At 46.7% G+C, this 116,308-nt stretch overlaps 6 protein-coding genes and 4 pseudogenes across 15 annotated transcripts; 5 read left to right on the forward strand and 5 right to left on the reverse strand.

The window, feature by feature from the left end:
- The first annotated feature begins 8,326 nt into the window (after positions 1 to 8,326).
- RNF39 (ring finger protein 39) lies at positions 8,327 to 13,411 on the forward strand. Its single transcript, XM_051855821.3, has 4 exons — positions 8,327 to 8,862; positions 10,430 to 10,452; positions 10,666 to 10,757; positions 12,065 to 13,411. The coding sequence occupies exons 1-4, from the start codon at positions 8,500 to 8,502 to the stop codon at positions 12,643 to 12,645; spliced, it is 1,059 nt and encodes a 352-aa protein (XP_051711781.2). The 5' UTR covers positions 8,327 to 8,499; the 3' UTR covers positions 12,646 to 13,411.
- On the reverse strand, positions 13,396 to 16,755 carry PPP1R11 (protein phosphatase 1 regulatory inhibitor subunit 11). The gene is made up of 3 exons (XM_002714343.5): positions 16,514 to 16,755; positions 15,328 to 15,436; positions 13,396 to 14,617 (listed from the first exon to the last, which is right to left on the reverse strand). Exons 1-3 carry the CDS (start codon positions 16,580 to 16,582, stop codon positions 14,415 to 14,417), a joined length of 381 nt encoding a protein of 126 aa, XP_002714389.1. The 5' UTR covers positions 16,583 to 16,755; the 3' UTR covers positions 13,396 to 14,414.
- Positions 16,756 to 17,076: 321 nt separating this feature from the next.
- Positions 17,077 to 27,672, forward strand: LOC149126751 (putative uncharacterized protein ZNRD1-AS1; the record flags this gene model as incomplete). Its single annotated transcript, XM_089333283.1, has 3 exons — positions 17,077 to 17,177; positions 26,311 to 26,386; positions 26,777 to 27,672. Coding segments are annotated over 3 exons (936 nt in total), but the record flags the coding sequence as incomplete, so codon positions are not given.
- POLR1H (RNA polymerase I subunit H) lies at positions 19,781 to 22,677 on the reverse strand. Of its 2 annotated transcripts, none has more exons than XM_008262652.5 (5): positions 22,624 to 22,677; positions 22,348 to 22,503; positions 22,071 to 22,171; positions 21,799 to 21,908; positions 19,781 to 19,989 (listed from the first exon to the last, which is right to left on the reverse strand). In XM_008262652.5, the coding sequence occupies exons 2-5, from the start codon at positions 22,481 to 22,483 to the stop codon at positions 19,965 to 19,967; spliced, it is 372 nt and encodes a 123-aa protein (XP_008260874.1). In that variant the 5' UTR covers positions 22,484 to 22,503; positions 22,624 to 22,677; the 3' UTR covers positions 19,781 to 19,964. The 2 variants fall into 2 exon arrangements, with proteins under 2 accessions (XP_008260874.1, XP_008260875.1); XM_008262653.5 differs by having other exon boundaries at positions 22,588 to 22,677.
- A 15,836-nt stretch (positions 27,673 to 43,508) lies between the features above and the next one.
- LOC100354118 (gamma-aminobutyric acid receptor-associated protein-like 1 pseudogene) lies at positions 43,509 to 43,996 on the reverse strand (annotated as a pseudogene).
- A 7,645-nt stretch (positions 43,997 to 51,641) lies between these two features.
- Positions 51,642 to 52,172, forward strand: LOC127493151 (T-complex protein 1 subunit zeta pseudogene; annotated as a pseudogene).
- A 6,741-nt stretch (positions 52,173 to 58,913) lies between these two features.
- On the reverse strand, positions 58,914 to 64,918 carry LOC149126752 (transmembrane protein 230 pseudogene; annotated as a pseudogene).
- A 5,667-nt stretch (positions 64,919 to 70,585) lies between these two features.
- Positions 70,586 to 79,313, forward strand: ZFP57 (ZFP57 zinc finger protein). 8 transcript variants are annotated; one of them, XM_089333284.1, is made up of 6 exons: positions 70,598 to 70,719; positions 71,829 to 71,956; positions 73,339 to 74,105; positions 74,451 to 74,577; positions 74,980 to 75,081; positions 76,226 to 79,313. In XM_089333284.1, the coding sequence occupies exons 3-6, from the start codon at positions 73,713 to 73,715 to the stop codon at positions 77,419 to 77,421; spliced, it is 1,818 nt and encodes a 605-aa protein (XP_089189410.1). In that variant the 5' UTR covers positions 70,598 to 70,719; positions 71,829 to 71,956; positions 73,339 to 73,712; the 3' UTR covers positions 77,422 to 79,313. The 8 variants fall into 8 exon arrangements, with proteins under 8 accessions (XP_008260864.2, XP_089189412.1, XP_089189410.1 ...); XM_051855798.3 differs by having other exon boundaries at positions 73,635 to 74,105; XM_051855799.3 differs by lacking the exon at positions 70,598 to 70,719 and adding an exon at positions 70,942 to 71,018 and having other exon boundaries at positions 73,635 to 74,105.
- On the reverse strand, positions 76,045 to 91,750 carry MOG (myelin oligodendrocyte glycoprotein). 2 transcript variants are annotated; one of them, XM_008262640.5, is made up of 8 exons: positions 91,597 to 91,750; positions 90,022 to 90,369; positions 84,007 to 84,120; positions 82,356 to 82,376; positions 81,756 to 81,776; positions 79,918 to 80,034; positions 79,655 to 79,675; positions 76,045 to 78,428 (listed from the first exon to the last, which is right to left on the reverse strand). In XM_008262640.5, the coding sequence occupies exons 1-8, from the start codon at positions 91,607 to 91,609 to the stop codon at positions 78,415 to 78,417; spliced, it is 669 nt and encodes a 222-aa protein (XP_008260862.1). In that variant the 5' UTR covers positions 91,610 to 91,750; the 3' UTR covers positions 76,045 to 78,414. The 2 variants fall into 2 exon arrangements, with proteins under 2 accessions (XP_008260862.1, XP_008260861.1); XM_008262639.5 differs by having other exon boundaries at positions 91,516 to 91,750.
- A 3,220-nt stretch (positions 91,751 to 94,970) lies between these two features.
- Positions 94,971 to 95,647, forward strand: LOC108177334 (COP9 signalosome complex subunit 8 pseudogene; annotated as a pseudogene).
- The last annotated feature ends 20,661 nt before the right edge of the window (positions 95,648 to 116,308 follow it).

Consider the following 116,308-nt stretch of genomic DNA (forward strand, 5'->3'; position numbering starts at 1 on the left):
GACGGACGAACGAACCCGTTCTCCCTGATGGGGAAGCAGACAGGGGAATGTGAAGAGGCATGAGCCTTAGCAAGGGAAATGGAAAGAAAAGACTACTAGGAAAAAATGAATTCCAAAGTCCATACATTGGACCATGTTTTTTTCTTTTAAGATATATTTTTATTTATTTGAAAGACAGAGTTACAAAGAGAGAGGTCTTCCATCCTGGTTCACTCCCCAAATGGCTGCAAAGGCTAGAACTGAGCTGATTTGAAGCCAGGAGCAGGAGCTTCTTCCAGGTCTCCCAAATGGGTACAAGGGCCCAAGGACTTGGGCCATCTTCTACTGCTTTCACAGGTGCATTAGCAGGGAGCTGGATCAGAAGTGGAGCAGCCAGGACACAAACTGACGCCCATATGGGATGCCAGTGCTGCAGACTTAGGCTTTAACCTGCTCTACCACAGTGCTGGCCCCAAACTGGACCATGTTAATCCCCCATTTATAGCTCTTCAGTGGCGTTTCATGGTGTTAGAACAAAACCTAACTCCTTATCCTGGTCCCTAAGGTCCTGCATTCCAGTCCCATGGTGAGCCATTCCCAGCACTTTATATTTCACCAAGATCGTTCCCACTTCAGGGGACACTGTTGCCATTGCCTAGAGGGCTCTACCCCAGCTCTTCTCACTGCAAGATTCCTCATCAGTCAAGGACCAGCCGAGAGTTTACTTCCTCAGAGAAGCCTTTTCTAACATCCTATTAAACACAGGGCACACCTCTCCAGTTAATTCCTCTTATGTTCTTTATATTCTTCAAAGCACTATCACAATCTATAATTATGTTGCTAGTTTATTTGTTCACTTGCTTATTGTTGATCTCTCCCAGTAGAATCTACATTATCAGAGGACAAGGGGCCACATCTGACTTGTTCTTCACCGTGTCCCTAACTCCTGGAAAAGTGCTGCTTGGCATAGAGTGGATACTTAGTAAATAGCTGTTGAATAAGCAAACTAATGTATGAATGGATACATAGCTCTTAGGGGGAGAATGCTAAGGGACTGGGGAGTAAGTAGGCCTAGGGAACATTGAGAAGCGAGGAACAATAATGAGTATGTAAAGGGAGACTTTAAAGGATGGATAAAGAAATATCAGTGACATTGATCAGTTGTTAGAAGGAAAGAGAACAAATGAACATCCAGATGACCCTGAAGGAATAATGATGTCTCAGAGAAACTGCTAGCCTAAAGGAAGCATTTAAAAGGAGAGAGAAGAGGCCAGCACTGTGGCTTAGTGGGTAAAGCCACTGCCTGCAGTGCCAGCATCCTATATTGCACTAGTTCAAGTCCCAGCTGCTCCACTTCTGATACAGCTCTCTACTATGGCCTGGGAAAGCAGTAGAAGATGGCCCAAGCACTTGGGCCCCTGCATCCGCATGGGAGACTGGGAGGAAGCTCCTGCCCAGCTCCAGCAGTTGCAGCCATTTGGAGAGCACATTGGCAGGTGGAGGATCCTTTCTCTCTCTTTCTCTCTAACTCTGCCTTTCAAATAAATAAATAAAGGAGAAGAAAGAGACTTCCACTGAGACAAAAAAAGAAAAGTGAAAGTCTCAGGAAAAAAGAGAATTGATGTGTAAGGGAAAGTGCACAGAATTTGGAGGCAGGAGATTTGAATTTCTTTCTTGGCATTGCCTCTAACCAGCTGTTTGAGCCTAGAGAAATCCCTTGCCCTTCCAAAACCCCAGTGTCTTCACTGCAAAATGGCTGACGTGGCCTCAGAGTTGTTACAGTACTGACAGAATGAACACTGGGGGGCTGGCGCTATGGGACGCCGTGGTGCACTTGGTTAATCCTTCACCTGCGGCGCTGGCATCCCATATGGGTGCTGGGTTCTAGTCCCAGTTGCTCCTCTTCCAGTCTGGCTCTCTGCTGTGGCCTGGGAGGGCAGTGGAAGATGGCCCAAGTGTTTGGGCCCCTGCATCCGCATGGGAGACCAGGAAGAGGCTCCTGGCTCCTGGCTTCAGATCGGTGCGGCTCCTCCTGTTGTGGCCATTTGGGGGGTGAACCAACAGAAGGAAGACCTTTCTCTCTCTCTCTCTCTCTCTCTCTCTCTCTCTCTCTGTCCGTAAGCTCTACCTGTCAATAAAAAAAAATAATAATAAAAAGAATGAACACTGGGGGTGACATTCCATAACACATTTACTCTCTTTGAGCATCAGGATTCATAGATTAACCTGGCTGAGTCTTCTATCTCCAACTAAAGTTCACTGCTGCTGAAATTGGGGACCTTAAGGGCTGTTTTACCCAGAGTCCTTGGAGTAATCACAAAGGAAAACTGAAGAGCTCTGAGGGAAAATTTCAGTTACATTAAAGCACTTCGTCAGTTACAGCCTCTTTTGAAAGATGAGTCACTGTAGGAGCAACTGAGATTGAAGACAATCTTTGCAGAGGGAACAGTGACTGGGAGGCAAGAAAGAATTGTGGGTTCCTCCATTTGTGTTTCTTATTTCTTGGGATTTTTTCTTACTTGCAGTTTTTTTCTCCAAAGATGATTCACATTTTTTTAAAGAAAATATTTTAATTAATTAATTAATTAATATGAAAGGCAGAGTTACAGAAAGAGGAGAGAGAAGAGAGAGGCTGCCATCTGTTGGCTTACTCCCCAAGTGTCTGCAACGGCTGAGGTTGGCTTCTGGAACTCTATCCTCATGGATGCATGGGTGCAGGGGTCCAAGCACTTGGGCCATCTTCCACTGTTTTCCCAGGTGCATTAGCAGGGAGCTGGGTCGGAAGTGGAGCAGCCAGGACTGGAACTGGCACTCATACAGGATGCTAGTGTCAGAGGCGTCAGCTTAACCTGATGAGCCACAACACTGGCCCCAGCTTCACATTCTTATTCAGAGGTTTTTCACTTCTCTCCCATTCAACCCAGCCCTCTCTCAGTTACGGTCACTTCTGCCAGGAAGCCTTTCTGAAACCATTCACACCTGCCCTCCAATCTGTCAACAGAATCTTCAACACAGACTTCCCTCTGCACACCTTTATAATTTTGTAATGACAGATTTGGGTTGATGATGGATATATCTTATCTGACTTATTACACATTCTAATTCAGTAATGATAGATTCTGTTTGGTGATGGATACACTTATCTGTCTATCATGTTCTCTAAGGGCAAAGACCATGATCTCATGTCATCAGTCTCCCAAACACCTCTCATACCTATCTCTCCCCCTGGAATGCTCTTAATGACTTGTAGACTAAAAGGATGGAGACATTACACTGGAGAGTAAACAGAAGGAAAGGGAGGAAAAGAATAAAAGGAAGGAAAGGAAGGAGTGGACTAAAGCCTGTCCCACCTCTAACGTGTGTTAGTGAGTATAGCCGGGTATAAAGCAGCAGCATTCTACACCACCACTATCAGGCATCCACAAAGGAGGTGGAATGGGTGGAAGGAGAAGATGGGGCTACTAACAGAGTCAAGATGCAGTCATGGACAACTGGAGCAAGCAACGCCAAGCACACACACAAAATCATCTCCACCCTTCTGGCTCTCTGGAGATAAGATGAACTGAAGGGAGGATTATGGGATCAAGTGTTGAGTTGTTAGGGATTCTTGAGAGGGAGGAGAAGGTCTTGAGATGTGAGCTTTTTCCTGGCAGGCTCTGTCTCCAAATGCCTTTTTCCTTGCTGGTGTCTTGGAACCAGGGTGTAAAGACTGAACTGCAGCATTATTAACAGGAATCCTCATCATCTGATTACAGGAAGCAAATGACAACTAGCGATGGGCTTCTTAAGCCAGACTGAGCACCATGTATCAAACTATATGAGCTGGTACCTGCCAGTGAGGAATGGCTATTGATTGAAAAGGATAAGAATGTTTTTGTCCGGCATTTGGAAGGCATATGTAGAGTCAGCCAAAAGATCCTTGCACTTTTCCCCGTCAGTGATGAGTAATTCAACCAATGGCTATAGATTTATTGAGGCAGGTACCATTCCAGGTGTAGGGAAAGCAGCAGTGAACATGGGAGCTGGGTTTCTATTCTGATATTACTTATTTCCTGTAGAATAGAAACAAATCAAAAACAGATGAAGCGATTACTGTGGACAGTGATCAATACTACAAAGTCTGAGTAAAGAGATACTGAATACCTTTGAGGAAAACTACTTGAGCTACAACATGTAAAAGAAGACATCTGAGGGCTGACGCTGTGGAGCAGCAGGTTAAAGCCCTGGCCTGAAGCGCCAGCATCCCATATGGGCGCCAGTTCTAGTCCTGGCTGCTCCTCTTCCAATCCAGCTCTCTGCTATGGCCTGGGAAAGCAGTGGAAGATGGCACAAGTCCTTGGGCCCCTGCACCTACGTGGGAGACCCAGAAAAGGCTCCTGGCTCCTGGCTTTGGATCGGCGCAGCTCCGGCTGTTGCAGCCATCTGGGGAGTGAACCAGCGGATGGAAGACCTTTCTCTCTGTCTCTACCTCTCTCTGTAACTCTGTTTTTCAAATAGACAAAATACATCTTTAAAAAAAGACATCTGAATATGTTACCTTTGGAATAAGACCTGAATAAGAAGATGGGGAGAGTCGTGTGAAACTCTGGAGAAAGAGGGGCACAAACAGAAGGAACAGTGAATGCAAAGTCTGTGCAGCAAGGCCAACCTTGGCATGCTTGTACAGAAATCAAGACACTGCAGCTGGGGCCAGGGCTGTGGCATAGTGGGTAAAACCTCTGCCTGCAGTGCTGGCATCCCATATGGGTGCCAGTTCGAGTCCTAGCTGCTCCACTTTTGATTTAGCTCTTTGCTGTGGCCTGAGGAGGCAGTAGAAGATGGCCCAAGTGCTTGGGCCCCTGCACCCACTTGGGAGACCTGGAAGAATCTCCTGGCTCCTGCCTTCAGATTGGCACAGCTCTGGCCATTGTGGCCACCTGGGGAGTGAACCAGCAGATGGAAGACTTCTCTCTCTCTCTCTCTCTCTCTCTCTCTTTCTGCCTCTGCCTCTCTGTAACTTTTTCAAATAAAATAAATAAATCTTCAAAAAAAATAAAGACACTGCAACTAGAACATAAGGAAGGGAATGGAAGGGGCAGGTTCACCTGTACATGCCATTATGCAAGACAGTGATTCCTCCCTTGGTTAAATATTGTAGCCACCTTGGAGAGCTTTTAACACCACTGATACCTGGGACCCATCCACAGAGATTCTGTTTAATTGGTCTGAGGTGTCATCTGGGCATCAGGCGATTAAGTTCCCCAGAGGGTTTTAAAGTATAGTCAAAGCCATGAATTACTGCAAAGTCCCTGAAGGCTGTGTCAACGCACTTGCGTTTGTGACCAAGAGTACAAAGTTTCTGAAGAGACCTAGAGGCATTTCCGCAGTACTCTGGGCAGAGATACTGAAAGAACTCGTTGTCTGAGTGGCCATGGAAGTGGTGATGGAATCAAGGAAATGAAGCAATCCAAAGGAAATGAGACAAAGGGCTGAGAGAGACAGCAAAATCAGACAAATTAAGAGGTGCAAAAATCAGACAGACCCATGGGGCCTGAGACTGAGGAAGAAAGGACACGCATGTGCATTTAGTTTCCTGTTGCTGCTGTAACAAATTACCATGTATTTAGTAGCTTGCACGTAACACATGTATTATCTTATAATACTGCAACTTAGAAGTCAGAGGGATCTTACTGGGGTAAAATCAAAGTGTGAGCAAGGCTCAGCTCTTTCTGGATGCTTTAGTGGAGACTCCATTCCTGTGCCTTTTGCAGGTTCTAGAAGCCACTCTCTTCATTGGCTCACAGAACCCATCTCAATCCTCAAAGCCAACAGCATCAGGCTGAGCACTCCTCCTGCTGCTGTCTCTCTACTTCTCTTCTGCTCGGCTCCTTCGAAGTGAAGGATCCCTGTGATTTCACTGGACTCACCTAGATAAGCTGGAATCATCTCCATACTTGAAGGTCAACTGATTAGCAAGTTTAATTTTACCTGCAAACTTAATTATCCTTTGCCAAATAAGTTAATGTATTCACAGATTTCAGGAACTTGAATGTGGTATCCATTATTTTGCCCATTATAGTATAAAAGTGCATCCTTCACAAAAACAGCTTTTGATTGTATCAGTTGTCTGTTGCGTGGGTATTTTATTTGCTTTCATTTTAGGAGCACTGAGCTGGGAGGTATGTCCCAAAATGAATGTACCTGGGTTGTTTATGTGGGTTTGTTTATCAGGGTTTGTATTAGAGTATCTCCCTAATAAGTATGGAGGAGGAGGAAGAAGGGTGCCTGGAAGGGGTGCCTAATAAAGTACTGCTGCCCCATAACAACTCGGTACTGTTGCATTGTTGTTCTTATTGACAATAAAACTAATGACAGAGTGGCTCTTTGCATATTTTCTGTAAGCATGTCCATCTGCCCCTAAATAACAAGGTGTACCCTCCTAATGATTCCAATGTGTATGGATGACTCAGATCTAGCCATCATAATTGCATTACAGTATGAGTACATCTGTCTAAGAGCTTGGGCACATTTGGGCATTGGGATGTCAATGAACACACATGCATGTCGTACAATGGTGTGCATGAACTTCAATATTTCCTCATTCACAATGTCTCAAGAATATCCAGATGGAAAAGACCTGGCATCAAGGAGGCAGAGGAACTAGGAAGAGAAAGAAGGAGAAAAGGAAAGGAGGGAAGAGGAGGGTGAAGGGAGAATCTTTTTTTGTTGATGTTGTTAACATTTTGTTTATTTCTTTGAGAGGCAGAGTTACAGAGAGAGAGGGATAGAGAAAAAGGTCTTTCATCCACTGGTTCACTCCCCAGATGGCCGCAACAGCTGGAGCTGGGCCGATCAGAAGCCAGGAGCCAGGAGGTTCTTCCAGGTCTCCCATGTGGGTGCAGGGGCCCAAGTACTTGGGCCATCTTCCACTGCTTTCCCAGGCCATAGCAGAGAGCAGGATTGGAAGTGGAGTTGCTGGGACTCGAACAGGTGCCCATATGGGATGCTGGTGCCACAGAGGGAGGCTTAGCCCACTAGGCCACAGTAGTGGCCCCAAGGAGGGATTATTTCAGAGATGTAAAGAAGGACATGGCGGGGGGGGGGGGGGACCAGGGAATATTGAAAAAAAAAAATCAGAAAGCAGAAGGAACCTCCAGACCAAACAAAAAAAAAGGCAGAGTTGGGTTGGAGCTGAGGCACAGGTCAGAAGGTCTGAGTGTGGCGGCCCCACTTTTGGCTGTTCCCTTGCTGTGTGACCCTAGCAGTCCATATTCTCTGGGCTTCAGTGAGCTAAGAGATTTGACATAGATGATCCTTGGGCAGATTCCAAGGAAGGAGAGCAAGAGAGACATGGAAATAAAAGCACAGATGGGGCCGGCACTGTGGCATAGCCGGTAAGGCCGCTGCCTGCAGTGCTGGCATCCCATTCGAGTCCCAGCTGCTCCACTTCCAATCCAGCTCTCTGTTATGGCCTGGGAAAGCAGTAGAAGATGGCCCATGTCCCTGGGACCCTGCACCCATGTGGGAGACCCAGAGGAAGCTCCTTTCTCCTGGCTTCAGATGGGTGCAGCTCCAAGTGAACCAGCAGATGGAAAACCTCTCTCCCTCTCTGCCTCTCCTTCTCTCTGTGTTACTCTTTCAAATAAATAAATCTTAAAAAGGAAGGAAGGAAGGAAGGAAGGAAGGAAGGAAGGAAGGAAGGAAGGAAGGAAGGAAGGAAAACACACAGAGAGATAGAAAGAGCCAGAAAGAGAGCCACAGGGAGAAAGTAAGAAGAGGCCCTGGGAGGCAGTCAGAGGCAGCGCAGAGCCTGTCAGCTCCTCGGGGCAGGAGTGTGGGCTCCTGCTCCCTTTGCCAAGACTTTGGAGTGTCCTAAAGCCCTTAATAGGTAAGGCAAGAAGATGGAACAGAGAGAGGTGACAGCATGATAGCCGCACACCAACACTCAGAGGCTTGCCAAAGCCACACACACCAACATCTGAGCTTCCGGCACCCAGCCCCCAGGTGTAGGCGTGCCAGCCACCTGGGATGAGTCACGCCCTGGCGATGCGGGCGCACACGCCGGGAAGGAGCCTGGGCGCCCTGCCCACTGGCACACACAAGTCGAGGGGCAGGTGAAATTCGGCTCTTGGAGGGGGTTGACAGGGATCTACCCTCCCCATTCACAGCCGCATTACACGCCCCTACCCCGCCCAGAGCCCCAGCCCCCTAGTGACCGCCCCGGCTAGGTGCTGCTTTCTGGGCTCCCTGCCCCAAGCCCAGCCGGCGAAGCGGGAGAACCAGATGAGGTGTTACGCAAGGCCTGATGTTTACCTGCCGCGGGAGCCGCCTCCTCCCTATAAAGCCTGACGTGGTGGGGAGATTCGCCAGGACCAAGACTCTGAAAAGAGAGGCAATCCCCGGAGAGGGGCCGAGAAGCGGCGGAAAGTTAATGCGGGAGACGGAAAGAGGCAGCCCGAGTCAGCAAGCGGCAGGGGCTGTGCGTGCTCCAAGGCGGTTGCGGAGGTCGCGCAGGGGTTGGCGCCCAGACCCGGGCTCCCCATGGAGGCGCCTGAGCTGGGCCCGGGGCTGGTGGAGCGTCTGGAGCAGCTGGCGACGTGTCCGCTGTGCGGGGGCCCCTTCGAGGACCCGGTGCTACTGGCGTGCGAGCACAGCTTCTGCCGCGCGTGCCTGGCCCGTCGCTGGGGCAGCCCGCCGGCAGCTGGCACCGAGGCGCCCCCCACCGCCTGCCCCTGCTGCGGCCTGCCCTGCCCCCGCCGCAGCCTGAGGTCCAACGTGCGCCTGGCGGTGGAGGTGCGGATCAGCCGCGGACTGCGGGAGAAGCTGGCCGAGCCCGGGGCCCGCGTGGGGAGACGCCGAGGTGGCCGCATCCCCACCATGGGTTGCCTGGACCCGCAGGGAGAGGTGAGGCGGGGGTGCGCCGTGCGGGTCGCGACCGACGGGTGGGAGGGGGGATTCGTGGCATTTCCCGCAGTGGACGGTCAGGCGAGGGCTGTCGTGATGGAGCGGCCGGGGCTGGCTCTGGGTCCTCCAGAGGAGAGGCGCCACCGGGGGAAGCAGCTGACACCTGGTCCAGAAGGGAGGAGGCTGGACGGGAGCCCGAGTCTTGTGAGAGGAGCTGTTGAGAGACGGTTCAGGAGGCACAGGCAGGTTGGGACGGCGGTTGGCACCCGGAGACCATGGGTGCCCCCGTGGAGAGCGCGGGAACGGCGCGAGTAGGGGCGGGGCGGCCATCGGGCACCCAGGGGGACCGAGGGCCGGCGGCGGCCGAGGGCGGAGGTGGGCAGGGATGAGTGGGGGGCGGCGGGGAGGTCCGAACCAGCGCAGAGCGCGGGGAGCAGACGGCTCGGGGAGAGCGGGGACAAGGCTGGAGTGGAGGTTGAGGAAGGATGAAGGGAGAGGGGAGCAGATCCGGACGCCCCCACAGCTCGTGGCCCTGGGGCCGGGACTCGGGCCCCAGCCCAGCTGAGTTGCTGTTGTTGTTTGTTCTCGGCTCCTCCCAGGTCCCGGGGCAGGGGCGGCGACAGGTGGCGGCGAGGTCCAGGCCTCCAGCCATTGAGTCCCCTGGCTCCTCGCCACATCCCAGCCTTATCACCCACCCACCCCTCCTGCCCCTCCTGGGCCCCGTCTCCCTGACCACCAACCAACCCTGTTCCCTTGTCAGACTCCCAGGCGTTAGGGACGCCCGACCGAGTTCTCCCCAGCAGCCTAGCCGGGCTTGGGTCTGGCTTCCGTCCTTTGAAGTCTTCACAGACCTAATTAGTCTGGATGTAGTTGGCATAATAAGGCAAACTGCCCTTCCTCCGCCCTCCCCCTCCCCACCACGCTGGCCAGCTCCAGCCGTCTTCCCGGGACAGCCGAGCAGGTCCGTGGAGGGGAAGCCTCCAGCGCCCTCTCCTGGTCCCCGTGGCTCCACTCGGATCTGTTGAACCCCTTGGAACGCATCCAAGTCCAGCTGCCTTCCTTGGCCAGGGTAGAGACACAAAACAAAGGACCCAATAAACGCCACTGGGCTTTTATGACAACAGGGGAAGCAGCTTTATTGTAAGGCTTTTATATGCCAGCTCTTAGTGCTTGGGCTTTGAGCGTGTATTTGGTCTGTGTGATGGGGGTAGGGGGACAGATGATTGGATGCACTCAGAAGGTGGATAAGGAAGGGGTCACTGAAGGAGGCAGGATGGGGCTGGGCAAGCAGGGAGGAAGGCAAGGACTCTGGGAACAGATGTGGATAGCGCTAGGGGAAAGGAACTGATAATCTTTGGAGAATGGAGAGCGGAAGAAGCGGATAGTGGAGGTGGAGTGAGGGGAATGAGGAAGTTATGAAAGAGGAAGGGGGAGGGGAGCAAGAGAAGAGGTAAGCTGCTGTGTGGGGGCAGGGAGGACACCATCAAAGAGGACGGGGGAGGTGGCCCCATACCAGGAAGCCTGAGCTCACATCCATGTTTGTTTGCTTGTTTTTTGCCCATCCCAGGAGGTGAGGAAGACATGGAGACGGTGAGTTCCATTTTTTCCCCCCATGACCAGCCACCATAGTCATCACCTTCCCACTGGGCACACTTCTCTGTCCCCACTTTCAAGCGGGTTTTCTGGGGTGTGGTCTCACCTCTTCCTACCCCAGGATGTGAGTAGGGCAGGGGTGGGGGCATTGGTATCAGAGGGCAGAGCACTGCCTGTTTATGTACTGACCCTTCTCTCTCATCTGTCCAGATTTGATGTCCGAACACCCAAGTCATCGAGCTCAGAAGAAGAGCTCCCTGAAGATTACCCAGTAGCCAAAAACATGCTGCACAGGCTGGCCGGTGAGTGACAGTCTGTTAGGCTTGCTCCCTCTTAGTTCCCCTTGTGTTCCATCTGTGTTAGCTTCCTAGGACTGCTGTAACAGAGCGGCACAAGCCAGGGTAGCTTCAACAACACATGTATTATCTGGAGGTTCTGGAGGTAGGAGTCTGAAATCCAGGTGTTAGCCAAGGAAAATCTGTTCCATGCCTCCCCCAGCTTTTTGCTTATACCTGGCCTTCACACTGTCTTCCCTCTGTGTGCATTACTACGTGGGTCAGCATTTCCTCTTTTGATAAGATGGTGGTCATACTAGCTTAGGGCCCACCCTGATGACCTCATTTTAACTTAAGTACTTCTGTAAAGACCCTTTTTCCAAATAAGGCCAGGTCTGAGGTATTGAACACTTCAACACATCTTTGTGTGCATGTGTGTGAAGTGACACAATTTAACCCATAACAATGCCCAGTCTGGAATCCTCATATTCCAGCCATGTTCAGACCGCTTTCTTTATCCTACGCTCAGACCTGGAGGTTAGCTGCCTCCCAGGAATCTCTGCCTTCACCACCCCCCACCACTCCTCTCCAGAAGGGTCCCTGGAGCCCACCACCCTCCCTGCCCCACCTTCCCTGCTCACTCCCAAGGTTGCCCTCAGTGCCTCTCTGCACTGCCTAGAGAAGATATTCTACCCTCTTGGTCACCCATCATCCTATCTAATCCAGATTGATTCTAGAACCCCCAATCTAGAAGTCTTCCTTCAAAGCACTCTGTACATACAAGGCCAATGGTCCTTTCTGGCCCCTTTGACTGTCACCAACTTCTCTCTGCTGGACAACCCCTATAGAAATAGACCTGTCCACCCACACCTATTCCCGTGAGTGGGTGGGCTGGTTTCTCAGGATGCCTTGGATTCCTGCTTCGGTCCCTCCCTGCTGTTGCTTGGGGTTCCAGTATCAAGTATCAGTCTCTGATTCACCTGCCCCTTGCAGCTGACCCAGCTCCTGCCCTACCCTAGATGCTGCAGATTGAGGTATCAGTCCTCACTCCTCCCCTACTCTCATCAGACTCACTCTTCTCCCACAAGCCAAATGGTCCTTTCATCTGTGCCCTGGGTCAGCATAATTCTTCTCCAGGTCCAGCTGTACAAAAGCAGGGCATCGTGCGCAGGTCCAGGTCTTGCCAAGCCTGCTCTTCATATTTGTCCCTTTTTGGTCTCACAGCTGACTTCTGAGCTGTTGCAGGGTCTCTTAGGAGTCCTGCACTAGTAGTCTTACCCTTCTGGTTCAGAAACCCCTCTCACACTGTTCTCTCTCTGCTTTCCCTTCCCCAGCTGACCTGACCCTGGACCCTGGCACCGCACACCGCCTCCTGCTCATCTCTGCCGACCGCCGCAGCGTCCGGCTGGCACCCCCAGGGACTTCTGCGCCCTGTGATGGCCCCACGCGCTTTGATCAGCTCCCGGCGGTGCTGGGCGCGCAGGGCTTCGGGGCGGGCCGCCACTGCTGGGAGGTGGAGACCGCAGACGCAGCCTCCTGTAGAGACTCTTCAGGGGAGGACGAAGACGACGGGGAGAGCCGCTATGCCGTGGGCGCGGCCGGGGAATCGGTGCAACGCAAGGGCAGCGTAAAGCTGAGCCCTGCGGGGGCCGTGTGGGCCGTGGAAGGCCGTGGCGGCCGCCTGTGGGCTCTCACGGCACCGGAGCCTACCCTGCTGGGTGGTGCCGGGCCCCCACCACGGCGCATTCGGGTGGACCTGGACTGGGAGCGAGGCCGCGTGGCTTTCTACGACGGCCTCTCGCTGGACCTGCTCTTCGCCTTCCAGGCGCCCGGTCCCCTAGGGGAGCGCGTCTTCCCGCTGTTCTGCACCCACGATCCCCGAGCCCCGCTCCGCATTGTGCCAGCGGAAGGCTGAGCGTCGCCTCCAGCCCTCTTGGTAGTTTGACCCAGCCATCTTGGAGGTGGAAATGATTCCAGGGATCCTGTCCATAGGCCCATTTGAGTACAGATAAGCACCCCTGCCAGTACACATTATCTCCCCCCACACACCCAGGTAAGACCTCAACCGGCCTCAGGTTTTACACATCCATGCCTAAAGCTGAATTCATTCCTGCTCCCTCCCTCTTGGGAATCTCTCCTCACTGCTGAGCCCTCCCCTTCTACACTGTTCCAGACCTGCACTGGGGGAAGAAGCCCTTATGCCCCCAGGATTGATAAACGCCCTGTGATTACTACAGAGGCCTTGCTAGTCACACATTTAACTCCCACTCTTGCCTTGTCCAGCTCCAAAGAAGGGTTCAGTGCCTTCTCCAGAGTTCTAAGGCTTGTGTTTCCCCCCTGTGCTGTCCACTCTGAGGTTTCTCTTCAGGAGACAAGAGGCTTGACTGAGGGCTGGGCCCTAGGGCCTCTCCGATGCTTAAATACCCTTAGGGTGGGGAACTGAGCAAGCCAGTTCTAGTCTACCTTCCTTAAGTGACTTCTTGCTGTGCTCACAGCCTTTTCCCAATAAGCCTCTAAAACTTCTTCCTGCACATACTCTCAGAAAGGAACCAATGGTGCTACCTCTCCGCTCCTCAACCTGGGAATGGTCCAAACATTCCCAGACTCACCCTTGTACAGTCTCACATCTCTCCCCATACATAGAAATGGGCCCGTATTTAACACATTTTGCAATGTTGGGTTATTTATTTTGCGCATCTGTGGCAATAAACGAGATCTCAGTGGTGGTATGGATTTGATTGATCTCTGATAACTGTGCATGGCAAGAGGCCTGGAAAATGATGACCAGATCCCAGAGTAAGGGGCAGGGAAGGTGGAGAGAGCGGGACATTGGGGCTGGCAGACATCAAAGCCTTGGAAGGAAGGGGCAAGAGTGCAGTACAGGGGACACACACTCATCTCCTTGCATAGACTAGGGACCCTGCGACTATGTTGTACCTCTCTCTGAAGCTCAAAGACCACAGGCTAAGGAGATAGTTGGCTCTAACTGACCTGTCTCAAGCCAGCTTTGTCAGAAATCCTAACTCACATGGCAATTGTGGGCACAGAAGACAAGGCTATTTTCCATTAGAGGTGAGAAGAACAAAGACCTCTCTCCTAATTCCTCTTGAGTGCATGAAGTATAGGCAGGAGGGGAGGGGCTGGAAGGCCTGAGGTCTCTCACAAGACCTCATATCCCACAGGCAAGGACAGAATTGGGTTACATAAATACTTTAGTAGAGGAGCTCTAAGCCAGAATTAACAAGCATAGCTAAGGTGAGATTGCCTGGAATCTGACTGGGACCCTGGCAGTGAAAGCTAAGACAGTTGGAAACTCAATTTAAGTATTTGGGACTCAAGTTGAGAATGCAGGGGGCCAAGATTACTGGATCCCAGGACAGGCAGTTTGGCAGTGAGAACAAAGGGAGGAGACTGGGACCAAATGCCTGGATCCCTGGAGAGAGGAGGGTGGGTATTGAGAGGAGAAATGAGGGCTGAGGGAAACCCAGAAACCTGGGTTCTGGAATAGCAGCAAGTCAGAATTCCAGGATCCCTGTCCACTTCCTCTTCCTTTTCTCTCTATCTGGTAGAGAATAGGGAAGGAGTGGGCCGGAGAAGGGATGAAACCATGGGTTTAGTCCCCAAGTAGCCACATGGACACATTCAGGGCCAGACAGACACAGGAATGGTGGGGGAGAGAGGAATTTAGTGCTGCATTGGCCCTGGAGGGGGTTGGGAGGGGTCAGGAGGCTGGGGAGGGGTGCTGGGAGTCGGTCCCAGGGCTGCATGACGCCTTCCTCTGCGATGGCCCCGTACACAGTGTGTATGACCACAGCCCTCATCTTCCTCCTCATCACTCTCCGTGGAGCTCTCACCAAAGGCCCGAGGTTTCTCATAAATACAGCAGCCTGAATGTGGAAGGAGGAGTCCAGTTAAAAAGGAGAAAGAGTAAAATGTATAGTGCATTCCGTTCCCACTGGATTTCAGTGGAAGTAGCGACTTCACTGTCTTCCCCTACCTTCCAGGATCCAGCCTCTCCAGGCCTGCTCCCTGGTACTCAGGCAGCTGAACCCACTGTCCAAAATCCCACTTCTCTAACCTCTGGTACCTCTTGCCTTTAGGCCTTGGCACATCCCAGTTCTAGCCCCTCCTACATCTTTAACTTCCTTTTCCTGATGCCAGAGAACCACCAAGAAAGTGAAAGGACTATGACCACCTGAGGGCTTCTGCAAGGCCAGGAAATGCAAGAATTCCATGGCTTGGCGCTGGCCTTGTGATGCAGTGGATTAAGCCTCCACCTTCGACACCAGCAACCCATATGAGCACCAGTTCTAGTCCTGGTTGCTCTACTTCTGATCCAGCTCTCTGCTAATGTACCTGGGAAAGGAGCGGAAGATGATCCAAGTAATTTGGACCTCTGCTAACCATGTGGGAGACCTGGATGGAGTTCCAGGTTCCTGGATGGCCCGCCCCAGCCCTGGCAGTTGTGGCCATTTGGGGAGTGAACCAGCAGATGGAAGAATCTCTCTCTCTCTCTCTCCCTCTCTCTCTTTTAAATAAATACATATTTAAAAAAATAAAAACATCCCATGGCTACTGTGGGCCCACAATTACTTACATTTTGATGAGCGGCGTCCCATATGTTCGTTGTCCACAGTGTCACTTGTCCATTCCACCTTCTTCTCTGGCTTCCGTTTCCGAAGTTTGATGGTTAGGCTCCGGTTCTCCTAGAAGGGTAAGAGGGATGGGCATACCTGTCTAGCTCCTCCTGACCCTTCCCCTTCCCACTCCCCTCCTCACTTCCCCAGCTCAATCAGTACCACAGACACAGAAGCAGAGGAGCTGAGTGCTGGAAGAAGACAAAATAGCACGGGTCTGGACAGAACAGGCCTGTGACCTCACGAAGTCCCTTGAGGAATAAGTGCTATTTCCTATTCCTGAGGACTATTTGCATACACAGAGACACAATTCCTAATCTAGGGAAGGTCCCAGCAAATCTTCAAAGAAAAGTAGAATCCTTGCTGCTTCTGTCTTCCTCCCCAAAACATCCTTGGTGGTATTAATACATGAAAATTATCGTCTCAGTGCCTAATCTCTGCTCTCCCTCTCTTTTTCTGGACCCTTATTTTTTCTCACTATAGAAGGACCTACATTCTTATCTCTCCCGTCTTTAAGCTCAGGCTCCACTACCTGTCATCCACCTATTTCCTAGCATCCTGGCATCTCTGGTAGTGACTACTGCTTAACTACCAATTCCTAAACTCCCTTAATCCAGACGTTATTAAGTCCAACGCAACATTCTCTCTTGGAAAGCCATTTAGCTTGTTTGTACCAAAACGCAATTTGTTTTTCCATCTCCTCTTTCTGATTTCTCAAAACACGATCCCGTCTCTTTTTCTTGTTCCTTCACCCCCTCCACTTCTCTTCACACTCAATCCACTCAGCATTTACTGGTAAGTGTGCTTCTGGTCCGAGTCCCCTAGCGCCCTCTCCAACCACACCGAGTACACAGCCTTTCCTCTCAGCACCTTCCTTGCCCCAGTCCTCCATTCCATTCTTTCACTACTTCTACCCAGTACCGCCCCAACAGCACCGTCTAACTTCCTGCTGCTTGTCTCTTGACCAGCCGTAAGCACCTCCGCCACTCCCAGTATCTCCAGTACCCTGTGGTCCTCCTAACCCGACATTCATCCCCGCACCCCAGGTCCACAGGCCCACTCCTCCACAGCTCTCCGAGGCCCCGTGCCCTCCTCCCTCCCCGGGTCTCCCAGACCCCTAGGCAGCGCCGCCCCCTCCTTTCTCACGGGCTCGGTTGTCACGGTAACCGTTGTCTCAGTGACGGTCTCACTCAGCCCGGCCCCTGCCTCGGCCATGGCTACGGCTGAGAGGGAGGAGGGAAGGGGAAGGAGACGCCTCTCCCTTTTTCTGTGTCTCAGATCTAAGAGAACCGGTGTCCGATTCAGAGTAGTAGCCAGGATCCTCCGCCTTTTTCCCCCTCCTCCTGGGCCTCCGCTTCCCCACCCCTGGGGATAACCTGTCCAACCCCACTTCCGGCTCTCTGCTTCCGGGTGTGACGCATCTGCAGTCCCCCTCCCTTTCCCTTCCCTGCACCAGATGCGTCAAAGCGCAGGCGTCGACTGATTAGTTCCGCCGTAATACGGAAGCGCGCAGGCGCCGCCCTCCGGAGACCAAATTTAGTGGAAGGGGCGTCACTGCGGGTAAGGGAGGAGGGGCTGGTCCTGGGTGGCCGACGCGCTCCCACCGGCGGTGAAGAGGGAGGGTGGGATCCGGTGTGAATCTGCGGACGTAGTAGCGAGTCGGGGAGGTGGGCGGTGCACCAACTTAAGTCGTCCTGTAGCCGTGACCCTGGGAGGGCGGCAAGGCGGGGAAACAGGGCGATAGGCTCGACCCTCTGTCGGCTTTCTTCCCTAAAGAGAATCGGGCCCTGGGCGCCGTTGGAGGAACTGGGTAAGGAGCAAGCCGCCTGGGTTCTCTCCCTGTGCTGTAGGATTTGAGCAGGACACTTAGTGCACCTTCGGCTGGGGAGTGTGCCAGGCTTTGAGGCTGCGATGCGCAAGACGCCCAGATCCTGCCTTTTAGCCCCCAGCCTAGAGGGGAAGACAGGCGAGCCCCGCAAATCATCAGTGAAACTGGATTTATATACTGTCATTCTCTGGGATGATGAATAGGTTTAAAGCAAAGTTTAAGTTACAGTATAGGTCATTTTATAAAAATTAAGCGCAAGTTTCTCAGCAAAACAAATGGTAAAGCAAGAACCAGCAGAACAGACTTCTCTTTCTGAGGCAGAGAGCAGTTTACAAAGTCTTAATTAAATGTGTGCGGAAGCAAATGCAGTTTTGTACTGCCGGGATGTGAACTAGGTAGGGCATGGTGAAAACTGACAGGTTAGTAGTGGTTCCATAGAAGGCCTTGTGTGCTTTGCTAAGAAACCGTGGGGGCCAGCGCTGTGGCGCAGCGGGTTAAGCCCCAGCCTGCAGCATCGACATCCCGTATGAGCCCCGATTCTAGTCCCGGCTGCTCTGCTCCCGTTCCAGCTCTCTGCTGTGGCCTGGGAAAGCAGTGGAAGATGGCCCAAGTCCTTGGGCCCCTGCACCCACGTGGGAGACCTAGAAGCTCCTGGCTTCGGATCAGCTCAGCTCTGGCCTTTGTGGTCATTTGGGAGTGAACCAGTGAACCTCTCTCTCTCCCTTGTTTTGTAACTCTTTCAAGTAAATAAAAATAATTCTTTAAAAAAAAAACCCTCTTACTTCATCCCCTGTTGTGGGCCAGAGAGGCCTAAAGTAGGACTGAAACAAGAACAATCTGTTTGAGATTTCAGTAGTGGGTTAGGAAAGTCAGATTGGCAGCCAGTTCCCACGTACAGTGGGGCAAGACTCCCTGCCTGTGTTAAGTTGCTGTGGAAAGGGGGATGGGGGGGGCGCACAATGTACATTAAGGTCTCTGAATGCATATGGGGCACACAATTACAAGATAACTGTCACTGCATTTGTCTCTCAATCACCATGTAAACGAAGGAGCGAGAGGGTTTTTGGCCTAGTGGTTGAACCACCGGTTAGGATACCCACGTCTCTCATCAGAGTGGGTTCAGTGCTTGCCTCCAGCTTCTTGCTAATGCAGCCGCTGGAAGGCAGCAGTGATGGAGACCTGAATTGAGTTCCTGGCTCCTCTTTGGCCTTGGCACAGCCCACGCTGGCTGCAGGCATGTGGGGAGGAAACCAGCAGATAGAATACTGATTTCCCACAATCAGATCTTGAGTGTTTTATATTGTGCCTGAGCTATGTATTTGTACTTCTTGCATATTTTTGGTTCAAATTGAATAAAGTAAGATTTAACATGTACTGCATAGCTCATTTGAAAAACCAGGGACAGGCACCTGGCCTAGAGGTTAAGACGTCCACATCCCATATCCAAGTGCTCAGGTTTGAGTCCTGCTCCAGTCCCCAGTCTAGTTTCTTGCCAGTGTGCACTCCTGGCAGCAGGTGATGTTTCAAGTAGTGGGGTCCCTGATACCCATTTGGAGGAACCAGACTGACTTCCTGGCTTGTGGCTTCAGCTAAGCCTGACCCTCAAATAAAGGAATAAATAAATTTAAAAAAAAGTTAAACCATATACATACAAACACGAAGACACTTCAAAAAGTCCTGGAAAATGGAATTTATTTTGGTGCAAAAACTTTTTGAAATTCAAACATAGTTTTTCGTAATACACATTTTCCATGAACTTTTTAGAAGTTCGTTCTTTGCATGGATTTTGAATTTTTCTTGCACCAAAACAGTCTTTCAATTCCATTTCCATGGACTTTATGAAGACATTTGTATTTCCATACATAAAAAATACAGATGCATAATTTGGTTATCACTGTGGAGTGGGATTCTTTTTTTCTACCTTTCTGTATAAGAATCTATGCCAATGAATAAATATTTATCTCAAGAGAAATTAAAAGTCTTCTATAGTAAGTACATACTGGTGTCCCTTAGTATCCCAGTTACCCAAATTTATATGCCAAATAATCTGGTTAAAGTTGCTGTTGAATCTCTCAATATCCAAATCCCAGCTTTTGTTTCCCTAAACTCAGGAACCAGACAGACAGGGAATACAAACTGCTTTTTTTTTTTTTTTTTTAAATTATTTATTTGCTTGAAAGGCAGAGTTAAAGAGGGAGAGACAGATCTTCCATCTGCTGGTTCACTCCCAAATGGCGGTAGCTGAGCTGATCCAAAGCCAGGAGCCAGTAAGTTCTATGTGAAGAGTAGGGGCCCAAGCAGTTGGGCCACCTTCCACTGCTTTCTCAGGAGCATTTTCAGGGAGCTGGATCAGAAGTAGAACAGCCGGGACTCAAACCAGCTCCCACATGGGATGCTGGCACTGCAAACGGCAGCTTAACTTGCTACGTCACACTGCTGGCCCCACAATTGCTTTTATATTAGCCTAATTTCTGGCTCCAGTCTTTTGGTCTTTTCTTTTTTTGTGGCCATTTTCATACAAATGTAGCTCAGAAAACTTACTTAAATTCCTTTGGGATAAAACAAATTATAAATAACATGTAGAGTTCTTAGAAAAAATACAACTTTAATAAGTAAACTCAACTAGAGGTAGAAATACTCTGGGGACAATGGTAGTCCCCACATGATGATTGAGCCAAACTTTGCAACTAATATCCAATGGACAAGGCATCTAAGAACCAATATGTTTTGCTTCTCAAGGAAGATTTGTAGAGTTGCCCAGAAAAAAGATTATGAATCTTCCTTCTCCTGGAACCTATGAAGAAAAAAAAAGACTTGTTACACTGGATCAGAAGAGTTCCCAGCAATGTAAGATGAAATATTCCAACATTCAAAGGGCCTTTTATTTATGATACTGTGGAGACCTGGCTCCCCTAAATAAATCCTCCAACAACTGAAAATGCTGGGATTAAAAATAAATCGGATGAATTAAGACAAAGTATGCAAAGATGTCTTAGAACACAAAAGGCACTAGCCATGAAAGAAAAAAAGAATGTTTAACTGGACCTTATAAATATTAAAACTGCTCATATAGGAAAGATATATGACCATAAGTATTTTTAATCCACTGGTAAATTCCAAGAAAGGAAAGGCCATCTTCACACTGATAAATCCAGACAGGTAAGTTAAAACTGAAGCCCCTACTACTATGGTGTAAACATGTTTGATATATCTAATACACATTTAAAAAATAAAAAGAGATTTAAAATACAATTAAGGAACTGAGAAGTAAAAAATGATTGATGGGCCACCACCACTGTGGAGTAGCAAGTAAAGCTGCTGCCTGCAGAGCCGGCATCCCAGATGGGCGCCGCTTCGAGTCCCAGCTGCTCCACTTCCGATCCAGCTTTCTGCTATGGCAAAGGGAAAAAAAAAAGCAGTAGAAGGCCTAAGTACTTGGACTCCTGCACCTACGTGGGAGACAAGGAAGAGGCTCCTGGCTCCTGGCTTCGGATTGGCCCAGCTCTGGCTGTGGCAGCCATTTGGGGAGTGAACCAATGATGAAAGACTTCTCTCTGGCTCTGCCTCTCTATAACTCTGCCTTTTGAATAAATAAATTTTTAGACAGGGTGAGGAAAATGGAGGATGAGGAGAAAGTATAATAAGCAATTAGAACTCCAGTATGTGAGAATTAAAAACATGGGAGAAATACAGTATTAAATGAGATAATGGCTGGTAATTTTTCAAAGTTAATGAGAAATACATCAATTCTCATTTCAGAAAGTCCAATAAAATTCCAAACAGGATAAACAAAAGCGAGCTACATTTTGATATATCCTTTATTTTTTTAAAAAAAGATTTGATTGAAAGGCAGATTTACAGAGAAGGAGATACAAGAGCAGGGGACTGGAAATGGGAGAGGGAGGAGGTGGGCTGGGAGTGGGGTGGGTATGGTGGGTATGGTATATTCCTGCAGCTGTACTTACGAAATTTGTACTTATCAAATAAAAGATTTCCTTGGGGGAAAAAGAAATGAGGGAGAGACAGAGAGATCATCCACTGGTTCACTCCCCAAATGGCAGCAATACTGGGGCTGGACCAGGAGGAAGCCGGGAGTCAGGAGCTTCTTCCAGGTCTCCCACGTCGGTGCAGGGGCCCTAGAACTTGGGCCATCTTCTACTGCTTTCCCAGGCACATTCGCTGGGAGCGGGACTGGAAGTTCAGCAGTCAGGACATGAACCCAGGCTGGTGTCCCAGGCGGCAGCTTAACCTGCTCCGCCACAGCGCCGGCCCACAACACTCTGATATATTCTAGTGGAACCAGAACACTAAAGTTCTGCAAACCATTCAGAAAGCTGCTGTTCTTTAAATCCCGTGTGACTAATTCTTACCATGGTCAAGCTACCTTGGCTGCAGTGAACAACTCCAGCCTTCTCTTGTTTTTTAATGAAAAAACAAAATAGTAAACGGTTGAGTTCACTGGATATACAAAAGACAAGTATTATAAAAAGAGTGATCACAGACTTCCTATTAGGGATGGAATCATGGAAGCAAGTGTGTGGTACAAGAATACGCCACTGAACATGTCAAGTGCGCAGACAGAGGGAGGGGAGCGGAGACCCACTTGCAGCTGGTGCAGGTGTAGAAGACGGTCTGCCCCTCGTCGGCTGAGCGCATCTGCCGGGTGTGGTACGCCATTCCCTCGTGGCCACAGCGAGAGCAGCGCCTGTCAACCTGGCCGGGAAGGGGTGCGTTAGGAGGCGGGGGCGCGCCCCTCACTTCCCAGGCTCTCCGCCTTCCTGGAAGTCGGTGCAACACTCTGCGGACCCCGCACTCGCCCCTCCGCTTCCTCTCCACGCCCCTCTCTGCAGCCAGCCCTCCATCTCAGTAACTCACCACGGGTCCCTGGAACTCGGGCCCTTCCTCCGCCGACGCAGGCACGGCTGCCCCCAGCTTGTGGAACACAAAGGAAGTCTGCACGACCTTCCCTTCGAAGTCTGCACAGGGCAGCAAGAAGCGGCTGTGGAGGCCAGCGGAGGGCGCGGACGGCCGCCTCGCCCCCGCCAGGCCTGCCTGCCTCCCTCAGGGTTCTTCCGCAGACCAGACGTCCAGGCGCCCGCTCTAAGGCTCTCCCTCCCCGGTCTCCAAACCGCGCACCGGCCCCGCCCCTCACCCCGCACGTGGATGGAGAAGCCACAGCGAGTACAGACGACCGTATCCTGAGCTCCGGGCAGGGGCAGGACCGAGCCGCAATCCGGACAGAAATCCAAGTCCGACTGAAAGCTGGGGCAGGTGCTGGCGCCGTCCATGACGGACACGCGGCGGAATGCTGGAAAGGGAACGACCAGTTCGTTAGGACACCAGAGAGCCGCACCCTCCCCACGCAGGGGGCCTCCCTTGTCTGCCCCAGCACCTAGGCACAGATAACCCGACCCTTCCCCCCACGTACGTCTCCGCCTCGGCCACCAAGCAACCAGCCGGCGACGCGGAACCCCGCCAGGGCAGGCGAGAGGGGCCGGGTAGCGCGGGCTAGAGCGCCGGCCGTGCGCAAGCGGCGGGGCAGCGAGCGCGCCGAGGGCTAGAGCGCCGACGCGTCCGGGCGCACAATTGGCTGTGACGTCACTATTCCTCGCGCGCCGCAGCGAGGGGTTTAGGGCGGGCAGAAGGGCTGGGAGCGCGTTTTGCTGCGTCACTTGCCGTTTGGTCTCATGGTGGTGGACAGGAAGGCGAGTCGCTGGCACTGCGCCTCCGGCTCCTTTTCCCACCTGGACACAGTAGTGGGGTATTCCTCTTCCTTGTCTCGCATCTGACTCACTGGATTCCCACTCACGGGGGCCCCCAGAAAACAAGAGTTCGTTGGATTAGAAAAGTACAGGTCCCGCCGTTCCCAGCGGCCCTTTTTTCGCGGAGCAGAAGGTGAAAACGTAGCTAAGCGTGCTGAGACTCGCTGGGCTCCGCTGGCCGGACGGGGAAAGACGGAAGGGGCACGCCTGGGAGGGGGCCGAGGCCTTCGGAGGGGGTCAGACACCACAGGGACCCTGGGCCGAGGACCTCGGAGGGCATCAGACACCACAGGGACCTGGCGTTAGGCCGGGGACGCCTGTAGGCAGGGGTTGCTAAGACCTGGGTCGAGTTTGGCTTTCAGTCTTCCACTTGGTCCCTCACCTCCAGTCGTGGTCATCCAGTCGGTGGTTAATTGAGTTGCTCCTTGTTTATAAAACATGAGAATAAGGATCTTTAGAAGACCTCACCATTTTCATGCGTCAGTAGCCTAGACTTGACCTGAAGAAACAGTTTCTATACGAGTTTCCTGGTTCTAGCCCTCCCACCACCATCCAGTTGTAGCTGTTGTGGGGCTCCTGCGTGTGCAAGCTCTGGAGCCATCTCTTTTCTAAAGGACAGATGTGAATTTACTTGGGAGAGAGGCACCTGTCTGTCTTTCCCTGCCATAAAGGAAAGAACCCTGGTAAAAAGTTAGGAAATGCTGGGGAAATCACAAGCCCCTAATATCACTTAACCGTGAAATCGGATGTCATTTTATTTATTTATTTATTTATTTATTTATTTATTTATTTATTTTTTGACAGGCAGAGTGGACAGTGAGAGAGAGAGAGAGAGACAGAGAGAAAGGTCTTCCTTTTGCTGTTGGTTCACCCTCCAATGGCCGCTGCAGCCAGCGCGTTGTGGCCAGTGCACCACGCTGATCTGATGGCAGGAGCCAGGTACTTCTCCTGGTCTCCCATGGGGTGCAGGGCCCAAGCACGTGGGCCATCCTCCACTGCACTCCCTGGCCACAGCAGAGAGCTGGCCTGGAAGAGGGGCAACCGGGACAGAATCCAGCGACCTGACCGGGACTAAAACCCGGTGTGCTGACGCCGCAAGGCAGAGGATTAGCTTAGTGAGCCATGGCGCCGGCCATTTTATCTGTCTTAACAGATGGAAGTCTGTTGCTGAAGTTATGATGGTAGACACTTTATTCTCACTTCTCTGTCTCCTTTGAAAACAGGTACTGAAATTATCCCTACATCCTTCTCAGCTTTCCCTTATTAACTTGACATTCAAACCAACCAAAGCTCACATTACAGTCAATAAGTATTTTGAACTTACGTCAGGCTTTTAACAGAGGCAGGAGTTGCAAAGCTAAAATCTTGTGTTCCCTAAGCTCTGAAAGCACCAATGAATAATTGAGATACAATGAAAGTACACTAGGAGGTACAGAATGTGAAAGTCCAGGGCAGACTTATAAAACAAACATGTATATAAACTTCAAAGAGCACTGCTAATGACAGATAAAATGTTGTGACAAAGAACAGGATGCTCAGATACATGATAATGATAATCAGCATTCAACAAATCATTAATTTTGAGAACTTAAGATCACAGACTCCAGTGTTAAGTACTGTGTTAGATGCTATGTAGAAAGAAAGAAAAGTAAGATGGTTATATATTTTCAGATCTCAAAATAGATATACATAGGCAAATAAGAATGCATAAGATGTCAGTGAGGCCAAATATTTTACATCTGATCCTTTTGGTAATAAGCAGAGATTGTTGTAGATACAAATTTTACTCAAATCTTTTAGATACCTAAATTTCACTCCACATTCTGGAGTGCCTGCTTCAAGTCCTGGTTCCACTCATGGGTCCAACGTCCTACTAATGTGCATCCTGGGAAGCAACCCATGATGGCTCAAGTAATTGATCCCTTGCCACCCACATGAGAGACCCACACTGATAAGAGTTCCTGACTCTGGGCTTGGACCTGGTCTAGACCTTGCTGTGGTGTGAACTAGTGAATGGGTGCTCACTCTCTGCCTCTCACATGAATAAAATATAATAAAAAGTTGAGTGACATGTGAATACACATATCACAATGTAAATAATTTTCAAATGAATTATAGACATAAAATTGTTAGGCGTTTAGAGGAAGACAAATCTTTACGACAGAGCAGACTGAAAAGATTATAGAGTCAGGGGTTTGTGAAGGGTAGATGACTAGCATCTACTGAGAACATATATCAAGTATTATGTCGGTCTCTTCACATCGAATTCATATTTCTTCTTCATAATCCTAGAGGCAGGTTTTTGTCTTATCTCCACTTTATAGGTGAGGAAACTGGCTTAAAGAAAAGTTATTTACCCTGAGTCGTACACCTAGGAAGAGGTGGAATTAGAAGTAGCCCTGTCAGACTCTGAAGCCTATGCTTTTACCCATAATGGTATAAACGGCACAGTGATAAAATGGCAGATATCCTCAGTGCCTTAAATACAACCTCATAGTGAACTCAAATTAGACTAGGGGTGATACATAAAAGTTGGTAGTTTTCATGGATGTTGTCATCTGCTTGCTCTACAAACAAACTCAGAGTAACCACACATTTCCATCCTCAGGGGTTCAACAGGGAATGTGCTCATAATGGATTTAGTGTGAAGGATGATGGGCAGTGTGAGACAGGCAAGCAGATGGGTAGGCAATGACACAGAACAGAATTTCAGAATAAGGAGTTGAAGTGCAGAGATGCTATATATGCTGATAGAGGCAGAGAGAGCCCGGAACATGAAACTGCGTGAAAAGAATGAACTGACAAACCCAGGGGTTAGAATTGTCTCAGAAGACAGAGGAGGTTGGAGAACTGACCCACTTGACAAAAATGGGCTTTGGCAACGCCTCACCAAGGAGGAGCCTGTCTCTTCCCTCTACCAAACCCCATTGCAAGATTCAGAATGGTTCACACTGAGTCCACAGGAGAAGTATGTTTTTGTTCATATGGAAGGAAAAATTCTTTCTAAAAAAGATTTTTAAACACTTTTGGGTGTACATGTAATACTTGTAAATTTTTATGGCATACTTCATATGTGTACAGCATAAACTAATAACAGCACACAATTAGAATTTCCATTTCCTTATCTTTTTTATTCTTTTCTTATTAAAAGAACATTTTTTATTTTCTGCCATAGGAATGCAGTGGGGAAAGGACCTTGTTATAGTCTTGTCCGTCAGCAGATTTTCTCTTTGTAAGGGAAATAGCCTTGGTCTTGGCCAAAACAATTGGGTTCTATGACTCAGACAACATGTAAACACATGTATTGTGACAGCTCCCACATTCTCATCTACCCCTTGTTTTTTATCTTCCAGATTGGCCTGGGCGAAATCGTCTAAGGACCCTAGGGTTGCTGTAGGTCAACAGTCTCCACTGGAGAAAAAGATCTCGGTAAATACATGACTTTCACATCATACAGTTTAGGTAACTACTCAGAAGGAACCATAAGTCTGAAATCCTTCTGCCCAAGTGACACTCTCACGTTGATATCTACACTGGCAAATGTTTGCCAGCTGTATCCACAGCTGTAATATATATATATATATATATATATATATATATATATATATATAATTTTGAAAACTCCCAACACTTTATTTTTAAAACTGGTTGCTAATTTAGTGTGGTAGACTCATAGGTTTGCCTGGAAGTGATGGGAGTAAAATCCAATTATTGTGCTAGTAGATGTCTTTTATTGATGTCAGTAGAAAAGATAGGCTACTGTTTAAATGTGTTGAAAACGATGAATATATTATAAAATTTTGAACCTCATTTTGAAAGAACCTAGGTGGTGTGCATACAACAGCAGCGAGACAATTGATAATTCAGAAGCATCGAGAAGAATATGAAATACTCTGCAGGGAGCAAGCTCTTTCTCTTGACTACTGGCTTGCTAAAGCAGAGTCTTATTATAATAAAAGGATAATGACCATGATGAAAGAAGAAGGGACAGACAATGAAATGAAGAAGGAAACGGAGGAGACCATAACTCAAAGCATAGAGGGGCAAAAATGTTACTATTTGGTACCTGAGAGAGAGTTGAAACACATGGAAAGGCACATACATCAAATAAGCCAGGCCAGAGGACTTAAAAAGAAAACAGTTAGGCAACAACCGCGACCCCCTGATAAAATCACATTACCGAAAATTGTGCCAGAAGAACACAGCATGCAGAGTGCACAAAGAAGAAGAAAGGTAAAAGAAAGGGAACAGATGCAAATAAAAAATCACCAGGAACGCATGATTCGAGGGAGAGAACTCATAGAGCAAAAACTCAAGGAAAGAATCTTGAGGAAATGTCAGAACCAGCTACCTAAACGTGAGAAGTGTGAGAGAGTAAAGAAAGAGATTAAAGAGTTTGAAAGAGTTGTTGCATATCCACTTTTCCAGCCAGACAGCAGAAGTCAGATTAAAGTGAATATTCTTATGGAAAAGTCTCTGAATAGAGAGATAGCAAGTGCAATTGTAAAACCAGCTGAAAGAAAATTCTTGGCTGTGCCACCCTTCTTGAGAAGTCAAATAGGAAAAATAAAATATTAGTGATGGAATCCTGAATCTTGAAAGAATCTTTTTCTTTTTAATAGTTATTTTACTAGAAGTTCGGTGAAAATTCCCATTTGTGTCAGACACAGAAGTGTAAGATAGTTCTGAACTTGAAATTTGCTTAACTATTTTTAGTTGCCTTGTGTTTGTTCAAGTTGCTTACCCCTTTCCATATTGAGTTTCCTCATTTATGAAATGGAAATAATGATATTTCATTGCATAATACTTAGGGGAAGATTATGATTTTTGTGAAGCATTAGTGTGCATTAATTGCTAAATAAATGTTAGTTTCCCAACTTGAGAAGCCTTAGCTTGGGCAATGCCTTTCTCATTCCTCCTGCTCCTAACTTTCCAGTTGATATAATTGCTAAGGTTCAATATGTGGTCTTTAATTTCTCTTTGATTCCTTCATCAGAAAACTGTTAACCAAGCCCTAAAAATCTAACTTTCACTGTACCATTTAATTATATGAGAAACTTAATTTTGAGGACTTCCTATAAACCAGGCATTATATTAGTTACTGGGAATGAATACAGAGAAGTTCCTGCAATGAGTAATTTAAAACTAATGGCACAAATGACTCTTTAAGCATTTAACATAATGTAGTAAAGATTGTGATTGAGGTGTGTGTGGGGTACTGCACAAAGGAAGGATAGTAACATCACCCAGGAGGGCAAGCAGAAAGGAAAACAGGTCAGAGAAGGTAGTGTAACAGTCTCATGTTTTCTCCAGCTCTGCATCTTGTCACTTTTTTTTTTTTTATTTTTAAGATTTATTTTGTTTATTTGAGAGCAAAGTGACAGGGAAGGAGAAACAGATCTTCCATCTGCTGGTTCATTCCCAAAGCATTCTCAATGGCTGGGGCTGGGCCAGGTGGGAGCCAGGAGTCTGGACTCCATCTGAGTTTCCCACACAGGTGGTAGGGTCTAAGTATTTAGAGCATCTTCCACTGCCTTCCCAGGTATAACAGCAGGGAGCTGGATTAGAAGTGGAGCAGCCAGGACTCGAACCAGTGCTCTGATATGGGATGCAAGTGTCACAATCAGTGGTTTAATCTGCTGTGCTACAATGCTGGCCCCATATTTTGTCACTTTGTATCATACACTTAAAACAAGACCTTCCTACATTTGGACCCATTCAAGGTTGACCCAACTCAGCTTCTTTCAAACACATGCCTCCAATACTATACTCATTGATAAGTCAGAAAGCACAATTTTGAATTTAGTAATAATTTTAATCACCAAATAGAATGTGATTTATTGTTTCCTTGTCAGTTCATTATCTTCCTAGATACCAGAAAGTTGCGAAAGTAAGGATTCATAGTTGGTTAGTACAGAATAGAGAAATAGAAACTGGATGCCTTAAGGATTGTTATACTTGGGGCTGGTGCTGTGGCGTAGCGGGTAAAGCTGCCACCTTCAGTGCCAGCATCCCATATGGGTGCCGGTTTGAGACCCGGCTGCTCCACTTCCAATCCAGCTCTCTGCTATGGCCTGGAAAGCAGTAGAAGATGGCCCAAGTACTTGGGCCCCTGCACCCACATAGGAGACCCAGAGGGAGCTCCTGGCTTCAGATCGGCATAGCTCCGGCCATTGTGGTCATCTGGGGGGAATGAACCAGCGGATGGAAGGCCTCTCTCTCTCTCTGCTTCTCCTCTCTCCGTGTAACTGTGACTTTCAAGTAAAATAAATAAACCTTAAAAAAAAACAAAAAAAGAATTGTTATACTTAAGTTGTGATGAATTTTTTTAAAAGATTCATTGTATTTATTTGAAAGGCAGAATTACAGAGAGAGAGGGAGAGAGAGACAGACAGGGGTCTTCCAGCTGCTGGTTCACTCTTCAGATGGCCACAATGGCCGGTGCCAGGAGCCGGGAGCTTCCTTCTGATCCTGCACATGTGTTCAGGGGCCCAAGGACTTGGGCCATCTTCTGCTGCTTTCTCAGGAGCATTAGCTGCTCTGGTGTATGAGCCTGTGCCCCATTCCTTGGAACTGTTTGTAGCTCATTCTTTATGTACACTCATTTGCACTGTCTATCCTCTGGTCTTCCATTACTGTGTCCTGATTTTAGATTCTTTACTTTCCATAAAAGTGGATCATGAAAATGCAAGAGTCAGAAGACTTAGAAATACAAAATAGGGTATTTACAAACCTTTTGAGTTAAATGGAACTGAAAAGTCATCTAATAAATGCCTATTAATAGTTGTTTATCATGAATATTTTCAGTCCTGGACACATACGGTGAGTTTGCTTGCCCACCCTCCTCCAAATCTAGCATATAAGTAAGATGATAATGGGCAATTCTACATCTAATATGGATATGAATGAAAGTCTGTGGTTAAAGGGTTCACTTTTGTATGTTCTTTCTTGCCTCTGTCTCTTTCTCTGATTAGTAAAACTTTCCTCACTTTGGAGAACTGCTCCCAGATCCCTTTGGCTACAATAATTGGCATCATATAACCATATAATATAAGAAAGATAATATCTGTGTATGTTACCAGTACATTTCAGAAAAGCAGAGAAAATTGTTGGTTAGATTCTTACCTCAGGTTTTTCTGTCAATGAGAGAATTTGTTTAAAAAATTCATTTGTAACTTAGTCAAGAAATATAAATTTCCCTGGGAACTCCAACCTGGTCTCCCACATGAGTGGCAGGAGACCAATTCGAGTCATCTGCTGCTGCTGTCCCATGTCCATTAGCAGGGTGGTTGATCAGATGTGGGGTAGTGGGCACTCTGATATAGGTTATAAGTGTCACAAGTGGTGGCTTAACCAGCTGTACCACAACACCCATTCCCCTTCACCTATTTTTAAGTTGTGTTTTAAAATTTTGGTTATAAGAGTTCTTTATATATTCTAGAAGCAAGTCTCATATCAGATATTTGATTCATAAATATTTTCTCCCTTTCCATGGATTGTATTCAGTTTCTTGATAGTATCTTCAGGAGCACAAGTTTTTAATTTTGATGAAGCTCAATTTATCTCCATTTTCTTTTGCTACTTTTTGTGTCACATCTAAAATTCCATTGCCAAATCCAAGTTCATGAAAATTTGCCCCTGTGTTTTTTTGCTAAGAATCTTACAGTTTTAAAGCCGGCGCCGTGGCTCAACAGGCTGATCCTTCGCCAAGCGGCGCCGGCACACCGGGTTCTAGTCTAGTCCCGGTCGGGGCGCCAGATTCTGTCCCGGTTGCCCCTCTTCCAGGCCAGCCCTCTGCTATGGCCCAGGAGTGCAATGGAGGATGGCCCAAGTACTTGGGCCCTGCACCCCATGGGAGACCAGGAGAAGCACCTGGCTCCTGCCTTTGGATCAGCGTAGTGCGCTGGCTGTAGCGCGCTGGCCGCGGCGGCCATTGGAGGGTGAACCAGCGGCAAAAGGAAGACCTTTCTCTGTCTCTCTCTCTCACTGTCCACTCTGCCTGTCAAAAAAAAAAATTTTTTTTTACAGTTTTAGCACTTACAATTAGGAGTTTCTTCCATGTGGAGATAAATTTTTTATTATGTGAGACAAGGTCTGAACTAGTTTCTTAGAACTGCTTTAACAAATTACTACCAATTTGACGGCATTTTCACTCACAATTCTGGAGGCCAGAACTTTGAAATCAAGGTGTTGTAGCCAGTGTTGTTTCCTTCAGAGTCTGAGGGAGAATTCATTCCATGGTTCTTTCCTAGCTTCCGGTGGTTGTTGGCAACTGGCAGCATTCTTTGACTTGTACATCACTGCACTCTCTGCCTTCATCTTCACGTCACCTTTTCTGTGTCTCTTCTGTGTGTCTGTCTCAGATCTTCCTCTCCTTTCTTTTAGGGCCTACTCTAAATCCAGGATGATGTCATCTTGAGAACCTTAATTATACAGGCAAAGACATTATTGTACTTCCACATAAGGTCACTTTTGCAGGTAGCAGGGGTCAGGTCTTAGGCGTATATTTTAGAGTACACAATTCAACACCCTGGAGATTTCAACTTCATCCTTTTGTACGTGGCTATGCGTTCCCCAGAGTTAGTTGTTAGATCATTGTTTCACCATTGATTAGTCTGGGCATTGGAAAAAACAAACGGCCTCTCCATGTGGCTAAGTTAAGTTTACTTTTATTGAGGATTTTTGTATCTATATATTCAAGAGATATTCTGTAGTTTTCTTCTAATGTATGTTTGGTTTTGATATCTGAGTAATACTGGTGTCATAGCATGAGTTGGGTTGTGTTCTCTCCCTTTTGAAAGAGTTTGTGAAGAGTTGGTATTAATTTTTCTTTTTTTAAAAAAGATTTATTTATTTATTTGAGAGAGAGAGTTGCAGACAGTGAGAAGGAGACACAGAGAGAAAGGTCTTCCATCTGCTGGTTCACTCCCCAAATGGCCAGTCTGAAGCCAGGAGCCAGGAGCTTCTTCTGGGTCTTCCATGAGGGTGCAAGGGGCCCAAGTGTCTGGGCCATCTTCTACTGCTCTCCCAGGCCATAGCAGAGAGCTGGATCGGAAGAGGAGCAGCTGGGACTAAAACTGACACCCTTATGAGATTCAGGCACTGCAGGAAGATTAACCTACTGAGCCACAGTGCCATCTCAGTATTAATTATCCTTTAAATATTTTGTAGAACTCATTAGTGAAGTCATTTGGGTGTAGACTTTAACTCATGGGTAGTTTTTGATTACCAGTTTAGTCCCTTCACTTATTTTAGGTATATTCTGAGTATTTATTATTGAATCAGCTTTGGTAATTTGTATTCTTCTAGGAATTGTTCCATTTTATTTCTGTTATATAATATATTGACAATTTTTGCACCCAAATAAACTGATTTTTTAATTCAATTTTCCTGTGTACTTTTTGAAGTACTCATGTATTTTGCTGTTGGATATAGTGTTTAGATGTCTGCCAGCTCTAAGTTGGTTGATAGTGTGTTCAAGTCTTCTGTTGCCTTGTTGATATTTTGCTTCACAATTGAAAATGGAGTTTTGAACTTTCTCACTCCCAGTCTGCTCAGGCTATCATGCCAAATATTGGTTGGCCTGCACAACAGAAATTTATTTTCTCCAGTTTTGGTGATTGGAGCTCCAAGTTGAAAGTCTTCTAAGGTTGCTTCCTGTTGAGTTCCTCTGCATGCATGGAGAAGAAATGGAGCTCTGGTGTCTTCCTCTTCTTATAAGGACACCAGTCTTAGTGGATTAGCGTCCCATTCTTATGACTTTACTTAACCTTAATTACCTCCCTACAAACCTTGTCTCCAAATAGTCACATTGGGGAATGAATAGGGCTTCAACAAATGGATTTGAGGGAGAGGGGTAATTCAGTCCAGAACACCATTCTCTGCTTCTCACTTCATTTTGCCTTCATGTGCTTAGCTAAGCTTTGCTATTTGGTGCATGCATGTTTGTAATTCGTATATCTTACTGATTATCATTTTCTATTATGAAAGTTCTGGTTTATTTCTATTAACCTTTTTTAAAAAAAAGTCTTTTTAGGAGCTGGCACTGTGGCATAGTGGGTACAGCTGCCGCCTGCAGTGCCAGAATCCCATATGGACGATGGTTTGAGTCCAAGCTGCTCCACTTCCGATCCAGCTCTGCTATGGCCTGGGAAAGCAGTAGAGGATGGCCCAAGTCCCTGGGTCCCTGTACCCGCATGAGAGACCCAGAAGAAGCTCCTGGTTCCTGGCTTCAGAATGGTGCAGATCTGGCCGTTGCGGCCATCTGCGAAGCGAACCAGTGGGTAGAAGACCTCTCTCTTTTTCTTCTCCGCCTCTGTCTCTCTAACTCTGCTTTTCAAATAAATAAATAAATAAATCTTTTTTAAAAAAGTTTTTTTTACCTGATATTGTTGTAACCATTTCACATTTTTTATGGTTATTGTTTGCTTGTTAGATCTTTAACATTCCTTTAGTCTATTTGTAATTTTGAATCTTTCATATGTGTGCTGTAGACAGAATATAGTTTGTGGACTTACATGGTGATTGCTGGCGCTTATGCCAGCCAAGATGCTGACCATGCTGTGATGTCCTACAGCTGGCTCCCAGGTAACAGAACCTTTTAATCAACCTCAACTTTGACCAAGAAAACATCAGTCACATGTGGGCAAGGAAACATCTGCCATACCTTAAGAAGGAGAAAGCTTTATGTGTTAGGACAATAGTAGGAAGAGTGATCAGTGATCCCACTGTTTGCCTCTCCTTACACATAGGTGACATTCCATATAGGACTGAGTATGGGAGTGTAAGATGGCTCCTTAATCAATAATCAAGCCTGTTAGCTATTACCAGGTACTCTTCAATTTTCAATGAGGTATTCTTTTATTTTCAATGTGATTGATAACCATACATAAATATGTATTGTTTTAAACCTGACAAATGTATGTACTAACCCTGTAAGAGAAGCATAAAACCTGTAACTTGTGCCTGAGTGAGTGCTGACAGAGGAGTGCCACTTACTGATAAATTTTGGAGTCTTTTATAGCCGGCAGCTGAGAGTGGGCTCATGCCCCAAAGACTTCTCAACCCTAAAGCGCAACAGGTTTTTTTTTTTTTTTTAAAGATGTATTTATTTATTTGAAAGTCAGAGCTACACAGAGAGGGGAGAGGCAGAGAGAGAGAGAGAGAGAGAGATCTTCCATCCGATGGTCCACTCCCCAGTTGGCCACAATGGCCAGAGCTGCACTGGTCTGAAGCCAGGAGCTTCCTCTAGGCCTCCCATGTGGGTGCAGGGGTCCAAGGACCAGGGCCATCTTCTACTGTTTTCCCAGGCCATAGCAGAGAGCTGGATTGGAAGTGGAGCAGCTAGTTCTCGAACCGACGCCCATATTGGATGCCAGTGCATAAGGCCAGGGTGTTAACCCTCTGTGCCACAGCGCTGGCCCCAGCAACAGGGTTTATAAAGGCAAAAAGCACAAAAACAGGAAGGGGAATACATGGTTACTGGAGTCAAGCTAACCTAAGGCCTATGAGAAACCAATATCCTGGCCGGCGCCGCGGTTCAATAGGCTAATCCTCCACCTAGCAGCGCTGGCACACCGGGTTCTAGTCCCGGTCGGGGCGCCGGATTCTGTCCTGGTTGCCCCTCTTCCAGGCCAGCTCTCTGCTGTGGCCAGGGAGTGCAGTGGAGGATGGCCCAAGTGCTTGGGCCCTGTACCCCATGGGAGACCAGGAGAAGCACCTGGCTCCTGCCTTTGGTGCGCCGGCCGTGGCGGCCATTGGAAGGTGAACCAACAGCGAAAAGGAAGACCTTTCTCTCTCTCTCTCTCTCTCACTATCCACTCTGCCTGTCCAAAAAAAAAAAAAAAAAAAAAAAAAAAAACCAATATCAATTATAATTTTGACAATACCAGTTACAATCTTAATAAATCCAATTATAATATTGACATTTATCCAAGTATTGGCCTAAATCATATGTGGGACATAGACAAATTATAATCTTATTAACCCAGGTGCCACCTATCTTTTTTTAAGTTTGAGTGATCATGCTACGGGTTTTCTATGCTCTGCCAAGTGTGATGTAGTGGATTACTATTGTCTGAGTTTTTCAGATCATAGTTTTAGACCAGAGTTTCACAGTAGGGGGTGCTTTCTCAAGATGGAGTCTTGGGTGCTCCAAAATGGAGTCCCTACTGTCAAGGTGTTACTTCATAACCAAACCCAGGTTTGCAGAACAGCCAGCTAAGGCAACCGATTTGTTGTTTCTGAGTTTAAATCCTCAGTTTGACTACTGAATAAACTTTAACTGATTTTTCAACTAGATTCTGATTCTCCCCATTAAGAATTTTTTTTTTTTTCCAGTCAGTCTGATAACCTCTGCCTTTTGATTGGCTTGTTTAATCCATTTACATTCAGTATTAATGTTGACACAGTTAGATTTGTGACTGACATTTTACCTTTTGTTTCTTGTGTGTTTATGTTGCACTATTCCTCATTTATTGATTTCTTTTGTGTTAATTTTCTGCTGTGATCTTTTAATTCCTTTAATTATTTTTCACTTTATTGTGCAATTATTTTCTCAATTACTGTTCTAAGGCCTACCATATATATCTTTTTTTAAGATTTTTATTTATTTATTCGACAGGTAGAGTTACAAACAGTGAAAGAGAGAGAGAGAGAAAGGTCTTCCTTCCATTGGTTCACTCTCCAAATGGCTGCCATGGCTGGAGCTACGCCAATCCAAAGCCAGGAGTCAGGAGCTTCTTTCCTGGTCTCCCTCACGGGTGCAGATGCCCAAGCACTTGGGCCATCCTCCACTGCCTTCCCAGGCCACAGCAGAGAGCTGGACTGGAAGAGGAGCATCCGGGGCTAGAACCTGGTGCCCATATGGGATGCCGGTGCCTCAGGTGGAGGATTAACCTAGTGCGCCACCGCGCCGGCCTCTACCATATACATCTTAACTTAGCAGAATGTACTTCAAATTTATACTAACTGAATTTCAGTGAAACAAACTCCATTTATTGTTCATTTTTTGTATACTGCTATTTCTTTTTTTTTAATTTTTTGATTAATTAATTAATTTATTTTTGACAGGCAGAGTTAGACAGTGAGAGAGAGAGAGAGACAGAGAGAGAGTTATAGACAGTGAGAGAGACAGAGAGAAAGGTCTTCCTTCCGTTGGTTCACTCCCCTAATGGCCTCCATGGCCGGCGCTGCGCAGATCTGAAGCCAGGAGCCGGGTGCTTCCTCCCTGTCTCTCATGTGGGTGCAGGGCCCAAGGACTTGGGTCATCCTCCACTGCTCTCCCGGGCCACAGCAGAGAGCTGGACTGGAAGAGGGGCAACCGGCACAGAACCTGGTGCCCATATGGGATGCTGGCGCCGCAGGCAGATGATTAGCCAAGTGAGCCAAGTATGCTGCTATTTCTTTATACATAGTATATCTAATTATGTTAAAAACCCATTAATACATTGTGATAATTACATATTTTATATAATTTTAGAACCTTTATATTACTATATAAGGGTCACTAGTCTTTTCTTCTTCAGTATTGATATAGCATTAATCCCATCTCACATCCAGACATTTTCAACTCTAGAAGTTTGTTTGGTCTTATATGAGGGATTTTCAAAATGTTGAAGGAAATGCAAGTTATGAAAAAATGCATATATTTCAAGCATTTTTGCATCAAAATAAACCAATCTTAATTCTATAGTTCCATGAACTTTTTATAATTTTTAAAAATCATCTCTGTGAGTTTTTATTGATGGTCAACTTCATACTCACAGATATAGATGAATTGTGTACAACTAGGAATGCATCATTTCCATGAAAAATTTTTTTAAAGATTTATTTTATTATTTGATAGAGTTACAGAAAGAGGTAGAGACAGAGAGAGAGGGCTTCCATCCACTGGTTCACTCCCCAGATAGCCGCAACAGTTGGAGCTGTGCCAATCCGAAGCCAGGAGCCAGGAGCTTCTCCCAGGTCTCCCATGTGGGTGCAGGGGCCCAAGTCCTTGGGCCATCTTCTACTGCTTCCCAGGCCACAGCAGAGAGCTGGATCAGAAGAGGAGCAGTCAAGACTAGAACCTGCACCCATATGAGATGCCAGTGCTTTAGGCCAGTGCTTTAACCCGCTGCGACACAGCGCCAGCCCGTCCATGAAATTTTTCAAGTACCCTTGTATATATATATATATATATTTTTTTTTTTTTTTTTGACAGGCAGAGTGGACAGTGAGAGAGAGACAGAGAGAAAGGTCTTCCTTTTGCTGTTAGTTCACCCTCCAATGGCCGCCGCAGCCGGCGCGCTGTGGCCAGCGCACCGCGCTGATCCAAAGGCAGGAGCCAGGTGCTTCTCCTGGTCTCCCATGGGGTGCAGGGCCCAAGCACTTGGGCCATCCTCCACTGCACTCCCTGGCCACAGCAGAGAGCTGGCCTGGAAGAGGGGCAACCGGGATAGAATCCGGCGCCCCGACCGGGACTAGAACCCGGTGTGCCGGCACCGCAAGGCGGAGGATTAGCCTAGTGAGCCGCGGCGCTGGCCCTTGTATATATTTTTCATACCTTATATAACTTTTTGAACATGTGGAATACAATTACAATAACTGTTTTCATTTCATTGTTAATTCTAATATCTGGATCAGTTCTCAGATTGATTGCTTTTATCTGCATATGGGTCATATTTTCTTTGTATGCCTGGCTATTTTTTATTTGATGGCGGACATTATAACTTGTTAGGTACTAGACATTTTTCATTTCAAAAATATGATGTAGCTTTTATTTATGTGACACAGTAAATTATTTAGAAGCTGTTTGATTCTTTTAGATCCTGCTTTTAATATTAGACAAAAGTCAGAAAGCGTTTAGTCCAGGGTTAATATCTCTTCACTTCAGATACACCTTTCTGTACCCAATACCCAGTGAATTATAAAGCTTCCCAGTCTAGCTCATGCACATTATTCCCAGCCCTGTGGATCATACCATACTGTTGTCTGTTGTCTTTTTGGACCAATCTTTCCTGTACTGGAAAAGTTTCCTTAGTGGTCTACATGAACAATGTCTGGGCATCATATCCTACCCATTACAAATTATGAGCCCAAGAAAACTTACAGTGAGACTTCTACATTTGACAAATTCACTCAGATTAAAGCAGCTTTTCCCTCTAGATTCATGCTCTTATTTTTATTTTGACCAAATTGAGTATTCTCTTGTTTGTTCTTTTGTATTTTTAGATGCTTTTTAAATGTTTTACCTAGTACTTTTTAGTTGTTTTCTGTAGAGAAAAAAGCCTTAAAATCTAGCCCAACATATTGCTAGAAATGGAGTCCTCATTAACAACTGATTAATTCCTGCTGTTTGTCTACCTCTGGAGTAGATGCTAGAGTACAAGTCCATCTAGAACATTGCTCATCTAAGTGTAGTACTACTCTATGGGCTGGCTATTTGTTATCATCCCAGAAGGAGATACAAATTGGGAATAGAGTTAGCATGTGAACCTCACTATTACCTTGTCCCTGGCTGGTAACAGTCACACAAGGCAAACATTGACAAACTGTCTTTTGTTTACTTAAGACAGCTTGAGGGACCAGCATTGTAATGGAACAGGTTAAGCCACTCCTTGTGCTGATTCTAGTTCTGGCTACTCTGCTTCTGATGTAGCTTTCTGCTAATTCACCTGGAAGGCAGCAGAAAATGACTCAAGTTCTTGGACCCTTGCCACCCATGTGGGAAACCAAGATGTAGTTCCTGGCTCCCTGCCATGGCTTAGCCTAGCCCTAGGGGTTGCAGACAACTGGGGAGTGAACCAGTGGATGGAAGATCTCTCTCTCTCTGTGTCTCCCTCTCTTTCTCTCTCTCTTCCTCTCTGTTGCTCTGCCTTTCAAATAATAAATACAAAAATAAATCTTAAAAATGTTCTGTTATTAGCTATTTATGGACCAGAGTTTGAGAAACAGTTTGTAAGCTAGGATGCTTTCTCTCTCTTTGGGTTTTCTGCCTTTAGAATACATAAAAATGAATAAAAAATATTTTTAAAATGGGGCACATGTTGTGGCCCAGCAGATTAAGCTCCCACATGGCATCCTGGCATCCCATTTTGAAGTGCCAGTTTGAGATCCAGCTCTTCTGTTTCCCGTTCAGCTTCTGTTCACTCAACCTAAGGAGGCATCAGAAGGTGGTTCAAGTGCTTGGGTCCTTGCTACCCATGTGGGAGATCAGGATGGAGTTCATAGACTCCTGACTCTGGCCTAGCCCAGCCCTAGAGTTTGTGAGCATTTGGGGTGTGAAACAGTGGATGTAAGATCCATCTCTGTCTCTTCTTTTTTTCTCTGTCACTCTGCCTTTCAAATAAGTAAATAAATATTGGAGGAAAATAAAACAAGGGGAAGGAGTAAAAATGTTCTTTGTCTTTGGAGTCAGATAACACTGGCTCTCATTCAAGATGCTGAGCTTGGAGTTCTAAGACTATGTCTAGGGGGCCAGTGTTGTAGCGTGATGGTTTAAGCTACCACCTGCAATGCCAGATTTTCATGGGGGTACCTGTTGGAGTCCCAGATGCTCTGCTTCCAATCCAGATCCCTGCTAATGTGCCTGGGAAAGCAATGGAAGATGGTTCAAATTTTTGGCGCTCCTGCCACTCACATGAGAGATCCAGATTAAGCTCCTGGCTCCTAACTTCAACCTAGCCCAACCCTGGCTATTGCAACCATTTGGGGAAGTGAACCAGCAGATGGGAGATTTCTCTGTCTCTTCTTCTCTGTCTGTAACTCTGCCTTTTAAATAAATAAGTCTTAAAAAAATGACTTAATGTCTATCCTGTTGGGGCTTGGTTTTGCTTTGGACTAATTGCCCCCTTCTACTTCCCTGCTTCTACCTTTTGGAATAGAACTGTTTTTCCTATCCCTATTTTGTCATTGTATTTTGGAAGTATGTAACTTATTTTTTTATTTTTTTAAATAAGGACTCATAGCTGAAAGAGTTTGCCTTGAATCCAAGATGAGATTTTTAGCCTGGACTCTTTAGTAATGCTAGAACAAGTAAAATTATAGGACTACTGGGAATGAAATGAATACATTTTGCAATATGAGAACATGAATGTTGGGGAAATAGGGACAGAATACTACTGTGGTTTGAATGTTGTTTGTCCCTAAAAAGCCTTTCTGTTGGGAACTTGGTCCTTGTGTAGCAATGTTGGAAGGTAGAACCTTTATAAGGTAGATCCAGTCTCTCTGGTGCACTGTTTGGTCTTGTGACCTCTTCTTCCTGCATGTGCTCCTGACATCAACTATGGGTCCCTGGCCAGATCCAGTGCTATACTGTTTGGACTTCGAGCCTCTGATATAGCAAACTAAATACACCCCCTTCTTAATCAAGTAAGCCAGATATTTCACCATAGTAATGAAAGACTAAAAGGGAGGATGAGGTAGAAGAAAATGGTATGTGACGGAAGTCTGACCAGGTGTGTTGACAGATTTTAGTCTTCCTGTGGTGTGGGTTTGGTTAATGAAACTCAAAGAAGGGACTAGAATAATTGTTGACTTTTTTTGGTAGTCAAGACTTTAAGCAGATTTAAGGATATTGGAAAATAGTCTCTTTGCAGCATTTGCTGTTCTCTGAGTTTCTTTAATATAATCAGCATAGTAGGACATCATATTTTGGAGTGACAATTCCTGTACTCCTTCATAAACAACTAGATTGTACAGACATTAATTAAAGTATGATTTAATACATCAAGGTCATAAGTATTCAGAAATGCCTGCCACTTGTGCTAATCCTTGTCTGTTTTACTGGGACTCCACTTATCATTCAAATTCAAATGATTTTGCTTCTACTTCACCCTTGAATCTCTTTCTCCTCATGTACTCTCTATCTTCATGAAAATATCCCAGCTGGTGCCACGGCTCAATAGGTTAATCCTCCACCTGCGGCGCCGGCACACCAGGTTCTATTCCTGGTCGGGGCGCCGGATTCTGTCCTGGTCACTCCTCTTCCTGTCCAGCTCTCTGCTGTGGCCAGGAGTGCAGTGAAGGATGGCCCAGGTCCTTGGGCCCCGCACCTGCATGGGAGACCAGGAGAAGCACCTGGCTCCTGGCTTTGGATCAGCACGATGGCCACACTGCACCGGCTGCAGCGGCCATTGGAGGGTGAACCAACAGAAAAGGAAGACCTTTCTCTCTGTCTCTCTCTCTCTCACTGTCCATTCTGCCTGTCAAAAAAAAAAATATCCACTGAGTTTTTTTTCATAATTGTAGAATGATGAATTTTCTAATCATGACCCCAAAATGAAAAGCCAAGAAAAAAAAAAAAAAGAGAGAGAGAGAAAAGTTCTCTAGGTCAGCCACAAACTCACACACATATAAAGCTATGACCATAATTAAACTCAAGGACACAGGAAAATTTTTTTTATAGACAAGTAGATAAGATAGGCCAATGCCTTTCAGTCAAAGACTACCAGAAACAACTATAGTACAGGTTGGGCTTATTACCCAGCAAAGCAACAGAATACTCACCCAAAAGGGAAACACAGGATTTCATAATATGAAGGTGTTAGAAAGAATATACTATTGGGTTTGTATTTGATTGGATATTTTGGGGGAAGGACTAAGGGAGGATGGATTACTTTAGTGGGCAGTTTTACTATTAGCTTTCTCAATAAATCTTGTCTATGGGGAGGAAGGGCTAGAGTGTGTATAATGCTGTAATTGATAACCTAGTAACTATCACTCATATTAGGACAGGAGGACATTTGGTACTTTGAAAGTTGAACATTGTCTAATTTCTGTCTATGGTTAAACATGCATTGGTCTTTTTTTTTTAAAATCTCATCTATCAGGATCTAATAGTATCCTTGTCTGATGTTGATGTTTTGTAGGATGGTTTATGTCAAACAGGAAAATAACATGGCCTAGCTATGAGCACCAGACCAGCTTCTAACAACACTGAGGCGTAGCTATAAATCTCAGGCCTGTTCCTAGATGAAAGGAGACAATAAGTAGACCTATCAGGACCTTGCTATTATATCAGTAACATCCAAAATATTTTCTTTTAAAAAGGACATGGCATTTATTAAACAAGAACATAATTATATACACTGATATATAGTCAGAGAATAAGAAACAGCTCTTGGAAATTAAAAATACAATCATAGAAATGAATAAGGTACTAGATTTTTCCCCAAAGAAACCTTTTATTTAAGGAATATAAATTTCATAAGTACAACCTTAGGAATATAGGGATTATTCCTACTATACCCGCCCTCTCACCCATACTTCCACCCCTCCAACTCCTCCCCTTTCCAGTTCCATTCGCCATTAAGATTCATTTTTCAAATAACTTTGTATACAGAAGACCAACTCTATAACAAGTAAAGGTTTCAACAATTTGCACACACACACACACGCGCACACACACATAAACTGAGAACAAGTTTTACAGTTAACTCTCATAATACAACTCAATGAGGACGGAGGTCCTGCATGGAAGTTGGTGCATAGTGACTCCTGTTTTTAATTTAACAATTAACACTCTTATATAGGATGTCGGTGACCACCTGAGATTCTTGACATGAGCTGCCACAGCTATGGAAGCCTTTTGAATCCACAAACTCCATCAGTATTTAGACATGGCCATAAACAAAGTGGAAGTTCTCTCCTCCCTTCAGAGAAAAAGTACATCATTCTCTAATGGCCATGTCTTTCTGCTGGGGTCTCACTCACAGAGATCATTCATGTAAACATTTTTTGTCACAGTGTCTTGGCTTTTCATGCCTGAACTGCTCTCATGGGCTTTTCAGCCAGACCAGGAAGCCTTAAGCTGATTCTGAGGTCACAGTGCTGCTTAAAGTGCTACTTAAAGTGAGTCTGCTGTGTAGACTGCTTCCCATGTTGGAACAAATATCTGGTAATAATAATAGATAGAATTAAAAAGGCACTAGTTTTTTTTTTGTTTTGTTTTTTTTTTAATTAGCTTCCAGGGCCAGTGCTGTGGCATAGTAGGCTAAGCCTCTAACTGTGGCACCAGCATCCCATATGGGCACCGGTTTGTGTCCTGGCTGCTCCTCTTCTGATCCAGCTCCCTGATAATGACCTGGGAAATCAGTAGAAGATGGCTCAAGTCCTTGGGTCCCTGTACCTGCATGAGAGACCCAGAAGTAGCTCCTGGCTCTTGGCTTTGAATTGGCCCAGCTCTGACTCCCATTGGGGAGTCAACCAACAGATGGAAAACCTTTCTCTCTCTCTCTCTCTCCCTCTCACTGTCTATAACTCAACTCTACTTGGTATATTTTGTCAGTAGTAACAGCTGTCCAATTTCAAGGGTTTGGCCAAAATTCCTTAGTTGTCCATACTTTGCTACATGTGATATTTGTTGGGCTTGGTCTTCTCCTGTCCTCTCAATCCTCACTTTCTCAATCAGTTCCCTGGGCACGATTTGGTGGTTGGTGGATTCTTGTTATGGATCTTCCTAACTTCCTTTTTGCTGACTCTGACACATTTCATGAAACTCTATAGAGGTAGACACCACAGGGAATATAGCCCCAAGTCCAGGTGTTCCCATCCACTGGGCTTCCAACACTCATTTCCCATAAACACTCTCATTGCTGTAGGCCACATACAAAATAGTTTTCCTCATAGTTGTCCTCATACAGCTGGTCTCAGGTGGCATTAGTGGAAGGGATAGTGTTGCTGACAAAGAAGAATAAGACGTCCTCAAGTCTCAAGTGGATCCTCCTCCAAAGTAAGATGTAGAATTGGCCAATAGTGAGGCCAGAAGGCAGTAGGTACTTCCTCTTCTCCAGATCTGGTACTCTGGCTTTAGGTGCCTTCTCCACAATTACAGGGACCCTGTCCGGATATTTCTTCTGGATCTTTTCTCCTTTCTTTTTCCAGTACTCAAGAGGATGGTCCTCCTTATACTGGAACTTCATGATGGACCACAGGTTTTCCAAGATCCTCGCACAGAGCCTGCCTCTCTTGCAGATGGTTGTGTCTCACGCTTCTCTGCCCTCTGCCAACTTCTGTGGTACCAGGATTGCCTCAGAAGCCTTCACGCTCTTCACCACGCTGCCTGGCCTCATGCTCAGGAGGGATGCCTTGGGACCCTGACCTGGAGGTGGAAAGTGGCCAGGTGAGGAAATGCAGGTGCTCTGCTCAAGCAGGCAATAGATGAATTGCAAGAAAAAGTCATATTCCCATTACGTAGTATAAATGGAAAGGTAATGGGAAACTACAGATAACACAATGAGTGTTCCCAACCATCGTTATGAAATCATGAAACTTAGACTTTGAAAATTCTAAGAACTTGTTTCTTTAACCAAACCAGTTCTGAAATCCAGAAGACACTGAAGCAATGCTTTCCAGATTGCAAGAAAAAAATATTTTAACACATAATTCTATACTAAAACAAAATTTGAATAGCTGTTAGGTAGCCTAAAGAGATTTTCAGATGTTTAGGCTGTCAATATTTTACTTTCCATGTTCATTTCCTCAAAATACTATGGATGGGGCAAGCATTGTGGGATAGCAGGTTGGACCACTGCCAGCAAATGCTGGCATCCCACATGGGCACTGGTTTGAATTCTGGCTGCTCTACTTCTGATCTTGCCCCTGATAATGTGCCTGGGAAAGCAGTGAAATATGGCCCAAGTGCTTGGGCTCCTGTGCCCATCTAGGCTCCTGGCTTCTGCCTGGCCGAGCTCTGGCTGTTGTGGCCATTTGGGCAGTGAAATAGCAGATAGAAGATCTCCCCCCCCACCCACATCTCTTGTAACTCTGCCTTTCAAATAAATAAATATTTTAAAAAAATGCTACAGGGAAAAGTGGGAAAACTGAAGGAGGAAACCAAAGAGGGAACACATGAGATCTAGGCAACAGAGAAGCCAGCATGAGAGTGGCAAGGAACTGTCCAAGAGGTGAAGATCAGGGGACAGCACTGCCCCAGATGTGCCCCATGTGTGGAGGAACTTAGGGCAGAGGAGATGAAGTTGGTAGAATCCCAGCTGTTCTTCAGTATATTCATGGAAAGTTAGACCCTGGAGGAGAGTTTGGGAACAAATCTGTAATGAGGACAACAGAAACTGAGTATCTCAGTCTTCTTGGGTCACTATAACAAAAGACTATAGATTGGGTGGCTTATAAACAACAGAAAATTATTTCTAACAGTCCTGGGGGATAGGAAGTCCAAGATCAAGGGACCACTAAATTCAGTCTGGTGACTGCCCACTTCCTAATTCACAGAAGGCTGTCTCGACAGACTTTTTGCTGAGTTCTCTACATAGTAGAAGGGGTGAGAGAGCTCTCTGGGTTTTTTTTGTAAAGGCTCCACCCTCATGGCCTATTCACTCCCATAGTCCCCACCTCCAAAAACCATCACACAGGGGTTGGGTTTCAACATATGAATGGTGGTGTTTTGGGGCAGGGGCAACACACAGATATTCAATCTACATTACTTAGTAAATCAAGGAACTTGGAATTTGTCAATACAGGGATAATTTATAAATCAATTTCATAAAGGAAAAATAAGCATAGTCTACCAAATGCCCAGTCCTAATAGTATTTATGAATGGCCATGATAATGTAAACATTGAGCTAACCAAAATTGTGAAATCATTATTATGAGAGGACAAAGTATGTGTGAAAGAGATAATTCACTATAGATAACACATACATCTGAAAAACAAGCAGCTCAATAAGGTGTGACTTAAATGTACAGAAGTAACAACAAGAGAACCAGGGAAAAGGAGAGATTGCCTCAGGTTCAAAATATGGGGTGCATGGAAGGTCGGGGATGTCTGTCTTCAAAACAAGCCTTGTAGGAGAATTAGACATTTTTATTTTATTTATTTATTTGGCAGGTAGAGATAGAGAGAGAGAGAGAGAGAAAGGTTTTCCTTCCGTTGGTTCACCCCCCAAATGGCTGCTACGGCTGGGGCTGCGCCGATCCGAAGCTAGGAGCCAGGTGCTTCCTCCTGGTCTCCCATTGGTCTCCCATGTGGGTGCAGGGCCTAAGAATCTGGGCCATCCTCCACTGCACTCCCGGGCCACAGCAGAGAGCTGGACTGGAAGAGGAGCAACCGGGACAGAATCCGGCACCCCAACCGGGACTAGAACCCGGGGTGCCGGTGCCGCAGGCGGAGGATTAGCCAAGTGAGCTGTGGTGCTAGCCTTGCTTCTTTTCTTTTCTTTTCTTTTCTTTTCTTTTCTTTTCTTTTTTTTCTTTTTTTTCTTTTTTTTTCTTTTTCTTTTTTTTTTTTTTTTTGACAGGCAGAGTGGACAGTGAGAAAGAGAGAACAGAGAGAAAGGTCTACCTTTGCCGTTGGTTCACCCTCCAATGGCTGCCGCGGCCGGCGCGCTGCGGCCGGCACACCGCACTGATTCGATGGCAGGAGCCAGGTACTTCTCCTGGTCTCCCATGGGGTGCAGGGCCCAAGCACTTGGGCCATCCTCTACTGCACTCCCTGGCCACAGCAGAGAGCTGGCCTGGAAGAGGGGCTACTGGGACAGAATCCGGCGCCCCGACCGGGACTAGAACCCGGTGTGCTGGCGCCGCAAGGCGGAGGATTAGCCTAGTGAGCCGCGGTGCCGGCCACTCTTAATTTATATTATCTTTCTTTTTTTGGACAGGCAGAGTGGACAGTGAGAGAGAGACTGAGAGAAAGGTCTTCCTTTTGCCGTTGGTTCGCCCTCCAATGGCCGCTGCAGCCGGCGCGCTACAGCCGGCACACCGCGCTGATGTGAAGGCAGGAGCCAGGTGCTTCTCCTGTTCTCCCATGGGGTGCAGGGCCCAAGCACTTGGGCCATCCTCCACTGCCTTCCCAGGCCACAGCAGAGAGCTGGCCTGGAAGAGGAGCAACCGGGACAGAATCCGGCTCCCCGACCGGGACTAGAACCCGGTGTGCCGGCGCCGCTAGGTGGAGGATTAGCCTGTTGAGCCGCGGCGCTGGCTCAATTTATATTATCTTTAATTGGAGTGTGAACCAGTAGATTTATTGTAGTTGTTATGATAGGTTTTAGGTCTGCAATGCTATTTTTCCTTCTGTTTCTCCTTTCCTCTCCTATGACTTCATCACAGAACCAGAAGAAAATTCCACAATACGCTTAAAGTTCTGAAAGAAAAAGGTGAACCCAAAACTCTATTTGTAGTAGAAATGTCCTTTAAGATTGAAGGCAAAATAAAGAGATATTCAGATAAAAGAAAATTCAGAGACTTTGTCACCAATAGACTCTGGCCTGTAAGAAATGGCAAAGGGGGCAGCTTTACCTGCTACACCACAGTGCCGGCATCCCATATGGGCATCAGTTCGAGTCCTGGCTGCTCCACTTCTGATCCAACTCTCCAGCTATGGCCTGGGAAAGCAGTGGAAGATGGCCCAAGTTCTTGGGTCCTTGCACATACAAGGGAAACCTGGAAGAAGCTCCTGGCTCCTGGCTTCGGATCAGTGTAGCTCTGGCCGTTGCGGCCATCTGGGGAGTGAACCAGTGGATGGAAGGATGGAAGGCCTCTCTCGCTTTCTCTCTCTCTCTCTGTCTTCTCTCTGCTTCTGCCTCTCTGTAACTCTGCCTTTCAAATAAATAAATAAATGTTGAAAAAACTTCTATATTTAGGTGAACTGGTACATTATTACCTGGAAGTAAGGCTATTAAAGGCTAAGGATGTGCATGGTAATTCCTATGAAAACCACTTCAAAAATAATGAAAAGAAAAACTAACAGGAAAATTTAAGTGGGAAGCTAATGAATTTTTAGTAGAACTTATTCCTGCTTCTCTAACTTCAGAATCTGGTTCCTTAAAAATGACTGGAGAATGGGGCCAGTACTATGGCATAGTAGTAGGTTGGGGCTCCACCCATGGCACCAGCATCCCATGTGGGCACTGGTTTAATTCCCACCTGTCCCACTTCCAATCCAGATCCCTGCTGATATGCCTGGGAAGGCAGTGGAAGATGGCCCAAGTGCTTGGGCTCTGAACCCATGGAAGGCCCAAAAGGAGCATCTGGCTCCTGGCTTCGGATCTGCTTAGCTCTAGTTGTTGTAGCCATTTGGTGAGTGAACCAGCAGATGGAGAACCCCGCTCTCTCTGTATCTCTCCTTTTCTCTGTAACTGTGCCTCTCAAGCAAATAAAAATAAATCTTTTAAAAAAATGGTTGGAGAAAAGACAGAAAATACAATCCAGAAAACAGCCTTGGAAGGTGGGGAACAGTTAGACTGTCCTGAAAATTCATCTCTTGGCGTCAGAGCCTCCTGTGTGCAGGGGCTTTCATGCGCCTTGTGAGGACAATGACAGAAAAAAATGCAGCTTCCCTAGAGGAGAGTGAGACCAGAATTCACATAGAGGAACAAGAAGAACAGGTACAATCTTCCACAGAAACATAGGAACAAAAATCAAACACACAAAAAATTGGGAGCTGAGAGCCAGACACAGGCCTCAGCTAGACTCAGACCTAGGTAGACCTGGTCAGAGGACCTGCCCATGGTCCTGCATACAGGACAAGGCCTTGGCAACATCTCTGTAATGAAAGGTTTCAGTGGGACAAGATTCTGCTGGAGGGAGTAGGAAAAACAGACAGCGAAGATGACTAAACTAAGGAGTGACTAAATCCCCACACCGTCTGCCTGATGCCTGGCCTGGGGCCTAAGGCAGCGGTTCTCAAATGTTTGGGTTGCAGAATCTCCACATGCTCTCAGGAATTGCTAGGACTTAGAAAGTGATCTTGCTTTTGTGAGTTATGCCTATCAATATTTACCATATTACAAATTAAAGCCACTTTAAATGAATTTATTTAGAATATTAGTGGTTCATTGTATTAACAATATTTTTAATGAGAAATTCCAGTCTTCCAAAATAAAACAGTATAGTGAAGACAAATGGGTTTTTCCACACTTAACATTTTAGCAAGGCCATTTTTTTTGTCTGTCTCATCGCAAGATGTGGGTTTTCACAGGTACTGAATTTAACCTGTTGTTATGGTTGAAGTATATGGGGAGAGAAAAAGCTCAGCCTCACATAAATATGAGCAAGCTTTGCAAAATTCATGAAAAACAAATACTGTGAAAAAATATGCATGGATTTCAAAAATTTTGCACCAAAATAACCTTATCTTTTAATTTCATTTTCCACAAACCTTTTGGGGTCCTCTCTTATATAGGAAGATTTTAATAACATTTAAGATAATGATAGACACATTCGTCTTTGGTACTACAATGATAAAAGGTTATTCTCCAAGGTTATTTTGCAATGTGGAACCTGGAACACTGTTGAATATTTGGTGTTCTGTTACATTAAAATCTATAGGTCTTGTACATGGGATGTATGTTGTGCTAATGCATGATTTTTAAGTGATATATTGTTTCCCCAAGTTATATAGGTTTTCCAGTACTGACACATGTAATTAAAAATTATCAAAAATTCATATTCATTAATATTGTGGCAGATCCCACCAGAAAAGGTTGTAAGTATTGGGAAGATGCCAAGCTGTCAGTGGCAGATAGAAGTTCTTCAGAAGTCTAATTTTCACTTGAGAGCATGCACTTTATCATCAAAAATACTGTAAGAGGTTTACCTTGAAGAAGCAAGGTTATGTGCAGCTTTGGAATACCATTTTTACATGAAATAATAAATCACAGAGAAACTATGCTTAGATATTTAGCTGACACTTTCAGTTGTCCACCGTGAAAAGTTATATTGTGACTCATAAACTGAAGTATGTTAAAAATTGTTTTCATGTAGAAGCCAGGGGGTTGTCTATGTGAGTCTTAGACACATCTCTAATATTCATCATGCCCAGGAATGTTGAATGTGCATTTTAACAACTAGGATGTACAGATTTTGCCAAAACGTGTTTTATCACCTCAGGATCATAAATTTTCAAAAATAGTCACCACTAAGCTAATCTTTGTCTATATTTCACTAGAAGTTTTGGTAATATTGTTTCCTTTAGCTTGTTGAACATGAAAAGACACAAAAGTCTTCACTTAGCCCCAAAGAAAGTATGTATTGACGATGGCATACATATAAAACATCCTGCAGTTCCTGTAGATATATTTTGTAAATCATAAACAATATATTTAGAGCCATGCTGAGCTGGCTCTTGGCACTCCTCATGCCAGTTTGCTCCTATCCCTCTGCTGAGTCAACTAAGGCATCCGTGAAGACCCTGAAAAGTGGCTGGAAGTGGCTTGAGCCCAGGAGGCCCTAGGAGTCAACAGCAGCACAGCACAGGGCTACCAAACCTTCCAAAGACCAATTTGAGACCCAAGGGCATTAGGAAGAAGTTTGTTTCAGGTGCTGCAGACATTGAATTAAAAAAAAAAAAAAAGGCAGTGTACTGCTTCGTGAAATAAAAATTTAACCCTCAACAGCCTCTTTAACAGCAAAAGTAGCAACATCTCAAGGTGATTGACCTCACGATGGTACTACTTCCAATGTTCTTGTCACTGGAGAGCTGCTTAAACAGGTGGATTTCTACAGTTCTGAAGGTCTTCATCCCAGAATAATCAATGTAGGCTTTGGAACTGTAAACGGCCTTTAAATTTTTTTGAGTAAATCAAAGCTGGCAGAGAGGTGGACAGGGAAGCACTTATGGATGTGGCTAGAGCACCTCTATGCACTGGAGTTTGTGTTGAACTTGCTCTAACAGGATGTTGTGGACTCACTGTGGCCATTAAAATAAGACAAACCAATCACGGTGATGAGACACGAATCTGAAACTGATGCAGGCTTGGGGCCGGCGCCATGGCTCACTTGGCTAATCCTCCACCTGCGGTGCTGGAATCCCATATGGGCGCCGGGTTCTAGTCCCGGTTGCTCTTCTTCCAGTCCAGCTCTCTGCTGTGGCCCGGGAAGGTAGTGGAGGATGGCCCAAGTGCTTGGATGCCTGCACCTGTGTGGGAGATCAGGAGGAAGCACCTGGCTCCTGGCTTCGGATGGGTGTAGCTCTGGCCATAGTGGCCATTTGGGGGGTGAACCAACGGAAGGAAGACCTTTCTCTCTGTCTCTCTCTCTCACTGTCTGTAACTCTACCTGTAAAATAAAAAAATAAAAAATCTTTAAAAAAAAAAAAAGAAACTGATGCAGGCTTAACCAGAGGTTTTGTTGTGGTCCATGGGGCATGGCATCCTGATATGAAGTAAAGAGTAGAAAAAGTTATATGTTGCCAGAATTTAAAAAAGCAGAAGTGAATTCTGGATTTGCTTGTTTGTTTTTTACAAGAGTGCAGAAGAGAGAGGAAAAAAACAGTAAAGGCTGAAAGAGAATTCATTGAAGAGAGTTAAAAAAATTGAACTGAAAAAGTCCAAGGTGATTAAGATAAAATTTTTCTTGTTATTAATCAAAAAGGAATTGACACCTTTTCCTTAAATGTTCTTGCCAAAGAAGGCTTAGAAGCTCTGCACAGAGGCAAAAGGAGAAACTCAGAAAGGTTGATCCTTGTTTGTGGTGGAGCCACTACATTTTGCTGTTTTTAGAGAGGAAGACACACACACACACACACACACAGCTTCCATCCATTGGTTCACTCCTCCAATGCTTACAGTGGCCAAGGCTGGATGAGTATAAAGACTGGAGTTGGGAACTTAATCCAGGTCTTGCACATAGGTGGCAGGGACTTAACCACTTGAGCCATCACCTGCTGCCTCCAAGGGTCCACATTAGCAGGGAACTGGAAATGGGAACAGGAGTCCTGACTCAGACATAGGTAAATCCTGACTGGGATGTGCAGGACTTGCTGTGAGAACACTTTGGGAGAAGAGAAGTTCACCATTGTTAAGAAATGTAACAGTCCTTGCTCTGCCACATCATTGGTCAAAGGACCAAGCAGACATAGATTTATTCAAATCGAAATTGCATTAAGAGGTGGCATAAGGGCTGTATTGTTCCAGGTACTGGTTGAGTAGAAGCAGCAGTGGCAGAAGCCTTCATTAAATGTAAGGCCAGTTCAGACATTTTCTGGTGCACTGCTCATTTACTCAAGGTTTTTGCTTGGAACTCTGGCTTTGACCTTCAGGATTTTTGCTTAAAAATCAAGCAGAACATTCAGAATCAGAATTTAGGTGTGGGCTTGAACACAGGTGGGCCAGTGGTGGCAGCAGAAGTAGGCTCATGTACAATTACTGCGTAAAGAAACAGCTTATTCACTCCTGTGCTGTGATTGCCACCAACCTTCTGGCTGCTGAGACCATTCGGGCTGGAAGGTCTTCCCTAAAAAGTTGGATTGAGGGGCTGGTGCTGTGGCGTAGCGGGTAAGGCCGCTGTCTGAAGTGCCGGCATCCCATGTGGGCGCCAGATCGAGACCTGGCAGCTCCACTTCTGCTCCAGCTCTCTGCTGTGGCCTGGGAAAGCAGTGGATGATGGCCCAAATCCTTGGGCCCCTGCACCTACGTGGGAAATTCAGAAGAAGCCCTGGATCCCAGCTTTGGACTGGCCCAGCCCAAGCCATCAGGGCCATTTGAGTGGTGAATCGGGATGAAAGATCTCTCTATATCTCTGTCTCTGTCTCTCTCTCTCTGTGTAACTCTGCCTTCCAAATAAATAAATAAATAAATCTTTAAAAATAAATACATACATAAATAAAAGAAAGAGTTTCAGAATAAGAGAGGAAGGGAGGGAGAGGTCTTCCATCGCTGGTTTGCTTCCCAGATGGCTGCAATGGCCAGGGCTGGGCCAGGCTAAACCCAGGAGCCAGGAGCTTCATCCAGGTCTCCCATGAGGGTAGCAGGGGCTCAAACACTTGGGCCATCTTCTGCTGCTTTTCCCAGGCCATTAGCAGAGAGCTGGATTAGACGTGGAGCAGCCAGGAAATGAACCAGCTCTCATACAGAATGCTGAGGTTACAGGCAGTGGCTTTACTTGCTACTCCACAACATTGACACCATTGTTTTGAACTTTTATGCTCGTATAAATGGTACTTAAGTAATTTAAAGTTTTAAAAGACTTTCTTGGCCGGCGCCGCGGCTCACTAGGTAATCCTCCGCCTAGCGGCGCCGGCACACCGGGTTCTAGTCCCGGTCGGGGCGCCGGATTCTGTCCCGGTTGCCCCTCTTCCAGGCCAGCCCTCTGCTGTGGCCAGGGAGTGCAGTGGAGGATGGCCCAGGTCCTTGGGCCCTGCACCCCATGGGAGACCAGAAAAAAAAGCACCTGGCTCCTGGCTCCTGCCATCGGATCAGCGCGGTGCGCCGGCCGCAACGCGCCGGCCGCGGCGGCCATTGGAGGGTGAACCAACGGCAAAAGGAAGACCTTTCTCTCTGTCTCTCTCTCTCACTGTCCACTCTGCCTGTCAAAAAAAAAAAAAAAATTAAAAAAAAAAAGACTTTCTTTAGCACACATTTTTAAAAACATTTATTTACCTATTTATTTATATTGGAGAATGTGAGAAAGGGAAAGACCACCCCCCACCCCCATACACACAGATCTTCCCTCCACTGGTTCACTTCACGTATGTCTGCAAAAGCTTATTCTGGGCAAGGCCAAAACCAAGGGGCAGAACTCCACCTGGGTCTCCCATATGAGTAGCAGGGACCCAAGTACATGTTTATTTTCTCAGTTTTTAAGGCAGGGAAGTCAAAGGTCAAGGCACCATCTGGCAAAGGCCTTCCTGCTGTGTTTTCACTCAGCTGAAGGGGGAAAGGCAGGTGGTGAACCTACTCCTTAGACAATGGCATTGACCTCTAGAGAAGGCAGAGTCCTGGTGACCCAAACACCCCCAACTGGATTCCACCTCCCAACACTACCCCATTGGAGACCAAGCTTTCTTTTATTTTTTTTCCTTTAACTTTTTTTTTTAGAAATTTTTTATTTAATAAATTTAAATTCCAAAGGTACAGCTTTTGGATCATACTGGTTCTTTCCCCCATACCCACCCTCCCAACCCCACTCCTATCTCACCTCCTACTCCCTCTCCCATCCCATTCTTCATTAATATTCATTTTTAGTTATCTTTATATACAGAAGATCAACTCTATACTAAGTAAAGATTTCAACAGTTTGCACCCACACAGACTCACAAAGTATAAAGTACTGTTTGAAGACTATTTTTACAGTTAATTCTCATAGTACAATGCATTAAGGACAGAGATCCTACATGAGGAGGAAGTGCAGAGTGACTCCTGCTGTTGATTTAACAATTGACACCCTTATTTATGATGTCAGTGATCACTGGAGGCTTCTGTCATGAGCTGCCAAGGCTATGGAAGCCTTTTGAGTACACAAACTCCGACCTTATTTAGACAAGGCCATAATCAAAATGGAAGTTCTCTCCTCCCTTCAGAGAAAGTGGAGACGAACCTTTCAGCAGGTGGACACATTCAAACAATAGCAGAGACCCTGGAGGAAACTTGGGGAGGGATTTTGCAGTGAGAACAACAGAAACTTAGCAAATGAAGAAGATGAGAGCTTCAGGGAAATAAAAAAAAATCAATTCAAGCAAAGAAAAGTTATCATAGCCACTAGCCTAGTTGTGATAGAATTTACATGGTCATTGGGGGGCCGGCGCTGTGGCGCAGCGGGTTAACACCCTGGCATGAAGCGCTGGCAACCCATATGGGCGCCGGTTTGAGGGCCAGCTGCTCCGTTTCCTGTCCAGCTTTCTGCTATGGCCTGGGGAAACGTAGAAGATGGCCCAAGTCCTTGGGCCCCTGCACCCGCGTGGGAGACCTGGAGGAGGCTCCTGGCTCCTGGCTTCGGATTGGCGCAGTTCTGGCTGTTGTGACCAACTGGGGAGTGAGCCATCAGATGGAAGACCTCTCTCTCTCTCTCTCTCTCTCTCTCTCTCTCTCTCTCTGCTTCTCCTTCTGTCTGTGTAACTCTTTCAAGTAAAAATAAATAAATATTTAAAATATAAACACTGAACACTGAGCTAACCAAAATTATAAAATAGACACATTGGCAGGACAGGGGCATGTGAAAGGAAGCTATCTACAAATGATGATACATAAAACTGAACTGAAAGACAAAGAAGGAGGCCTAAAAGGGAAGGCAGACAGGCACAAAGATCTTTAGTGGCACAGAGGAGACAATAAAAGAATTAGGATGCTTGCCTCTGGGATCAGCAAATGGGGATGCAAGGAAGGCTGGGGACGTCTGTTTTCCTAACAAGCTTTGTAGAAATATTTGACTTTTAAACTAGCTAACTTCATATATCCATTTTATTTTTTAAAAATAAAAATTCAGGCGCTGACGCTGTGGCACAGCAGGTTAAAGCCACCGCCTGCAGTGCTGGCATCCCATATGAGTGCTGGTTCGAGTCCCACCTGCTCCACTTCCAATCCAGCTCTCTGCTATGGCCTGGGAAAGCAGAAGAAGATGGTCCAAGTCCTTGGGCCCCTGCACATGTGTGGAAACTGGAAGAAGCTACTGGCTCCTGGCTCCAGCTGTTGTGGCCATTTGGGGATTTAACCAGTGGATGGAAGACCTCTTTATCTCTCTCTGTCTTGCTATAATTCTGCCTTTCAAATAAATAAATCTTAAAAACAAAGAAAAAAGAAATGGAGCTGTTATGCTAAAAAAATAAAAATTCTTTGCTTTAAAGCAACAACTTGAGGGGTGGACATTGTGGTACAGTGGGTTCAGCCGTCATCTAGGACACCCACATCCCATATCAGAGTGCCTGGGTTCAAGTACTGGCTACTCTGCAATTCCCATTCAGCTTCTTGCTAATGTGCCTGGGAGACAGCAGATTATGGCTCAAGTGCTTGAGCCTCTCCACCCACATGGGAGGCCTGGCTGGAATTCCTGGATCCTGGCTTCAGCCTGGCCCAGTCCTGGCTGTTGCAGGCATTAGGGGAGTGAATCAGTAGATGGAAGATCTCTCTGTCTCTGTCTCTGTCTCTTTCTCTCTCTCCATGTCACTTTGCCTTTCAAATAGCGGAAAATATGCAAAAATTTAAAAGTTGGGGCTGGTGCTGTGGTGTGGTAGATTGAGCCTCCGCCTGCAGTGCTGGCATCCTATATGGGCGCCGTTCATGTTACAGCTGTTCTACTTACGATCCAGTTCTCTGCTATGGCCTGGGAGGGCAGTGGAAGATGGCGCAAGTGCTTGGGCCCCTGCACCCACATGGGAGACTCAAGAGAAACTTCTGGCTCCTGGCTTTGGATTGGCCCAGCTCCAGTCGTTGCAGGCATTTAGGGAGTGAACTAGCAGATGGAAGACCTTTCTCTCTGTTTCTCCCTCTTTCTGTAATTCTGTCTCTCAAATCAAGAAATAAAATGTTGAAAAAGAGTATTTTTCACCAGGAGTTGGTTGAATCTGTGGATACAGAACCAATGGATGCAGAGGCCTGACTGCATTGAGTTTGGCTTCCACCACCATGCAGCAAATACCCCAGTCACCACTAAGGAAGAGTCATTTTCCTTGAGTTTCTGTTCAACAGAAGGCCCACTCCTTGCTCAGCGCTTCTCAAATTCATCAGCACCCTTCTAGTCACATGTTTGAGCACTTTCTCTGGGCTGAGCACTGTTTTATGCACTTCATATGTGTGCTTGTTTTAATATTTATTTAGTTATTTGAAAGGCAGAGTTAGAGAGGGAGGGAAAGAGAGAGGGGTGTTCCACCTGCTGTTTTACTCCCCAAATGGCCACAACAGCTGGAGCTGGGCCTATCTAAAACAAAGAGCTTCTTCCAGGTCTACCCATGGGATGCAGGGGCCCAAGCACTGGGCCATCCTCCACTTCTTTTCCTAGGCGTGTTAGCAGAGAGCTGGATCATAAGTGGAGCAGCCAAGACTTGAACTGGTGCCTATGTGTGATGCCAGCACTGCAGGTGGGTGCTTTACCTGCTGCATGACAATGCTGCCCCCTCACATGGTTATTTTTTAAAGATACTTTTACTGGGGGCCAGAGTTTGGCACAGTGGGTTAAGCCACCACCTGCAATGCCAACCTCCTATATAGGCACCTATTCAAGTCCTACCTGCTCCAACTCTGATTTACCTCTCTACTAATATGCCTGGGAAAGCAGCAGGAAATGACTCAAGTGTTTGGATCCCTGCCACCCATTTTATGGGTGATATCATGGAATGTTTGCAGAAATGCATGAACCAGAAGAGAGTGAAAACTGGTGATGCAGGAGAGGGAGGGGCTGGTGTTGTGCACAGATGCAGGGGTAGTCTCAGCGGTGAGACCATCCATCCATCATCCGTGGGGGGAAGGCCGAGAAGAGCAGCTCTGGCTTGTGGGGTGCTGGTACAGTTCTCACCTGAGTCCTTCTTTAATCCTGAGTGAAAAAAGAGATAAGTTCATCCTCCAAGTGAGTAGAGTGGGGTGTGGAGGGGTGTGAGGAGGAAGGAGAAAGTGAAGAGTAGCCCCTCAAGGGCAGTGAGAATGAACTGATGAGGACATCAAGAGGGAGAGAGGGAGACAGAGACTGGGTAGCAGCAGCAAGATGTCTGGCACACTAACTACAAGGAAATATGACAATATATTATGTCTGCTGTGAGGAGTATGGGTTACTTTTACTTTGTCATTTATCATTGTCATCATTTTACAATTTTTCTGCAAAAATATATTTTCTACACTATATGTAGTATGGTATAGTATACATAATATAGTATAGAAAAGCAGCTTTGTTTAATATGTTAGAAGGCAAAGCAGATGGGTACAAAGTCAGGAGCTTGGGCCTCTGTGTCTGGGCTCTAGGACAATGACTCAGAGTCTTGGCCCCATTGCCTGGGACACTGCCCTCCTTGAAGGCCAAGAGCCTTCTCCCCATTCTTTGTGTGGTATGGCCATTTATTACTTTCTTATCAGCAGCTGATGCCTTTAAGAAGTCTTGACATTTTCAGCTTTTGTCAGTGGGAGACTTTGTCCCTGTAATATAGCTGCCTTCTCCAGAAATGGGAATTCTGAGGCAAAACAGTCCAGTGTGAAGATCACCGGTCCTGAGTAGAGCTTCAGAATCTGGGTCTTCACACAGGATCTGGAAGTGACTGCCGAAGGTTCACGAATGTGCATGGTTTTATGTGACTTACTTTTTAGAGCAGTATTCATTCATACACCAGAAAACTCAAAAGATACTTGAGCGAATACAAAGACACCACTGTTTGCTAAGTGCCTGGCACAGTGCCTCCAACAGAAGGGGCCTTTGATATCTGTTGAACAATTAGAATGTCTTTGGATGTTAAAAGTAATAATATACAAATATTACTTGGTAATATCCCTTTTCCACTCCCACCACCATCCTTCAGTTCCTCAAGTCATCTACTCAGAAAACACCACAGTTGGTGGTTTTCATTTCTTTTCCTTCCTTTCTCTCTCTCTCTCTTTCTTTCTCTTTCCACATACTCTATTCCTCTCTTGCTAAAAGAACAAGTTGACAACAAAGACTATTTAAAAGAAATGCTCGAGGCCAGCACTCTGGTGCAGTAGGTTAATCCTCTGCCTGCGGTGCTGGCATCCCATATGGGTGCCAGTTCTAGTCCCGGCTGCTCCTCTTCTGAACTAGCTCCCTGCTATGGCCTGGGAAAGCAGTAGCAGATGGTCCAAGTCCTTGGGCCCCTGCACCCTTGTGGAAACCCGGAAGAAACTTCTGGCTCCTGGCTTCAGATCAGCACAGCTCCCACCAGTCGCAGCCATCTGGGGAGTGAACCAGCAGATGGAAGACCTTTCTCTCTGTGTCCCCTTCTCACTGTCCGTAACTTTACCTCTCAAATAAATAAAGTCTAGAAAAAAAGAAAAGAAGTGCTCAACTCTCAACAGAGTTGGGGCAGCAACACTTTCCATGTAGAACAACCTTCTGCTTTCCCAATTAACACTGTTATTCTTCCAAGATACATATCCATGTAGAAAAACTTGTCAGGAGCTTTTGTCTGCACCATGAGATCAAAAAGGGAGCATGTCCTAATTTGCTAATTGTAATTTCTGTTAATGTTTTTGGAACACATTCATCTAGCCATTGTGTTGTTAAACATTCAAAAGTAGTGGATTGCTAATCCCTTAGCCAGAGTTTCTGCGCAGTATCTCAGAACTGGGCACAGTCCTCCGTAACTCCTCAGGACTAAGGTGGGTGCTGGCCATCAAAGTCTGGAATGCATCAGGAGCGTAACCACCCTTGGATGCACACAAGGCCATGTGCAGGTGGTAGAATCCCGGCAGGAGCATCAGATGCCCAGGAGCAGCACCAAACTGCTCAGTTTGTCCCACGCCCCCCCCCCCCTTCTGCTAACTTACCTGCCAGAGAACGGAGCCTATGATAAGGAGAAGGGCGCCAACCAGAAGCAGTATGGTGGTGAGTGCAATGGCCTTGTAAGGGAATCTCAGGAGGGCTTTTCTTAAACTGAAGGTCAGTGTGGCACTGGAGAGCCCAGAGTATTTCACTTTACTACTGGGGATTCCAGTAGCCAGGAAAGTGCAAGACAGCAATACCACACACTAATGCTGCTGCAGTCAGAGCACTGTACCAGGCCACCCCCATGGAGAGCTCACCCACGGTTGGCAGCTCAGGCACCCAGGGCCCACCTAACTGCCATCCTGCCCACCGCAGCAGGCACCAGCATCCCACAGGATTTCTCATTTATCTTCTCAAATATATAAAAATATATCTGCACTAATGTGCATTGTTATGTCAGTAAAGGGCAGAGACTGGGAGAAAATATTTGCAGATCACACATCTGATAAAGTGCTTGTATGGAGAAGATAAAGAACTCTTAAAATTGAACAATAGCAAATAATCCAATTTAAAAAACAAGCAACCATCTCCAGATGCGCCTCTGCAGCAAAGGAGACTTACTGATGTGTGTGATGGTATTTACCCACATGAAAAAAATGCTCAATGCCATTTGTCATTAGGAAAATGGAAATGAAACACTCAACACTCATGATTTATTATCACACAGCTATTGGAGTGACTACACTCCAAGAAACTGATCACACCAAGTGCTGATGCAACACAGGACAATAAGAACCCTCATTCTTCCTGGCAGAAATGTGAATGGTGCAGCCACTATGGGAGATGCTTGGCATTTTCTTATAAAACTCAACAAAGACTCGCCATAAAGCATAGGCACCTAGCACTCTGCTAGGTATTTGCTTGACTCATTTGAAAACTCTGTCTGTGTGAAACCTACATGCACATGTGGATAGCAGAGCATCACTTAACTGTGGGCTGGACATAGTGGTTTCGCTTAGAAGACTGTAGTATGGAAAGGGGAGGGGAGTAAAAAGGGGACATCACAGAGAGACACTGTCTTAGCCAGGTGATAAAGGTTAATATCATCAATGATAAATCCAGCGGGTGGTATGTACCCTTGACATGTTGTGATGAATGGCATTTCATACCTGTTGTGCTCTTCTTCCTCAAACCCACAGCTGAGTCAACCAAACTCAATTGAAGGGACATTATACGATGATCTGACCAGTATCTCTCAGGAACGTCAAGGTCATTGAAGTCTGAGACACTGCCACAGCCAGGAGAAGCCTAAGGAGACGTGACCGGGATAAATGTAATATGGTGCTCTGGATGGGATCTTGGAATGGAAAAAAGACATTAATAAAAGTCAATGAGGGGCCAGCACTGTGGCACAGTGAGTTAAACTGCTGCCTGCAATGCCAGCATCCATATGAGGGTGCTGGTTCTGATCCAGTTCCCTAATAATGCACCTGAGCAAGCAGCAGGAGCTGGACCAAGTGCTTGGGTCCCTGCCACTCATGTGGGAGACCCAGGCTCCTGGCTTAGGCCTGGACCAGCCCCAGTTCTTATGGTCATTTAGGGAGTAAACCAGCAGATGCAAGAGCTCTCTTTGTGTCTCTACCCCCCCACCCCATCACTTTGCCTTTCAAATAAATAAATAAATCTTAAAAAAAAAAAAAAAAAACGAACGAGGGATGGGAATTGTGGAACAGTGGGTTGAGCTGCCACTTGAGATGCCCACATCCCATACCAAAGTGCCAGTTAGAGTTCTGGCTGCTCCACTTCTGAGTGGAGCATGTGGGAGACCGAGATGGAGTTTTTGGGTCTGGCTCCAGCCTGACCCAGCTCCCACTGATGCAGGCATTTGGGAAGTGAAACAGTGGATAGAGGATCTCTCTCTCGTGCTCGCTCTCTTTTTCTCTCTCTCCCTCCCTCCCTCTCCCTGCTTTTCAAATAAATATTTTTGAGAACTAATGGAATCCAAATGCAATTTGAAGCTCAGCAATTATGTATAGATATGGCTTCAGTAGCTGTGACAAATGTGTAATAGCAAAGATGCTAACAACAAGGGAAACTGGGTGTGGGATACATGAGAATTCTGCACTATCTTTGCAACTTTTGTGTAAATCTAGACAATCTCTAAAAATGCCCTCAGAAGAATAGGAAACGGAAGTAAAAATGATCTGCTTCTCAGTTTTCCAGGGTGGTGTTATCAGGGGAGAGAGGAGGGGCCCCTGGGGAGGTGATGGATATCTCAGAGCCAGGGTTCCTGGAGCTGCTCCCCTCTGACTCCCGTGCACTGCCCGGTTGCTCAGAAGTGTTTTCATCCCACGTTGAAGTCCAGCCCTGGGACCACCGGTTCTGCCTGACTGAACAGCGCACGCCCCTCCCGGGTACCTCAGATAGGATGACAGAAGGGCTGAGGCGCCTGTGTGTGGCCCCCAGGCTGAGCACAGACGCCGCAGCTCTCCTGGCTCCTGCCCAGCCAGGATCTCCCCAGGGTCTCCTTCGGCTCCCAGCGGCAGGACAGGGCTCCGCACACAAGGAGGCGCCACTACACTGTGTCAAGTTAGGGATCTGAGGTTTCCACGAGCATGCTGACGCCATGTTTCTTGTCTGTTGAGTGAGCACAGAACAGAGTGATGTCTCCAAGTTGTGACAGCTAGCCCTCAGGCCGCAGATGGACCCCGAAAAATACTGTCACTTGCTCCTGGTGCTGCTTCTTGGAAGTCAGCCTCCACGCTCCAACCCTAGGACAGGGGAGGGAATCAGGAAATCGCCTACAGCATTGTCCTAGGTTGGGACGATGGAGGGTGAGGGGGCTCCAGAGAAGTGAAAATGAGAAGAGAATGGGGCTTTATTGGGGGGGTGCTAAGAGGAGTGGAGAGGGAGAACTGGAGAGGAAAGGGCATAGAAACATAGAAAGGGGTTGCCTCAGTGGGTACTTGTGCAGGGCAGGTGGGCTCTGCCTTGGGACAGGCTGGGGGGCTTCCAGCTGGGATTCTCTCTCCTGTGGATAGTAATTGTTGAGGCCTCATTTCCTACAGTTGATCAATAAACTATATTTACTTTTTTAAAATATTTATTTATTTGAAAGTCAGAATTAGAGAAAAGGAGAAGCAGAGAGAGAGAGGTCTTTCACCTGCTGGTTCACTCTCTCATTGGCCACAACAGCTGGAGCTGCACCGATCCAAAGCCAGGAGCCAGGAGCCTCCTCTGGGTCTCCCATGCAGGTGCAGAGGCCCAAGGACTTGGGCCATCTTCTACTGCTTTCCCAGGCCATAGCAGAAAGCCGGACAGGAAGTGGAGCAGTTGGGTCTTGAACTGGCGTCCACATGGGTTGCCGGTGCTTTAGGCCAGGGTGTTAACCCACTGTGCCACAGTGCCGGCCCCCCAATGACCATGTAAATTCTATCACAACTAGGCTAGTATCTATGATAACTTTTCTTTGCTTGAATTGATTTTATTTCAGATTGTCTTGGTTAACTACCCTTGTTGGCTCTTAGCTGGAGGCCTCAATTGCTCAATGCATGGGTTACTACGCAAGTGAGTATCTTCACAACCTCTGGTTTCTTCCAAAACAAATGATCTGAGGGAGATAGAGAAGCAACAATGCCTCTTAAGACCTCATCTCTTTAGCCACACACCACCACTTTCACTCATTCATTGCAGGTGAACCACTGAATCTAGTCAACACTCAAGAGAATTAGTTTCAGGCTCTCAAAGGAAGGAGTATTACACAATTTGTGAATGGTTTAAAAACGGTATGTCCGGTATGAAAAGTGTCATCTCTTGCTGCTTTCAAAATCACATCTTTGGTTTTATCAGTTTGTGTTGAGCTTAGTTGTGGTTTTCTTTGTGATTATATTTTAGAGAATTTCATGGATCTATTCCATTTTTAAACCAAATTTGAGTAACTTTAAAACATGCCGTTTTTTCTCTTCTCCTTTTAGGACTTGAATTAGTCATCTGCCTTTTTAAAATCTATTCCCCACTGGGTGTCTGAGGTTTTATTTGTTTTCCTTCAATCTTGCTCCTTTTTTGTGTGTATTGGGTAGTTTCTAGGGATTTATGTTTAAAGTCACTGATTCTTTACTCTGCCTTTTCAGACTTTCTGATGAGCTCATCCTCTACATTTTTATTTCATTGTTTTTCTTTTTAGTTCTAGAATTACTAATTTTATGTAACAGTTTTCATTTTATAGTTTCATAGTTTTCATTTCTTTGCTCAGATGTTCTGTCTGTTCACTGCTTTCCTTTAGTTACTTCAACATGTTTTCTTTTCTTTTCTTTTTTTCTTTTTCTTTTTTTTTTTTTTTTTTTTGACAGGCAGAGTGGACAGTGAGAGAGAGAGAGAGAGACAGAGAGAAAGGTCTTCCTTTTTTGCCATTGGTTCACCCTCCAATGGCCACCGCAGCCGGCGTGCTGGGGCCGGCACACCACGCTGATCCGATGGCAGGAGCCAGGTACTTCTCCTGGTCTCCCATGGGGTGCAGGGCCCAAGCACCTGGGCCATCCTCCACTGCACTCCCTGGCCACAGCAGAGGGCTGGCCTGGAAGAGGGGCAACTGGGACAGAATCTGGCGCCCCGACCAGGACTAGAACCCGGTGTGCCGGCACCGCAGGCGGAGGATTAGCCTAGTGAGCTGCGGCGCCGGCGCTTCAAAATGTTTTCATTTCATTCTTCGAATATGTTTCTTGTAGTTACAGCGAATCTTCGGGTACTAAATTCAATATCTGGACCCATGGGAAGTGCTAGAGGCCACTTGGAAAATGTTACCACAGCCCTGTGAGGAATGCAGTGGAACTAGGCTGGGAGATACAAGAACAGTCTGACCAGCTGTGGGACAAAGCCCCTTTGCCTGCAGAGAAGTATGTTCTCAAGATGACAAATTCAAAAACTAGTACACAGCAGGATGTTCTACTCCCTTCCCTTTTTTGGGTCAGGTCACATAAGAGTCTAGTTAGGATCTGCATCCACATCTCCATGGAATGCTGTTTTTAGCTAAGCAGTAGCTTGGCCTGGCATCAGAAAGAATATCTGGTATATAACTGCAGAAATAAAAGTTGCAGGGCAAGGCAGAGAGGGGTTCCTCCTCCTAACTCGGAGGGAATCCCTCTGCCCACACGCCTTCTATAGTCTATCTTTACCTTTATCCATTGTGCCCAGTCCCCTCTTCACCGTGGAGAGTTGCCAGTGGGTTGCAGCAGGAAGTACATTTCTTTTCTTTTCTTTCTCCCTTCCTCCCTCCCTCCCTTTCTTCCATATTTATTTATTTATTTTAAAGGCAGCATGATAGAGAGAAGAGAGAGAGAGAGAGAGAGATCTTCTATCTGCTGAGTCACTTCCCAAATGGCCCTGATGGCCAGGGCTAGGCCAGGCCAAAACCAGGAACCAGGAGCTTCTTCTATGTCTCCTGCGTGGGTGCAGAGGCCCAAGTACTTGGGCCATATTCTGCTGCTTTCCCAGGCACATTAGCAGGGAGTTGGATTGGAAGTGGAGCAGCTGGGATGTGAACTGGTGCCCATATGGGATGCCAACACTACAGTGGAGGCTTCATCTTCTATGCCACTGTGCTAGCCCCAGAAAGTACGTTTCTATTGATTTTTTTCTCAATATTATAACAAATTCCCTATGTCCTTGGATGTCTGGTAATGTTTACTTTGTTATATTTTTAAGAATCTGAAATCTATTTTTATTTTTCTGATGATTGCTGTTTTGTTTTTCCAATTTACCTTCCTAGAAAGTAGTAGGTTTTCCTGGGCCACAGATAATCTTTGAGTCTGGTGGTGTGCAACAGCGATGTCGCTGTTCCATTTCCCCATTTCCAGTTGCTGCAGGTTTGGGCTGGGTCTCAGGAAGTTGCTCTGCATCTGTGTTAATTAGTGGTCAACCAAGGCTTGGGTCAGGTTCTGCTCAGTTTTGGGGACTCTCCTCTCTGTGTTTGTTTTGCTCTTACAATTTCTCCTAAATTTTCTAAGTGTGCTAACAGCTATGAATGCTGACCTTTGGTACCTTAAACCGTTAAGACTTTTGATTTCTACTTCTGAGCTATGTGTTACACCAGCCAAAGGTGCAGATTTCACAAGAAGCAATTCTGCCTTTCCTGGGTGTGCCTCCCGCTAGGTTCTGTCTGCTTTTCATCATGTTCCCCAGGGTGTCTAACACCACATGTATGTTAGGGATCAGGTTGGAGTTTGGATAGTGTTTATATTCAGATTTTGGATCTCAATCCTTCTGCATCTCTCTCATCCTCAATTCTGCTGTTCTGTGCCCTGTACCCTGCTAATGCACCTGGGAAAACAGAAGATGGCCCAAGTACTTAGGTCCCTGCTCTGCACATGGGAGACTTGGATGGAGTTCCTGGTTCCTGGCTTTAGCCTAGCCCAGCCTGGGCTGTCTTGGGCATTTGGAGAGGGAACCAGTGGATGGAAGCTGTCTCTTTCTCTCTCTGCCTTTCAAATAAATAAAAATAAATAATGTTTAAAAATATAGAAAGATGGCATCAACACGATTGAATTCCCAAGACCCTCAGTTCTTTAGGATATCTGATATCATTGCTTATGAAAGTGTCTTGGGGTCAGCACTGTGGCCTAGAGGGTAAAGCTGCCACCTGCAGTGCCAGCATCCCATATGGGCACTGGTTCGAGACTTGGCTGCTCAACTTCCAATCTAGCTCTTTGCTATGGCCTAGGAAAGCAGTAGAAGATGACCCAAGTCGTTGGGCCCCTGCACTCACATGGGAGACCTGGAAGAAGCTCCTGGCTTCGGATTGGCGCCACTCCGGCTTTTGTGGCCATCTGGGGAGTGAACCAGTGGATGGAAGACCTCTCTCTCTCTCTCTCTCTCTCTCTCTCTCTGTGTGTGTGTGTGTGTAACTCTGATTTTCAAATAAATAAAAATACAATGAGAGGGGATGAACCAGTGAGCTGATGGAAGACCTCGCTCTCTCTCTGCCTCTCCTTCTCTTTCTGTGTAAGTCTGGCTTTCAAGTAAATAAATAAATCTTTGAAAAAAAGATTTGTTTATTTGAAAGGCAGAGTTAGAGAGAGAGAGAGAGATCTTCCATCTACTGGTTCATTACCCAAATGGCTGCAATGGGCAGAGCTGGAACTCTATCTGGGTCTCTCACATGAGTCACAGAGGCCCAAGCACTTGGGCCATCTTCTGCTGCTTTCCCAGGTGCATTAGCAAGGATCTGAATCACATGTGATGCAGCCAGGACTCAAACGGGTGCTCATATGGGAGGCTGGCATTATAGGTGGCACCGTGACCCACTGAACCACTCATGTTCAGTTCCTTGCCACATAGCAAGCTTTCAGTGTGTTTAACCTACCTACTGGTCAGTGTTGGCTACAGGGTCTCCTGGCCAACAGCATTTATGCTGGTCCTGAGGTCCCTTTGATTCAGGAGCCACAGCCACAGCTTTCCAGCTACAGCATGGGGTTTGTGTCTTCAGGATCACTTGAGGGTGGTTTGCCCAGGGTCCACCTGTTACCAACCAAGATAACACTTGTTACCTTCTACTTAGGTTTCAACATTAAGACAGGAGAGGTTTTCAGAATGGCAGGGCTGACTGTAGGTGTTCATATAGATTGCCTTTGTTCAGTTTTGTTTGCTGGTGGGTCATTTGCATCCGTACCACAATACCATGCCAGAGTAGTGGTATTACTCATCTGTTTGTTCTCATTGTACTTTGTCTCAGGGAGGCCTTCCTCAGGGGGCTGAAGTCTCCTTATAGCAGCTGGGACTCACTGCCAGGACCTCTGAGACCTTTTGCAGTTGCTTAGACTGCAGGAGGGACTGAGCTGTAAGAGAGCACAATGGTTGGCATTCTTCTTCCACAAGCATGAACACTCCACCTCCTTCTCTCCTCCTCCTTGTTCCTCCCAGAAGAACCAGATAAAGTCGAATGATTTGGTTGGATTTGCCCACAACCACTGTGAATCTCCCTCCTTTCATATTTCCTGTGTATTTGTGTCCTTTTCTGAAAGGAAGCAGAATCTTCTGCCCACTGAGGATGAGTCTTAGTACTGGCTCTTACAACTGGAGGGGGGAATTTCACTTCATTGTCTTTTTATTTATTTATTTATTTTACTGCTTTGTATTTTGATGAGGAAGAATTGGGCAGTGCTTACAGGCTGTTGAACTGGAAACTGATTCAAGGACAGCTGCCCAAATGGTACCCTGGCTGGTGCTATGCTCCTTCAGCCCAGGGTCTTATTCACCAATTTGGCAGGTAGCTCAGGGTTTGTGTTGGTGTCTGGAACCACATAGACCAGAGGTAGCAGAGTTTCTCCCTTTTCTCTTTGTATCAACCTTCAGTTCTATCAGTCTAAGGCCCATAATTCTTTCTACCCTAGGCTCCATATACAGAAGTGCCCTCAATACCCAGCTTACCTATGGCCCTCTTCCTCCAGCTCACTTTTGACACACTCAGACCTCAATATCTGCATCTCTTGTTCCACCTCAGTCTCAGCCTTCTTCCATCCCACATTTCAAAATGTTCCTGATTTCTGTCATCAGAGTTTAATCAACTTCTCTTATATGATTTCTTCTTTTGGGACTTTCCATTGGGTGGTAGTGCATAGTACTGCTCTCCTGTCTAGATTATAAACTGGTGCATCAAGTTGCATTTAGCAACTATCTGTTGAGCGTCTACTGCAAACCCCTGCATTGAGGTTGCTGAGGCAGATGCAGAGATGAATGAGCTGGATCTGTTCCCAGCCCTTCTCCCTAAACCTGTGGCCAAATGCTTATTGAATGAATGAAGAATGACTATTCTGAAAGAACTGAGGATCTAATTAAATTAGTAAGCTATAGTCTGGTGGTTGGCTGTCCAGTTTTACAAGTAAAGTGATTTGCAACAAGAGCTGGGTTGAGGGTAAGGCAAGCTCATGCAAGTGGGCCAGAGTCTGTCTGTATTAAAAGACTGGCTTAGTTTCTTCGTGTTTAGTGGAAAGTACATTTGCTGCCCCAACCTCCAGCCTGTTTCCATGTGAGTGTGAAGATGGAGGTAATTTACATGACTGCTCTAGACTCATGCCTGATGCACTTCCCTCTACCTTGCCCCTCACCCATCCTCTGCCTTACCCTTACTACCTGAGCTGCCTCAACCCATAGACATGGATTATCTGCCTAGAAGGGGCAGAGCCTGATGCCAGGTGTCTTTTCCCAAGATAACAACATTAAAGAGATGTAAGGTCTGCACCTACCAGCCAGCCATTATTTTTCTGTGTAGCCAAGGCAGAAGTGTGGATATTTGAAAGCACAGGGTCTGGTTTCCAGGGCTGGTACAGTGGAACATGGTCTTGGGCAAAGCTCCACATCTCTAGGTCTGTCTTCTCCCCTTCAAAAAGAATAGCAATTCCTTCCTCCCAGGGTGGCTGTGAGGACTTAATGGAAGTTATGTTTGCAAAAGCATTTTCTTTTGCTTTTTTTAAAAAAGATTTATTTATTTATTTATTTGAAAGTCAGAGTTACAGAGAGAGAGAAGAGGCAGAGAGAGAGAGAGAGAGAGAGAGAGAGACAGTCAGACAGACAGAGAAAGAGGGAGAGAGAGGTCTTCCATCTGTTGATTCACTCCCTAATTGGGCGCAATGGCCAGAGATACACCAATCTGAAGCCAGGAGCTTCTTCCGGGTCTCCCATGTGGGTGCAGGGGCCCAAGGACTTGGGTATCTTGTACTGCTGTCCCAGGCCATAGCAGACAGCTGGATCAGAAGTGGAAGAGCCAGGACTCAAACCAAAGCCAAATGGGATGCTGGCACTGCAGGTGGCGGCTTTACCCGCTATGCCACATCACCAGCTCTGCATTTTGTAAATTATAAAATCCTACGCCAAAGTAAAACATAAAAGAATACTCATAATCCAAAATAGGATATAGTAAGTGCTGATTAAATGAAAGGAAAATTAAATGTTGTGATTTCAGTTGAACAGATTAAATAGAAAAAAGTACAAATATCACTGAGAAGGGTTGAATTGGGTTGGGTAAGTGTTGAGAGCTAACTGGAAGGAGTTTGCCTGGAGTAGTCCCCTCTGCTCCCCTACCTCCATCTGGTGTCTGCCTCATGTGAGTTTTATTTTGTGTTCTCTTCCTTTGTCTTTACCCCTTTCTCTTCCCCTCCCCTCCCCTCCCCACCCCTCCCCTCCCCTCCCCCCTTCCCTTTCCCTTTTGATTGTTTCAGAGGCTGGCACTGTGCCATAGTGAGTAAAGCTGTTGCCCACAGTGTTGGCATCCCATATGGGTGCCTCTTCAAGTCCCAGATCCTCCACTTCCAGTCCAGCTCTCTGCTAAGGCAGCAGAAGATGGCCAAGTCTTTGGGCCCCTGCACCCATATGGGAGATTCGGAGGAAGCTCCTGGCTCCTGGCTTAGATTGGCCTAACTCTGGCCATTGTGGACATTTGGGGAGTGCACCAGTGGATGGGTGCATCCCATATGGGTGACAATTCAAGTCCTTCCTCCTCCACTTCTGATCCAGCTCCCTGCTAATGTGCCTGGGAAAGCATCAGAGGATGGCCCAAGTCTTTGGGCCTATGCACCCATATGGGAGACTTGGAGGAAGCTCCTGGCACCTGGCTTCAGACTGGCCCAGGCCTTGCCTATTGCAGCCATTTGGGGAATGAATCAGCAGATGGAAGATCTCTCTTTCTGCCTCTGTCTTTCCTTCTTTGTAACACTGACTTTCAAATAAATAAATAAGTCTTTTTCTAAAAAATAAGAGATTTGAAAAGCAGAACAATGAAAGAGAGATAATATCTGTTATCCTCTGGTTCACTCCCTAAATGGCTTCAGCAGCCAGGTCTGAGCCATGCTGAAACCCAGACCTCAGAACTGCATCCAGGTCTCCTATGTGGGTGGCAGGGGCCCAAGTACTTTAGCCATCTTCTGCAGCCTTCCCAGGAGCATTAGCAGGGAGCAGAGCAGCCTGGACTCAACCAGGTGCTAGGATGTGGGATACCCATGGCACAGGCATAGCTTAGCTCCCTGTGCCACAACCCTGGCTGGTGCCTTTCCTTTTCTAAGATGCTGTGTCTCCTTCTAGGGATCCTGGAGGCCTCTCTTTTTACCTTTGAGTTCTAGTTGATGTTTTTTTGTGGTTATGTGTATGTTTTAGTTAAAGATAATTTAGACATTTTATCCTAGGACTAAATTAAAATTAGAAATAAGGGGAAAATCCTAGTGCAAGGTGGAACCAGTGATTATCAGTTGAAAAGAGGAGCAAGTTGTTGGGGCAGAAGGGTGCTCCCAGTTTCCTCTCTCTCCCCCTCTCTTTCTTGAGAGACGGAGACAGAATGCCTGCAAGAGCCCACCGCCTGGTTCATTGCCCAGATGCTCACAACAGCAGAGTTTGAGCCAGGTTCAGTTGAGAACTCCTGGGTCTCCCACATGGTGGCAGTTGGGCCACTACCTGCGGCTTCCTCGTGTGCAGGAAGCTGGAATCCGGAGCGCCCGCCTCCCTCGGGGTGCGAGCTCTTGACCTTGAGAGGACACCATCTTAGCTAGGTCCCAGGGCAGGTGGGAGGTGGCTTGCGGACTGGGAGGGAGCGGAAGCAGGCGGGGTCTGGGCGGGGTCGCCGGCGCCCGGGCTGCCATCGCTGGGCTGCAGCCTGCTCGCCGCTGTACCCACCCGGGACCTTGGGCTCTGAAGTCCCCGCCGTTGGCGCGGGCGGGTGAGTGGGCGTGGTGGGATCGCGCTCGCGGCGGGAGAGATTGATGGACTGGGGCTTGTCCCGGACTCTTTCGCTCTTCTCAGCAGGCGAGATGGCGCCTTCTAATCTTGGGGGAGTTCCAACCCCTGGGATCCCGCGGGGAAGCAGGGGCGTGGCCGCGCGTGCTGTCCTTGTCGTCCACGCCGGGGCCTTGGAACCGAAGCGGGGCTGCTGGCTCGGGCCGAAGGAGTCGGGGCAGGGGGCTTCGGGCGGTGCGATCCCGGCCTGTGGAACCATTTCGGAGCACACGACCCCATTCAGTAAGCGCTGGGAAGCTCCTGCAGTGCCACCCAAAGGGGCGAAAGAGCCCCGGTTTTTGCTGGCCAGCAGCCGCCAGGCCGAGGTGCGCCCTGGCTGGAAAGGGGCCTTGGAGGCGGAGGGCGCTAGCGGCTGGAGTCCCCGGGCTGGGGCGGCGCCGGAGGGGCCCGTGAGACCCAGTTGGTGTGCTGGGTCGTTTTCAACACTGCTGGGGGAAGCCGCTAAAGGGGTGTGGAGCTGGAGGACTATGGACGGGAAGATGGCGCCACATTCCCTTCGGGGATTACCGCCTGGAAGGGTGGGACCGGCCCAGATACAGATAAGTCTGTCCCAGATGACTCCTCAGCAGTCACACACGTCCTCCTTGCGTTGGACCTCACGGGTGAGCTCCGGCGCCTGTGGGTGAGGGGCAAACCGTGGGCGGCGATGCAGGGCACGGCAGCCGCCAGAGATTGAACCTTGGTGGAGCTTAGAATCCGCCCTGAGCGCCGTTCCCACCATCCGTAGTGGCCTTGAAGACCAGGGACGAAGGCAGGGGTCTTCCTCGCTGGGGAGGACGCTGCTATGGAGGCTGTTTGCTGTGTGCGTGGCTGGAAAACGGGAGAGTAACCCTGGACATGCACGCCTCACAAAATGATTGTGAAGTGTGTTGGCAAGGGAAAATGACATCAGTGCGCGGCCCTCCTGACAGCTCCTGAGGGTTCAGTTAACTCTGCTCCTCAAACAGCCTTTTCCTTGCTGCCATTTGCAATTCCATTACCCTCCACAAAAAAGTGAAAGAAAAAGTCAACAGGTTTTTGTGTCGTTCACAGGAGGGAGAAGAGATTAGGTGAGTTGCTGTCAGCAGGAAGAGGCTGCAGGTGGAACGAAGTGTTTGCTTCTGAGCCGGAAGTGCCCGTGCAGGAGCAGGGAGCTCATTCCTGGCTCTTGTGAGCCCTGAGTAAGTGACTGGTGTTGGGTGGTTACCAGTCTCATTCTTTGCAAATATCTGTCTATACAGTCAGTGTCTGACTTTCCAATTTTGTTTTTTTAAAGGTTTATTTGTTTGAAAGTCAGAGTTACAAAGAGAGAGATCTTCCACCTGTTGGTTCCCCCCTTACATGGGCCAGGAGCCAGGACTTTCTAACAGGTCTGTGTGCGTAGCAGAGGCCCACACACTTGGGCCGTCTTCTGCTGCTTGATTTTCCAGGCCATTAGCGGGAGCTGGATCGAGTGGAGCTGCCAGGTGTGCCGATATGGGATGCCGGCATTGCTATGCCGCAACATTGACTTTTAGCTTTGCCATGCTGTGAAATCATTAGGCCTTCATTAGCAACGGTACTTTGGATTTTGAGTTTTGATCATTTCTCTGGCTGGTTATTTTACAGTGTTCTCTCTCAATGCTGGGCAGAGGCAGCCCCCAGTCAGCCCCACAGTCAGGAGAGAAAACAACCAAGGCTCCACAGTGTGTTCTGTTGCTGAGCAAGGATGTCAGATAGTTAGGGATATTTTTTTATTTATGGAAAGGCAGGAAGACAGGGATCTCCTATCTGCCAGTTCATTCCCCAAATGCCTCTAACAGCTGGGGCTGAGACAGGCTGAAGCCAAGAGCTGAGACCTCCATCTGGGTTTCCCATGTGGGTGACAGGGACCCAAGTACTTAAGCCATCACCTCCTGCCTCCCAGGGTGCACATTTAAAAAAATTATATATATGTATATATGTATATATTTTGAAGATTTATTTATTTGAAAGGCAGAATTACAGAGAAGCAAAGACAGAGAAAAAGAGAAGCCTTTTGTCCGCTGGTTCACTCCCCAATTAGCCGCAACACCTAGAGCTGGGCCGATCTGAAGTCAGGAGCCAGGAGCTTCTTCCAGGTCTCCTATGTGGGTGCAGGGGCCCAAGGACTTGGGCCATCTTCTGCTGATTTCCCAGGCCATCGCAGAGAGCTGGATCAGAAGTGGAGCTGGCACTCGAACTGGCACCCATATGGGATGCCAGCACCACAGGCGACAGCTTTACCTGCTATGCCACAGCACCAGTCTCCAGGGTACACATTAGTAGAGAGCTGAAATTGGGAGCAGAGTTGGAACTCAAACCCAGGAACGCTGATATGGGATATAGACGTCTCAAGCATCTTAACTGCGCACCACATACTCGCCCAGGTTAGGGGTAGTAAGTGCATTTTCAGCTTCCAGTGGGTTTATCCACACATATCCCCATTATAATTCAGGGAACAGTTGTATATTAAAATTCAGGGCAGACTCAAACATTTGTTTTGGGTTCTGGAAGGGATCTTTGAGAATGTCTTCTTTATTCTTACATTTCCAATAAACCACAGAGAATGAAGAGACTCAAGGTGCTTTGCGATGGATTCGGGCCTGGTTACCCCAGGCACGTGTTTTCGGTGGTACTGAGTCCAGGGTTACACACTCGTTCTCGTGGAAGCTGCTCAGCCTCCCTGCATCCCAGGTTCCTTACGACAAGGCCAGCAATTGTTACATCAAGGAGCACTGCGGAGAGGTTCAACGGCATGGAGCAGGTGTTTGATAACCCTTGGCCTCTTGGCCAGAGAAGGAAGAGAAGTTGTTGCTTACTCTTCATACTGCTGTACGTTTTGTTTCTCTCTGACCTCAGGTGGGCACCAGCGAGTGGCTAGAAGCAGGGTGGAATAGAAAGTGGACACACCTAACCCCAGCCTAGAATTACTGGACCATGGCAGCCGAAGCGAAGGTGACTAGGGCCCTGAATTCTGTGACCCAGGCTTTGAGGGAACCGAAGGTGCTCTCAGTTGGGCAAGAGGAGAATCAGAACAGTGGGACAACCAAGGAAGGCAGCCCCTTGGAGCAGACCCATTTCTCGCAAGAAGACACGTCAAGGCCAGGGCCCCTCAGAGGACCTGCCCCTCTGCCTGGATACCGGCAAGCAGAGAACCTCCAGAAGGAATCTAGCGTGCCCTGGGGGCCAGGCCAGGATTGGGGAAAGCTGGGAAGAGGCACCGAGGACGAGGCGTTTGACCAACTGAAGCAGATGCCTCGAGTGGACAAGGTGTCAGACGTCCTGCAGGAGGTCTTGAGGAGAGACTGCTGGTGGAAGGCGTGGGTGCAGGTGAGGAGACCAGGCTGGGACGTGGCCTTGACTGCAGGAGCTCTCATTCTCTTGCTGTAGGCTGAGTGATGCCCTGGAGAAGGAGCTGTGGGACCTTTCTCAGCCTCCCAGACCCCTATGTCATTCTCTGTGGAGCACCTCCTGAAACTTGTTGGCACGGCAGCCTTTTCTCCTTTGTTTCTTGTTTCTATTCAGTATATACCCTCCCTTCTGTACTTCGCAGTTGCTGGCTTCGTGTCCTCTCTGCCTTCCATGGTTTATTTGTCTTGGATTTGCAGTTCTTTGAGGGCTAGATCTCAGCCTCTGTGTGTGTGTAGACTTCCTGAGTCTCTCCTGCTCTTCCAGAGGCCGGTCACCTTTGAGGATGTGGCAGTAGATTTCACCCAGGATGAATGGGACTACCTAGATGACAGTCAGAGGGCGCTTTACCAGGATGTGATGTCAGAAACCTGCAAGAACCTGGCATCAGTGGGTGAGAGGCTGCTCCTGTCTTAGGGCCCTGGAACATTTGGTTTCTTTGGGTGGGAAGATCAGCTAACAATTAGCTTCACTGACCCCTAGTTCTATACCTTCTAGGTATGGGTGATTAAGCTCAGGGATAGAGGGAGAGGAGAGCAAAGCCCTTGTGAAGGTGAAGATACTACTTGTAAATGTGATGGTAGTGTTCTCAGATATGCAAATTTTCCTGTTCGTCCAATCAATATTTACTCTGTGCCAGGCACTTTGCTAGGCGCTTTTGAATGTCCCTTTCCTGCGTCTCAGTATCCCAGATGGTGACTCTTAAACCAGGACACTGGAGGTAGCCTATTGTCCCCTTCAGGTATGAAGGGACCAAGCCTGAGATTAACTCTCCTCTCTCATCTCCACTTACCAGCCAGAATATTTCTGACCAAGCCAAATGTGATCGCCAAGTGTGAGCCAAAGGAGGCACCTTGGAGAGCAGCTGTCCGTCCCCCAGACAATGAAGTTCTTTCAGGTAGGACTTGTGAAGGAGAAGAGGAAAGAGTTTGGGACTAACCCTGGAGGGGCAGAGAGACAACTGAGAGGGTCGAGGCTGTGCACGTTCCCCCTCGCTCACACCTGTCCAGCCTGGTCCAACTTGGAAGAGACCTTGAGGTCATTGGCTTGAGCCCCTTGTTTTCAAGATGAATATCCATGCAGAGATGCCCTCCGTTTCTACAGATTGAGAGGTTACTTGTAGGTTGATTATGTCCGTGATCTCTTTGGATCTTAAAGTTCTTCCCAAGAGAAAATAGAAGCAAGGTAGATACACTTGATGAGGGGTCAGAGGAGGAGAGGATTGTTCTTGGGGTGTAGGGTAAGTTCTTGGGAGAGGTACGAAGCCAGGCTGAGCACACCTCCCAGTTGGCCCTGCTTGATCACTAATGACATCTCTTTTCACCCTCAAGTCTCCCAGTTTGTGACAGCCTTTCTTTACCTGTAGGAGATAAGTTCTAAGACCTGCAGTGGATGCTTGAAACCATGGGTAGTACAGAATCCTGTCTACCTGTTCTATATTTTTTCCTACATGTACCTACCTAAGGTAGAGTTTAATTCATAAATTAGGCACAACGAGACAGTAAACAATAATTAATAATAAAATTATTACAATATGCTATTCTCTCTACCTCTTTGTAACTCTTCCTTTCAAATAAATAAATAAATCTTTAAAAAAAAAACAGAAAACAATAATAAGTGTTATGGGAATATGGCCTTTCTGTCTTAAAACATAGAATTTTCTGTGTGATATTTTTCCACTGCAGGTAACTAAAACCTTGGAAAGCAAATCCACTGATAAGGGGCTACTGTATATTATGTGATCCCCTGTGGGTATCTGTGGGGTGTCTGGGAGTGTGAGCCATACTGAGAATGGGAATTAATGGATTTTTTAAAAAGTGCTTATAAGTTAAAATTTAAATCTCTGACATTTGTGCAAAGATTCCAGTTGAATTTTTATTTCCTTATAATTTGAAAAGCTGAAGGTTTTCTTATCTCTAGCCTATGAGGTCCAAGGGTGAGGCTGAAATGTGGGAAGGGGAGGGCCGAGAACAGGGAAGTGGCTTGGGCTGGACCAGTGTTCTCATCGGAAGCCTTGTGTTGTTCTTCCTCACTCACTGTAGGGGGCAAGAAGGAGGAGCTTCAGGAACAAGGGCAGAGTCTGAGAGATGAGGGCACTGGCGATGTCAAGGTCTCCCTTGCTTGCAGAGGCACCCGCCGGAGTCCACCTTCAGCTCCAGCTGGGTCTACAGACAGAACCCCAGTACTGCAAGCATCCCAGACTGGGCCACCCTTTTCCTGCCTCACCTGTGGTAGGTGTTTCAGCAAGAGCTCCTACCTGTATAGCCACCAGTTTGTTCACAGCCCCAAGCGGACTAACAGCTGTAGCCAGTGTGGGAAGTTATTTCGGAGCCCCAAGGCCCTCAGCTACCACAGACGCATGCATCTTGGGGAGCGGCCCTTCTGCTGCCCACTGTGTGACAAGACATACTGCGATGCGTCTGGCTTGAGTCGTCACCGCCGCGTCCACCTGGGCTACCGGCCCCATTCATGCCCCGTGTGTGGAAAGAGATTCCGGGACAAGTCTGAACTCAAACGCCACCAAAAGATACATCAAAACCAGGAGCTCCTGGTGAGGACTCTAGACACCATGGCTGGGCTCCAGGCGCCCATTGACGGGAGCCTAGGGCTTGTGGATACAGACCATGCACCTGGGACCAGGGCCCAGCAACCTGAATTTAGAACTCAGGATCTTATGACCAGGAACCAGGTGATGACTGGGAGGAATCAGACAACAGTTATTAGAACCCCGGGGCCTGTGTCTAGGACGGAGGCACCCTACACCAGCGGCCCCTGCCTGGATACCAGATCCAACTCTCTTCCAATGAAGTCCTCGAGATTAAAAATCTTCATTTGTCCCCACTGTCCCCTGACTTTTACCAAGAAAGCGTATCTGTCCAGGCACCAGCAGGTCCACTTTAGAGAGCAGCCCAGCCGCTGCTTCCACTGTGGCAAGTGCTTTGGCTCGGTTTCCAGGCTCGTGGAGCACCAGCAGGTACACTGGACACAGAAGATCTACCGATGCCCTGTCTGTGACCTCTGCTTTGGGGACAAAGAGGGCCTCCTGGGTCACTGGAAGAACTATAAAGGCAAGGAACTGGGCAATGCCCCTAAGTGCTGGGCTGTCCTGGGTCAGTGGCTTGGCTTTCTTCATGATGCCTCCCCCATGGCTGGGAAAGACCAGAAGCATGGAGGAAGTGGATCCCCTAGAATCCAGATTCTCAGGAGAGGGAAAGTGAGAAAGGAGGTGAGCAAGTGAAACAGAGCAAAGGAAGCAGCGAGGGTCTGGCAATGCAAATAAACGGCCTTTCTGACTGAGGTCTGTCTTTGTGTTTGCTTTCCCTGAGGACTGACCCTTAGGGTCAGGAGGGAGAGAGGCGAGTCGGTAATGAAGGAAATAGAAAAAAGAAAAGGAAAAAAGGTGTGCACATGGAAACTCGCATTATTATTAATGAGCACCTAGCTTGTTTCTTTGTGTCTGGTGGGCCATCAAGTAGCGATTTGGAATAAAACAGTGGATATTCCGACAGCTAAGAAGGTGGAGAGAAAGGATGAGGGGAGGGGAGAGGGAGGCCTCCACAGAGGGTGTGGAAGTGGAAGGCAACATTCCAAAGCAGACGGGTTGCCGCCTGCCATGCTTCACTCCCCTGGGTCCTTGTGAGGTGCTCAAGTCAGATGGACCTCTGGCCTGTGTTTTGTGGGCTCCTCTCCATCACTGCTCTTTGGTTGGGGGCTCTCTGCATCCTCACTCTGCAGCTCACTGAGCTCTGTCTTGTGTTTTAGATCCTTAAGTTCCTTCCCTTTTACCCTCCACACCTCTGAGCTCTGCCCTATCTGGGTCAGGGTCTTGGAAGGAACTAAGCTGGCACGCTATAATTCGCAGTGAGTAGGTTCTTGGTCTCCAGTTTGTGGCCGAGACCCTGTTGGCTGTCACTCTGAAGCACAGGTGTGCAGAGCACCTTTCTGGACTTAGCCAGAGAGTGCTTCCAGGTAGAAGATTGAAGAGAAGAGTGGAAGGATGTGAGTGGCAGAAAGGAAGGGAGGAGTTGGGAAAGAAACATGACAGAAGGAGGAAAGATGACAGAAGAAGGGAAGTCCATTCTATTGGGAATTCATGTTTCTGGAAGTGTGGGCTGGGAGGTTTCCATAGCAAAGAGGCCGGTCAATGTGCAACTTGATGGATGAGACATCCCAAGGATTCATCCCTGGGCCAACCAGGCTCTCCTCCACCCTTGCCAATATGGGACATCACTCAGAAGGGATTTCCTAGAAGAAAAATAATTTGAAAAGTAACAGCTCAAAATTACAATAGCAAAGATGTGGAATCAGCCTAGATATCCATCAATTGATGGCTAGATAAAAATGTGTATGTATACAAGATGGAATGTTGCTCAGTCATAAAAAGGAAAAATCCTGACATTTGCAACAAAATGGATGCAACTGGAAATCATTATGCTAAGTGAAATAAACCAGACCTAGAAAGACCTCTTATTGGTGGAAGTTTATATGGTATAAAAATTGCCTGGGGGCCGGTGGTGCTGTGATATAGTAGGTAAAGCCAGTACCTACCATGCCAGCATCTCAAATGTTTCAAGTGTTGAACATTTTGGATTTCATTTTGTAGTTTTTTAAAAAAAGATGTTTTAATTTTGAAAGTCAGAAATAGAGAGAGACCTTCCATCTGCTAGTTCACTTCTCAGTTGGCCTCAATGGCCAGGGCTGGACCAGGCCAAAGCCAGAAACCAGGATCCAGGAGCTTCATCTGGATCTCATGTGGATTGCAGGAGCACAAATGCTTGGGCCAATTTCTGCTTTCCTAGGCCATTAGCAGAAAACTGGATTGGAAGTGGAGCAGCCAGGACATGAACTCGTGCCTACATGGGATGCTGGCATTGCAGGTGGCAGCATAAGCCACAATGCCAGCCCTAATTTTATAGTACTTTGTTATACTTGTCTTGTTAATCTTTAGTATTAATCTCATTTTAAAATTTTTTGCTGGTCTGTAAAATTCTTAAATTTATTTAATTTTGTTAGGTTTATCTGTCTTTGAGATGCAGAATTTCTGCTTTGGTCTTCCTGTCTTATATGTGTATTGGATCACCAGGTTTTCAAGCTTGCACTGTACAATAAACATAAATTTGAAAAAGAAAAGTCTATATTGGCATTTCTAACATTGAGCCTCTGGGGTCACCTCAGTGACTTGTCTTGGAGATGAGGCATGGGCAGGTGCTCTAGAGAATGGACAAGGAGGCCAACTGGAGTGGATTCTGGAGAGGGGTGCCCGGAAGTGGAGCACAGCACATGGGAGCACCCCAGCTTCCTTCTCTGCCATCTGTAAACTTCTCTAATAGTTGTCTCCTTGGCTTCTACTCAAAGGGGGAGTCCTCCCTCCAGCCCCTCTCCCCCAGGGACTGTGACCCCTAAATAGCCCCCTGTTACTTCTGTCTCCCTTTCCTGGCTTTTTGTCATAGCTTACATGAAAGAGAACTTACGTAGCTCTTCAAGAAATTGCCCTGAAAACAAAAGAGAAACATGAAATCAGTGGAAGATAAGGAGCTCCTTCCCCTATAACCACCCTGTGGACAGCAGGGTTCACCCCATTTCCCTTTCCACTGAAGGACCCCATGGATGGTTCTCCCCAATAGGGACAGAGGAAGAATGAAATCCCAGCTCCTGAATTTTCCTCTGGTTCCCATTTCAGGCTGAGTTTGGGCCCCACTGCTTGGTGAGCCTGTGTGCTGCCCACCCACTGCACCTGCCAGTCTTCGGTGGAGCCAGTTGTAGCAAATGATCAAGGCAACCAGGGGTCCAAGAACCGGCACGATTACAAACAGGGTTATCTTCCAGCAAGGCACCCTCAGGAAGTGGGGATCTGAATCGTTCATCAGAAGAAACAGGGTTAACACGTGTTCCCTCCCGCTGTGCCCCACCCACCCTTCTTTGTATTGGGTTTTCTTACCCTGGGGCCCAAGAACACCAAAGGACCCAAGACAGAATCCAGGGAGTCAGTGAACTTGGATGAAAAAAGTGCTGCTTTGTGCTTTCTCTAATCTCTAACTGGCTTTGGCATTCTTTTTCATTAAAGATAAAGGCAACAAATGAGCATCCTCAGTACCTGAGACTATGGCCAATGGAAACCACAGATGCTTTCGTTCCTGGTTCAGTTGCAGAAGTCACAAAATTATATCTGTCAGTATCTTGAAATTACAAGTTATTAGACTTACTGCTACCTTGTTATTTAAAAAAACATGCTTCTGAATCACAAATTAGTCCAAATGCTAATCACAATATTTCAACACAACTTTCTTTATAATCCTATGCTGTAGTCTATGTTTATTTTTAAAAACATTTTGAGAAGAGGCCCAGTAGGTTTCTCTAGATGGCCAAAGAGGAAATTCCTGGGACAAAAAGAGTTCATACCTTTGAGATTCTAATTCTACAAAAAAAAATCCTGTTCCTTCTTTTTAGGTGTTCAAAGACTGTGTGTGTGTGTCTGCATGCCCATCCAATGTCATAAATCCTATGAAGGAGCCGGCGCCGTGGCTCAATAGGCTAATCCTCCACCTTGCGGCGCCGGCACACCGGGTTCTAGTCCCGGTTGGGGCGCCGGATTCTGTCCCGGTTGCCCCTCTTCCAGGCCAGCTCTCTGCTATGGCCAGGGAGTGCAGTGGAGGATGGCCCAGGTGCTTGGGCCCTGCACCCCATGGGAGACCAGGAAAAGCACCTGGCTCCTGGCTCCTGCCAGGATCAGCGCGGTGCGCCGGCTGCAGCGGCGGCCATTGGAGGGTGAACCAGCGGCAAAAGGAAGACCTTTCTCTCTCTGTCTCTCTCTCTCACTGTCCACTCTGCCTGTCAAAAAAAAAAAAAAAAAAAAATCCTATGATGGAACTGTCATGTGTACTAGGTGCCCGAGGAGCAGAGTAGGGTCACCCATGACCCTGAGCCCCAGGAAAAGGTATTAGGAAGGCTGCTCAGAGCGGGGGCCACCTGTGCTCTGCCTGGTGCCACCTTAAAACTTTTGCAACTCTCATTCAATAAATTTTTGGGCACCCTTCTGTTGTAGGCCCTGTCTGTAGGCATTAGGCAAGTGAACTAAAAGGGCAGAGGCCATAGCCTCTAGTGGTCAACTTTCTATTGGCTTTTTGGTGGCTTCACTCTCCAGGACGCTTTCTATGATTAGTGATAGACAGTTATTCTGTCTCTATTCCATGTGAAAATTAATTCTGCCAGGTAAGCACAGTGGATACTTTTTCTCTTATTCAAGTATGTGTTTCACCTCTCCAATTTATATGCCAAGAATCTGTTTATCTTCTTTTTGACATTTCTGAATATAATGTGCATAGTGGATTAGCAGAGTGTGAGTTAACATTTGTAAAGCTGTTAGCATGGGTACCAGACACATACATAAAAGGGTATATAAGTATTCACTATTATCTTCCTACTCCAAGTCAAATGCAAGTGGCCACTTATTGAAGAAACAGTGAGAAGAGGGAAAGGCACCCAACTGGGAGCCAGGGTCCTTGCTCCCCTAGGGGACTGGACCAACACCCAAGTGGAGGCAGGAGGGCAAGGATAGGCCCCACTTGCACTTACCAAAAGTTCGGTGGAGATTCTCTGAAAGAGGAACAAATGGAGATGCCTTTAGTATGGCCTTCAAGGGAGATCATCTCTATGGTGAGTCTTATTTCACTACTTCACTAGTGTGACACATGACAAAGGAAGGGAAGCTGTACAACTTCACTTCTACCCTGGCTGGCTGCAGTGGGGAGCAATGAACCTTTCCACAGTTGTCGGCTGGGTTATAGGAGTTTTGTTTTAAAATCTCATGGTGTCGGCTTATTGTTATTAGAAAGGCAGAGAGACTTCTTCCATCTCCTGGTTCACTCCCCAAACGCCCAAAGCAGAAGCTTTGGGGCTGTGCGAGGAGTCACCCACATGGGTGACAAGGAATGCAAATACTTAAGCCATTGGCCACTACCTGCATATTAGCAGGAAGCTGGAATTGGGGGCAGAGGTGGAACTCCATTCCAGGCACTCAGATCTTGGATGTGGGAGTCCCATTAACCTGCTGCACCACTACACCAGCCCAGATTATAGGAGTTTTAACTGATGAGTTTCCCAGAAAATGACTGTTTCAGTTATGCTGAAAGATTGACAGGGAGGATTTGGGGAGGGAGGGTGCCTGGAACTCACCTATCTCTGCATGAAGTTTTCCTAAAATACAAAAAAAAAAAAAAAAAAAAAGGCAACAGTGTTAGTTCTTGCACCAAGCCTAGCTGCCTGCCCCGGAGCCGTTGTGTGATTCCTCTGCAGCGTGACACTCTGTCAAGAGGTTAGGAAGAGCGCTGCTTTTAAAAGAGTTCAGGCTCTTCCCCACCTCTGTCGCCTGGATCAAATACTGGAATGAAGAATGCAAAGCGCCTCAGTAAATGGCAATGCCCCAAACCATCCCCAGATTTTATTGCCTCTTCTGCTGCTTTTTTTGGTGGCTCCAACTTCCCGTTGCCATGCCACCCTGCTGGGTTGTCACTTTGAGCGAGGAAGGGAGGGGCTGCACATTCAGCTTTGTGACTGGCCTCTCCATGATGTTTTCCCTTTAACTCTCCCTACAGCTCAGGAGGGGGGAGGTTGGCTCTACCCACAGCAAGGCAACTGAAACTTGGAAGACCCAGGAGCCTTGCTCAGAGTTCAATGCATCCTGACTCCAGCATTCAGATCTTTATGCCCAGCGATGAGGGCTGGGACTTTCTCCATAAGGGAGGAGCAGGGAGCTGAGCATCTCGGATGAACCCAGGGTGGGAGAACAGATCCCATGTTTGACCCCACCAATACCCATCTCCCCTCACATGCCCCCAACCACATTGCTGCTCCGTCCTCTTGGTGATGGCAGGGGCAGTGGGGGTCCTTGTGCGTTGGCACTGGGGGGAACTCTTGGTACAGGAGAGAAAGCTCAAGGCGGAACTCTTGGGCATAAAAAGGAGCCTTATCGACAGCTGAATCTGAGACCCCTGTGTTGAGTGGACAACGTGGAGGCAATAACTTTCGAACGTACTATGTGTGTGGGGGGGCTTTTACTTCTTTTAATTAAGCCTCCTAACAGCCTAGACTTGTCTGCCTTTGAGTCCCCGGTTGCATGAAGCTGCTAGGTGTAAGACAGAGGCCTGGGCTCTGCCACTGACAGCATCAGCCTCAGTGGCTTCCTCTATAAAATGGGGCTGTTGTATGTCAGACTGATCTCATAGGGGAAGACAAGGTGGCATTATGCATAGGGCCGCGTAAGGGAAGATCTAAAACTTCTCATTATTGCGGAATCATGAATCCAGAAATCTCTCAAAAAAGAATTGTTAACTGACCTAATGTAGATTCAAATCAAAATAGAGTAAAATGTGGCTAACAGCTAATTGCAGATCTCTTGCTTCTGTACATATTAGCTTTGTTTGCTAAAGGCTAAGGATGTATCTTGTGAAACTATGTGGGCCCGTATGCCAGGAACTGAGAAAGAGCACAACTGGAGTGTTCTGCCTAAGTTGACAAAAATGCCCCCTGCACTGTTATCTTACAACCATATTCTGGGTTTGTTATTGTTCACTGTATACCAGGGGTTCGAAATTGTGGACAGAAATCTATAAAAATCTGTGTAACTTGCTGTTGGGGGCTGCACTCTGGTAAGGAGTGTCGATCTAGATCGGTTGCTTGCCTCTTATTTTCAATAAAATTCGCGTGTGACTGTCACTGGTTTTTGTAATATTCTATTTCAGCTGATGAGCAGATGCAACACTAGGTCTAAGGGGCCAGCTCCTGCCAGGGAAGGGTGGTGACCCCCGCCTCCACCCGTCGCCCGTACCTCTCAGTCTGTGCTGCAGGCAGAGGAAGACGAGGCCCACGGTGACCTGCAGGAGGAGCACGGGAAGTACAGCGATGAGAACCAGCATCCCCGGGTTGATCCAGTAGAAGGGATCTGAAAGGCACAACCAACAGCGCCAGCTGTCTCCTCAGCACCCTGTGCAAAGCGGTTGTGGAAAAATGCACAACCTCCCACATGCTTTAACTCATCACTAATACAATACCTAATCCAATACAAATGCTGTGTAAATAGTTATTATATTACATTGTTTGGAGCATAACCCAACTAAAAAAAAAGTCTATACATGTTCAGTATAGATCACTTTTTAAATTTTTTTTTCAAACTTTTTTCCATCTGTGGCTGGTTGAATCCACAGGTGCAGAACCCACAGTGACAGAGAGAACATAAGAGTTGTTGTTTTACTTTTTGCACACATTTTGTAGTTCATGAAGCATTAGAATCATTCAAAAAAGCCAAAATTATCAGCCTCCTGATGGACAGCAATAAAAGTATATAGCATTATCTACAAAGTATGCTTGCCAAAATGAATCAAACCTGAATCTGATCAGACCTCTGACTATCAGTTTGCAGGAAATTCAGGGCAGAGAGGAGTGTGTTAAAGCCACCTGGGGTATTATTAGCAAAATTCAGACTGTGAGAAACCCTGGGGGCAGACACTAACATGAGGATCCTGCTTGAAATCGATTATAAAAACATATTTATGAAATAATCAGGCATGTTTCAACACAGTGTACACATTTGATGACATCAAGGGATTTTTGTTGCATTTTAAAGATAGCATTGTGATTGTTTTTTAAAAGAGTGCTTTTATTTTTTTTTTATTTTTTATTTATTTATTTTTTTTTTATTTTTTTTGACAGGCAGAGTGGACAGTGAGAGAGAGAGACAGAGAGAAAGGTCTTCCTTTGCCGTTGGTTCACCCTCCAATGGCCGCCGCGGCAGGCGCGCTGCGGCCGGCGCACCGCGCTGATCCGATGGCAGGAGCCAGGAGCCAGGTGCTTTTCCTGGTCTCCCATGGGGTGCAGGGCCCAAGCACCTGGGCCATCCTCCACTGCACTCCCTGGCCACAGCAGAGGGCTGGCCTGGAAGAGGGGCAACCGGGACAGAATCCGGCGCCCCGACCGGGACTAGAACCCGGTGTGCCGGCGCCGCTAGGCGGAGGATTAGCCTATTGAGCCGCGGCGCCGGCCAAGAGTGCTTTTATTTTTAAAGATTCATTTATTTATTTGAGAGGCTGAGTGACTGGGGAAGGGGAGCAGTGGATATCTTCCATCCGCTAGTTGCTTCTCGAATATCTGCAACAGTCAGGTTGAGACCCGACTGAAACCAGGAGCCAGGAACTCTACCTGGGTCTCCCACGTGGGTGGCAGGGATCCAAGTACTAGGGCCATCTTTCAGGTACATTAGCAGAAAGGTGGATTGAAGGTACAGAGTAGCCAGGACTTGAACCAGGCACTCTAAGGGGACCTGGGTGGGGGTGTGGGGGGTCCCAGGCAGTGGCTTAAGCTGCTGCGTGACAATGCCCACCCCTAAAAGAGTTCTTAGTTTGAACGCTACCTTCTTGAGCACTTGACAATGAAATGGTGTTTCTGCCGAGGCCTTGCCTCAGCAATGCAGTAAGAGTGGGGAGCAGGTCGCACAGGTCACCCTTGACTGATAACTGTTGCAGCCCGTGATGGGCATTGCAGACTCATCTTAATATTCCCTCCACTTTCGTGCCTTTTCGACGTTTCATAACGAAGTTTAGAGAAAGGATTAGAGACAGGAGTAATAAAAATCACAAAAACAATCAAAAAAGTTTAAAAAGAGAAATCAGAAACTCCTTCACAGAAGAGTTCATTACACCAAAACACAATTTTATAGTAACAAAATACAATGTATTTCAATTACAGTTACTACACTGTCTCCTTCTAGGATTCCAGGGCTAGGTGAGCGGTCCCTGTTCACTTGTAAAATAGTCCCCTTTTTTTGAGATTCTTAGGCATGCAGACTGCTAGGTGGGAGGAGGGCATTGGAATGTGAAAGTCAGCCCAGAGGAAAACTTTCTCCCCTGAGGCAAAGTTTTTTTTTTTTTTTTTCCTCTTTCTATTTTGCAGTCGGTCACGGTACTTAGGGAGTCCTTTGGGAAGGCAGTTTTTTTATTTTTTATTTTTTTTTTATTTTATTTGACAGAGTTAGACAGTGAGAGAGAGAGACAGAGAGAAAGGTCTTCTTTCTGTTGGCTCACCCCACAAATGGCCACAACGGCCAGCGCTGTGCAGATCCGAAGCCAGGAGCCAGGTGCTTCTTCCTGGTCTCCCATGTGGCTGCAGGGCCCAAGCACTTGGACCATCCTCCACTGCCCTCCCGGGCCACAGCAGAGAGCTGGACTGGAAGAGCAGCAACCGGGACTATAACCTGGCGCCTATATGGGATGCCGGCGCCGCAGGCGGAGGATTAACCAAATGAGCCACGGGGCTGCCCCCCCCCCTTTTTAAATTTTATTTATTTTTAGGAGCTATGTATTTATTTGAAAGACAGCATTTGAGAGAGAGAGGAAGAAAGGGGTGGGGGAGCACTAACTTCCATCCACTGGTTCACTCCCTAAATGTGCACAGTGGCTGGGTTGGCCCAGTAGAAGCTGCTAGCTTCGCAGGAGGCACCACAATGCTGGCGGCCCAGGAGGCAGTTATTGCTCTGGGAAGTTACTGAGCAGGAAGGACACAATTTGCAAACTGGAGAAGTCCTCACTATCAGACTCTGTGCAGGTAAAAATTCCCCAGTGAAAACAGCTGTGTGTGTAGAGTCAATCAAAATGGAGTGAGTGTGGCTAACAGCTAATTGCAGATCTCTTGCTTCTGTACATATTAGCTTTGCTTACTAAAGGCTAAGGGTGTATCTTGTGTAACTGTGTGGGCCCAAATTCTAGGAACTGAGAAAGGGCACAACTGGAGTGTTCTGCCTAAGTTGACAAAAATGCCCCCTGCACTGTTATCTTACAACCATATTCTGGGTTTGTTATTGTTCACTGCATACCAGGGGTTCGAAATTGTGGACAGAAATCTATAAAAATCTGTGTAACTTGCTGTTGGGGGCTGCACTCTGGTAAGGAGTGTCGATCCAGATCGGTTGCTTGCCTCTTATTTTCAATAAAATTCATGTGTGACTGTCACTGGTTTTTGTAATATTCTATTTCAGCTGAGGTGTAGATGCAACATGTGAAGAACATTCTGTGACAGCTGTTTTCATATCCCTGCCGTCATCTCCAGAGACAGGGCTTTGTTATCGCACATACAATGCCTTCTTCTGGTCCCTTCACCAGACACAAGAGTGATGGATTGTCTGATGCTTGCTCTGCAGGTGGGAGGGAGAAGGCTCAGGCACTTGGACATTTTCTTTTCTCCAATGAAATGGCAATTAACTTTCAAAGTCCCCTCCATCTGCTTTATCTTGTTCACATCTGAACTGTCCCGAGATGGAGCAAAAGAATAAACTCCAGGATCGTCCCTTAACAAAACACAGTGGGAAAGAAGTTCTGGAGATGGCCTACCTGTCAGTCTGTAATCATATCAGGCATTTGCTTTCCTTGTTTTTCATTGGGACTATGTTTTGCCAGGAATATGCTTTTCAGAAATTTTCCTCATCCAATGAAACAGCACAAATATTCATTGTAATGAGATTTCATCAATCTGCCTCCTAAGGAGTAACATCTTTGTAAACCAAAGAACATCTAAGGTCAGAGAAAGAAAGTCCAGTTGGATACTTAGATTAACTTTCAGATTATTCCTATTCCCCTCTAGTAGCACAAAATAATCAGAAAACCATTACATTGGATTTTTGCTGCCTTCATTTATCAACTTCTCTCTTTTGGTTTTTATTTCTTAAATTTTTTTTTTCTGGGGCCAGCACTGTGGCGCAATGGGTTAAAGCCCTGGTCTGAAGCACTGGCATCCCAAATGGGCATCAGTTCTAGTCCCAGCTGCTCCTCTTCCGATCTAGCTCTCTGCTATGGCCTAGGAAAGCAGTAGAAGATGGACAAGTCCTTGGGTCCCTGCACTCACGTGGGAGACCCAGAGGAAGTTCCTGGCTCCTGGCTTCAGATCGGCGCAGCTCCTGCCGCTGCAGCCTTCTGAGGAGTGAACCAGCAGATGGAAGACCTCTTTCTCTCTCTGCCTCTCCTTCTCTCTCTGTGTAACTCTGACTTTCAAGTAAATAAATAAATAAATAAATACATAAATTGAGCGCCGTGGCTCAATAGGCTAATCCTCCACCTTGCGGCGCCGGCATACCGGGTTCTAGTCCCGGTTGGGGCGCCGGATTCTGTCCCGGTTGCCCCTCTTCCAGTCCAGCTCTCTGCTATGGCCAGGGAGTGCAGTGGAGGATGGCCCAGGTGCTTGGGCCCTGCACCCCATGGGAGACCAGGAAAAGCACCTGGCTCCTGGCTCCTGCCATCGGATCAGCGCGGTGCGCCGGCTGCAGCGGCGGCCATTGGAGGGTGAACCAACGGCAAAGGAAGACCTTTCTCTCTGTCTCTCTCTCTCACTGTCCACTCTGCCTGTCAAAAAAAAAATAAAATAAAATAAATCTTTAAAATTTTTTTCTTTTTCCCACATATACATATTAGATGTACCTTTTTATAACAACTCAAATAGATAATCCTATACTCCTCTTTAAAAAAAAAAACTCATTTATTTGTTTGACAATCAGATTTACAGAGAGAGAGGTAGAGACAAGAGAGAGAAAAAGAGAGAGATCTTTCATCTGCTGATTCACTCCCCAAAATGGCCAGAACAGCTAGGGCTGCATCAAGCTAAAGCCAGGAGCTAGGAACTCCAATCTGGTCTCCCACATGGACAGCAAGAGCCAAGTACTTGGGCCATCCTCCACTGCCTTCCCAAGCACATTAGCATGGAGATGGATCAGGAGTAGAACAGCTGGGACTTAATCCAGCACTTTGATATGGGATGTTGTTGTCATAAGTCTCAGCATAACTGGCTATGCCACAACACTGGTGCCCCTCTTCTGTTTTATTTTTCAGCTGGATCACACACTTCTTCTTCTTCTTTTTTTTTTTTTTTTTTTTTTGGCAGGCAGAGTGGACAGTGAGAGAGAGAGACAGAGAGAAAAGTCTTCCTTTTTGCCGTTGGTTCACCCTCCAATGGCCGCCATGGCTGGTGTGCTGTGGCCAGCGCACCGCGCTGATCCAATGGCAGGAGCCGGGTACTTCTCCTGGTCTCCCATGGGGTGCAGGGCCCAAGTACTTGGGCCATCCTCCACTGCACTCCCTGGCCACAGCAGAGAGCTGGACTGGAAGAGGGGCAACCGGGACAGAATCCGGCGCCCTGACTGGGACTAGAACCTGGTGTGCTGGCGCCGCAAGGTGGAGGATTAACCTAGTGAGCCGCGGCGCCGGCCTGGATCACACACTTCTATGCTATTGCTTTTCCCTCTTCCCCCAGACTGAACTATGTTAACTTTCCTGCGATTATTTTTCATTATATTTCTCTGATTATATATGTATGTATATTTATATGGGTATTTCAAGTTTACAGAAAATAAAATTAAAATAGAAGTTTATTTTGTTATAAAAATGTTTGAAATTCATCCATGTGAATGTATATTTAGAAATACAGGGTCATGTTTTGTTTTCCATGTTCTGTAGCTTGCTTTTCTTACCCAATGATGCCTCGTGGATTGCCTCCAAGCTGTTGGACATAGCTTGAACCCAGGCTTTTTAATGACTATGTCATATACACGGCTTGGATACTATTGCTGATGCAGTCTCTTCCCTACTCATGAACACTGACTTTGATTCCAAATTCCTTTGCACCAGAAATAGAGAGGCAGCAGAGATTATGAGCATATCAGCTCCTGTCTCCTGCTGTGCATATTTCTGTGGAGTGGATTCCCAGGAGTGTGATGAGGCCCTCATCTCAATCAAATGACTGGACTATCAAGGGACGCCATGGCCCCTCCGCAGGTAGATAGTACCTGACACTGTAGGGCAGTGCTCACCTTCCACTTTCAGCTCCATTGCTGCCTCCTCTTGGTAAGAATGATCTCGGAAGAAGCAGGTGAAGCCTCCCTCATCTGAGAACCTTACCCTTCGGATCTTGAGGGTCACCTTTCCTTCGCCAATAGTCTCTTTCAGCAGCTCCGTCCGGCCCCGATATTCTGGCGCCTGCTCTGCGTCTTGGTCCCTGCCGTTTCGGTAGAGATGCACCACCCTGGAGAAGGGGGGGCGGTACCACCCCACTTCCATGCCTGTAGCGTTCTTCCCAGGAGATATGCGACATGGCAGCTCCACCTCATCTCCCACCAGAGCCCGGATCGGATGCCCTGGTCCTATCACTCTGAACTGTCCTGTCCAAGACACCACAGGAGAGAAGGAGGGTCAGAGGGGAACCTTCACAAACAAGCACAACGCTAGAAGGACTGCTTCAGACAGGGGAGAAAGGAGATGCCTCATTCTTATGTGGAATTCTGGAGCCAAGAAGGGGTCTCTGGCTGAAGAGAGGCTGTGTTTTGGACAGAGCATCCTAGCCCGTCACCATTCGGTCATGGCTGCCCACCTTTCTACCAGTTGTATCCATCTCTGCTCAGCCCAACCTTTGGGTTCCTATGTCTGTGGCCCAGCCTATTGACGTTTAATTCCCATGGGCCTCCCTGTGTGAACTTAGCCAAACCGATGCCTATTCTCCCTTAGAGTCTTTGCTTTTGTGGCTCCATCCACTTTAACTGCCTCTGTGCCCCCTCCCCAGCCATTTCCCCCAGTTCTCGTCCTGTTCCCCAAGTTCCCTGCTGAGACACAAGCCCCCACCCCCATCCCTGGGGACAGCTCTGTCAACCTTGCTGCAGCTCCCGGCCCCTGCTCCTCTGGACAGGTTGCCAGTCTTTCCCATACAGAACACGTTCTCCAACTCAGATCTGAGCTGCTGGAAATAAGGCTGGTTCCTCCTGTAGACCTGGGGAGATTTCTCCAGAGTGCACAAGACTGAGCCTTCTTTATCAGTTAGTTGCTGTCTGAGGTTAGGAATCTGCTTTCTGCTTCCTTTATTTCTCCTCTGCCCTGGAGGGTAGGGCTCCTCTGTAAAAACATATTGGTGCCTGATCCTGCAGAGCGAGCTCTCAGTCATAGGACAATTCAGCATTTATTGAGATTTACTGTGGACAGGCATAGGGCAGCATGCTTACATAGCTCATCTCATTTAGCTCTGACAGTGACTCCAAGAGGCTGTTCTTGTTTTATGGCTGCTTGGGAGGGGGAAAGCCAAAGCTGGAAAGAGCGGCTTAAGGAGGACTCTGAGTTAAAGTCACAGGAAAGAGTTTGGATCTATTCTGAAGGCTGCAAGGACCCCATAGAAGTTTTAGGGGAGGATTTCTGAGCAGATCTAAGCTTTAGAAAGTCAACTTGCATAGCAACTTGAGGGGGATGGAAGGAGCAAGCCCAGGGACCATGGTCCTTGTGTTCTAAGTTCTCCCCAGGGCAGGAATAACCACAGGTCTTACCTGCATGGCTGGAAGACAGCTGGAGGAGGAGGAGCAGGTGGAGGGAGAGGAGGCAGCTGGGCAGGGAGGAGCTGGACAAACCTGTCATCTCCATTGTTAGCGGGCACACTGAGCCCCGGCGGCTGCAGGGTCAGGCCAGGCAGAGATCCGCGGGGAGCGTGTCCCCTGCCAGTGAGGCGCCTGGGGGCGGGTCTGGGAGGGCAGTGCTGCCCAGGCCCTTCCTCCACCACAGTTGCTGCCACAGCTGTGCCCGCCAGAACAGCCCACGTCACCCTTGCCAGGCACTTACACAAAAGGGCTTCAGAAGAGGGGAGGATCAGGGCTCGCCTTCCCCACCCGTCCAGAGCATCGGAGCGATGACTGCCTGGTACAGGGCCTTCCACCCCCATTCCAGGAACCCAGCCTTCGAGGTGGGTGTCTGGGGCCGACCAGTGGAGACTGATCACTCGCTGGACCTTGGGAAGAGGCTTGTTCATGTAATCTTCAGGTTCCTTCATTTCGTCTCACTATCTTGGAACCAGCCAAGGGAGAGGAATTATTGTTGGCTCTTAAAGAAATAAGATGTCTACTGTTTCCCATTACTATTGTCTCACAACCGTCATCGCCAGGCTGTTCTTGCTGCCTCTGTTACTGCAATGCAAACATTCTTCCTTGTGATTACATCCATGATGAGTTGCTGTGGTTCAGTCTCCTTCATGCCCCACAAGATGCACTAAGGTGCACAGCAGGAGCTGGTGGTCACCTGTGCCTGGAGGGAACAGTAAGGGCAGCACCTGTGTGAGTCAACGCACACAGAGCCAGCATGCAGGACACAGCCCATCATTCTCTGATCTCCTCAGTGTCACTGGGGAAAGTGAAATCCTAAATGGAAATAGGACCTTTGTCCTTACCCTGGGATTTAGCTTGTGAGAAACACAAGGTGAGACCAGCATTGGCACCGAGTTACAAAAATGTGCTTTCCAGGGCTGCTTCTGTGTGTGGCCGGTGAAGCTGCTGCCTATGATGCTGGCATTCCATTGGGTTCCAGTCCCAGATACTCCACTTCTGATCCAGCTCCCTGCTGACGGCTTGGGAAAAACAGTGGAGAATATCCCAAGTATTTGGGCCCCTGCCACTCATGTGGGAGATCCAGATGAAGCTCCTAGCTCCTGGCTTTGGCTTGGCCCAGTGCTGGCTGTTCATGGCCATTGTGGCCATCTTGGGAATGAACCAGAGGATGGAAGACCTTTCTCTCTCTATCTCTCCCTCTCTCTTAGGAATTCTGACTTTCAAAGTAAATAAATTCTTTAAAAATTTATTTTCCAATCTTAAAGCAAGGAAGCCTTTGTCAAATAAGAAGAAAAGGCCAGATGGACAACGTAAAATTGTGCTGTCCAATATAGTAATCACAGCCACACGGGGCTATTACAACCAAAACTAAATTAAATTAAAAATCAAGTTCCTTGATTACAGGAGCCATGTTTCAAATGTTCAATGGTATTCTAGCTAACATTTACCACAATGGACAGCACAAGCATTTCGAGCATCACAAAGGGTTCTCTCAGGCTACACAAAAAAATTATACTGGGCTGCAAGGGCCGGGAGCACCGCTGGGGCACACTTTTCTGCTTTTGTTCACGATGGGCTAGAAGGACAGATTCTATCAGCTGAGACTTATTTACCCTTTCTGCCTCCAAAGCTACCAGAGTTTGACACAAACAGGTTTGGCCTCTTTAGAGCTTTGTAGGTGGGAGTCAAGGTTAGAGGGTGAATTCCATGGGAAAAGGAGCCTCCATGCCTCCCTGGCTTCATCTTGAGTTGGGATTCTCTCCTTCAGAACTATTTTTTAATGTGTGTTTTTTCTTTTTTTTCTTTTTATTATTATTATTTATTTGAAACACAGAGTTACAGAGAAAGGTAGAGCCAGAGAGAGATGTCTTCCACTCTGCTGGTTCACTCCCCAAATGACCACAACGGCCAGAGCTGAGCTGATCTGAAGCCAGGAGCCAGGAGCCAGGAGCTTCTTCCGGGTCTCCCATGTGGATGCAGGGGCCCGAGAACTGGGCCATCTTCTACTGCTTTCCCAGGCCATAGCAGAGAGCTGGATCGGAAGAAGAGCAGCCGGGACTCGGACTGGTGGACATATGAGATGCTGGCGCTGCAGGCTGGGGCTTTAACCCACTGTGCCACAGCACCCGCCCCTCTCCTTCAGAACTTAAACTGTTGTGGAATGTGGAATTATGCACTAGATGCTTCCTCCAGGAGGGCTTGGGTGGAAGAGTGCTTGCCTTTGTCCAGCCCCAGACCAGCTGTCAAAAGCTGGCTAGGAGATTGTGGGGGCGGGGGAGGAGGGAGGGTGAGAGAGCAGAGAAGGTCAGGAGCTTGCCCATCAAAGCCACTCTGGAGAAATCACAGCGTCTCTGAACAAAACAAACAGGAAAACAATCATCTTAGTGAATACTTTCACGTCCCACTCTTCCGAGTGCCTTCTGTGCATGAACTCATTTGATCTCACACCGTAAAACAAATGCCACACTGTTCTCACTCATGTTTCACAGAAGTAAAGTAACTCGCTCAGGTCACACCATTGGGGAGTGGCAGAACTGGGGTTTCAAGCCAGGCTTTCTTGGCACTGGCAACCACTACTGGTAACCACTGAAGCGTATAGTGAGCTTGCCTTCCTTGACTCTGTGCCCTTACCTGCCTCAGGTCTCCTGAAACGGGGTGGATTCTTGGCTCTGTGGCAGGCTGACCCTTGGATAACATGGTCTTGGAGAAATGCGATGTATGTAAGGGGGAAGAGAAGGGAACCACTAGCAAAATGAAGCCAATGGTGGTGTCCCTTGCAGAAATCTGGGGCTGTAGGAGCAACAGGTTTTGCAAAGTGGGTAGCATGATGTGAAGTCATCTAAAAAGAGAACCCACCCTGTGTTGATCAGAGCTGGTCGTTTCTTTCAGCGGTTATTTAGGAGTTATTTTAATTGAGGTTATAGCACATGTGATCTTGCAAGTATCCTCAATTTGCTTCTTCTGGAGTTGTGTTGCTCTCCTCAATAACTTGACTTTCAGTTGCATTTTTCATCAGGTCTAATAACAGGTTGCCTGCAGCCACCTATGCACAGTGACATTGTCTGAATCCAATGACTGCATGCTAGTTAATGAGATTTCTGTAAGTGGAACAGTAATCATTCAATCAATGGCAGTTTGCCCACATTGTCACCCACAAACAGCTTTTCTAGGTCACGTGTGAAATTCATATCTTCACAACTTGTCTATATCACACATGAAAATAGACACCTGTTCTGCTTCCTGTGTTTCCCACTTAATGACTGATTCCACACTATACAAAATATGGGTCTCTCATATTTGAAAATAATGATTTTTTTATAAAATATCACAGCTTGAAAGCTAGTAATCCCAGGGACAGAGTGGGGTTTGACTGTCAGGAAGGTGTGGCGGCGAGACCAACCAGGAACATGCCAGAGGCGGTGATGGCAGAAAGTGCCTTCAGCTTCCAGAAGTTACTGGATCAGTGAAAGCATCAGGAGCTCAAGGCTCCTGGAGGAACTGCTACACCCCCAGTGTATGGTCAGCTTCTAGCTTTGTATTTACTCCATCATGATATGAATAATGCAAGATACTTTGGGAAAATAATACCACCTGCTACAAGCTCTGCAAATTCTGAACTTGGGGGAATTTGGTCACTAGGGCAAAATCTCTGGCAGAGGGATTTCCCTGGGATCTGCACAACCATCCACGCTCACCAGTGGTCTGAGATGGCCAGGCAACCCTGGAAGCACTGAGAGATGCAACAAAGAGATGAGATTTTGCCCTGGTCTTTCAAGCATACACCTCAGTAATTGCCAGTGACTTTGCAGCCTTGGTTGGGCTTCCTGTGGAAGAGGCTGTGAGAGGTGTATTGGAGCAAGGATGGCAAGCCGGCTCCATCACGAGGATGGTGCTGCCTGGGAAGCCAGGTGCAGGGGTCCTGGATGGTTCCTTTAACAGATCTATTCACTGATCAGAGCCTGCCCCAGCACCACTGATTCCTAACAAGTAGCAACTAGCCAGACTGACCGATTATGTGGCTTTCCTGGAAAACTGGTCGCTGAGTTCAAAAGATCTACCTTCAGGGGCTGGCGCCGTGGCATAGTAGGCTAAGCATCTGCCTGTGGCGCCAGCATCATACATGGGCACCAGTTCCAGTCCCAGCTGCTCCTCTTCCAATCCAGCTCCCAGCTGATGGCCTAAGAGAGCAAAGCAGTAGAGGATAGCCAAGTTCTTGGGCCCCTAGACCCATGTGGGAGACCCGGAAGAAGTTCCTGGCTCATGGCTCCTGGCTTCAGACCGGCCCAGCTCTGGCAGTTGTTGGGAGTGAACTAGCAGATGAAAGACTTCTCTCTCTGTCTCTCCCTCTCTCTGTCTGTAAGCCTCTTAAGTAAATAAATAAATCTTAAAAAAAAAATTCGCCTTCAAAATCCTGTATACTGACTCATAGAGAGATGTAAAATTTTTATTTTCAATTTATTGGCTGGATTAAGCACCTCAGCATTCCTTACTGAGTATGTGATAACATACATGTAGAATATAAAGTGTATTATGTACACCTTGCCCTCAAACATGCTGAATAGTCATTGAAACAATTCTCAACTTGTAAGATTTTGCAATTTGATGGCGCCTGTCAATATTACAGTTTCTATTTCCTAGTGACTCAAAATGAGCTTTCCGCTTCATGCAGGACGGTGGTTGTCAGTGGTCTCTGCCCTGCCCCAGCACACACTGCACGCCCGTCTGTACTGCTGGCTGGTGCTCATCACGACTGGCTGGGGTTTCAGGATTGTTCCCATGGGCATCCCTGGACTGCTGGGGATTGCGGCTCACCCTCTTTGGAGACTGTGCTATCTTTTCTCCCCACCTCCTGAGAATCACTAATGTGGAATATAGAAAAATAGCCAAGCAACAAATAAAGAAACCGTTTCCTTAGTAACCCCTCCCCCAAAAACCAAAAGAAAGAAAATCTAGTAATCCAAAGCAAATCTGTAGGAGGGCACTTCAGCGAGCCTGTGGAGGGGCTGACGTGGCTCAGCAAGTTCAGCAAGTCAAGCTGCCATCTGTAACATGAGCTTCCCTTGTCAGAGCATCAGCCTGAGTCCCGGCTGCTCTGCTTCTGACCCAGATCCCCAGGTCAAGGAGTTTTAAAGATGGCGGGCCCCATGGCCCACCACGTGCTGTATGCCTGGTTAACAGAGCTGTCTTTTAAGCCATTTTATTATATGATTTATATTGTATTATACACACACGCACACTACGGCAGCTCAAGAAAGAATGCGCAGCCGGCCGCAGCTAGTTCGGAGCAAGCACAGGCTCAGGCCGGGTTCTCTGGGGTCCTGCTAGCAGGCGGCGACCCGCCGCAGCTCATGGGAGCGCGCGCAGCCGGCTGCAGCTCTTTCGGAGCAGGCACGGGATCAGGCCGGGTTCTCTGGGGGTTGAGCCTGCCCGCAGGCCGCGACCCGCCGCAGCTCAAGGGAGTGCACGACCCGTGCCGAGCTCCGTAAGGCCGGTTTGGCTAGCAGCAGCTCGGCAGAGGCGCAAACTAGCCCTGTTTTGCTGGTAGCTCCAAGAAGGGAAGACGCTGGTTGGGTTTCTTTGGCAGTTTTGGCTTTAAGGAATTTTTTTCTTTGGTGATGTTGCTAGTGCAAAAGAGATATTAGTGTGTTTCAAAGACAATTTACCTGCTTTCTAGGGCTAAGTCTTAACTAGTATCAGCGGCTAAAAAAGTTCTGAAATTTCTTCTTCCTGGGCGGTAGCATATAAGCTTTCAAATGCTAATTTCAAGCTGGAGAATTGAGTTTTGTTGCTTAGAAACGTGTTAGCGTCAGGGAGGAGGAGTTTTAAACTTGGGTGATGCCCTACTTCCTGCCAGAGTTTGGGAGTTCCGCCCCAAGGTGGCTGCCTACTATAGGAACTTCTGCCCTCACAGGAAGAAGGGCAACAGACTCCGCCCCAAAATGGCGGCCCCCATGGCCCACCACGTGCTGTATGCCTGGTTAATAGAGCAATGTCTTTTAAGCCATTTTATTGTATGATTTATAGTGTATTATATATATAGTATATATATGCAGCATAAGTATGGGGTATATGTGTGTGTGTGTGTGTGTGTGTGCGCGGCATGCCTGGTTAATAGAGCTGTGTCTTTTAAGAATGGAGATATATATATTATATGTGTGGCATAGGTGTAGTGTATGTATATACATAAATGTGCATGCGTGGTTAATGGAGCTGCATATATGTGTATATATAGTATATATATGGATGGCATAGGTGTGGTATATATGTATATATATACACATACATACATACATGTACTGCATGCCTGGTCAATAGAGCTGCATATTTTAAGTCATTTTTATATGTATAGTATATATACAGCATAGGTGCAGTGTGTATGTGTATATATATATATGCTACATGCCTGGTTAATGTATGTGTATTATATATGTATACAGCATAAGTATAGTGTGTATTGGTATATACATGCTGCATGCATAGTTAATACAGTTGAATCATATTATTATGATTTATATTATGTTGTGTGTATATATATAGTATATATGTATGGCAAATGTGTGGTGTATATGTATATATATATATGCTACATGCCTGGTTAATAGGGATATATGATTTATATTGTATTGTGTATATATAGTATGTATATACAGCATAGGTGTAGTGTGTATTTGTATATATACATGCTACAATGCCTGGTTAATAGAGCTATATATTTCAGATCATATTATTCTGATTTATATTGTATTGTATGTACATATAATATATATATATACAGCATAAGTGTAGTGTGTATGTATATGTACATGCTACAATGCTTGGTTAATATATATACTTTTTACATAATTATTGATTCATATTGTATTATATATATAGCATATATATACAGCATAGGTGTAGTGGGTATAGGTATATACACATGCTACAATGCCTGGTTAACAGAGATATATATATTTCAGATCATATTATGATTTATATTATATTATATATAGTATATATATATATACAGCATAGGTGTGGTGTGTATATGTATATACACATGCTACAATGCTTGATAGAGATATAAACTTCAGATCATATGATTTATATAGTGATATCTGTATAGTATATATATATATAGCATATGTGTGGGGTATGTATGTGTATACACATACATAGTTAAAATAGTTAATATAGCTACTTAATATAGCTATGTATTCTAGATCATATTATTATGATTTATATTATGTTGTGCATATATATAACATGTGTAATGTGTACATATATACACATGTTAATGTTTATATTGTATTGTTTATATAGTATATATGTATAGCATTTGTGTAGTGTGTTTGTTTATACACTGGCTACATGCCTGGTTAATAGAGATATATATTTCAGATGACTTGTATGTATACTATGTATATACATGCTACATGCATAATTAGTATAGTTAATATAGCTAGTTAATATAGCTATGTATTCTAGATCATATTATTATGATTTATATTGTGTTGTGAGTATATATATAAATATATAGCATATGTGTAGTGTGTATGTATATATACATGCTGCATGCCCGCTTAATAGAGCTATGCATTTCAAATCATATTATTATGATTTATGTAATATTACATATATAGTATATATATAGCACATGTGTATATCTGTATATATACATAATATAATATATATGGCCTGCACATAATATGTATATGATATATATATTATGTTATTTATGTTATATTATGATTCTATAGCAGCATTAAATCATGTTATTATTCATTTCTGTTTTTGTTATTTTTGTTCCTGAGGTGGTATTAGCACAATTAGCTTTTTTTTTTTTTATTTTCGATCTCAGGACGGTTCTCTTCCTTTGTTTGTTATTTTCGTTCCTGAGGCAGTGTTAGCATGATTAGCTGTTTTTTTTTTTTTTATTTTCGACTTCAGGACTTTTTTTTTTTTTTAACCTTTTTTGTTATTTTTGTTTCTGAGGCAGGATTATAACTGTCTGAAATGACATTTCTCAGACTGAGTGGTTTATATCTCCTTGGTGTGATATATACATTAAACCCCATAACAGCCATAGTAGCACTGAAATGCTAGATTACAGATTAAGTTAAAGAGGAGTAAATGCTCTAACATGGGAAGCAGTCTGTACAGCAGACTCATAGAGTGGTAATGGCTTTGAGTAGCACTCAGTGACCTCAAGATCAATCCTAATGGCATTCTGGTCTGGCTGGAAAGCCCAGAAGAACATTTCAGGCATTGAAAGCCAGGACACTTGTGTGAAAGGTCTCCACATGGAGAACTTCCCTGGGTGAGATCCCAGTGGAAAAGAGTGGCCATTGAAGGATGAGCTTTTCTCCGGATGGAGGAGAAAACTTCCACTTTTCTTATGGCCCTGTCTCAATACTGATGGAGTTTGCAGGACTAAGAAGGCTTCCATGGCCTAGGCAGCTCATGTCAAGAGCCTCGGGGTGGTCACTGATGCCACACATAAAAGTGTTAATGGATAAATTAACAACAGGAGTCACTATACTAACTTCCCATGTAGGATCTCTGTTCTCAAAAGAGCTACAGTAGTAACTTTAACAGAAAAACTTAATCCCAAAGATTTGCTTTCCTCTATTGTGTGATATTATGCATCGTGAGTTCTAGTTATGTCTAAGTGCCAAACTCCATTTCCTGTGTTTCTAGGTATTTATTTAAGGTTTAGTAAGTGCCTCAAACATAAAATCTTAAGTACATGTCTCTCTGTGAAATTCCTATCTTGTATGTTTTAACATAGGATCAGATATTTAAAGGCAGCAGAGCAGATTTCTGAGAATGGCAAAGTTCTGTGGACTTTGGATTCCAAGATTTGGATCCCAGGCTTTTGTGTATAGCTTTAAAGATGCCCTGATACAGTCTCTGTACTGAAAAGGGTAGCTGCAAAAGTTGTTCCAGAGAACTAAGGAGCTTCTAAATAAAAGCTCCGGTTTTGGGAATTACTGATGACAGGATTCTATAGAATTTGAATTCCAAGATTTGGATTCCAAACTTTTGTATATAGCTTTAAAGAGGCCCTGATGCAGACTCTGTCCTATAAAGGGTAGCTACAAGAGTTATGGATTCCAGGATTTGGATTTTAAGCCTTGTGTTTGCTTAAAAGCCTCTGAAACAGACACTGTGCTGGACAGGGGAGCTGCAAAGGTGTTCCAAGGAATCAAGGAATTTTTAACAAAAACTCCAACATTATTAATTCCTGAGCAAGTCATTCATAAGAAGATCCTCTTCAGATCAGTTTCAGCATAAATGAAAGGGACCTTACTAGGTGCTATTGAGCACGACTACTTCCGTGAAATTAGGACTAAACTTCTACCTCTTAAGTCTTCACAGGTGAATGCGAAAAACATTCCTGGCTGTTCCTATAAGCCAATCAGAAACCTTAAGTACTTCAAAGCAAAAAGGATAAGTAAAGCTTTTGCCTTTGTCTCCTTAAGGCAAACATGCTGTACCTGCCTTTCTTAATTATCTCTGGGAACTGTTATTGAGGATAAAGCTACCTAATGATTTCTTCTATTATTCTCTATACTCAAGCTAAATGGGTTTATAATCTACATAAGGGTGGCCTACCACTACCCACTATCTGGGAATCTGTAAGATACATTGTTTTTATGTAAAGGGACACCCCCCTTACAATTGGTTTTGTTCCAGTTTTGCTTATACTAATTAATGACTTATATGTTTCAGAACTCAACTTCTGGGAGAAACTGACCATGCAGGGGATACAGACGTTGGTGATGACCGAGACTGCTCCAGCTCACAAAGCAAATTCGATAGATAGGATAGGCAGACCTCCAGACCCTGGACAGGCAGGGCCTGCACTATGCCCCTCATAAGCAGGAAGCAGTTACAGAAGAGATAATTCGATGTCCATCAACTCCCCTTAGGATTAAGGGGATGGAGTCTCTGAGGGGGGAATGAAGTGGGCAGGCATACAGGTTAAAATTGTTAGATTTGTGAACTGGAAGACCATGCCTTTGCCACGCTCCTGAGTGGCCTCATTCCCCTACCTGGCCACACCTGGGTGCCCACCAGCCAATCAGGTTAATTAACCACTCCCCTTTGGAAGTGGGTTAAAAGCCGGACACGGTGTGGCCTGGCCTGCTCTTTTCCCCTGGCCTCTTGCTAGGAAGGGGCTTGCTGTAGCCTTCAGACCATGTGCTCTAGGTTTCCTGGCCTAGATGCTCATCCACGTGGCTGGTTCCTGGTGCTTGGTATGAACCCCTATTTACCTCCCTCTCTTAAATAAAGCTCTCACTCTCCTATGCATCTTTCTCACTAAATAAAAGCTTAAAACGTACCATGATGCCTTATTGTCTGTGCCGGTATTTAGAATTCTTCTCTAAATATTAGGCAAGAACCCTTTTGGGCTTATTAATATTGGGAATTTAGTAATAAGCCCGTGGTGAAATCGTAAGGCACCCCAAATTCTGGTAGCACATGTGGCACCCCAGATAGCATTTCTAGGGAACTTCAAAGGGCCACATTTCAGTGTAAATTTTAGGGGATCTTTTCCGATTTCACTGGGAAATCAGAGGAGATGACCCAAGCGCTTGGTCTCCTGCCACCCACCTGGGCAACCCAGATGGAGTTGCTGGCTCCTGTCTTTAGCCTGTGGACGGCTTTCCTTCTCCCTCTCTCCCTTCTTTCTCTCTTTTACTTTGCTTTCTAATGGAAGAAAAGCTGATAAGAAATGGAATTAAAAGACTATTTTAGTTCAAACAATTTTGAAATTCATGCTTTTTTTTCATAATATTCATTTTCCATGAACTTTTTCAAAACCCAATGGATTTTCTCTAACTTTTTCCATACATGCTACACAAATGCCACTAGAGGGCACTCCAGGAGACTCACTGCACTTACACATCCCCTTTCTAAAAAACACATAAGGGTAACAACGCTTTATCCTGGATATCTTCCTTTAACAGCACCCAAGGAACTGCTTGTTATTTTATACAACTACACAATATTTTATTGCATGGCTATATCATACTTACTTAGGCAATTTTTCAGGGCATTTAGATAGTTTCAATTTTTAAAATAAATATTTTATTAGATTGAAACAAAAATGTATTACTTTAAAGCAATAAATGTTTAACAGAAGTAAAATTGTATGGAGTAAGCTTTATATTAGGTTTTGATTATTTAAAAATGTTATTTATTTGAGGGGTGGGTGTTGTGGCATAGCAGGTTAAGCTGCCACCTGTAGCTCTGGCATCCCATATAGGGGCTGGTTCGAGACCTGGCTGCTCTACTTCCAATCCAGCTCCCTGCTAATGTACCTGTGAAAGCAGTGGAAGATGGCCCAAGTGCTTGGGCCCCTGAACCCACATGGAGACCTGGATGAAGCTCCTGGCTCCTGGCTTCAGCCTGGCCCAGCTCCAGCTATTGCAGCCATTTGGGGAGTGAACAAGCAGATTGAAGATCTCTCTCTCTCTCTCTCCCTCTCTGTAAGTCTGCCTTTCAAATAAATAAATAGTCTTAAAATTTATTTATTTGAAAGACTGAAAGGGGAGGGAGCTAGAGGGAGGGGAAGGGAGAGAGAGAGAGAGAGAGAGAGAGAGAGAGACCTTCTATTCACTGGTTCTCTCCCTGAATGGCCACAACAGCCAAGGCTGGGTCAGGCTGAAACCAGAAGCCAGAAACTACAATTGGATCTCTTATGTGGGTGGCAGGAACTCAAGTACTTGAGTCATCATTTGTTGTTTCCATCATTTGTTGTGCATCATCAGGGAACTGGGTCAAAAGCAGAGTAACTGGGACCAGAACAAGCACTTCAATATGGGATGCAGGGCTCTCAAGCAGGACTTTACCTGTGGTGCCATAATGCTCACTCCTAGGCCCTGACTTTAAGTTTCAGTAAAATAGACAAGGTTCTTGCCTTCCTGAAAGTGATATCCCAGCTATATGGGCAACTATATTGCATGTATGTTATCTAAGGACACATACCAAAGAGTACAAGGCCATGATTTTCAAACTTTTAGCTCATGCATACAACTTGGCAGCAAATATCAGTCTCCCGGGGCCAAGGGTCTAATGTAAAACTATGGGGCTTCTTGTTCATAAAGTGGGGAGAAATATTTTTCCCCTCTTCTGTGGTTTTCCTGTCAACTTGCCGTGGGGCTTTTCTTTGTTTATTTTTGTGTTTGCTCTAGAATGTGGCACTCTTTCAGGCATGAAAGCACTTAAGTGGTGAGTGCAATCTGTCACCAGTGCCTGGGATTCAGCCCCCTGACTTGCCAAGTGTGTGTGCCTGACCCCCCTCTCATCTTCCCCATGCCAAGGTTTCTTCTGTGAGGGGACATCACAGGCAATGGTTCCTGGGTGTGGGAGCGGGCAACTGAAAACTGGTGCTGGGGAGGCTGGCTGTGGAGGGAGGGAAGCTGGACCAAGTTGGAGCCTAGGTTGGAGCCTAGGTTCTGCCAGACTCCAAACTGGGAGATAAAATTAGTAAGAATTTCAAGATGGTGACCCCAGAGCACTAACAGGTGCACACAGGGACTCCTTCTGAAGTCTTGTGCAATTGTCCTGGTGGCAAGCCCAGGAAGTTTACTCTGTCATCACAATATTTGTGTGTTTAAATTGGTCTACATATTCTGCAGTGACTTGAAACTTGATGACCGATAGATAGCCTGTCATGCATCTAACTCATATCCTCTCATCCAGATGCTTCAGGGGTCTGGTTGAAAAATGAGAACGTGAGTCTAGTCAGGCTCACGATGCTGCCCTGCAGGTGAGTGCCTGCAGTGGGTGTGAACCGGTGTGTTGTAGTGAAGCTGGGGCAGCTCTTTTATACTGTTGCGTTTGACTTGTAGAAGAAACAAGGCTGGATGACACTTACTAACATTAGTGTCATTAAAGTTGGTATTGTCAGTAAACTGGCGCAGTCTTATCTATGGCGTGACCTACACCAGACACTGTCCTAGGCTCTGCCCCCCACCATGCTGGAAGCCAGGTGACCAGATGGCCCAATCACCAGTGTCAGCTCCACTCCCACCCTAATGGGATTCGCTGCTCCTACTTCCCTGCCCGCCCCTGGCAAAGGTTTAAGAGGACCTGTTCCTGAGCACATGGCTCTCTTGAGCTCTGTCTCCGGAGCTCGCTCTCTCTCTCTCTCTCTCAACTCTTACACTCTTCTTCCTCTTTTCCTTCTTTGCCCCTTCCCTCTGGTCTGCCTGGTTTCCCCACCAATAAACCCTTTCCCTTACTCCAGTGTTTGGGTTTGGTGTGTTTTTGGGCGGCCTTACAGGTATACACTCCCCCCACCCCTCCCTTGCTAAATGTGACTGGCTTTTTAACATGGAGAATAAAATCAACAAATTCTCAGAGGCCCTTGAGACCCATGAACTCCAGGGCTGAGTCCAATAAACACTTTATTCCTCAGGGCCAGCACTGTGCCACAGTTGGCTAAGCCTCTGCCTGTGGCACCAGCATCCCATTTGGGCAACGTTTTGTATCTTGACTGCTCCTTTTTCTGATCCAGTTCTCTGCTGTGGCCTGGGAAAGCAGAAGGCAGCCCAAGCCCTTAGGGCCCTACACCCGCTGGGAGATCTGGAAGAAGCTCCTGGCTCCTGGCTTCAGATCGGCCCAACTCTGGCCACTGGGGCCATTTGGGGAATGAACCAGCAGATGGAAGACCTCTCTCTCTCTGTCTCTCCCTCTCTCTGTAATTTGCCTCTCAAATAAATAATATTTTTTAAAAAAGGACTTCCTAAAAAAAAGACATGCACAGTGTAGAAAATTAGAAAGAACTAAATATATAGAGACAGGACCAAAAAAAAAATTATGCGCCAGTATTTTTTCTCAAAGAAAAGCTGTCCCCGCTCCACCGCCCGGAAGTGGAGATGCATTTGTGCTGTTTTTCACCGTGGGCTTCCCGCAGGGCCTCCTAGGGGTGTGAGACACGCACTGAACGCACTGAACGGTACTGCCGAGGCCGGACAGGGCCGCTGGCAGGTGGGGTGGGCAACGTCCTCTTCCTGGATGTCCAAGCCAGAGAAGAACGGGGGGATAGGCCAGACACCCCAGGTTCCTCTCTGTAGCATGGTAGAGAACGTGAATCTCGCCTCCCCGTTTTCTGCCTTCCGCTCCTCCGGCCCCAGCACTACTCAGCACCGCGCCTGCCAGGCCTGGCGGGTGAAGGTGCCGGACGCGGTCCCCGTCTGCCCCGCAACAGATGACGTCACGGCTTCGCCGAGGAGGATTGGCTGCCACGAGCCTTTGGGGGCGAGAAAAGACGATTCTAAACGGATCGAAACCAGGCGCCTGCGAGCGGTGCAGTGGATCCTTTCCTGCTTTTTGGCCCTGGGCCACTTGCTTCGCGGCCGCTGCCCTCTTTGTTGCTGTTTTAGCCCTGCGCCGTCGCTTAGCCGGGATGAGCCAGGTGGCGGTGTTCGTTCCTGGCTCAGTCCCAGAAGCGGCCACCTGGTGTCGGCCCTTCTGTCGCTGCGCAGCTGCCAGGAGGACGCCGAGGTGGCCATTTTGGAACCGGGAACCGGAGCCTGGCAGCCGCAGGAACCCTTTCGGGACTCGTTCTAGGATACGGAGGGCCCAGTGGTCTTCGCTTTCCGCAGGAGGTGTATTGGTCACGCTCTTGGCACGCTCGATGCAGATTCCGGCCCGGGCAGATGCAGGAACACGCCGGGCTCTGGACAGATCGCTCCAGGAAGCCTCAGGTTCCTTCTCTGTGGAGTGGTCACTGACCTCCAGGGGGGTTGACCGTGGGTTCAGTCGGGATTTTATTTTCCCTGTGCCTGCCTAGGCATAGAGAGTGAGGACTGCACACCAGAATAAGGTTGTGGAAAGAATGGACAGCAGATCAACACCCTCACCATCAAGTTTCCGGCTTCACAGGGGTTTTGTCCTCAGGCACCTTCCGGCCTTGTACCCCTGCAGGCCAATGCTTACACTTTTTACATGATCTGTATTGCAGCAGTCTGCTAACCGTCAGGCTAATGTTGACTTTTGATCTCCAATTCTTTTTTTTTTTTTTTTGGCAGGCTGAGAGAGACAGAGAGAAGGGTCTTCCTTTGACGTTGGTTCACCCTCCAATGGCCGCTGTGGCCGGCGCGCCGCGCTGATCCGAAGGCAGGAGCCAGGTACTTCTCCTGGTCTCCCATGGGGTGCAGGGCCCAAGCACTTGGGCCATCCTCCACTGCACTCCCAGGCCACAGCAGAGAGCTGGCCTGGAAGAGGGGCAACCGGGACAGAATCCGGCGCCCCGACCGGGACTAGAACCCGGTGTGCTGGCGCCGCAAGGTGGAGGATTAGCCTAGTGAGCCGCGGCGCCGGCCTGATCTCCAGATTCTTGATTAAAGAATTTTGAGTCCCCACCTTGCGGCCTGGCCCCTGAAAAGCAACTTAACTGTTTTATCTCGGGTCACCTGCCCCCTCGCCTCTCAAAAATAACTTCTCCAGTAGAAAACACCTCTGTGTGTGTGTGTTTGTGTGTGGGTAGCTTTGCCTTTAAATAAAAAATAAAAAATTTTTAAAAAACTTACAAGACAGAGTATTCTTTAGAAATGCTCAATTTCTGGAGACCTAAACTTGCCTTGTCACTAGTGCCATCTAATGGTCGATCTGAGTTATTGCTCTGAGACTGGACACAAGGCAAGGAAGACCTTGATGCTGGGAAGTTTAACAGGAATTTGTCAAAGAAGAGCGTGACAGTATTTTGTGGATATGCGAACTCATCTAAAAACTTGCTCAAGTTGTACAGAGTTTACTCTTTACTGAGCTAGTGATCTGCCGATTAACTCACATCTCGGAACTTGTGGGGACAATACTAATTTGTGTTCATAAGAAATTCTTACAACTTCAGATTTTTTTTCTGTGATTACATTGGTTTCTTACAAAAGTCTATGAATTCAGCAGATCAAGCGGCTTGCCATTTTACAGGTGGAGAAATTGAACCCAGAGGGGCTGTGATGTGCCAAGGGCAGCCAGGGTGTTATTGTCAGGGCAGGATCTAGGGCCTTGGATTATGGGTTGTCAGACTGGCATCTTTCCCAGGTGTTTGTGCTGCTGTTGAGGGCAGAGATAAGCAGGCTTGATTTTAGATGTAGATGCTTTCTTACAGACCCTAAGCTAGGAGTTCTCTAAGTTTTCTTTACCATTTTTGTAGCCATTTTGTTCTGTATGCTTTTTTTTCTTTTTAAATTTGAAAGGCTGAGTTACAGAGAGGCAGAAAGAGAGAGAGAGAGAGAGAGAGAGAGAGAGAGAGAGAAGGAGGAAGGGAAGGAGAGTCTTCCATCTGCTGATTCACTCCCCAAATGGCCATAATGGCCAGATCTGGGCTGATCTGAAGCCAGGAACTGGGAACTTCTTCTGGGTCTCCCTCGCAGGGTGCAGGGGCCCTAGCACTTGAGCCACCTTCCATTGCTTTCCCAGGCCATTAGCAGGGAGCTGGATCAGAAGTGGAGCAGCTGGGACTGGAACCAATGCCCATACGGGATGCCAGCATTGTAGGTGGCGGCTTTATCCATTATGCCAAAACCCTGGCCCCTGAAGGTGTGATTTTTTTTAAATAAAGATTTCTTTATTTATTTGAGAGAGTTACACAGAGATAAGAGAGGCAGAGAGAGAGAGAGAGAGAGAGAGAGAGAGAGAGAAAGGTCTTCCATCTACTGGTTCACTCTCCAGTTGGCCGCAATGGCCATAGCTGTGCCAATCTGAAGCCAGGAGCTATGAGCTTCTTCTGGGTCTCCCATGTAGGTGCAGGGGACTGAGGACTTGGGCTATCTTCTACTGCTATCGTAGGCCACAGCAGAGAGCCGGATCAGAGGTGGAACAGCTGGGACCCGAACCGGTGCCCATATGGAATGCCAGTGCAGCAGGCTGGGGCATTAACCATGTTGAGCCACAGCGCCGGCCCCAATCTAACATGTTTTAACTTGTAACTTGTCTTCTAGTCACCATCACATGTATATGTATGAGTGTGTGAATGATGCTTTTCCAAAGTAAGGAAACTTGATTTTTAAAATAGGCCTCATGACAAATATATGTATCTGTTCTGAGTTATAATAAACCCTGAACACAGACTTATTTTTCCTTTTTCTGTACTCCAGCTTCAAAATCACCATAGCAGGGCAGGTGTTTTATGCAGGGGTTAAGACACCACTTGGGACACCAGCATCCTGTTCCGCAATCCCTGGGTTCCAGTCCTTGTTCTGTTTCTGATGCAACTTTCTGCTAATGAGAATCCTTGGAGGCAGCAGCTGTTGGCTCAAGTACTTGGGTCCCTGGCTTCTCTGTAGCCTTCAGATCTGTGAGCTGAATAAGCTTTTTATATTTTATTTTTTAAAGATAATTTATTTACTTGAAAGAGAGAGAGAGATATCTTCTACCCACTGGTTAATTTCCAAAATGCCTCCAACAGCTGTGACTTGGTCTGACTGAGACCAGGAACCAGGAACTTCATCTGGGTCTCTCGTGTGGGTGGCAAGGATCCAGATACTTGGGCAATGATCTACTGCTTTCTCAGACACATTCCTAGGGAGCTAGATTAGTATAGTAGCTGAAATGTGGGATGCTGGCATGGCAAACAATGGCTTCACTATGCCACAATGCCTGCCCAAACACTTATTTTTTATAAATTACTCAGTCTGAGTGTTCAGTTAAAGCAACAGAAAATGGAGTAACACAGCAATTTAGCTATAATAAAGAGGAAGCTCTTTATGTATTGCTATGGAACAATCTCCTAAATTATAGTACACTACCATTGTGTCATAATAAGAGAAATATGTTAAAATATGCAGGAGCTTATCCTAGGAAGAATATGTAAGATTCTGATCCTGTCCATTATGAGGCCTCACCAGGAGTCTCTTCTCTATCCACTGTGAGCCAAAGGGACACAGGGAATTCATCATTATTCTGTTTTTTATGTGCTTAATAAACTCTACAGTAGCATGAATTTCTTTCCCCAAGACGTTGTACTAATTTACACTCATGCTAGCAGTGTACTAGGGGTCTTTAAAAAGCTCATGGGAAATGCACATTTCATTTTGCATGAACTTTTTTCAAAAAAAGATTTATTTATTTTCTTGTTTGAAAGGCAGAATGACTCAAAGAGAGGGAGACACAGAGAAAGAGGTCTTCCATCTGCTGGTTCGCTCCCCAAATGCCCACAACACCCTGGGCTGTTGTTTTTTACACCAAAATAAACAGCATCCGATGTGCTATGGGAATGGCTAACAGGGTGGAGGAGCAGGGAGTCTGTCTCAGGAATTCAAGGAAGGCTTCCCTGAGGAGGCAGCTTGTACACTGCTGGTCAGGTGAAGGCAGCACGGGCTGGGAAGGCTGAGGAGGGCCCACAAGGCCGAGGGGACGGATGTGCTTAGTCGCTGAGTTGTTTGAGCATGGTGAATGAGGGGAGAGGCCTTGACACCTGCATTTGAGACCCAGCTCTGCTGTCTGGTGGAGGAACCTGAAGGGACATTTCTGAGCCTTGGCTGTCTTTTCTGACAGATGGAGGTAATTCCAAACCAGCTGACGAAAGAAGAGATGGTGAGTGCTTTGTAAACAGTGCGGCAGTAAGGTAACCTGCTTCTGTGCAGGTCTAAGTGTGATGAATAGGGAAAGCAGCTGAAGGTGTGTGTGAGTCATGCCTGCTCTCTACAACTTCAGAGTGACAGCTTGGAAATGCAGGGAAGAGAGTAAACTCAGCAGGTGTTTGTTTACTCTGACGGCTGAAAGTGGTGCTTACATCCTAGCTGTTCCTGGACTTCCTCTGTGCGTGGATTCGAATGGCTCAGACAGTTCTCTGGACCTGCGGCTGCCAGGTCCTAGGCGTGTACGTGGTCAGGTTTCACAGAAGGCCTTCATGGGGCTACTCACCGGCACGGTCTTTGCATGAATACAGTGTCTAGCCCGTGTCCTCAGATTTATGAATATCTTCTCAGGTTTATGAATTTAGTTCCACTCATCCTTTTCTGCAGTCCCAAAATCCACAACACCCTGACAGTTTTTTTTTCTGACTCACCTAAGGGAAAAACCCATCCTGACTTGCATTCTTTTTGTGGCAAAGCCAGAGATGAAGCTCTTTATAGTTATATTATAAAATATTTGTTTATTTGATCAGCCTAATGTCAACAGCAATACATTTAACCTAGAAATACAAGGGTGTTTAACGTGGACTTCAGACCTGAATACACACATTAAGTGATTCACTTTTTTTCAGCATACTGTAGATTTCTATGAGAAATATCTAGATGATGTGTCTTATTCCTGAGTATTAGTTGCTTATTGTGATTGAATAAATAAGTAATCATTATAGGCACATGAGTTGGACATAATGGAAGAATCTGTTGCAGCAAAAAAGACAAAAATCACCAACCATTTTCATACACACATTACGATGCATTTGCTTTTTGGATTGGAATGAATAATTATGTATAGATATTTGAGTTAGCATATGCTTAATTATATGTATCTGTGATTAAACATGACACTTGTGAATTCTTTTTTAAAGATTTATTTTGTGTATTAGAAAGACAGTTACAGAGAGAGGTAAAGACAGAGAGAGAGAGAGAGAGGTCTTCCATCTGCTGGTTCACTCCCCAAATGGCCCCAGTGTGCGGAGCTGAGCCAATCTGAAGCCAGGAGTCTAGAGCTTCTTCTGGGTCTCCCACGCAGGTGCAGGGAGGGGCCCAAGGACTTGGGCCATCCTCCACTGCTTTCCCAGGCCATAGCAGAGAGCTGGATCAGAAGTGGAGCAGCTGGGACTTAAACCGGCACCCATATGGGATGCCGATGTGGCAGGCTGGGGCTTATAACCCACTGTGCCACAGTGCCGGCCCCAGTTACAAAATCTTTAAAAATAAAATTCTTTAATTGTTCCAGGAAGAGAAATACTCACTAAATCTGTGAGAACTGAGCTTTTTCTGTCTGTTAACTTGACCAAGAATGTACAACTGCTATCATGTGAATGTGTGGCCCTCAAATTCATATGTTGAAATCTAACCCCTAATGAAGTATCATTAAGCTGTGCCTACAGGGGCTGATGTCATGACACAGTGTGCTAAACTGGTGCCTGTAAAGCTGACATCCCACACTGGAGCACCGGTTCAAGTCCTGGTTGCTCATCTTCCAATCCAGCTCCCTGCTAATGTGCCTGGGAAAGCAGTGGAAGATGCTCCAAGTGCTTGGGCCCCTGCCACCTATGTGGGAGACTCAGATGGAGTTCCTTGCTCCTGGCTTTGATGCAGCCTAGCCTGGCCATTGTGGCCATTTAAGGAATGAACCAGTGGTTGGAAGATCTCTCTCCCTCTCAAATAAATAAATCAATCTTTTAAAAATATTGTGGATATTTTTCTTTCTTTCCTTCTTTTCTCTCTCTCTCTCTCTCTCTCTCTCTCTTAATTTTAGAGATCTGTTGGTTTGGTTCATGCCCTAAATGGCCACAATAGCTTGGGCTGGTCTAGGCTGCAGTTAGGAACCTGAAACTCCGTTCATATCTTCCACATGGGTTCAGGGGCCCAAGCACTTGAACCATCTTCTACTGCTTTCCCAGGCCACAGCAGAGAGCTGGACTGGAAGAGGAGCAACCAGGACTAGAACTGGTGCCATATGGGATGCTGGCACCGCAGGCGGAGGATTAGCCTAGTGCGCCACGGTGCCGGCCCCCGGTCCCCCCCCCCCCATTTTTTTTTTCAAAGATTTATTTATTTGAAAGACTTACAGAGAGAGAGAGAGAGAGAGAGAGAGAGAGAGAGAGAAAGCTTTCCATTGGTCACAATGGCCGGAGTTGCGCCGATCTGAATCCAGGAGCCAGGAGCTTCTTCTGGGTCTCCTATGCAGGTGCAGGGGCCCAAGGACTTGGGCCATCTTCTACTGCTTTCCCAGGCCATAGCAGAGAGCAGGATCAGAAGTGGAGCATCTGGCACTTGAACTGGTGCCCATATGGAATGCTGGCACTGCCAGTGGTGGCCTTACCTATTACAATACAGTGCTGGTCCCCCTCCCCCCAATTTTTAACAGAAGTACTTGGCAGGGACACAAGTACTTAGGCCATCATTTCCTTGAGCCATCTGTCTTGCCGTCTTCCAGATACATTAGCAGGAACCTGGATCAGAAGTAGAATAGCTTAAACTAGGTGTTCCAATATGAGAGGCCAGTGTCCCAAGCTGCAGGTCAATCAGCTGGGCCACAACACTTACACTGAAGAGGTGGGCATTTTTGGGAAATGATTAAATGATGAGGGGGAAAGCTCTCACACATGGGGTTAGTGCCTTTCCTAAAGAGGCCTCTGGGAGGTTGTTGCTTCTTCCACCATGTGGGGACACAGTTGGAAGGCCCCACCTGTGAGGAACTTGGCTCTTACCAGACACTGAAGCTGTTCTTGGAATTCCCAGCCTCTCTGTTGTTTGTAAGTTATGCAGTTGGAAGTATTTTGCATTAGCAGCCTGAGCAAAAGATAAGAACCAAACTAGAGGCTGGCACAGTGGCTCATTCGGCTAATCTTCAGCTCACTTGGCTAATCCTCCGCTTGCGGCGCCGGCACCCTGGGTTCTAGTCCCGGTTGGGGTGCTGGATTCTGTCCCGGCTGCTTCTCTTCCAGTCCAGCTCTCTGCTGTGGCCTGGGAAGGCAGTGGAGGATGGCCCAAGTGCTTGGGCCCTGCACCCACATAGGAGACCAGGAGGAAGCACCTGGCTCCTGGCTTCAGATCAGCGCAGGGCACCGGCTATAGCGGCCATTTGGGGGGTGAACCAACGGAAGGAAGACCTTTCTCTCTGTCTCTCTCTCGCTGTCTAACTCTGCCTGTAAAAAAAAAAAAAAAAAAAAAAAAGAACCAAGCTAGAATTGTATGTGTGGGGCATGTGGGGCATTTGTTAAACACTTTCCTTGTTTCTCACTTTCTTCTGGCCCAGTGATTCTGAGTGCCTACATCTATCAAGAAAAAAAAAAAGGTGTAGGAGTTTAGCATAATGACTAAGACACGGCTTGGGACACCCACATCCCATATCGGCATGCCTGGGTTCAGTTCAGGTTTTCTCCTCCTCCTCCCCCTCCTCCCTCCCCCTCTCTCACTTCTTCTTCCTCCTCCTCCTCTTCCTCCTTCTTCTTTTAAAGTTTATTTATTTTGAAAGAGTTACAGAGAGGAAGATACATAGATCTTCCATCTGCTGGTTCACCTGCCTAGATGGCCACAATGGCCAGTGCTGGGCTAGGCTGAAGCCATCTGAGTCTCCTACATGGTGGCAGGCCCCAAGTACTTTGGCTACCTTTCCCAGGCCATTAGCAGGGAGCTGGACTCGAAGTGGAACAGCCAGAACACAAACTGGCTCTTTTATAGGATGCTGGCATTACAGATGGAGACTTTACCTGCTGTGGCACAATGCCAGCTCCCAGTTCCACTTCTGATTCCAGTTTTCTACTCATGTGCATCCTGAGAGACAGCATATGATAACTCAAGCACTTGGATCCTTGCCACTCATGTGGGAGACCCAGATTGAGTTCTGGGCTTCTGGCTTTGGCCTGGCACAGCCTTGACTGTCTGTGGGCATTTGGAGAATGAATCAGTGGATAGCAGATCTTTAGTTGTTTGCCTCTCTGCCTTTCAAATAAAATGAATAAATAAATCCAAAAATCTAAAAATGCTGAGAGGCATTTGTGAAAAAAGGAAGGAAGAAAGGAAGAAAGGACACACAGGTAAAATGAGAGATGTGTCATTCAGGAAGGCTTTAGTGATATAAAATCATGACTAAGTGTTCACGCACTCATTAAACAGCCAAGGCCAAGCTCAGAGGGTAAAGAACTTCATGTTCAAATTTAATTAAAAATTTTTTCATTTTATTTGAAAGGAAAAGAGATAGAGAAAAGGTAAGACAAAGTGAGAAAGGGAGAGAGAGAGAGAGAGAGAGAGATCTATCTTCCATCTGTTGGTTTACTTGCCAAATGCTTGTAATAGCCAGGGCTGGCCCAGGCTGAAGCCAAGAGTTGGAACTTCATTTGGGTCTCACATGTGGGTGGCAGCTCCCAAGTTTTTTTTGCCACCACCTGCTACCTCCCAGGATGTGCATTAGTAGGAACCTGGACTGGAAGAGGAGTTGCCAGGGCTCAAACTAGATACTTTGATTTGGGATGTGAGCATTCCCTATGGTGACACGTTTTGAATCATAGGTCTTTGCTTCATGCATTTTTCTAGACAGCAAGAGCTGTGGGACAGAAACCCCCCCCTGTATGTATATTTTTCACCCCCACATAAGAGGACATGGCTACCTTTCCCTTCATAGGCTGAGCACTACTCCCTTGGGTGAGGAAACAGAATGGAAGTGCAGTCTGGCCTTTGATGAAAAATGCCCTGGGGTGGGATGTGGGTGAGAGAAACACCTCTGAATTAAGCCTTGAGTGCAATGAGAATAATTCGGAGGGGCCGGCGCTATGGTGTAGCAGGTAAAGCTGCTGCCTGCAGTGCCAGTATCCTGAATGGCCACTGGTTTGAGTCCTGGCTGCTCCACTTCAGATCCAGCTCTCTGCTATCGCCTTGGAAAGCAGTAGAAGATGGCCCAATTGCTTGGGCCCCTGCACCCATATGAGAGACCCAGAAGAAGTTCTTGGCTCCTGATAGGCTCAGTTCCAGCCGTTGCGGCCATTTGAGGGATACACCAGTGTGTGGAAGACCTTTTCGTCTTTCTCTGTTTGTAACTCTACCTCTCAAATAAATAAATAAAATCTTAAAAAAATGTATTCCTTTGAATGGATGCATTCCAGTGTACTGAGTCAGTACCTTGTGATTTGGACATTAAGGTTGTTTTCTGATTTAGTAGCAGCAGTGTGCCAATGGACACCACTGAGATAACTTTCAGTGTCATGCACTCCTCTTGTCCAGAAGATTCCTCTGCTTCATTTCCATCCATCAAGGCAGGACTTCAGAGAGGCTGCAGGTAGTGGACAGGTGTAGGTCTGAGTAAGGGTCTTGTGAATTGTTAGTTGGTCTATGACAAAGCATCAGATCAGATCCCTGCTCCAGAAGAGCCCTGCCAGGTATGAGAAGCGTGTCCTTTGGGCAAACAGCCTTGCCAGGTACACAGAAGCACACAGGAAGGGTGTGTGGGCATGTGACAGGTGAACTAGCCTGTAGACTGGGCTTCAAGTCAGGAAACTCCTCTTGTCCAGCCTTGTGATGGTCTTCCCGGTGTTAGTAACTTTCTTGCACTCACATTTCTTTGGTGGTGTTCTGCCTAGAGAACAGTTCACTTAGGGGAAGAGTGGTTGTCATTTTGAGTGGTCAGAAATCCTGTTTCACTCTCTTCTCTCTCTCATCTACTCATTTTCCAGGTCAGTGGTTCTCAACCACACACACCCACTGTGAAAGCTTGTGGGTCCTCTTTTTATTATTACAACAATGGAGTGAGGCACTACTGTCATTCATGAGCAGGGCAGGGGTATAGACATTGTTCAAAGTACAGTCTGCACAATGAAGGAATGTCCCTCATTCAGGTTCTCAGAAGTCCCCTAGGACATTGATGTAGGTGAAAACCTTGGTTAATTATTTGAGTCTAGAACTTAACACAGTTTTTTTTTTTTTTAATGGTCTAAATACATGATGAACTTTCTAGGAACGCAATTATGGTTTTCTGTAAATTAGGGGAAGATTTGCTTTGCTACCAAGAGTAGTTCGACATTTCATTGACTCACTTCAGTGATGGCCATGTGCTGGAGGGGGTTGAGTCACCAACTTAGCACCTGTATCAGCCTGTGCTGGTAGCAGTCTCATCACCG

The sequence above is a fragment of the Oryctolagus cuniculus genome, chromosome 5, assembly GCF_051225735.1.
Source record: "Oryctolagus cuniculus isolate XC-2025 breed Fujian yellow rabbit chromosome 5, ASM5122573v1, whole genome shotgun sequence".
Taxonomy (NCBI): Eukaryota; Metazoa; Chordata; class Mammalia; order Lagomorpha; family Leporidae; genus Oryctolagus; species Oryctolagus cuniculus.

Excerpts from the sequence above, each read along its gene's own strand:
- POLR1H (XM_008262652.5), bottom strand. The coding sequence starts at position 22,483 with ATGGACGGCGCCAGCACCTGCCCCAGCTTTCAGTCGGACTTGGATTTC. Across the intron at positions 22,172-22,347 it reads CTTCTCCATCCACGTGCGGG|ACTTCGAAGGGAAGGTCGTG; the intron begins GTGAGGGGCGGG and ends TGCCCTGTGCAG. Across the intron at positions 19,990-21,798 it reads TACACCTGCACCAGCTGCAA|GTTCCAGGAGAAGGAAGATT; the intron begins GTGGGTCTCCGC and ends TTTTCTTCATAG.
- ZFP57 (XM_008262642.4), top strand. The coding sequence starts at position 73,713 with ATGGCAGCCGAAGCGAAGGTGACTAGGGCCCTGAATTCTGTGACCCAG. Across the intron at positions 74,106-74,450 it reads GGTGGAAGGCGTGGGTGCAG|AGGCCGGTCACCTTTGAGGA; the intron begins GTGAGGAGACCA and ends CTGCTCTTCCAG. Across the intron at positions 75,082-76,225 it reads AGACAATGAAGTTCTTTCAG|GGGGCAAGAAGGAGGAGCTT; the intron begins GTAGGACTTGTG and ends CACTCACTGTAG.
- RNF39 (XM_051855821.3), top strand. The coding sequence starts at position 8,500 with ATGGAGGCGCCTGAGCTGGGCCCGGGGCTGGTGGAGCGTCTGGAGCAG. Across the intron at positions 8,863-10,429 it reads GCCTGGACCCGCAGGGAGAG|GAGGTGAGGAAGACATGGAG; the intron begins GTGAGGCGGGGG and ends TGCCCATCCCAG. Across the intron at positions 10,453-10,665 it reads GTGAGGAAGACATGGAGACG|ATTTGATGTCCGAACACCCA; the intron begins GTGAGTTCCATT and ends TCATCTGTCCAG.
- MOG (XM_008262639.5), bottom strand. The coding sequence starts at position 91,609 with ATGGAGATGACAGGTTTGTCCAGCTCCTCCCTGCCCAGCTGCCTCCTC. Across the intron at positions 90,370-91,515 it reads GCTGTCTTCCAGCCATGCAG|GACAGTTCAGAGTGATAGGA; the intron begins GTAAGACCTGTG and ends TGTCTTGGACAG. Across the intron at positions 79,676-79,917 it reads GCTCCACCGAAGACTGGCAG|GGCAATTTCTTGAAGAGCTA; the intron begins GTGCAGTGGGTG and ends TTTTGTTTTCAG.
- PPP1R11 (XM_002714343.5), bottom strand. The coding sequence starts at position 16,582 with ATGGCCGAGGCAGGGGCCGGGCTGAGTGAGACCGTCACTGAGACAACG. Across the intron at positions 15,437-16,513 it reads TTACCGTGACAACCGAGCCC|GAGAACCGGAGCCTAACCAT; the intron begins GTGAGAAAGGAG and ends TTACCCTTCTAG. Across the intron at positions 14,618-15,327 it reads GGGACGCCGCTCATCAAAAT|GCTGCTGTATTTATGAGAAA; the intron begins GTAAGTAATTGT and ends TTCCACATTCAG.